This window comes from Melospiza melodia, chromosome 2, assembly GCF_035770615.1.
Source record: "Melospiza melodia melodia isolate bMelMel2 chromosome 2, bMelMel2.pri, whole genome shotgun sequence".
Classification (NCBI taxonomy): domain Eukaryota; kingdom Metazoa; phylum Chordata; class Aves; order Passeriformes; family Passerellidae; genus Melospiza; species Melospiza melodia.
In genome coordinates this window covers 120,556,790-120,678,685 of record NC_086195.1, presented here as the reverse complement: position 1 = coordinate 120,678,685, position 121,896 = coordinate 120,556,790, and the positions used below count along the sequence as shown (strand labels likewise).

General features: G+C 38.4%; 1 protein-coding gene across 1 annotated transcript; it reads right to left on the bottom strand.

The window, feature by feature from the left end:
* Positions 1 to 563: 563 nt before the first annotated feature.
* On the bottom strand, positions 564 to 94,098 carry TMEM131 (transmembrane protein 131). The gene is given in 42 exon segments (XM_063149742.1): positions 564 to 1,300; positions 1,302 to 1,574; positions 4,873 to 5,036; positions 6,267 to 6,364; positions 7,449 to 7,545; positions 7,652 to 7,773; positions 8,401 to 8,575; positions 9,242 to 9,400; positions 9,547 to 9,671; positions 10,903 to 11,030; positions 12,212 to 12,387; positions 15,492 to 16,087; positions 16,676 to 16,834; positions 18,762 to 18,947; positions 20,017 to 20,203; positions 21,278 to 21,420; positions 22,693 to 22,844; positions 23,778 to 23,844; positions 24,220 to 24,329; positions 24,420 to 24,558; positions 26,040 to 26,157; positions 26,259 to 26,334; positions 26,488 to 26,640; positions 29,738 to 29,824; positions 31,126 to 31,230; positions 31,649 to 31,783; positions 31,870 to 31,980; positions 32,255 to 32,425; positions 32,527 to 32,680; positions 33,416 to 33,524; positions 35,333 to 35,441; positions 40,424 to 40,485; positions 41,400 to 41,456; positions 41,592 to 41,742; positions 44,360 to 44,440; positions 45,104 to 45,226; positions 46,100 to 46,216; positions 47,122 to 47,245; positions 56,931 to 56,999; positions 63,539 to 63,579; positions 74,645 to 74,706; positions 94,021 to 94,098. Coding segments are annotated over 41 exon segments (5,523 nt in total). The 5' UTR covers positions 74,678 to 74,706; positions 94,021 to 94,098; the 3' UTR covers positions 564 to 1,219.
* Positions 94,099 to 121,896: the final 27,798 nt, after the last annotated feature.

Genomic DNA, 121,896 nt, shown 5'->3' with positions numbered 1-121,896 from the left:
GATTCTGATAAACACCTGCTGCTGTAAATTGGTAGCAGTGCCGCTGAGATTTACAGTGCTAATGTCTGTTAATGGTTTCTGGCAATGGAAGGGTTCATTTTTACTTGGCTTCAGCTCAGATGAATATATGTAGTCACTGGGGCTTGCCTTACTGCTAATGAATGGAAACAGGCACCTTACAGGGACAGATAAATCATATCTAAGAATAGTAACATTCTTGTTCAGACCCATGCAAGAACAGTGGTACAAAGGGATGGGTGGAGCATAAACAGCAGCTGCTCTTATACCTGACACCTGGTAACTCAAGAATATAGACACTTTTCCAACTTTTTGCTATCCAGTGAATTTTCAAGTGGGTTGCACTGTATAACCCTGAAAACAGTTTCTATTCCCTGCTCCAATACAAACCCACGCTGCTGAGAAGCCAGGTTTCATCTGCAGTGAAGTTTCTGGTAACACAGGCTCTGCGTGCAGTAGATTTTGGCACAAAGACTGTGCCAAGTGGAGTCATGAACACACAAGTGCAGAAAATACAAGGGGAACACAACTACAGCAGACAAATCTTGAAAAAAGCGTATTTATTTTAAAGTACAACCCAAAGTTGTATCTGTAAGAAATGCACATGGTATCTTGTTTCTTGCACAAGTCTTGGCTGTGTGCATTTCACTTCAACTTAAAAATGCATTCAGGTTTACAAATGTACAAACAGCATAAAGTGTATTACAGTCTCAACAGAATGCTCTTACATTCAGCCACTTTGCTCTTAAGGTTTTGTGTTGGTTTTGTTGGTATTTTTTGTTGATTTTTTTCCTTTTTTACATTCTTACAACCTGTGTTAACAAAGACAGCCTTATTTTAAAAAAATACTCTGCATTTTAGCACAAAGTGCCTTTTGATTTTAAATTAGAACTTGGAGGATAACACTGGAAAAAATTTAAAAACCCAAACTTTTCATGAAAGTATTGCATGCCAGGATCATTTTAGAGTTCAAATTGTTTCCTAAATAAAGATGGCAGATGGTAAAATATGAAACCAGTGAAACTGTTCATATTTACAGGCTATAGCTGTAGTTGGGATTTGTGACCACACCCAGACATTTCCAAGCTTATCTGCAATCTCACACTACCATACTGCAGGACAGACTTTGAAAAGGAGCAAGTGATGAAAGCATGACTGATGGGGAGTGGGGCTGGGGAAGCAACGGCCTGAAAACGACGTTTCAAAAATTTGCATTCAGAATTGAGTCATGACCTGGGTAAGAGTTCTTTCTTTTTGCTTTAGTTTTCATGAGGATAGTGTGAATTTGACCAGGGATCTGAACTTCTTCTTCCAATCGTTGGGCTCCAAATTCTCCAAGGATTGTAGGTCTGTCCCATGTCTTCAGCAGGATTGGCAACGGCGGCGGCAGCGGGCGGCGGCGGAGCAGCGGCGGAGTTCTCACTGCCCATGAGATCAATGCCTGACAAGGCGTTTGTTGGAGTGGTGAAGGGAAGGCCACTGTTGAGATTACTTGACCAAATGGAACTGCTGAATGGAGTGGTGGACCACAGGCCACTGGGGTTGCCCAGGATTGACTGCAGTAAAGACAGAGCAAGGAAAGTGGCGGTTTGGTAAGCCTCAATTTCCACCTTCCAGCCCCCCAAAAGAAATGTATCTGAGCAGCACCATCAAGAAGCCTGCTCTGGAACCCCTTCCATCCTCACTGCAACACAGAGCTCTGAGCTGCCTTCACTAGAGCTTGCCCAGAGGAGCCACACTGCTGCTGCAGCTGAGTGCTCTGGGAGCTGCACAGGCTGCAGGGCGCAGTCACGTTGCAGCTGTCGAGCTGTTTTCATTGCAGTGAGACATCCCCATACCAGAGCTAATTTAAGCTCTAGGAGTGTTCAACACACAAGGGCCAGAACACTTATGCTTAAACAAACTAGTTAGAATGAGGTAGATAAACATGGTTCAAGACCCAAAAAATTTAAGAAAATATCAAGTTGCAATGAAAGTTAACAGCAAAGTCCTTTTTTTCATCTTTTCTGCTGTTTGCAGATTTATCAGCCTGTAGTCAGACCTTGTCTGTTTTGGATGAATCTACTCGTGTTCAGTCCCACTGTACCTAGTCCATATTCTCAGTATGTGCTTTTTCCCCACCCAGAATTTCTCCAGATGAAGGGAGAGGGGACAGGAGAACTGGCCAATTATCACTGAATTCCATAAAGTCTGTCCTGGCTCCAAGACACTTGGAAGTCTCTGACAAATGGTCATGGTGCAGATGCAAAGTTCCAGCACATCACAAATGCATCTGAGATATACAGGACAGGTACAGCAAGCTTAGAGAATATATGCAGGAACACAGGCCCAGGTTCTCTCAGCTGTATTTTACTAAAGCCCAAACAGTAGCACACAGCAAGCAGAGGAACATGACCTGTGGTGGTGTGGTGGAAAGTGATACCAGGAAGCAGCCAAAGATGGAGATGAGAAAGGTTAGCATAACTTACTGCTAATATTAGCACAGAACCTGCTACATGTAGGCTTCTGGCACTACATAACCCAGTGTCAACAGATTTAATGTACATAAGCTGTAAATTCAATTTGCAAATACACTGGAAACTTGATACACCCAAAAGGCAGCAGAATTGTTGAGTAAGTGCTGTTAGGTACAAGCATCCTTATGTTTGGATTTAGTGCCTGGAGATAGGGCACCCCTTCCCAAGATCTCTGCCCTTAGATAACACACACTAAAGGTTAATCAGTATCAGTGTACCCTGAATCTGAAAATTTAAACAAAAATCCCTTTAGAAAGGAAAACAAGGTAGAATCTGAAAACTTCTCCCTTTTAGGTTTTTATTCTCTGCTCTGGAATGAAGAAGACAGGCTCAGTCTAATCATACCTGAAGCTGGCTGGATGCTAACACACCACAAAATTTGCTATACCAAGAGCTGGACAGGAGTTGTGAGCATTTCTTGTGGGCTAACCAGGCCAATGACACCAGAACTCTACGATGCCACTGAGAAACTGGGCCAGACCAGGTCACAGTGTATTACTGTCACATAAATAAAGGGTTATATTTAAGCTATGCCAGCATTTAGACTACTAAGCCTACAGCATGAAACACTCGCTCTGCTGCTCAGAACCTCCCCTAACACACTAAAAGTCCACCCTATTTCCTGCTGCAGGCAAGAGGCAGGAACTATTTGCTCCTACTTGTCCCAAAAGTGTTTGGGAGATCATGATAGAAAGGTTTTCTCATAAATCAGAAGCAACCAGGAAAGGAGCAGCAGAGAAAAGCACCTGCTATGCCCTTTCAAGGTTGGTGGAAGGAGGTACAAAGTGGCTGGCAGGCAGAACTACACACAGAGAAACACAGGAATGGGGAGTAGGAGAATGTGGTTGGAAAGAAACCTGGGAAGGAGTACCACAAGGAGAAAGCAAGAGGAGTAAGGAAGGAGAACAACCAAAATCAACTCTCCAGAAACCTTCCTAGAAAAAGGGTAACACAGGAGCCACTGCCTAAGTGCTGTTTGCAACAATGGCTTTGGCTCTTGTCCCAGAACAGAGGAAGGGGCAGGGCCCTGGCCTGGTACCTGCTCTCTTATCAGGCACCTAGAGCAAGGAGGCTCAGTAACAGGAAAAGCCAAGCTTTCCTGTTCTGGCTTGCCATACCTACTTGAAAATACTCCTATAATTTATAACAGCCTTGAGTATTTCAGCCAGTTTGCTGCTTGCTTCTTGTTTATTATGTGATCTTCTCCTTGAGTAAACTCCTAAAATATCTCCTCCCAAATCAAAATACTTAAATGGAGTACCTGACACTTCTTCTATATCATTTGTCAGGCTTCCTTCTTGATGCTTCTTGAAGCACACTTCTAAATATTTTTCAAAAGCAGCTGGGAAATATGAGTTGAGAGCTAGAGAGCTTGTTCTGGTTGTCCTCAAGCTCTCCCTCTACCAAATGCTGAGAAACCTGCCCTCCATGTGGCCAAAATCCCAACATCTTTCCTTACATAGTTTCAGTGAGGTTCCAGCTCTGCCTGTAGCCACATGACAAGGATGGGTTCTGCAAGCCTGTGTCCATAAGAAGCTGTGTGACCTTCTTTGGCTTCCCCTGTCCCTGCCTTCCCCCACTCCATCTGAGCTGCTCCCAGGTGAAGTAAACATTGCCTCTTACTCACTACAAAAACATTTTCAGAAGTCAACATGAAGAAGGATTTCAGCTGGCAGTGAAGACAGCTGTTGCAGCATAAGTTCTAGTCTGACACAAGGATGACAGTGCAGCACTACAATCAGTAAAGTTGGGGTTTTTCTCCTTTTGCTATACTCAAAATCTTCATCAAAATAAGTAGTCAGTTTAAAGACTTCACTTTGTCTTCAGTCCTTTAGTGTTTTTTCCTAAACTGAAAAGAATATATTTAAGGTCTTTTAGATAGTTTGTAAATTAACAAAAGGTCCCAGAAAAAACAGGTGCAATACTGCAATCAGAAAGCAGAATCAAAGTGTGGAAGTTATCATATTGCCTATTTTGCAACTGTCCATCAAACCTGAAGTAACATATGCAGTGTCCAGCCATGGCACAGGAGCAAACCTGAAGGATGTGGGAGCAGAATACACTTTTGTAAGTGCTGCAAGGTGCTCTTGTGACAGATATTTTTATGGGAAGCAGTGTCCATGGATTCATCATTTGCAAGTGAGGAGACTAATAATTCTTTGTCCAACAGCCATATCAACTTAAATACACCAAGATGAATATATGTAAATTCCTTCTTCTTTTATTCTTCAGTTAATTTCTTTTAATCCCCAATTCCTCTGGATTAAATTATATGTCACATACAGAACAGGCTGGTAACAGTAATAAACCATTGTATTTGGATGGACTGAGTACTTACTGCAGTTGTATGAGTTGGGGAACTTGAGCTTGTTGGCCAGGAGGGTACAGAATCTGTAGCTGAAGGATCCCAGATGGATGATGGAACATTATTGAATTCATTCCAGTTTCTCTGAACATCCTGCCCATAAGCAGATCGAGCTAAACCAAGCTTGCTAAAAACCTCTAAAAATAAAATGAAGTTAAAATAAGTACATTACTCTCCCTCTTTTTCAAAGAACAATACTTTTCACCATTATTTCCCATATTTTTCTAGCAGGTCCTGCTGCAGTGATATTAGAATGCAATACAAATATCATCTCATGTGACCAGCATCAGACAGGGACACAAAATTTGTCATTGCTATAGTGGGAAAAGAGCTGAACCCTTGCTGTGAGTAATTCAGTGCAGCCTAAGCACAGCAGCAGCACTCAGAGTCCTGGCAGTTCTCTGTGACTGCAGTGCTGCTTTGCCTTGTAGCACTCCCTTCCCAGGTGACTCCTGGGAAGAGGCAGCACTGGGAGTGCCCCAGCCCTGACTCCATCTCTGCTATGAGAAGGAAAAGGGAGCACCAGCAGTCATAGCTTGCCTGCTTCTCACACACAGAACTGATCCCAGGCCTTTTACTGGTGCCCTCAGAGCCACAGGTGCCAAGTGTTGCTGATGAAGAAAGAACCCCACAGCAGCAGCAGCTGCCATTGTTTGCATTCCCAGCAGACAACAAGCTGTGGCAGTAAATAGCATTTTATCAGTAGACATGATGCCACATCCAAAGATTACTTTGCTTATCATCTTTTCAGCCACCTCAAAACACAGCACACGTGCCCAAGTACACAGAGCAACCACACCCTGCAATCTCAATGCCTGGCCACCTCCATTACACTTATGGAAATGTACCCAAATACTTAAGTACATTAATTAATTAATTGCTGGGTCTAGTATGCACCAGTTCATTGTGCAGCTAGATAAAAATACTGCAGGAAAACGCAAGAGAAAAGCAATATGAGGGCTGGGCCACTGCCTCACTTAACAGAGCCATGGTTTTAAGTATATGTTTATGCTCAGGAAACCATAGGCCTATTGGCACATTTGTGGGACCTACAGTAAAGTTTTGGCGGAGGGATGGAGAGGAAGAAGACTAAGGAAATAACCCCCAAAACCCAGAAATTTTACTGCAGCAGAGAAACTCCAAACAAACCCAAGCATTCTCAGTCCATGAAACACTCTGTGAGATTTCACGAACTTTCTCTGAAGTGAAACTCAGAATATAACACCAAATTTTTAAGAAATGTTCCTACATAGTCTTCCCTTTTAGGAGTCAGGATGGAAACACTGTATTTAGACCAGTGGAATGAAGGCACAACATTTCTCTACCTGTATTTGAATATAGAAAAATATTTGAACAGGAGAACTCACCTCCAGTTAAGTTAAAAGAGTGCCCAAATGCAGAGAAGGAGTTGAGAGGTGTGAAATCAGGACTGCTGGGATTGCTGATAGGACTCCACAAACCCGAACTACATTTTATGGAGGAACAGGAAGGTAATACACAGCTTATTAACACAGTACTATTGACAATATGAACTTACTGATCTATATACAAAAGTATGTGTGTAAATATATTTAACTATTATATTTATATATATCTATATAAAAATATATAGTTAAACATAATAAATATTTAATGGTGATCAAGAGTTAGGAAATCGGTTTGGTTTTGTTTTAACAATAGATTTTGGTGATATACACTTTCCTGTGTATACACCCATCTCGGAGTAACACAATAATACAGACAGTGCTCTTTAATCTGTAGAATGAGTATCAAACAAACATAAGAGTAGCTCTTTTGATCACTTGTTCAGAAAACTCAGGGAGCCCAAGGTTTTTTTCTCAAGCAGATAAAATTTACAGTGACTTGGAAGGGATACAAATACACCCATGAACAAGCTACTTAAAAGCAACAGCTGAGTTAACTGAAACCAGTGCTAAACATCCACCAAAACAAACAAAACTCCAATGCACAAACCACACTCAAAGTAATTCCTTTACATATGGAAACTTGAATTCAAATCTCTTTCCTACTCCAGAAAGGTTAAAGGTTACTGCTTTTCACAACTAACTGCCAAAATGTCAGCAGAGACATGTGCCTCAGAGAATGTGACTGAGTGCAGCTCTGCCCTGCTCCTCCTGAAAGCACAAAGCTCACTGACAGTTCTGGTCTCTGTGTTAAAGCAGAAGTGAAAGGCTTTGCTGCACAGCAAGGTACTCTGCCTGTCACCCTTCAAATGACCTTGGTACACACTCCTCAGCACTGAGAGAGCCAAGCTGATTTCTCATTGTGTGGATGCCCAAGAACAGAATGTTGAGTTACTTGGAATGAGGAGGAAAAAGCTCCCATCACATCCAGAACATCTTTCTACTTTTAAGTCACTTGCAACTCCTAAACTTTTCTGCAAGGTGAGAGATTATGTGCCTAGACTTTAAAAATAGTTTAAAAAAAGCCTAACCAGAATGAATTATGTCAGTCCCTTCAAAATACCATTAATACTCAATCTTCTTTTCTAGTGGTCCAGGTATTTGCCTAGAGAATACAAAAATTACCTGTCAGAGCCATCACTGTCAACAACTGTGTGGGAAATGCTGATATTGCTGGAAACATCTGTCTTGCTTGGAGAAACCTTTGGTAAACTACTGCCACCTGTGAGAATATATATGTAAAAAATGAGTAAAATAAACCTCAGCAAAATAACAGATTATTCAGGAAATATTTGGAATTATTAAGAACTTCAAACTGGTTCTAGTACCTGGACTTTTGTCGTAACCTGCAGCTACAGCAGCAAAAGTGGGGTTTCCATTCCTGCCTGGAAGAGAAGCTGCCTTTGCCAGCTTATGTTTGGTACCATTAGGCTGCTTGTTTTTTGTTTCACTAAAATGAGAAAGAAACAAAAAAAAAGAGGGTATAAAAGAGTAAGGTTTTGGACTTCAGCAGTTTGATTTAAAAAGCAGTAATTTAAGCTAGCATTCAAGAAAATGTTTATAACAGCTGAAAAGTTTCATGTAATTCAGGGGAATTGCAGTGGAATCATATTGTTAATCCTGAGGTGGTTAGGAGAGCAGCAGCTGCCCCTAGTATGGGTCAGGGGCTAGGGTCTACTATGTGGTAAGAATGTGCTTGGTGTGCCATTGAGAGTTAGATGTTTTCTTGTAGGTAGAGGCTCAGCAGGAGCACAAAGACATAGGCTTGGAGTATCGCTACTGCTACCTCTAGGACGGTTAGTAAGAAGAGAACTAGTAGAGTTAGCAGTGAAACTGCTGGTATTGTGGAAAATAGGGCTGTTGTGGCTGTAGAGATGAGTTGGATCATAAACTAGAGAACAAATTTTTCCAATTTACAATGTTTCACTGCAAGGCAAGATATGCACAGTGGTGTATCTGCAGAAAAGCAGTTTCCATGGGAAGAAGAAATGGGGAATAGGGAGATGCCCTCTGTGAAGCACAGCTCCACAAGCGCTCAGTGCCTGGGAAATCAGTAGGAGGCAGGATGTGGACTCACTTGCTGCAGCTGCTGTTGACAATGCTGCTGTAAGTGCCTCCCCGTGGCCCGAAAGCAAAGGGTGTGGCAGGAGGAGGGGGGGATGGAGAGGCGGGCGTTGGAGAGGGCTGCCGCTGCTTCAGGAAGGCGTCTGCGTTCAGGGTTTGCAGAGACAGCTTGTACAGGTTGTCTGTGGCTATAAAGAGAAACACAAAACATCTTCCTGTAGGATTTACACTACAGCAAAGGCTTCTCAAACTTCTGCTATCCCTTCTGGTCAAATGGAGGAATCATGAGAAAGGCTGTTTGCTCCCAGTGATGGAAGCAGCAGCTCCTTCTCTGTGTTCACCTATGGTTATTTAAGTCCGCTGTTTATTTTCAGAGAGACTGATTTGCATCACAAACAGCCAGGAGGAGGTGAGTTGGTTCCCACACAAGGGATTTACAATGCAACCACAAAAACTGTAACAGTGTCCCAATAACCATTGCATTAAGGTGTTTTTAGTGTTCCCTCTCAAGGAAAAATAATCTAATTAGTTCCAAATTTGGCTGGAGCAGATCTGACCAAGCAAAACCTCATCTACTGTAGAAAATACTTTTTTTGAGCAGTAATTATAATTTTCTCAATTTCTCCAGCAGCTTCTGAATCCTGTTCATCACCGGAGAGCTGTAGAATGACCTATGTTCTGCCCACGCCATTGTCAAACCTCCCAAATCATAACAGATGCTACCAATATGGGGCCTATAGCAGAAAAATGGAGCTGCAGTGAAAAGGAGACAGGAAGATCTATAAACAGATCAAGCCTATCTACAGATATTAACTGCAGAACACTCATTCTGCCATTGTCTGGTGATTACTTACAGCTGCCAGCTTTGTGGAGAGGCACAGAGTCCCACTCTGGTGGTGGAGAATCCTTTTCCCCTTCTGAGCTGCTGGTGTTTCCTAGCTCCTGTGCAGAACCACTGGGGAGAAATTTTGCTAATACTGATGGCCTGTTCTCCATTAACTTACTGCTTGGACCTATTAAAACAAAAGAAAACAAGTGTGTGGATAATAAACTGGGTAGCTTTCTTCTCACACCAGACTTAAGAATTAAGCACTCAAGAGGGGTTACAGACAATGATATAAAACTCTTGAGGTATTTACAAAAATCAGCTTCACATTACCTCTTGTTTTGGGGAGGTTTCTTGATTTAGAGCTACTTGACAAAAGGTGTGGTGTGGAGATCTTGGATGGAAAGGTTTTGCGCTGCTTGTTTTCCAGTGGGGGAGTATAAGACAATTCCAAGGGACTAAAAGAAAACAGAAATTATTTTATTTCAAAGCTCTGAAGTACTGAAAAGCACTTTTATACACACACACACACACACATATATATGACCCACACTGCTCCACACGCTGTATTAGGCTCACTCACGCTCCAGAAGCAGCTTTCACCCTGGAGCTCCAGCATCACAAAACCCATTCGATTGTACAGAGGCAAGAAGAAATGGCAGCTGCCCAGTTTCTACTCTATCCCTACACACCCCTGTCAGATCCCATGCTCCTAATACACTATTAACCTAAATACACAGGATTGGTTTTTTAATCAATAATATAAATCTACTTAAATGTACCACCAAATTCAATTGGCTGTATATTGCTCCTATTCTCCAGGTATTTGATTCTGTCTCTCAAACCTTCTAGGGAGGAACTATTTTCCCTGTTTCTTGCAGAAGAATTCCAAGCCAGCTGTCATTGTGGCCTTTGGAAACTGTCACACATAATGAACTTGTGAGTTATAACATAAAGCAAAGTACATAATAGTAAGAATAAATAAGGAGTAGACTTTGCCAGGCAATGTTTTCAGAAATATTTTGAAGAACATTAATTTCTTCTAACTGTAAACTCAGTCTACTATTAATTACAGTAGGAAAAACACAGTTGATATACCATACCCTCATTTGGTAAAGTTTACTCTTGTGGCACTTGGATACCAATCTGATTTCACAACACTATTTTGGAATGAACTAGCTATAGTAAGACTAAGATTCTTCATGTTTCCCCCTATCTGTGCTCTGCAATCAACCACATGCCAGTAAGGGACTGGCAGTGGCAGCAGCCTCCTTTAAGAAAGCATCCAAGACTGACCTTTCATGTCACAGAGTAAGGAAACTGAGGCTGCAGTTTCCCAAGGGCAGCTAAAGGCACTCACGTTAATGCTGGCTCAGTGTGCTGCCCCTAGAATCATTAACCTCACTTTTTGTATGCAATACCTGTTATAAAAACCTTAACATTGCTTTGCCTGCCTTTCATTGCTGGATTTAGCTCTCACTTATGTGCTGTGTTTTCATTAAGTAATTTATTATTTACAAGTTTCAGATGCTCCCTGACATCAGGAAGGAAGAGGAAGCTGTTTAAAGGTACCTGCTGTTGGCATTTGCCAAACTGGCAGCTACAACAGTCAAATACAGATATTTTTATCAACCCATCTTCCCTTTATACACGATACTTTCCCTACTAGACAGCCTTCATTATGCTTACCTGGTTTTCACATCTACAGGGATTTCTTTCTTGATACTTGTAAGCACTTTTTTGGTTTTCTGTTTTACTGGGACTATTTCATTTTCAGGTTTTTCTGCTGTAACTTTTCCCTTTTGTTTCTCAGGTTCCTACAAAAGATAAAATGACACATTAATAATCGTGAAAAGCAAAGTCCCTCTTGCATCATAACAAAGAGGGCAGAGGAAAGAATGCTGTTGGAAAACATTAAAATTTTTGGAGTATTAAAAGTATTTTTTCATAACTTAATGAGTTTGCCTATAAAATATAGTTTCTATTTTTTCTATTTAGAGAAGCAGAAATAGAAATAACAAATTAATGAGCTTCAAGGAGATCTGATGTTTGCAAATACACAGCTCCCCTGGCCACGGCCTACGGGTCTATTTAATATGATGCTATCTCTGTACTGAGACCTTTACTGCATCTCCTGCACGCAGTCCAGGCCACCTAAAACACACTCTTCAACAAAGCAAATAATATGAGAAACTTCACCATTACATTTATTATTTTCTTTAATCACACTTCTAAGATTGCCTAAATACAAGTATAGTCTCAAATAGCCATCCTGAAAATATCAACAGTAACTTTCAAGTGACAACTTACTAAACTGTAACCTTTAAAATATATCCCATGGATTTGTTTTCATCCCCACAGCTATAATCCTTGTCTTTTACAAAGTTCAAATTTAAGATATTAAAATTTAGGATTGGTTTTCTTCCCTTTGGCATTGCCTCTTCTTTGTCAGAGTTTCCTTTAGGACAAAATATCTATGACAATCCAACCACTACACAAACTGTAGACATTAGTTTATTACCTTGGAGCATGTGAGCTGAATAAGTTAAGCAAAGCTAGGGGTATTGTATAAGGTAATTAAGTTAACTATGTGCTGACAAGTTACCACCATTGATCTGAGCCTTTCTAACTGGCAAAAGGCATGATTCAGCCTTAATTGCTGAATGAAATTAGCATCCACACTTTGGCATTTTATTCTGCAAATAGAAGAGGCCAGGAGATAATCACCACAATGCTGCTGACAGCTGCTGGCTAATTCATGCCACAGTCACCTGGGCATTTTTAGTCCTGAGACTACAGGGCTCAAGCATGTTCTCTGCACTCAGAGGTGCAGATTTGATACAGTGAAGGCAAGAATAGGGAAATGTTCTTTTTAATTACCATTCTTCCTTTATTAGGTATTATATGAGGATGGTGTGGGGGAGAGAGACCGTGTTCCTACTCCAATGGGTGACACACAGGGCCATACAAGGGCCTCCTTTTCTCAGCAGTGCCATACCTCTTTGAGAAGTGGCTCTGTATCTGGGTTGGAGGTTTCTGTTGTGGTTGAAGAACTGTCATCATCTGCCAAGGAATCCTTCAGCTCATCCTCCTGTTGCTTTCCTTTCCCTCTTCTGTCCTTTTCCTCCCGCTTCTTCTGTGGCTTAGCCTTGCGCTGAATCGTTTTCCCTTTTCCTAGAAAGATAAGGATGCTTCAGATGCTCAGCAGCAGCGCTCAGAGACAGGAGAGTTCCCTTCATCTCAGAGGCTGCCCCACATGATTAAGCCTCTGAAGTTTGTTGCCTGTTATGACACACCAACCACTTTTGCTCCTGTGCACCAAATGTGAGCAAGAGAAGAACCCTAATGACCACCACATTTATGCTCCTGAGCTGTGTCCCTATTGCCTCTCCATGGATGTGGGCACGTGGTTGCCTATAATTCCTTTCTGCTCTGTTCCTGGCATTCCTTTTAAACACCATAGAATCCAACTTGACAGTTTAACCACATAACATTAGATTTAAGCATAAATTTCTGAGGATGGCAAAAGCTCTATCATCTAAACAAATGAAGAACAGAAATGATCAGCATGCTTGTCAGTTGGAAAAAAACAAACAAAACACAAAGCAACTTGAAATAAGACTAGTGTGGATGAGAAAAATCACTAACAGTATTTGTCTAGCAAAGAGGTAAAAAACCCAAATGACCAAAACCTGAAAATCTCACACCCAAGTATACTTTCTCCTCCTAACATATTTTATTCCTTCAGAGTGGACTATTTTCAATACAAAGCAACTGTGCATGTGAGTGCAGTCTTCATGAGCTTACCACTGCCTGCTGCTGTACTCTCACAGGATTTGAGCTTTCACAACAGTCTTATGTCTTACCAGCTGTAGTATGTGCCTTTACTCATAGGATCCTTCTTGAGATACTGCTCTTCAAAACAAGCACTCTCATTTATGAGCCACACAGTGCCTGCATACAGCCTCCTGGATGGATTTAACTGTTCACTCAGATAAAGACTCAAGGAACCTGCGATCAATAGCTGGATTCTGCCCCTTTTGGAATTTATAGTAGCTCAAGCTAGAATTGAAACTGGAAGCACCCTGACAGCTGTTATATATCATTTGGCAAAATGGTTAAATTTGTACCAAACCAGAAATTTGCCTTCAGTATTTTGGCAAATACCAGATACATATCCTTCAAACTTTGTTTTTTAAGACATAAGTATCAGTGTTTCCAGTATCTAGGACAACAAAAATATTAGAGAAAAAAATATTCTTTTTAGCTTGAATGCAAATAGATATGTAAATACAAGTAGATCTTCCTAGGAACATTTTTTCAAGGTTGGCTTCCAGCATATTGGGGGCATTTTGGCTGGGCCTCAGAAGGTCTCATTCCAAAATTTGCTTGAAATGTAGCCTACATTTAGCAGTGCTAAACAGTTTAATGTTCATAATTAGAAAATCTATGTAAAATGCTATCATGACATTAAAATGTAACATAAAGCAGCTGTATCACAAAAATATAACACAGCCTCCACTGCAGTCTGCTAGGATCCAAGTTTTAGGAAGCTGAAACAGAAGACTGTATAAGACAGCAATTCTGCACAGTTTTGGTCCAGAAGCTGCTGCTTCTGCAAAAGTTTGTGATTAGCTCTAAATACTTATCTAAAGACAAATACCCATGTCTGTATGTAGGTGCAGATACATTACAGAACTCCCCCTATGGTTTTATGTTTTTACATTTTAAAGAGGACAAATGGGAATAGACACACTACATTATCTGGAGTGGGAATAAGCTTATGAATTCAAACTTGGTGATCTCCACATACTGCATGCAGCTGCATCACAAAAAGCTCTCAAGAGCAAGAGCTGCTTCCTTCTTAAGGGGAGCTAGAAATGGAAGATGCACTCTGAAGTGCTTTCAGGCATTCAGTACATGGATTGGACCAGTCCACTGCACACCCATGTTGTATGTTCATATTGTAACCCTTGAGAATGTTGCATCCTCACTACCAGACACTTTGCTTTCCAGAGCTCCTACATTGGACTGTCTGCCATTATGGACACCATCCATGAAACCTGCCTAACATCACATCACCTCCTGGAGTCCTATTTAGCCTTTATGGAATGAATATCTGACAAACTGATGGCAGTTCTCTTAATTCTCCCAACCATCTATCACTGAAAACTAAAAACATAACAGCCCAGAAACAGAGTAGTATAGTTCAGTGTGACACCAAAACTTCTCACCATTTCAGTCTCCACTTTGAAAGTCCAAATACATCCTAACATCCACTCTGAACTAATTAAGAACTTTCTACTCATTACCAGCCAACAGAGTGAAGCCTTTGTCTTTGGTGAGGCACAATCTTACAGATGTTGCAGTATTTATATGCCTTCTCATGACTAATTTTCTTAACTTTATCTCTAATAAGCAACACAGTGCCATTTCTGTACAAGTGTTGGTAGCAAAAAATGAAAAATTGTTTAGAAATAAACACATTAACACTAAATGATGACAACTCTGGGATGCAATTGAAATTGCTAATGCAAAAATCATAATTAGAAATCCTATTTCAAGAAGTGTTCATAAAAAGGTAATAACTGACATAATTTCAAAAGTCTAAACATATCTAATGTATGAAATTCAATTCATTATTTTAAGTACTACACAACTGGAAACACGGATAAACAAGTCCAACTCAACACTAGCCTCATCCAAAAATGAATGTAATGTATAGACACAGGTGCCTTATATTAATTTGCTGACCACCTGACATCAAGGATTTTCTACAACTACAAGTCTGGACATGAAGAATTCCATTCCCAAACAATACCACAGGGGCTATTTACCCATCTCTCCCTCTCTTCCCCTCCTCCCTTTCTCCCTGCCTCACTTTTCATAATACACTAGGACAATTTCCTTTTCCCTTCCTCAACCCTGAGCTCCAAGCCCACACGATGGAGGTAGGAGGGACAGAGCCAACCCAAAGGTAAAGGAGTAGCACCAAAAAGCATTTTTCTTTTTCAGAGAATCAGGTGTCTAGATATTCACACCTGCTTTCATCAAAACATGCCACCATTTTTACAGGAAGAATGACAAGCCAGCACTGCACAGTGAACTTCACTGCCATAAGGTAACAGAAGTGTTCAAGACACAGGCACACAGCACAGGCAGGGAGCCACAGAGAAGCACTCCCTTCCCACACCAGGAAAACAAGACCTTTACAATTGTTTAAATCTTGTCCTGTAGTTTACACAGGGAGTCATCCCATTAAAACAGAATTGTATTACCTTTGTTTTTTGCTAGTGGAGATGGGGGCTGTTCTGTAAACACATCAGGGGAAGGGGATTCTGGGTGGTCAAAGTCTTTTTCCATAGTTTCTATGAGCCCAGTGAGATCTGAATCCTCCGAGCTGTGCCTCCTGCTGCTGGCACACTCGCCCTGAGGCGCGCTGAGGAGCGGGAGCTGCGGCAAAGCACTTTCAGTCTGCTGCTCTTGCTGCTGGGGCCCGGCTGCTGGGGGCTGCTGGAGGGGCTGCTCTGCCAAGGCCGGTGCCTGCTGCTGCATCAGCTGCTGGTTCTGCCTCGTCCCCTTGGCTCTTTTGCCCGCGGCATGAGTCTGAGCTGTGGCACCTGAATCCAAGGTAAAGGGGCCCGTTCTGTTTACTGACTGCATGGAAGCTGCTTGTGCTGAAGTCCTGTTAGGTATACTTGAATTGGTTTTGGATTTGATGTTTTCAATATCAGGTGCATTTCTATTGCTGTGAAGGTGTGCTGTTGCATTGCATTGCTTATGATTCCCTGCACCGGATCGCGAAGACGAACTGCCTGCTCCATAAATTCCTCTGGACGAACTGTGATTAGAATCCGATCCAAGTGTATTCAAGCTGGAAGAGTAACACAGGTTTAAACATACTTTGCACTGTTTCCATTCTTCACCAAGAAAAGAGAATCACTACATCCAAAAGAAGCCTTGAACTAATACTATTCTTGGCACATAACCAGCAAAAATGCCTAAAACTGGTTTGGCTAGTCAGTTAGCTTTACCATTTTCCATCCACTTGCCTGCTGTACACAGGAACAAAACCACAGCAAAATGAATGTTGATATATATGATGGAAGGAACGCTGAAAGATGATCTTGACTTAAGACACCTAAGGTAGGAACTTCTGGCCTGCAATTTCTTTGCAGTCTATACAGTTCATTTTTGAGAGTATTAACAGGAAACTTGGAAGGGTTTGGTTTTTGATGGATTTATTTTTTTCCTTCCCTTTTTTTACCCCAAAAGAAGAATATTCCTCACAATCACAAAGTTCATCTTTTCATCCAAGCCATCTTTTTACAACAACTGTGGGGATATCTTTTATTCATTCACCTGTTCTACAGAGCAGTATTACTTTCTAACTGACCTGGTAACGAAAGAAGCAAAGAAATAAATGGCAGAAGCACCATAAGAAGCCCAAACATTTACTTACTTTCCATCAGATGAAATTCCAACTATTCTCCTGAGATCAAGTGGCCTTCCCATATCAAAGGGAGGATTTGAGGCCTCAAAGGACAAGCGTCTTCTAAATGGCTCCCAAATTCCTTGAGCTTCTAGATAGGCTGTTCCAATTACCAAGAGAAAGAGTACACTGCAGAGAAGAAAGGTATTTAAGGATTTATTTCTTAGTTTTGAGCATTTCAAAACTAATGACTAATCACACAGGACAAAAAGTTTGTATCCTGTACTGAAAATACTAAAAAATTTATCCAAATCACAATTTTTTTCTGATAGAAACATAACATACACAAGACTGGCATGATAAGCAAATCACCAGCACTGAGAATGGGAGCTAGATGCAAGCCTGACATGTAGTTGCCAAGTGCATTAATCCAAAAGAAAAAAAGCTCGACTTCGAAACCTGGAGCCACAAGCATGTAACTATTCAAAGTAACAGTGATTTAGGGAAGGCAAAAATAAACATCACCTTATCAAATTAAAAAACATGGACTATATAAACTCCTAGTGTTCACTGCTAGAAATTAAGGACAGCTTTGCAGTGACATGGAAGAGTTATTTTAGTGGCAACTAGCAAACACATACACGATGGCATCCTAAAAGTTAAAGGCAGTTTATGCACAGGAATTTTAGAATATTATAAAATATATTAGGACTCTTGTCTAGTTTGCTGCTAAGAAGGATTTTTGTATTTTTAGGAAAAAGACATAGTAAGGAAGAGATTAGTATTCTCTCTACTTTGTAAAGTCTAATTAACAAATACAGCACATATAAAATTATCCAAGCAAACTACACTTATGAGCTGACAAACATTACTCTGTCAAAGTATTAAAACCAAACTAAAATTAAATTAAAACCAAATTCAGCCTATACAATTCTAGCACATTTACAGAAGAAAACCACATAAGTACTCACTCAGCACTTTTAAGTAATGCAGTGTTAGTGATGACACAAAATTTCCTAAGTAACAGAAATTTTCCTCTTACTTTGGAAAATGCAGTTTCCTCACTAAACACTGCATTACTTAGCAAAGTGCTGAAGAGTCAAAAAAGAAAATGAAGTGGGCTGTAACTTTATCTTCTCTATTTTTTTGTCAATCCCTACAATGAAAGACAGCCTAAGTGAACATTCACAAAATGGAAGAGCCAGTAACTTACTGTGGGGAAAAAAAAGGAATATGACATGTATGTGATAATGTTTTGGATTTGCAGCATACAGAAAGACCACTTTTTCTGCACAGGCATCTACAGCACCAATACATTTCACACTAAAATATAAAAACTCCTACTGATAAGTTTCCATGCTAGGGTTTTCTCTGCACAAAAGCAGTGGGGTAAAGTGTTTCACATCCTAGAGCTGAGCAGGGACACAAGGTTTATAACTCTTGATTTCAAATAAAGATAGGTACAGGTTAGACTGTGAAAATGATGGCATTTTCAACTCATTTTTCAACAAAGTATAATTAGCACATGTCTGTTTGCTGAGGAAAAACGTGCATTAATATCCTACTATGTAACCTGTGAGTGTGCAGTGTTGCAAACAATGTCCTTCAGGTTCTCAGAAATCCCATTATTAGTATCACCAGTTGTCTGTCACATTACAAATGGCAGCAAAGTTAAATTCATCCAAGGCATCTGCTAAGCTTATTACAGTCACTGCCTTATATCTCTCTAAAGCACAATACTCCAGAGAAGGATGCTTCCATTTCGACAGGAATTCACTGCTATCAGTGCTTTAATACCTAAATATGTCTCAAGTTTGGCTTACTTATCAAAACTCCTACAGATTATCAGGGCTAAGAGGAGTACATATGTCACCCAAGGAAATAGGTTCAAACAAGAAGTGTATTATTTTGTCCTTGGTTTGAAAGTCAGTTCTCCTTTGCCTTAAACAGTTCACATTAAATCTATAGGAGTGCTTATGAATTTGATCTCCTTTTACCCTATTTTAGTGTACCACAATTAGAGCATGTGCTGAATACCCATGTGTTTCTGTGTAACCCATATTGGAGCAGTGGCAGCTCGTGCCAATACATCAGTAAGAACAAACACACACACAACCTCATTATTCCTGAGATGATTATGTACAGTGCCAGTTCCCAGTTGGGCCTGGGCAGTGCTTCAGCACATGTTGCCAACATGTGATATGGAAGCGATGCATTCAAGATAAATACAAATTCAGAGCCTCCCGCAGTGATGAATTTTAATTCACGTATAACTCTGGAAGCAGTGAAATCTGGTGTAAACCTGGAAACAACATAAAGCACATCAGAACTTCTCATAGGAACAGCACAAAAGTTTGAGGCAATTTTTACAACTCATAAATTATAAACTAAAAAACCTGTAATTCAGCTCCATTGATTAGCCTAAAAATACTTGTGTACCTTTCAAATACCTCAAGATGTGTTTGACTATGTTCATTAACACCTATGCTTAACACATCTGATTCTAGATTACTCCTGAGGTGCCATATGAAGTTATAATACCTGACAATAAGGTTTTACCACACCTGTTAATAAAAGCTATGAATGCAGTCAAAATGTAACAGCAGGTCTTAGTAAGTAATGGAGCCAACTACTGTGTGAGCTATAAATTTTTTAAACACTTCACCTCTGAGTCACAAATCTGACTTTTCAAAAACACTCTATCACCATTATATCACAGTCTCATCACAAACTAAGATTGTGCAGAAATACTAGTGAAATACTATTCCACTGCAGCAATATTTCATATATCCACTTGCAGATCAGAAGAAACTTCTGAACTTTTTAGATACCATTTTATGAATAATTAACTTTACAACAAAACACTGTTAAAAGATCAGTGTTTGGTGCAGAGACTTTTTACAATTGAAAATGACAGAACTACACAATCATTGTCATTAAGGCAAGAAAAGAAATATTCAAGACTAAAATGCTGTGCATTACAATTAAAATCCTTGGACTGAAGGCTCCCTTCTACATACTGCAATGCACCAAATCCATATGTAGGTCTAGGTCCCATGTGGATTCACAAGTTAAATGAGGGAAATTTATATAACCTCAAATAATAACATCATTCCAACACAGCAAGTTATACTTAATGGACAGTAATAGAAGTAATACTAGTCAGTCACAAAAACATGGTGAAATGAAAAATCAAATAGTGTTTACAAGAAGAGAAAAAAAAGTCATAGTTGTATAACAATGCATAAAACCCATATACACTCAAAACTTCAGAAAAATGCCCTCAGAATTTAACCAAGAGAGTTTTCCTCTGAAACAAAATTAAAATTCCAAATGCAACGCTCCATTTAGATGTAAGAAAAACCACTTACAATATGACAATGTCTTTAGAGGCATTGGCACTTAGTGCAAATTCCTGACAGTTAACTACTTTAAATCCATATCCTTCACATGTGTAGCCACTGATTTCCATTGTTTTCACATTAATCTGCAGCTGCCCTGTATTTTCCACTTTAAATGTTCTTCTGAGTGTGAAATTCGGTTCTTTATATTTCATTTCTAGAATCAAAAAGCAGTGGTTAGTGTTATGCTAAGCAGATATTCTTCACTATATTCATATTTTACAGCAAGGTCCATGGAAATTAACTTGTAGGAACATATCTCTGCAGCCAGATTCCCATCACTGTCAAGGTAGGGCACTTGTACAATTCCAGAGCCCTCTAACTCATCACAGAAAAAACACAAACCCCCAAACCTCTGACAGCACTGCTGCCCCACAAAGAAATCACCCCAGCTGCAAAGCTCTTTGATGTTCTGCCTAATGTTGTGGTATTCTGTGAACAGTCCCAGCAAGAGAAGAATTAAAACAGGTTTTTTTGTTTCTTTTTGGTGTGTCTTAAAAAAAAAATACATGGCTTAACTACATATATCTTATTAGCAAAAAAAAAATCCCTAACCACAGCAGGCAAAGGGCAATGACTAAGCTTTACTTCAGGTTCTCTTACTCATGCCTCACAAAAAGCAGAATAATCTCAGATAATAATTAACATGGCACTTTGAAATGTCTGGAAAACTGCAAAGTAGCAAAGCAGATTTTAATACCAGATATAACTAAAACTCTTTTACCAGTTTCTTAGGTAATATAGGTACTCTTAGCTCTCCTCTCAGAAGCAAGCCTGAGGCTACAGAGCAGAAACCTCTCTCTGATCTCAGAGTAAAATCTGGCTGGGATTTAATTTTCATCAAGGAACATGCCCAACCATTTTTTCCCAATGGTTATGTGCCTAAAGATTATGAAGGTATGAAGAAAAGAAGTACACAGGAAGTTACTCTCATGATCCAATTTGTATTGAATTTAGAGATTTTGCTAGTAAATACACAAAGGTCTTTACCTCCTCTGTCTTGAATTTAAGCGGACAAACAGCTTCTGTTTTATTTCCTAGTTCTCACGTTAAAACCAAAACCATAATATATTTTGTATTCTGCCTAAATGAAGTAGCAGTTTTAATGTATTTAAATGAGTTAAATTTCTAGGTCACTAGAAGAGGGAAAAAATATTTCTACACATGTCAAGTTTTACAAATAAAATACGACTTCTTTTCTGTTCAGCATATTAGCTCAAGAAGTACTCACTTTCTGAACAGTCTTTTAATAATGCTTCTGTGATTTTAAAGCGTAAAGAACTTCCTGGACCAGGAGGTTTGCCTGCAACCTTCAAGCTCTCAGTTGTTCCTTGTCCTTGTACCATTATGGCATCTACTACAGTCAAATTATTTCTGTGGAAAAAGAAAATGGGTGAGGGGAAACATTCATAAAAGCTTCTCCATAGACTATGAGTCTATATCCCAAATCTGGAGAACAAATATCCTATTCAAATAGCTGCTCCACAGCTAATTCCCCACATTATGGAAGTAAACAGCAGGGGTCTCAGATGTAGTGTTTGCAAGACAAAACCCTATGAAATTACAACATAACATACAAATACAAACCCCAGTGAAATACTAGTTAAAATCTGTATCTCTTAGTAAGGCATCATATCTGACACAAAAGTGAACTCAATGCTCTTTATTAGAAAGACTGAACTTGCACTGTAGCTTTATCTTGCAACGGGCATCTCTAACCAGAGACCCTTCTTTGAAGACAGTGTAGAATGTATTTCAGAAATGAAGTATCCATGTGTTGGTGGGTGAGAGGCTGAACATGACCCAGCAATGAGCACTCACAGCCCAGAAAGCCAATCACACCCTGGGCTGCATCCAAAGCAGTGTGGGCAGCAGGGTGAGAAAGGGGATTCTGCCCCACTATTCTCTGGTGAGACCCCAAAAGGGGTGCTGTGTCCAGCTCTGGGGTCCCAGCACAGGAAGGACATGGACCTGTTGGAACAAGTCTAGACAAGAGGCACCAGGATGATCAGAGGGATGGAGCACTTCTGCTATGAGGAGAGGCTGAGAGAACTGGCATTATTCAGCCTGGAGAAGAGAAAGTTTCCTGGTGACCACACAGGAACTCCTGTACTTAAGGGGAGCCTGTGAGAAAGATGGGGACAACCTTTTTTAATAGGCCCTGTAGTGACAAGAAAAGGAGTGATGGTTTTAAAACTAAAATGATAGATTCAGATTAGATATAGGGGGAAAAACTTTTTACAGTGAGGGTACTGAAACACTGGAACAGATTGCCCAGAGAGGTTGTAGATGCCCCATCTCTGGAAACATTCAAGATCAGACAGACCTTTGAGAGACCTGAAGATGTGCCTGGTATTGCAGGGGGGATTGGGTCAATGTCTTTCAAAGGTCCCTTCCAAACCAAGCCCTTATGTGATTCTGTGGTAAGTATAACAGCGGCTTATATATTTACATCACTGAATATATATGAATACAGTTAAAATACTCTAAGACATGTCACAACTACATTAAACCTCTCTGCAGATACATAGGATTCTACAATTATTCTTGTAAAAGCAATAGTTTCTTGTCAGCTGATTGCAAGTATGATACATATAAACAGAAAAACAGAGAAAAACTCACACTTATTTTTGAAATATCTCTTACCTGATTACAATCAATGATGAAACAGTTTTATTAAGAGCTGGAGTGAACTTTACTTTGACAGACTTTCTCTCACCAGGTTTTAATATTAGACTTAAAATGGAATGACGAGCCAAGCCCTTTGTAAGTCCCACAGTGGTCTGTAGTGGTTGGACCTTAAGGAGGGGGGGGGGGAGCAAACAAAGCAAGGCTTTAAAAAATAGGACATTTTTACATGTATTTGATAGAAAAGGTATTATTTTAGCTAGAAAATTGGTCTTATTCTAAAAAAGGATACTACTCTATGACATAGTTTGGTTTTTTCTAACCAGAAACTCTGATAGCACAAGAATTTCCCTACTTATTAGTAAACTGCTTGCGTTAATGGAGAAGCAGAACAATACAACAAAACAGAACTGAGCTAAACTTCACCCATGTAGATTCATAAAGTTCTAGTGGAAGAAAAAGATCAGAAGTTCTTACAATATATATTTTGAACACTAAATTAGTATCAAACCATTATGAAATATTTTTTCTCCTCGGAATTTTCAATTGTTAAGCAAACAAAATAGAATAACTACTCAATGAAGTCTATTTTGGAGAAGTTTGCCATTTGTCTTGAGACACTGAATAAGCATCAAATGGTAATCTAAAACAAACTGCAAATGGAGGGGGCAAGTCAGATAAAAAAGGTAGTGCTTAGGATGTGGGTGGCATGTTCTATATGAAAATGCACACACTTAAAAGTAGACCACAATACTCAAATCACTTAAAAGAATCAACAAAGAATGGAATAATCAATTCTTTGCTCGTTGCTCATTTTAGAACTAGTAATCACTATGCTGAAGAAAATAATCCTGCCAGAAAGAGAAAATGCAGTTTTCCTGTAACTTCCACAGTTGTATTATAATGTAAGCATATAGAAAAAGTGACACTTTATTAGTTACATTTGAAGGAATATTTCTTTTCCAGATTTCCTGATATCCAACAGATATTATATTTACATTAGATTTTCCACACTAATACCTGAAGACATGTCTGACTGAACTCTTATTAAAACAATAACAAACCTGAATTTAAAATTACCAAGAATATATTGAAATACTTACACAATTTCTGAAGACCTGGAACTCTAGAGTCCTCTGATTGAAATTAGCTGGCTTACTCAAATTAAACCTGAAATGAAATTGCAATTTTTTCTTTCTCACAGATCAGGGAAGGTAATGACATACTTGCATTTATGGATTTTAGCACAAATCAAGTATCTATGGTAGCCCAACATGCATCTGAAAGCATCACTTGATTTTTTCTTATTTCCCCCCTGTTGTACGTCAAGTTAAGGAAGAAATATAAACACATTTCAGCTCAATAAAAAATACAGATGTGTGTTCAATGGCAATAGATTCAGCTCTCAACTGGTCTAATGATTCAAATTCTAGAGGTGGCCAATATGAATTACCAACACAACTGCCATATCATGCATTCATTCCTTGTAAAATGCATTTTCTCTGCCCAGTGAGTACACCCCAAGGGTTGCACAACAACACTTACCGTTCCAACAGCTTATCAACAAAAGTGGATGGGTTGGAATACAGAGCTACTGGAAGAAACTGAACATACACAGGAGCATCAGCTGGATTTTCTAGAAAAATTTCTTCTTCCTATTCAGAAAGAATTTTAAATAAGTTTACATTACCATTAATGCAATTAGAAATAGCTGTTTAAATGATACTATCACTAAAATAACTTACTGATGAGCTGTTTGTGTTGGTAAGAGGGAAGTTTAGATGGCGTGGTGAACTAAGGATGGAGGGCCAGGACATTTCTGCTGTAATTTTCAACCTAACATTCTTCTGAAGATCTGTGTCCACTTCAAATACAGCATTCAGTCTGGAGAAACAGTGATAAAACTCACTTTTATGTTTTGCAGCAACAAATATCACTGAAATTCAGATCAGTAAGAAAAATAGCCCAAAAAATCTATTTGATGATTTGCAAAGGTACAAACAGTAGAAAGGACAAGCTCCAATATAGCATCTACAATCCAGAAAATTAATTTTGCCTGCATAGGTACAGCAAATCAGTACATCTACTCTAAATGCAATGGATGCACAGACTGTATGCCTGCACCTCTGTCTAATAAACCTAAAGCAAATCTGAACAAGTCATACTTGGTGCTAGCTGTTACTTCCATCAGTGAATGAAGTTCTTTGCTATTAAACAACCTCCACAATAGACTTGGGTTCCCTTCTCCCACAAGTTCTCCAGCATAATTTGAAACTAAACTAAAAGTACTGAGCTCTCCAGTCAGCAAAAGAAACAAAATACTAGGCTTCAAACCCAGAGAAATATTTTGGAGAAATTCCAAATGTCCAAGTCACAATACCTCTCTTTTCAGTTCTCTTTCCTTTCCCTGAATGTTCCTTTGCACAGCTGGGTAACTTTAAATCTCTTTAAAAGTAATAAATACTTTAAAATATAATAAATAATATTAAATCATTGTATATTCAAGTTAGAACTACTCCTTATTCAGAACTAATCTTTAGCATTCTCCTTTACTGCTCTCTTCCTGAAGGGAATAGAACATTCTTGGAAGTTACTGGTGCAGCTAAATAGAGGATTCTGTTTAGATCAGATTTTCTCAGGATATCACCATTATAACACAGAAGTGATAAGGGAGGAATGCTTTTGTTATTCTATTTAGTTGCATACAGACATTTTGTTTCTTCACATGCCTTTTTTGAAAGGGTAATCTGGATGCTATCAACACAAAAGACACACACACTCTTGCTGTTTATGTTAACTCGTGTCCCTTTGACATTAAATCAACTTTACTTATGAGAAGGCAGGTATTTAAAAGGTATGTAGCAGTCTACAGAGTTAAACTTTTCTAAATATTAATTAGCAACCATTAATCTTTCTCAAGGTAAAATAGCAGAAAATTTTGTAATTCACTGAAATGCAAAAATCCTGGTATGGTAATGACAGAAAACCTTATGAAATCTTAAAAGGGATATTGAGGATATTATTTTAAAACTGTTTAAGCAGGGATACTGAACAACCAGTATAATCTGGTTTTGGAAATTTCTGCAAAGTAGAAACTGCCTTGATGTTACAATCTTGTAAAGAACCCCAGCAATTCAGTGAACAGTAACTGCCAATGTTTTCTTTAATTTGGGGAAAATTATTACTGTTTTCTAACTTTTTAAATGCTCTCTTTAAAGATTTTGCAGAGAAGGCCAAGCAATTCCTTTTTGGCACCTTCTCAAAGAGCACAGCAATATTAAGAAGCCTTTTATTCTATAAGAGCACACATATCACAGAATTAGTACTGACAAGGCCTGAGCAAACAACAGGAATATAACACTTACCTATGGCTTGAGTTCTCTTTTATTTCTGTCCATTCTTTGAATAAATTCTCATGCAAATCCCAGTCAGAATCCCATGCATCTTCTTGCATTGCTATGCTGTGCTGAACTTTAGATTCCGCTGTAGGAAATAATGTGGTTTTATAAATCTTCAAGTAAAATCATTACTTAAGGAGAAACTTATTTGAAATTATTTTCATTAGAAAGTTGAACTTTACTTACATTTAGATAGAAAAGGCAATCCTACATAACAGTGATCTCCACACTGTAAACCAGGATCAAAATAAATATTTGCGATCTGCAAAACATGTAAGAGCTGATCAATTAAACAGCAGAGTAAATCTAACGACCAAAGAAAAAAGAGGGAAGATTTCTGTTGAACACAGAAACTTAACATATGCTATATAGAAAAGAGAACTTATAAATGTTTAGAAATAAGACATAAACAAACCTTTGATTTTTTTCCTGGCTCTAAATCTTCTTTATTACTTCTTAGCCTCTTATAATAAAACCTTACATCTTCTGAGAGGGACCGTATGTGCTGTATTTTCACTTTCTGAGAAAAGGAGTTCATAATGTTCAGGCTCTGGTGAACTACTTTCCCCTAAGGAAAATAAAAGGAAAAAAGTCTGTAGGATATGCATTTTTCCCTAGCATATGTATCTATTTATGCAGGCTGGCAAAGACCACAGCACTGCTGAAATGTTAAACTGCAATTTTAACTACACTACCTTAAAGAAATGCCATTTGCAACACTTCAAGATAGTAAGTTTCTATGAAGTTGTATTTTTTACTCCATCTGCTTCCAAGCACAGTTCACCCTTCTTGGAAAATTAAGAACACCTGAAGTATCTTGGAAGGGCACAGACAACAGCTCTCTTTAATCAAACCACGATAAAAAATATCAGAAGAGGAAAGGCAAGAGAAAACTTCAGTTTGCTGAGCCTCCTATTACTAAAGGGAAACAGGCTTTTTGTAAAAGATCACTGCTGGAAATTAGAAATAGTAATTAGTCATTAAGAATTAAAAATAATCTGAAAGGAAGAGTAAAGGGAAGCTACAATCACAAAAACTACAGGTGACAGAGAGCTTTTAAAACCCTCTTCCTGCTCCCAAATGCAATTAAGACACAACACACCAAAACTACCTTTAAGAAAAAAACCAGGAAGTTTTTTCCCCACACCTTTACAGCCTGCCTGCTTTTCTGAGTCAAACATTATTTCACCTTTTAAGCACAGAAAATTTAGTTTAATTGTCATTATCAAAATCCTTACAATGCTCAAGCTCTACCCTGCCTCAGTTGTAAATCAATGATTCCATGGTCATATTTTACACCTTAACTCAACACTCAACCCTGGTATGTAGAGAGGAAACAAATAACAGAAACAAAAGCAGATAGAAGTGCAACTCAGGACTACTGGGGAGACTCCAGATTTATGTTAAAAAAAAAATCAGTTTGAGCAAATATAAATACCCAAGGCTATCTTTTAATGAACATGTTTTTCTTGTTCCCCTTAAATCAATACTTCAAACTTTAAAAAAAAATAAGTCTAAGTTTAAGTAGAGACATGGGAGAGGTCTTTTGCAGGTTCAAAATTTGCCTGTGGCCTCAGAAACAGTCACATATTGCAACAGTCTCAACAGAAGTAACTGCAGAGGGAAAGAAAGTACAAGAATAAATCCTTAACAGTACAGTCCTGCTAAACTGAATTAGGAGATATATCTGAGCTTCATCTGTGAATTCCTATGAGTAACAAACTGTCATCAATGGGACAAGATACAGGTTTGTTAAAGTGTCTAGAACAAATAAATAGTATTTTACTAAGACTTTTACACAGCATTTAGACATGAAACAACAGACAAGGGAAAACAATTGTTCAGCAGTAATAAGAAAAACAGAACAATGCCATTTAGCATAGAGGTCCTCAAAGATGAGCTTTGATCAGGGGAGAGTTGAGAGGTGGCACTGTGAGGCAAAGATGACTCTATGAAGCAGAAGTCAACAGAGCTAAGATTGGTTTAAATCAAGACACTGACCTTTACAAGACCTGTACACACTGCCAGTGTATTGCTGACAACCTTCAACAGAATACCAGAAATCACACCTAGGTACAAATACACTAAAACTATAAACAGACAGACAGCTCTGGGAACCAGGCAGCTGCAGGGAAATTACATCCTAAGTATGAACTGAAAAGCATGTGTTACTAAAATAGTAGCACCTAGTTATTCCTGGCTGGTGTAGCTGTCAAGTTTCTCCACCAAACACTGAAACAAAAAGATGCTATTTTAGGCTTATTTTCATAAGTAATAGAGGCATTACAGACGAACTAAATGTTAGAGTAGCATGAAGTAAGTGAGCATAAGTTTAGTTTGAAATTATTCCAAGAAAATAAAAGTAAAACTAAGTATTTTATGTTCTCAAATATAAAGAGCTAAGTGATCAACAAATGGAAGTAGAATGTGAAGCTGACTGTTCTGAAAAGCTTGGGGCTTGAATACACTAAACAGTATATAATCTTGTCAAAAGTGATAATTATATCCAAATCTATACTCCCAAACAAAATGCAGGAGGCCAAAGATCCCCTGAAAGAATAATTGTCTGAAAACGTTACTAGAAAAGAAGTATGAAGACAATAAAAATCACAGTAATCTAGGGAAGAGAAAGAATAATGACAGCAGAAAAGCTATGTCTGAGAAACACAGGTGCTATAAGAAGTATTATCTGCCAAAAGAAAATAAAGCAAAAGGAAATAAACAAAACAAACAAAACTCCCCCAAATAAAAACAAAGAACCCTCCCCCCCAAAAAATTGCACAGCCAAAGCAAAAAAGCTCACAAACAATAATCAAACAAAAAAAACAGAGGCCCTCCCCCAAAAATCAAGCTGACAAGACTGTGGGCATATTACTATGAAATACTGAGAAGCTCTTTAGCCATTTCAGCTAGAACAAACTCAAAGGAGACTAAAAAAAATATTACTTCTTTATGGTCCAACATAGAACAAAATATTTTTATGTGGCACTCAAAAGGGATATTCTTCACATGAATTCTTCTTCATAATCATAACAATCATTTCAATAATTCTAGTAGATTCAGATAGAGAATATAGAAACTGCTTTATGTCCAGTGAATGAAAGGGAACTGAATCGTTAAGCAATTTTAACTTATCAAAAGCTTATAAAGTAGGTAAAAATGAAGTTTTAGATGTGGCACTCAGTGTAATAAGTATCCATATAATGGTGAGTCTATATAGTAAAAAAACCAAAATAGATCTTAAAGATAAGAAACAACAAGTGATCTTTGCAACTGTAGGCACGACTGTTTGACCTCAAGAGTAGCAAAAGACTTCAAAAGAATTTGTGACACAGGAGATCAGAAGGAAGATGGAATATGTGGCAATTGCAGCAATCATTCAGTCCTGAAGTCCTGCTGACTGACCTATCTTCCTCTGATGAGATCTATCCCATTACATGAGTATTCCAAGATCCCATTCAAGTGGGCTGTTGAGGAGAACTCATGCTTGGAACACATAGCAGAAAAATCCCAAACAACCCCCAAAATAATGACAAACTGATCCTAACAGTTCAGTAGCACAATCTCCCCAGCAATTTGACATAGAATTCAGGACAGTGGTCTCCCTTGAAAAGGGCATATAAAGACAAACACAGAAGGTAAAAATTTAATCCTAACTCTCTTACCGGAAAAGAAGGTGGAAGAAAAACATGTTTTGGGGAGCAGGTCAATGAGCCTACAGCAATCACAGCCTTCACTGGTATAGTTAAAATCTGGACAAAAAAAAACCCCAAGAAAAAAATTAGAAAAAAACTCCTTACATTTCCAGCTTTTAAATCCTCTTCCACTTTTAAATTGCATAGAATAACAAAACCCTGAAATTCTACAATTAATGTAGTCTAAGATTATACAGACATTTAAAACATGAAGACATGAATTAAGATTTCAACCCATCATCATATTCTGAACAGTCACAGTATAATGTCAGGAAGCACTCCTCACTTCCTTTCTACATGGAACAGAAAAGCATACTGAAAACATAAGCTCCCCAATGGGATATTATATAGGCCTCATTTGAATGGGGCTTACTTTGCTGGAAAACAGGACAGTAACATCTTTAAAGCAACTGAGGGAAGAAAATACACCCAGCTTCTCAAAACATGGTGTTATTGTAATACCTTGAGACCACATTGAAAAAGTAGCTGGAAGGGATGGCAATGAGATTCAAGTACCAATACAAGTAGACTAACTTGTAACAAGCAAGAAAATAAAATGCTTCAGAATCTGTAGCTGAAAGGTCACATACATGTGTGGATATAATACAAGAAAGCTTAAAATCTCCAATAACTGCCAGAATTTGGGAATTTCTCATTTTTTATAGCACCATCAGAACTACACAATCAGTGATATAATTTCCTGACCTCATAAGCACAGAGTCACATTTGGGTTTTTTTTTCCATATATCACAAAAAGATATTAAATACAGATTGCATTATTCATTAGACTCTGTCTCCTGCAAAAACAAGGCACATCAAGTTGAGGCAACCAGTTGTTCTCTTCCATAATAATCAGTGCAAGGATTCTGTTTTATCAACTGCCAGCAAACTGTGGCAAGCTGCAGTATGGTCTAGTGGGCATGGGGGTATCCAGTCTTTTTAAACCTTAATGATTCTATGACTCTCCAAAACAGTTTTCACATAGCATTTTGACAAAAAATGGTTGATATTACAGCTTTGTTTCAGTAACTGATAACGTGGAGAAGCACATTGTCAGTGCATGACATGCCCCAAGATCCATGCATTGATGCTTTGAGGATGTGTCATGTCACTGAAGAACCCAAACTGCAAAGCATTAGGTCAGATTGAAATGGATATTTCTGAAAGCCAGACAAAAATCATAATAAAAGCCTAAGTAACCCTTCTGTTGTATGATGCAGGGTTAACTTGCAAAGATAACCTGACCTCTGGAGTTCCCTTCTAACCTCAACTCATGCTACAGTCTGTCCACTAAAACAACACTTAAAGAACTAAACATATCTTTTGGGCAATACCCATTTATTATACAGTAAATATACCTCATAATCTGTTGAGATTTGTACAGCTCCATCATGAATTCCTTCCAGTTCCTTCGCTATTAGATTTACTCTGAACACTGCATAATAGCCTGATGCAAGTATCACCTGTAAATGGTAGAAAAAGTCACCAATGTATTCCATTAAACAAAAAGAAAGTTCACTAAAACCAGACTCAAAATCCATTTAAAACTACTGTCAGTGATAAACAACGAGTTCATATACATAAATGACTAACACAAAAATTATACATTCCCTTGTGGTGATAAATTTCCACTTATCCCAGATTAACAACAAGCATCATGAGGGTATTGAGATTGATTAGGTTTGGAAAGGGTAAATATAATGCTGCTCCTTAAAATAAATTTAGGAAGCCTACATGCTTTATCATACTCAAGTTCAGACAAAAATTAAGAATTCTTATCTCTCCTCTGCTAAAATGAAACTGAAAGAACTTGCAGAGGTTTGTCTCTTTTCTCCCCTCCTATATCTAGCTTTAAAGCAATGGATTCAAAGGTTTACTTACTGAAGACTGATCAGATGCAGTAGCATTTTGTAGTTCGTGGTGGTTTGCAATTATTGTTGTTCTGTTTCCCTTTTCAGTTGTTAGAAGTTCTACGGCCAAACCATCCCCTATAATATGCCAACTTTTTACAGCCAGCTTAAAAAGAACAAAAGGTATTGTTTTCAGTAACAACACTGATGTGAATTTTTTAAAAGATAAACTAAAAATAAATGCATCCTCACCTCTATTGGATTGCTGTTGATGACTGCAAATAAGATGCTGGTAGCTTCTGTTGCACTCAATATGCCAAAATCTATAAATCGCTCCTCATTTTTTGGTGACAGTACAAAGTACTAGAAAGATTGATAAAAGTATTTTAGCATAAGTGAAATATAAAGTGTGCTCAAACTGTAAGCTCATTAAAAATCACATTAATAATTTTAATACAACACTATCATGACAATCTCAAAATTCTAAATTAATAAACTCCCTATGTAAAACTAAAGACTTTAAGGGAAAAAAAAACCGAATTTTTCAGCAGACACCGAAGTAGAATAAAGAATTAAAGAGTCTATGAAGTCTGCCTCTAATTACACAGAAGTTGCCAAAAAAAGGGAAAATACTTACATCAAGAAATCCCGTGTATGCTCGGACAGGTAGGTGAAATTTAGAAGCATTGGTGATAAGTAGGATATTATTATCAACGTGAACAGATGATGTGGAAGGCATAAAATTAAGTGTAAAAATATATCTGGATTCATTGGGTGGAATTAAGACTGGTTTACTGAAGTTCTGGACCTAGATCAGTGAACAATGAAGACCAAGGTTACAACTGAACAAAGTGTACCACATTTAAGCATTTACAAACAGGTAAAAGCATTCACTTAAATGGGACTTACTTTAAACATTGGCTTTGCTTCTTCTGGTAACACAACATCATGTATAAGGATTGCAAAACTGAATGTGTTTGTTAAATAGATCAGTCTTTCCACAGAATCAGCAGCACTGTCACGGATGTGAAAGAGTGTGGCAGCATGATCAAATCCTAAATAACTACCCAAAGAAAACAGAGTAAAGAAAATAAAGATTTTCCTCAAAGTGTTTTCCTTACACAAAGAAAAGAATTCATTATTTCAAACAGCTAAAAAGATACATACCCCACTGCATGGTGAAACTATATTATCACTAGCACTATATTAGCACTACAGGGACATCAATAACTAAGTAATTCAAATAAGATAAGAAAACATGTAACTCAGAATAATAGAGGAACTAAAAGGAAGTGTTGAAGTATTAAGAAAATTTGCAGATCATGTGTACTTTTTATTAGCTAAATCACGTGTCTGCAGCACAAAGTTGTGACAAGGTAAGGTTTAGTTTGTTGGCCGTTAAAATAGTCTGCCAGTTCTGTTGATAAAATAGCACCTCATTCAAAATGTTTTTAAAGTCAACTTAGTCATACTTAGTAAATAAGTAACAAAACCCACGGAAACACAGCGTTCTTCCAAAATTTTGCTTAAAACCAAAAGCACCTTCTCTACCCTTCATATGGCAATAGAACAGTGAATGCAAAAGCAGAAATGTTTTCAATACTGCATTTTTAAAATGTCTCATCTGCAGTCTTCACCTGCTCTGACAAACAACTCACTAAGATCAATTCTAACTCAAGCCTTGAAACCAACTTACTAATGGCTAAGACTACTACATCAATTTGTTTACAAACAGGAATAATCCCCTCTAATTTAGAGCATTTAGTTTTTGAACTATGTTCAGTTACTGGAAGCTTACCCATCCAACACTTCTGCTTGATACGGTATTTCAAGTTTGGAATAGCTCTTCTCTTTTGCTTTAACAGTTATTTTCCCAGAAGACTGTGATGCTCTTTTTGCTTTTGATGCTGCACACACAAGAATGTAAGTTTTTTTAAGCTGACAAAAATTGATCTATTAGGTTATACTAGAATGAGTGGAAGAATAAAACCACAGAGCTAGCCCAGAAATTAATAACCGTGGAAGGAAAAAAGTGGAGCTTAAGGGAATTTCAATAACCAAACTGACATGGTGTAAAGTCTATGAAACAAGAGCTCCCAATTCTGAAATCTTCCCATTTAACACCAGTTAGATGACCTGCCCAATTTACTAAGCTTTTCTACAATAGGGAAGCCTGATTGTTGCTGTCATATAAATAACCTGAACATGTCCAGAGGATCATTTGTATCCAGATGAACTGAAGTCTCCACTAAGAATACGGAATAAAACTATCCCTCTCCTAACAGAACAGAAGCTTGAGACTGCTGGGCCCCTCAATTAGAATTAGCAGTAGAGAGAATCTTAATAATGAAGAAATGAAAGACAAACTAAATGTTGCAAAAAGATAAGTAGAATCCATGTAAGAACTTAAACTACACAAGCACCAAGAGTGATGCTCACAGATCTGCTCCAAGATCACAGAACAAGTAATGGCAGCCTGGTAGAGGTAGTGCCAGAAAAAAAAAAAAACTCAAGGTATTCAAATACTAATTAAGAGAAGCCACCAAGCCCCTAAAGCCCCTGCATGTAATTAGGACAGCTGAAATTGCATACATTTAGGGCTGGCTGCTTCACTGATAAGAATTCATCAAGTCAATTCCTTAAACACATTAAGCAGCTTAACTGGGTATTTTTCCCAGGAACCACCATTCCTTCTGAGATGCACCATATGTTAGCCAGTAGGCCCTCATATAACAATTCCCACCAGCTTCAAAATCTGAATGTATTATCACCTTAGATTGACAGAATTCATCTCTTTCAGAATTATAAGCTAAAATGTACTTCACTTGTTTTAGAAACCATGAGCTATTAAATTTCTAAAGTGCTAATCCATAAATGGTAATAAAAATCAATTCTTTCATCTTTTTCTATGCAACTTCTAAAATTATGTCTACCACAACTATTTCATGTGTAAGATTCCATTTTTAAGCAATCCAGGCAGAAAGACTTAGAGCACCAACTAGTATCTTAAAGCAGTATCATCTGAGTAGTCACCACCATTTTAACAGTTGATTAAAATCTCTATAAAAACAGAGGTGCCTTTCTACAAAGTGTCAGCATAGTATTTAAAGTCACAGTATGTAGGAGAAAAATCACAGAATACCAGGTTGAAGGAGACCTCAAGGACCCCTTGGTCCAACCTTTCCTGGCAGAAGTACAGTTTAAACAGGATGTCTCAGCACCCTGGCCAGATTGATTATAAGCACCCAACACTGCAGAATCCACCCCATCTTGGGGAGATTATTTCAATGGCTAATTGTTTTCATTGTGAAAAATTTTCTTCTTGTATCTAATTGAAATTTCCCCAGGAGTAACTTGTACTTGTTACCTTGTTTGTTAGGATTTCTCAAAAACAAATGTCTGCTTAAAACAAACATACATTTAAATAACCAGGGCCTTAACATAAGAATACAGTTATGTTTATTAGAAAAATTAAGAATATCTTCTCATCTGTATTTACCAGTTGATAAGATACTTGTTCATCATAAACAAAGACAATCCTTTCAGAAATAACTGAAGTTCAGAAGAACTGTAGGCCTTTTCCAGGTAGGAAAACCCCATTTTCTTCTCAAAATTATGAACAGTTTTTTGTTTAGATAGTGAAAATAATCGATGAAACTTCAGTAAGTTTCCGGAAGCACTTGACAAGTTCTAAGAAGAGAGGAGCAGTACTTACCATCAAAGCTAATGCTTGCAACTTTGGTATATTTACTTTCAGAGGCTTTTAACGTAACGGGCTTGAAATATACTGTTATCGCTTCGTTCTGTGGTGTAGGTCTAACACTCTGCAAACAAAATATGAAGCATCTGTAAATAATCATTGCTAACATGCTGTGAAACCTTTCACAGTGATAAAACTGCAACTACATTTGGTCAAGCTCTTGCAGGTCTGTCTTTCCTGTAAGAAAGCAGCATTACAAGTGGTTTTAGAATTTTTTTCAGGTCCTACAAATTACTCAGTCAATATACTGGAAAGTAGGAAACAGTGAGTTCTCCTTGGGGATGTTGAATTAAGTGGCAGTATGGTCAGAAACATATTAATAAAACAGAAACCAAACCTTATTTAAATTAGGATTTAATTTTTGTTCTTAATGCTGCAGGGCTACAATAGCTAGGACATTTGTTTCTGGTGCACTCACTAACAAAGCTGTTAAATGACTTGTGCAACTACCAGAGAGGATACAGACATCTCCCTTGTCTCTAATCCCATGCTAAGTCTGCAGAGAAAAAAATAACTAACTGTATAGAGAAACATTTTGTAGATCTGTGATGACACTCGTTCTACACTAACACCTTACAAGGTCACCCTTTACATCTGAGGATTTACTGTTTTAAACTAAAGAGAAAAGGTAAATGGCCATCACTGGAAGAGCTATTGCGTCAGTCAATAGCCAGAGCTGATTTGTAGAGGTACTCATTGCTGTGCAGCAGGATAAGGGATTCCATGTCATCTGAAGACTCTACAGAGATTGCCAGCAAACCATCTAGATTCCATGGAGAAGCGGGGCATGAAGCATTTAAATGCTCTTATTCTTGTTTTGCTTAAAATTAGGATGGCTGCCATGATTCTTCCTCCCCAGCTGTCTCCTCCTGCTTTAAGAACAGATCAGCTGCTCACATAGCAGCTGTTAAGCCACAGCAAATCACAGGATGCTGCATTAAGAAAACTGAAATGAGTGCTGCCTTACCTTCTGCTGGGCTGCAGAGGTTTAGCACCTGTTTAATAAGCAGCTGAGCCTTTCTTGGTCAGGGAGGAAGGCAGACAGCTAGTGGCACGAACCAATTACAGCTCTTCCAAGCCAAGCTGTCCTTGATTGTAAATTAAAGCCATACAAGTGTGCATAAATAACTTAGTTCTGCAGACCACATGATCTTTAGTGGGAACAAGCAGCACTACTCCTGCAGCTAATGAATAATCTCTGTTAACTCAAGCAGAGGTTTTGTATTTTGGATTTATAGCACTGACCTTTGTCCACCACCATATCTGCATACATGGGGTGCAGATATTTGGTATTTCTTTTCATAAGTCAATTAATAATTATCTCAATTTTCTTTAAAAAAAAACCCTCCTAAGGTAGATGAAATCAAAGCTGTCATAAAGTTCACAACTTCTGGATGACAGAGACAATAAATATTTTCAGAAGCTCTTTTTATGCAAAATGCTTTCTTTAATAACTGGTTTGAAATAATGCTGATTTTCATCTAGTAAATCAAACTGGAAGTATTCAAAAGGACAGCCTGTTACAAAAAAAAAAAAAGGCAGGTTTCAGAGGTGCATCTCTCAAACTACAAGTGAAACAAACCTAGATGTATTTACTCAGAATGTCTACAGCTGGTGAATTTAGTTAAGGAAGGAATTTACACTGTTTTGTTGAAAATTTCTGAACTACATAATACACATTTCCCATTTGTTGCTTGATTAAATGTTATAAAAAGAAATACAAAATTAAGACAACTAGGGAAAAACAAACATCCTTTAGGTATCCTTTCAAATTTCCTCAAATTTCAACCTATTTCAAATAAAGCTCAAGTAGAGTCTGTCCTGAAATATGCATTAAAAACCATCATCAAAACAAGTTCCATCAAGAATGTAATACCACCAATTTTCTCAGAAAAATTCCTAACAGCAACTTTTGTAGGGAAGAATAATTTTAAATAGACATACATCAGTAACACGGGGCTCTCCCACAGAATGACCCACTCAAGACTCCTGACCCTGCTCTGTGAAGACACATTCAATATTTAGCATAACTGCAGAAAATTAAGATCTTAAATGTGCTAAAGGACACAAAGAGGGGCTAAAACTTTCTGCTTTTACAGGAGTTCTTGAGAAAGACTTTGAAGGTTTAAGGACACTTGGGATACATGTATTCTAATAAACTGAAGAGTATGGGCTGGAAGACTGGCTCGTGTTCATCTATAATGTTTACCAGTCAGAAGGCTCCTAGGCCTAGTTTTGTCTTGCCCACCTAGCATGGACAAAAAAGCCCTGTGGCTACAGGTAGCAGATAAAGGCTCGTTCCATTAGTGTCAGAACCATGTCTGAACTGCTTTATTCTCTTTTACAGACACAACTGTCAGAAATTTCTTGGCCTTGTGTTTAAACAGAGAAACACCTAACTAATTAAAGTTCACCTTCTCCATAAAGAATCATCCAGTACATGGAACAAGCTACTGTATTCCTTGATAATTTTGAGATGCATACACCTAAATGTGAAAACACAACACAGAAGCAAACTACTTCTTGCAGATTGCTACGAGAAATTAACCCCTATTCTTAAGTTGGGACAGAACATAATACTTTCTTACACAAACACTTTTGTTTTCAAACTGATACAATTCAGCTTCACTAAGGCTGTCCTGAAGTTCCTGGCTCTCAGGCATCAAATATGATCAGGACCTCAAATTTTGAAGTATCCCTTTGCTTTCAGCAGTAAAACAGGCTTAAAGTGCCATAAGGAAACACCAAATTTACATTATAGAGAATGGATAAAACAGGTGTTCAACAATCTACATTTACCAGATTTTTGACAGAATGGGTTAATTGTTGCAGCATGACTAGTTTATCCAGTCATGAAATAAGCATTACTATCCTTAATAATGGAACAAATCCTAGAAAATGAGGGAGATATTATAAGTAGTTTTAAAACTTGAAAATTATTTGCTTGCTGTTATCATCCTCAACCAGTTTGCTGGACCACAGCATGACTAAGTGCTTGAAGGCAGAACAACAACAAGTCTGGCAACAGTACTAGCAGTCTCTCACACACTGATGACCTGAAGATATTTAGCTCCTCCAGCACCCAGCTTAAACATATGCTAAATATAGCCTTGGCCTTTTCTTCTGACATTAAGATGAAATTTGTCACACAGTCTGTCTCACTACTTTTAAACTAGCTCTAAAGGGTCAGAAGTCTATTTGTCAAGCTTTCCTAGAAAAAAGTTATTCACCAAGCCCCTTCTTGGTGAAATTCTTTATTCTTGCTTTCCACTTTGAAATTCATTGATTGGCACAGCAGTAGAAATTCACCAAGTGTTTCAAAAGCTATAAAGTTTACAAACTTCCCAACAAAGCTGTCCCTTAATGAAAAGAACAACTGACTTGTGATTGTCAGTTGATGTGTTTTTCAGTGTGCCATGTGATACACTGAAAAACACATCATGTCTGGACTTGTGTGGTAGCTTTCTCCTTGCAAAAGTGAGTCCCCAAGGCTTTAAAAATACCAAATCAACTGCTTTGACACACAGTAAAAAAATTATTTCTCTGGAAAAGTTTTGTCATTATATGTATAAAGGTTATCAAGTAATAGCCTTCCATTAGATTGGTATTTATGGTTTACAGCCCATAGTCCAAAGACACTAGCTTAAAAAAAATGGATGGGCTTGGGTCTTTTTTTAAATGGAGGAGTATGAATTAGGCACCACACAACCAGGTAGATATTAGAAATGATACTGATGGTCTGAAAATGTGGTTATTTGCATTGTACACAGCAAGCATATTACACGCTTTAAAAAAAATAATAAACCCAACCAACAAGTGAACTGTCAAATATAAAACAAACTTGCAAGTACAGCTGGAAAAATAATTTATTGAATTTACCAACCCTCTCAATGCAAAAATCATGTACCTACACAGGTCTTTTTGGTTTTTAAAACTCTCTATGGAAGTTGTGCCATAGCTTACAAAGCCATGATTCTTATAGGATCACCTGACCTCATTGTTGTAATAAGCATCAGGACCTCAATGAAAAAGAATCTTTTTGCAGTATACTGTAAGAGTCTTTTGTCTTGAAAATTATTAGTGAATAACACCTTAGCAAGCACTGCAATGGTCTATTGTCACCGTGAAAACTTATCTTCCAGTATCTTAAGATTTTGCTAGATCTCTACTATTAAAACACTCTTCCTCATAGTTGCAGCTTCAAGCTTTATAAACACAGAGATGCTCTCCAAAATCTGAGTAAGGAACCTTTGCCAATCCTTCAGTCATTCTTTTGGCTCCTCTGCTTCCTTTTCAACACTTCAACACTTTTTGAAGTGCACTGGGACAAGGTATAGCTAGCTACACAACTAAATCTGGAAAAGAAGGAAGACAGGAAGGGAAGAAGGAGGAAGTGAGAAAAATAGTGGGCAATGAGAAAAATCACACAGGAAGAAGGCATGAATGAACAAAGGCGGACTACCAGACTAGGACTGAATTTCTGAAGTAAAAACAGGAAGTAGAAAATCCACATTTCTACAATTCTGAAGCTGGCTGCACTTCACTTTCAGCTCCAGTGGTCTTACTGTAAAGGGCCCTAGAGTCTTTGGCTTCTTTTGTTATTTCAAGCAACAAAGCAGATAAATTCAAGAAAAAAAGGGTAATTTTTACAGGCAGCTCGTGAAAGCTACTCTTGGCTTATCTTAAAAAATTATGTTGGGGAACCACTTCATATACTGATGTGTAAATGTGATGAGGACAAAGAATCTTACAGAGACTGTACTAATCTCACCCACTGAACATGAATTACCGTTCTCAAGTTTCCAAAGGTTCAGATATTGCAGGTACAGCCTAAAACTGCTGTTCAGAGCATTCAAAGGAGACTATGATGCAAATTAATTTTAACATGCATAAAAATTATCTGCTCTGCTATTAAGTAACATTTTCAGTCACACATCACCCAGCTTCTAATTCTGACCACTACATGGTAAACCTGTGAATCATCAATTTTCATGAGAAAAAGTAAATCCATGTAGAAAGTTTCAAATTGAAAGAAATGAAACTTACTGTAATTGGCACATCTTTTGTTCCTGAATTTAATAAATGCAGATTTAAAATTTTTGGCAGATCTGTTAAAGAACAAAAAACACACCTGTCTATTAGGCTATTTTAACATGTGAATCTTATATAAAATCATTTACACTAGCTGGTTTCTTATATACCTCCATTGTTCAGTGTTAAAAAGTTATACTAACACGACAGAATAGCCAGTCAAAATCGTTAGTCCCAACAAAATTGCCTTTTTGTGCATTAGTAGGCATTACATACTTCAGCTTACCACTCATATTTCTAACACATTAAGAAGTGAACAGACTAAAAATACTATAATCAATGACTTTTTCAGATGCACCATGTTCAGAAGAAATTACTCTTACTTGAAAAACTTTACATGTTTCAGAAGTAGCATGGAAAAGTTCTTCAGAAACTATCTTTTTTTAATTGAACAGAAGATAAATACTGACTTTTGTCAGCAATAAATCCCTCTTACAGTTTCAAAAAATATCTCTAGCTTTACTACTTTCTGATCACTAGTATTTTTACTTCTTTTTTAACACTAAACAACATTAATGTTAAATGTTAAGCCCAAATATGTTAGAGGCAATTAAAAAAAGATCCTATCATAAAACATTTGATCAAGTTTGCCCACCTTCACTTCTCCCCGTCTGAAAATTATTAAGACTTAGAAGTGAAGCAATTTTCACAAGTTCACAAACTAATTGAACTGAAATGCTTTTCAGACTAACCTATGTGCAACTGTGTAACATTAATCTTACTACTGAACTTACAACCTGGTGTGCAAACCACTGCTTGCTTGTACACACCCCAAGTACTCTTGCATCTGTGCACTATTGTGACCCACTGTTGTAATCTGTCTTTTTAAAAGCATCATTCCACAAGCAACCCTGAACAGGACAAAGGTACTGGGCTTTCCCCTCCCCACCCTATTCCTGATCAATACTTTGAGAACTGAAGACTGGTTTACCTTGTGTTCGTAGTGTACCAAAATCTAGCATTTCTGTTGATGAATAGATTCCTGGTGCTTAAAAGAAAAAATAAAATTACAATTTTCTTATTATACTAAGAGTTAATTAATTTGAATAATAGAAAAAAAAAACCAACCAAAACACGAAACAAACCCAAAAATCAACCAAACCCCAACCACTCTTTCACAAACCTGTTGTAACTTCTACTTCAACAGGCAGAATAATAACTTCTGTGTTGTCTGAGGCATTTGTTTTTATTCTAATGAAGGCTGTATGATTATCTGCTTCTCTTGAAGAAAAGCTGGCTCTCATCACTCCTTTTGTTTCATAGGGAGGTATTTCCTGATAAATAACCAAAGCATATCTATGAGAGTGCAGTAATTACAAAAAAAGCTGTCACACACCAAATAATTACAATAGAAGCATTGAATATAATTGTGTTAAGAGAAAAAGCTACAATAGCAGGAAGAGACAGGCTTCATATAACCAAAATTCCCATTAAATTTATAAAGGATAGTTGTAATCATCTAATATGACACTGATTAAAATTAGGTATATGCAAGAGAACTTTCATGTCCCATTTGATTAAGTTAACAATTCTAGGATTCTAAGTCTTATGTATTCAAATTGTGGTAAAAAAGACAGTAGACTACATTAGCAGAATCTGGCAATAAACAAAAGATAGTCAGAAAAAATGTTGACAGTAATATCAAATACTGAATTTCCACACTGTTTTTTCTCCAAAGCAGACACAGACCATACAGTTTCAGTGCTAAACACAAACTAAACCAGTGCACAACTCCATTCAGCTAGAAGCTTGTAGAGCTTCATGTTTATTAGTCACCATGTAATTTACAAGAGAAAGTAAAAAACTAATTTCAGTTCCTGTACCATGCCTGTTCTGCCAGTTCTAATCTGCATTCAGTGTTTGAAAGACATCTCTTTCTGTATTTTCTGAACACATCTGCAGCACAAGACTAACTTCAGCACTACAGCTGAAATACTAACATCAGACTGTCTTCCTCATCACATTACAGAAGGTCTGAGGATTGGATTTTTCATCGGTTGCTTGGTGTTTGTTTTTAAATAGAAGATGAAAACCTTGACTGGAAATTTTCTAAGGCACAATGACTGCAGATGTATATTTTGAAAGCTGTTGAAAATCAAAGTAAGAAGATTGCAAGTTCTGTTTTTACAGACCCAACATAATGCAGCCATTCATTAATGTATCAAAGGATGTGATCTGACTCTTCCATATGTGTAACTAGGGATCCAAAGCTGGTCAGATCAAAAAATACTCCTGCATGTGCAGACTGCTCCATCCAATCATTCAAACATTTGGCATCAGAACAATTTTATACAATTATGTATATCCATATGTCAAAGTATCATCACCATATCTCAAGTAATTTCTGCTGCTTTGAAGCTTTTCTAACTGCAGTACTGCTCTTCACATAACCAATACAATGATGTATCTGTGTGTTTCCTCCTACTGGTTTGATTTCTTAAAGCTGCCTTATTGTTTTGAAATACCAATGGTTATGTGAAAATGCATATCAATGGGTATGAAAATGGATGGATAGAGGAAACAAGAGGATCAGTCCTTGCCAGACACTGGAAGCTTTCACATGTGAGTCATCACTGCTTTAACTGGCAACCTGGGCAAGGGAAGCCAAAAAGCTTCATGCTCTGAAAAACATCCCCCCTGAGTTCTCCTGACAACCAGGAAGGGGCTATCTTTAGAAGCAATGCAATTTAACCAAAGCAGTGTAAAAACATTAGGACAATAATGTTTTAAAATCCATTTTCATGTGAACATCTAACCCTCGGTATCTGTTTCCACTGCCTTTTTTAAAACGTTGTAATCTGTGTTAATACTTATTTCCTTGCAACTTTTGTACCTAAAACTAAAATACTGCCATTCTAATGGACTTTCTCCAGAAAATAGAAGAATTAAAAATTGTGATTGTCCTTTGTAACTCACTTGGAAATACTCTCCTAAAACAAATATAACTGTCACATTACTGTAATGATGCACTTGAACAAGAGACAAACTTAGGAGCGCAATGGCTCTGAAGTCTCTCCTAGACCAGAAACCAGTCATCAAAAACTCAAGTAATTCCAACTGAAAAGGAAAATAGGTTTTGTATCTAGCTGGACAATACCAATGGTGTGACATACAGCATTCAGCCAAGAACTGTACCTTCAGGATGCTTCTAAATTTTATTTCACTTAAAGATATCAGTATGTGTTACTTCAAACCAGATTTAATGAGCCAGACCACAAGTCCATCCAATCCACTATCTTGTCTCTAGCAGCAGACATGATGAGTAGGGAGTAGCTGCAGGGTATGCATGTAGGAGTATTTCCCAGAACAGTTTCCAGCCACTCTCAACACATGATCTAGGGATTTACTTCAGCTACACACACTGCTGTTTTATTTAGTAGTCCATAATAGATTTTTCTTCCCTAAGTTTGTTTAGCTTAATTTTCGACCCATGTGTGCATTCATAGTAATTTGCAGGAAGGACTTTATAAGTTAAAAAATCCCAGCACCACCAAAAAAGCCAAGACAAATTAAAAAAAAAAAACCTAACCAGCAAACCAAACAGAAAAAGATGTATATTATTTTACTGTGGGTTAGATCCAGCTCACAGGTCTCCAGGACAGAAAGCTCAGGTAGGTGTAATTCATTCTAATGGGAATCATTTTATTCTTCACATTTCAAAACAGCACAGCTCAATGCATATGGCTTATCTTAATTAAACTTTTCATTCAACTCCTACTACCATAATATTAACAGACCCTGCTACTGTTTCCATTTTTATGGGGTATTTTAAATGATTATATGACAAGACACAACATTAGTAAAAAAAACCCAAAACCCAAAGCCTAAGTTCACATCAAAACAAAACCTCCCAAACAAATACAATGAATGCTGCAAGACATGACTACTCACCCACAGCTTTCTTGTACCTCCCTGCTGACCCGTTGGAAGCTCTAAATGGAGATCACCTCCACTGGAATACATTTCTACCACCTGAGGTAGACAACAGGAAAATGTCAGCACTCAACCTTAAAGGGATCCTGTTTACTTATCAGGTATTATCATGGGCGATGGCATAGGTTAGTGACTACTTGATCACTGGAATACCTTACAAATTCACTTCAATGCTGATGCAGCCACTTGCTAGTGATACACGTTATGTGATTTCTAGAGCATTTTACTGTTTGTGAATCACTTAACGGAATCAGAATTTGGTTAGCTAAAGACATCAATCCTGCTCAAACACCAGAATAGTTTCCAAGATTACATACTGGAGTATACTGAAACAACACTGTATGCTGTGCAAACCAGACAGAATAAAGCTAAGAGGCATCACTGGATTAAAAGATCTGTTGCTTCAGTATTTCTCCTAATTACTAGTGAAGTTTAAATCTTTATTTTTCAGTAATAACAAGCCTTTTAAAAATTGAAATTTCTCTGGAAAATCTCAATTTAGGAAATTAAGAGATCTGCAACTATAATCTAAAATGTCTAGAACTGATTTGCATTTGAGCAGGAAAAAAAAATCTTGTAATATGAAATACATGACCTCAAATAGCTCTAAAGTTCAAACAGAATTTTAAGTAGTACCAAAATAAACAAAATTTCCGTTTAATACCATAAACAAGCATTTAATGATTTTTCTCTTATGCTCACCTGCAAAGGTTCACTGTGAGGGTTATGGATATTTATTATAGGAGAGAAACTGCTATTTACAGGAACTCGTGCCCCAATAAATGGGCGCAATCGATAGGGGTTCGGAACTCCAATGCCAAACACCTGGTTCGGAAAAAGAAACACAAATAGCTGTATGTAATTGTTACAGAGCCTAACATGCCCACCCATTTCAGCAATCCACCATAAAGTCTTTTTGATTATAGAATACTTATGATTAATTCTTTAAAACCAGTATCATACTAAAGCTCTGAAATAAAGAAACTGGTTTAGTTTGCAGCTAAAGGCTATTCCTAATTTCTGCTAATTACTCCTATATACACATACAGTGAAAAACAGATAATCAAAAAGCCACCTTTTTTTCTGACCCTCTAGAATAGAGTGCCATAGATAGATACCAGCTAAAGGCTAAAGAAATAGGAAAGGTGCCTTTAATCATATCATTATGAAACTATCTATACTGGGAAGCATTTTTGTTGGTTTTGTTTGCAAAACATTGTCATGGTAAGAGCTATATTCTTTCAACAAGAGGATTTCTCTCATTTTTCACTTATTGGTCTCTCTCACCTGTCTGAATTATCTTTCTGAATCTCCAGTGAGTAATTTTTTGCCAGCTTAATGAATAACATTGTCTTGCCACCAGATCAGATAAGTAAAAGGCTAAAAGATGAGCTAGATCCCTACAATGAGCCACTAAAATAACACATGCAATAAAGGTATTGGAAGGATTTTAAATCCTATGTAATTTCATTGATCTGGCTTACAGTACTGCCTTACTGATCCTTACAATGGTGTATCTGCATTACAACAAACAACAGGGATGGAAACTTCTTCAACTGGGTTGATGGAAAAAAATCCCTCAAAACCAACAACCCACTACTACTATGCAAGTATCCTTGGACGGTTATGCATCTCATAATAGACACTGCTTTGTCTGATTCACACTTCACTTTTCTGAAAAGCCTGTAATTCTCTTACCTGATAAGTAAATACCCCATGATTAGAAGTGTTAATAAATAAAGTGTTCTCTACATTTCCCACTACTCTTGCGAGGAAAACTACATCGAAGGACGTATTTCCTCCTGGAAGAATTTTCTGGAAAAAACAAAAGCAAGCAAGCAGAGGGATAAGCAAAACTGTTTACTGAATAAATTGCATCATGCAGATGAACAATAGTTTTTGTGATGCAGAAATCCTCATGTGTCCTTTGTGGAATACTGACATTAGAATGTCAACAGCAGATTTGGAAAGAAAAAAGTAGAACTTCCAAATAAATGGAATGCATAAACTACTAAAAATAGCAATAATTTCGAACTATTATCTATTGTAGGATCACATTTAATTGAATTTTTGTACTGAATTCTGAATTTAGACTTCAGCTTATCACAAAAATATTTTAGACTGACAGTTCAAAGGTCACTGGAGAAATGCAACTGCTACAAGACTTCCATAAATGCAACAGGTTGCTCATCGCAGACAGGTTCTCTGAATTCTTTCACATTAACATGGCTCTTGCTAAGCCACAGGCCCTGCAAACAAAACTGAAACTAGAGGACTCTAGTTTCACAGCAGTGTGGTTAGCAGTTAACCCTGCTGACAACACACTTTTGAACATGAAAGTTCCTGTATCACAATTACTTACAGCTCTAAGTACACTGGAGTAACTACTGCACACTAACACTACTTCACATGACTCAGAATATTCAGAAAATTTATAGGAAGAGTCTGTTTCTGTAAGTGCTCTGAGGAAATGTACTCACTTCAGCAACAAAGGAGATCTGCTGTTAAATCATCAATTATATATTTCCAACATAGTCAGGACTCCTTGTGTTTCTGTGCTCAGTTCAAATTTGCTCTAATATGAGATGAAGAACTGCAGTATTTAGTATTTAATACTTCTAGATATGTAATTATTGCAGTAAGTCACTCTTTTAGAGAAGTTTCCATTCAGATTTGAGAGAAAGAAGAAAAGCTAATTTTGAGAAAGTAAAATAACTTACCCTATTTTGGAAAAATGATGCATGAAAATGTGATGTTGTAGCAGATATTGATACTAATGTAATTGTTTCTTCTGAGCTAGGGTTATGTAGGTAAACTTTTTCCATTTTTGGCATTCCAACTGGCCTGTCAAAAAAAGAGAGAGAAAATATTTACAAAGTGTCAGAAATCTAGACAATAAAGCATTGGACTTTTTTTGCATTACACCAAATAGGAGAAAAAGTGATGAGCACTGACAACAGAGCTTTGCATTTAATGCTTTTCTCAAGTAACATATGTATATTGGACCTGTAAGAATGACTTAGTTAACATATTTTCCATTATTTTCTTGCTTACTTTTCCTGAAGGTTAACCTAATGTTGTATCATGCTCATCAAATTCTATTGTCAGATTTTTACTTCAGAATGAAAAGAAGCAGAGTTTTCTATTCCTATGCTAGAACTTCTAAATAACTATCTTAAGACAGGGTGCACACAGCAACTGAAAATAAACAGAACACACATTAGCCAAAAGTCTAAATGCAAATTTTTTTTGATGATAGATTATAAGTTGTCTTACCCAGAACTTTTCTGGTACTATATTTTATAATACATTCTACAGAATTAAGTATGCAGACATGTACAGCAACCACTATTTTATTTCTATATTTATTTGAATTAATACCTTAAGTAAAAAAAAAAAAAAAAAAGGCTTAAGAAAAATTCTAGAATTTAGGAACCCTGAAAGATGGAAGTCCACAGTCAACCACCCAAGTTTTCAGTAGAAGACATGCTAACAAATTCATTTGACACAAGCTTTTGGCTAGTTTCATTTTGCTTACAACAGCTGAGGTGACAATAGATGTTCCTGTTTCAGCAATTATTTTTCAGACTTTACTGTCTCTTCAGACTTTTTTTCATGCCTTTTAACCCATACATCTTAAGTATCAGCACCAAAGCACTAATAAAGCATGCAGTTTACAGATTAAAAACTGCTGCATTTTGAATTCTGGAATTCAAAACAGCTAACTCTTAACCTTCAGGCTACATGTAGTCCCTGTAGGTCTCTCTCCCATGTCACTTGCTCCAAACACTGCAAGGACACCCAAACTACTGATAAGAATTACTACCTGTAGTAGCTGCAGTGATGATGACCAGAAACAGGCAGCTGTTCAGCCATCCTCAATTAACCTTAGCAGACCACATTAATATGTGCTACTGCAGTTTTTCAGCTTAGAGTGGGGTGTAGAATATATCTCAACAGATAAAGCAATGTAACTTTATTGTAAATTAAAGGCTCTATTGAATGGAGAATTCGGTGAAAATAAACACACTATGCCACAATTTATGAAGTGATCGTGGTTACAGAACCTCCTACGCATGAAGCAGATGCTAAAGACCATGTAATTAATTCAAAAACACAATTATTAACCATCAATAAACGACATCATCACTAACAAAAATATATCTACAGTTTGCCACTTTAAAACTCTTAGCTTGCTGAGTTCACCTAATTTCATATTGCTGTCAGCAAACCCTTCTTTCACTGTCAAAAAATCACATTTTGACTTTTCTAACTTTACCAGTGACAGAGACCAGAATTCCTCTCACCTTTCAAAACCTGTACAAAACCAAATGTCCAGGTTAAGCCCTAACAGAAAATACTTCCATCTCTTGCTAGCATACATGGCGACATCAGAAAAGGAAATAGTTTATCAGCTCTGACCTTTTGCATTAACTACTGTAACTGCTATACTGTTGATCAACGGAATTAAACAGTAAACCTATGCACCTGTTTTTTTGCTAGGAAAAAGCTTCCCAGATCAGAGGAATGCAAATGAAAGCCAGCCCTCCAAATTTCCTCATCTCTACCCTCACTTCCACCAAAAATCCCACCATAAAAACAAACATGCAAATTCACAACCAAGAAAAGTGTCTGCTGATAGGGAGTTACCCAGCACTCCCTGAATTACAAACACACTGCTTCAAACACTCTTTCCCTGACATCACTACAGATAGCCTTGAGTATTTTATCTGTTGGGTAACTAAGAAAAGCAGAAGCTTCTATACCAGTCAACATTTTTGCAGCAAATTCCTTGTTTAGACAAAGTGGTCAACCTTAAAGCACTACCCAGATTCTACCAACACCAAAAGTTTTTAAAAATACGGAAGAAATTAAACAGTCAATCTCATTCAACACTGAAGAAAGCTCTTGTAGCCTGAAGATCAGCTGTCTGTTCTGTAGTTCCCACTACAATTTTTCACTCTCCTTAGTGGAAGACATGCTCCCAGTGCCTTAGTGCAACTCCTTTGCTTGCCACCATGCAGTTGTTGGGTACTTCTCCCCACAAAACGTTTAGCAGCTCGTCAAGAAGGGGAAATAATCCTACTCTGTAACAAAGCACTCAGTCTTCATATGAGGACTTGACACCAAAAACGAGACTCAAACTGAACAGTTCCTTCCAATCACAACAGCAAGAAGAAAGAGATGAGTAGATCTTAATCAGTATATTACATATGAGTAAATGATGCAACTAGTGTATCATCTGTGGTCTCTAAAGAGAAACAGCTATGTACTGAAAACTGAACATCAGAGTTGCTTCAGTGACACTTATGATGCACACTTAAGTGTGTGAAACATCACAAAGCCAAGAAAATGATGCTGAATGAAGTTGCAACAGCAAACCACCAGTCTGCTTATGTCAGAAAGGCAGTTTGCAAATAAAACTCGTTAGCCAGGAAATCTTTCAAATATTAACAATCTTTAAGACCTTCATGTTTTTCCAGTTGTGAAAAGAAGGGACTATACATCTGTTTGAGAGGCTCAAATCTATAAAAACAAACTGGTTGGGGAACAGCCATGACCACCACCATAGCTCACTAATTTCATATTCCAAACTCAACTACCACAGTATAATTATAGGTAATAAAGGCAGAAGGCACTAAAAAGGAATTCTGATGTTAGGACTTTGTTTTACTTTACTCTTTTGCTGATAATTCCGATTTTGAAACAGCGAGTCTGGTATTACATTTGGCTGAGATACAGCTTTCCTTATATTCTTTAAGTGTGATGTTACACAAATATAAAGAAATAGGACCTCATAAACCTCACCTGTTTTTTCTGCAATTAGACATGGTAAAATCCACGTAGGGCAATGAGCACCAGACACCTCTAATGAGCCTGCATACCAAGCAATAATCTCATAAGGGATGCTCTCCAAGCTGCAGATTATCAAACCACAATGATCAGCGCAAGTGTGGTTGTAGCTGATGCCAAATTTTAGAGCAGAATTTCCCAGAGCAGTCACAGCTAGCATTTTTCATTGTGAGAAGCCGGTATAGACACAGACCTTCAGGCAAACATGAACTATCAAAGCATGTAAGATTTTGCTCCTGATTCTTTGTCCCTGCATAAAAAGGTTAATCTACACTGATAAAAAAAACCCTGATACCATAACCTAGACGAGAAGATGCTAATTAACAAGGGTGAGGCACCTGGTCAAATGGATAAAGAAGCCTGTGTTAATGTTTTTACTGCTGCAACTCAAATCTTTTCAAAGTCTGAGTTAGTACCTGCAGGGTACTGTAAGCATGTCCTTGTACTGGAATTCACTGCTCTTCCAGTGATCAAAGGGTAGGTTATTTTGACAATGGAAATAAGCTCTTGCAAATTTTGGGGAGATGAGTCCTTGAGTTACTGGCCCAAAACTGACTGGCAAAAATATGTAGCTACTCATTGTGAAGCAAATACAAATTTTATAAATGCCCTTTTGGAAGAGCAATTAATTGTTTTTCTTACTGCACACAGCTTAAGCTCACTCGATTTATGAAAACTGATACAGATCTATTACTGAAAAGAAAAATATATGAATACAGCAGATATATTCTCCCTCTCCCATCCCTTACTCTTTCTAATGAGACTGGAGAGAGAGATGAAGTCAATCAAAAGCTTCCTAGATACATTTTTAAATGCTGGGAATATACGTAAATATACTCAATAGTCAATTCTGGTAAATTCCTCATACACTTGAGAATTTGACATGTTTTCCTCCATGGATTTTTTTCATTTAGCATCTTTGGCAAGTGCAGAGGCAATTGGAAAACTTGTTGTCACACAACATATCAGAAGTGTCACAAGGGTTAAATCAGTATCCTGTCACACAGTATCCTATCAGACAGGGGTGAATAACAGATGCCTAGAAGGCAGAAGAGTAATGTGGAAAGCCTACAAAGTCATGTGCCCTGGACAGTCTCCCAGGCTCTGGAACTTCCCGAACCAATGAAGATGGTTCTCCAGCCGGAAGATCAGACTGAGCAAACTCCAACAATAAGAACTTGGGTGTTGACTTTGTAACGTATCCAACTATTTTTAATTAAAAGAAATAAACGAGCTGGTCTTACAAGGTTACCTCCAGAGACTGAAAGAGAATGCCTTTTGTGCCTCCTTCTGAAGAAAATGCTAGTTTCCTTACAGAAAGGAAGCCTGCATCACGTACAAAACCAAAGAAACAGTGAGTACAGCATTCTTCCTGCTTCACACAAAACCGGTTGAGTGACACAGGCAAGTGGCTTCTTTACCTGAAGTTCAGAGTAGCTGAAGCACATACATTTGCATTCTCAAACATGTCTCCAACTCAGAAAAGCAGAAGAAAACAGAAGGGTTTTGGTTTTGTATACCTACTAACCTATACACTGGTTGTTTCTTAGTTTCCAGATTTCACTGACTTTTAACAGAGAAAGTTCTTTGACATAAGACTTGACAAGAAGTTGGTGTCAATGTAACATACTAAATAGAGCAAGTGCTCCATTTTAAGTTAGGAACCTAATGTAGATTCCATGCAACAAAATCACGCCTTTTCCAAACAGTTATCAAAACCACATATACAAGTAGTAGAGTTTATCCAACCATGTCACCAAGTGTGATTGGAATGAATCAAGAGTGTAATGAACTTTCAGCAGCATTGTGCAGTCTAGCATGATATGTGAACAAAACCTGAGGCAGATCTGGATGAAATGTCAATTTACTGTCAACAATTTCTCACATTCAGCAAATTCCAAGGGAAATGAAATTTCCTTTAGCAACATTTCTTTAAAATTTCAACAATCTCAAACTCACACATTACAAGTGTATCAAATGTACTGTGTAAACATTTGGATGTACATTGTAGGCAACTTACTTAAAATGTAGGAAAAATAGTCATCTGAGTAAATTCTCTACTTGTTAAAATTCTTCACTATTTTTTATACAAGGGATTAGAGTTCATGAAGAAAACAGACCATTTTGCTAAACTTATATCAATACTATGATACTTCAAGTAACTCCCGTGGCTTTAAGGATGTAAATATCTACTGTATATCCAGCAGATGCAAACATTTCATCGATAGCCCAGGAAAATTTCCAATAGCTAAATTGTTAACAATATAATTTCTCCATTCCCATGCTAGTCCTCCCCTAATTTTTACACCAACCAAGCCTTACAAGGATATAAATCCGTTTACACTGCAGTACAGCATTCATGATATGCCTTCACTTTCTAAATGCCCCCTTTTAATTTGTCTTCTTGTTCTTAGTTCATGCAATTAGAAGAATAACTGTAGGCAGTGCAGTCTAGATTCAAAGGGAGGTATATTAAGATAGGTTTAAGACAGGCTATATTGTCCAGATTTTTACCTATTCTGACACAATCCTGTCCTTAAAGTAAAGCATGTCCCTAATGTTTCTTAGAGAAACATAAGGTCTCCACACCTGCAAGGTCTCAGTATTTGAACATTGCCAAGCAATTGCTTTCAAGCCCAGCTTAAGCCTTCACAGAATATCTTGCCAAATACTAGAGTTCACAAACAAGAAATACGAAAACATTTCAAAAATCCCCTAACCAAAATACTTCAAAGGAAATTCAGAATGAGATAATAATATAAAACTGAAATAAAGAACTTCGGAATAATGCCCTACCAATGAGAAAATTTTGTCTGAGAATGGGACCTCGCTCAAATTGAGTGAAGCAAGAACCTCCATTCACCACAGAAGAATATGTTAATCAAGGATTAAAATATTACTGCAACCAGAAGTGTAATTTCATATATTACCAATCATTTCTAGGAAACAGGGGCAGGATATCAACTTCTTCTAAAGTATCTCCAGATTTTTAAAAAAATTTGATAAGTTCTAGCTTGTATTGTGGTAGAATTCTAAAATACTCAATACACAAGTGCTCCAGTATCATAAGGTACCTCTATAAAAAAAAATTAGTTAAAGAACTTAAACTTCAGTTATGATTCTGTCAGAGCTGAATTAACAAAGATGAAGGCAATGTATTGAGATCTGTGAAGATCCACATACTCCCACAAATGGGTGCAAGAACTGAATGGAAACTGCCCTGTAAAAGTATTCCTGAGCCTTCACCCCAGGTGGCAATCTATAAGATCTCTAATATGAAGACCTGTGTTAAACAGAGAACGTCATATAGATAATGACTGTTCTGTCAAAATAACTTCTGAGCAAGCAACTCCCAAAGCTACAGAGAACAACATGATGATTACTGTTTGTAGAACACCTCAGTTATTCCCATTTAACAACAGGGGAGAGTAACAGTTTAGAAGAGAATACAAGGAACAGAATGCTGGTAAAAAAAGCCAGCTAGTTGTGGAGCTGCCTTTAGGTGTAAGGTTTTTTCCTTGTTTTCTTTAAAGCTCTAAATCTCCGATACTGAAAATGTTGCAGAATTTGATTCAGAAAAATATTGGTGTTGCTTCAGAAACACAAGAAAGAGGCTTACACATTAAATACCCAAATGAGTATTCCACACTTAGATCAAGTAGTCCCCTGGCACAGTAATATGGGAGAACCTGCCTCAGTTCTATCCCATTCCCAGAGGCTTAATGTATACAAAGAACATTTGGGATCTCTTCAAGTGAGCTAAAGATTTGCATATCCTAACATACAGCATGCATTTCTTTTGATAAATGTGAGATTACCTGGACTACCTTCAAAGTGATAGAATATGGTTTGCTTTATATTAAAACAGCATCAAAAAAACTCCAACTGTTATAAACCAGAAGTAGAAGGCCATTATTGTAATCTCATCTCCAGGTGGAATACAGGAAGTGTGTCTACAACACATATTTATCAACTTAATGCTGGTTTTGATTTTCTGAGATTATTAGATAAAGTAACTTTTATTAACTATTCTTTCTGTTTAAGTTGACATGTTTTTGAAACAACTGATTAAACCCACACACTTGTAGCACACCAAAATGTCACAGGAAGAATGGTTTGACTTACAACTGAAAATAAATATTAGATCTTTCTTTAGCCTAGGTATGATACATGTTGACAGCTCAGCATAAAATGAACTTGGAACAAGTTTGCTCTACTTTATGTTCATGCTACCTATTAACAAAACACCCCTTGGGTATAGCACTTATTCAGAAACTAAACACACATTTTATGCCTTTTATAAAATGCATTAATAACAAAGACAGAAAAACCAGAATTTGAATGTGAAAACCCTGTCTGATTTAAAAGGCAAAAACTCAAAAGCTTAAATCTGCATTATTTGACTTCGAGGTGCTTGGCACCTGCAGCTTGTTCCCACCATAAGGCTGAGTTACTCAGCATTTCTCAGAGTTGGTTCACAGATTTTAAACTAAACTTTGGCGCTCCACATCTAAACTTTTTTGAAAATTGCTTTTGGCAACTCCTTTAAGTTTTAATAAATCACAAGAGGATTGCTGCCTGAGACTATAACCTAAATGACAAAAAAAAGATTATTAATGATATACCAAAAAATGAGCTACCAAAAAAAAGCCACCCAAACCAATGAAGGAACATGCAATGAATCAAGATCTAACACACAGGTTCCTGATTTTAACTGCCAGAAGGCAGCAATCCCTCAGTGCAGTTTGCATGTATCATACAGAGCCATTCCCAAGTAAGAGATCTGTGCTGCTTTTAACACTGTATTAGATTTATACTATTTCTTTAGTAGCTTTAGCTTTGACCAGAACAGCTTATGTAAAAGGCCAAAATATGATGTAGAAGGACTTAAAGTATTTATGGTACTGTCTTAGATCTACTTGTAGTAAGGGAGAAAAAATCATCTTTGGAAGTCCACAAAACAAAAAAGCACGTGTAGCTTTCTTCAAAGCATAAGCGTGCAAATGCTAGATAACCTTTAAAAGATATCTCAGAGAACATCAAATTTATTCATAGAAAAAGGTGTATAAAATACATTCCCAAAACCAAAGTCTAGAATTACTATGAACTGAAAATTTCTACAGTTTTTAAAATAAACTAACCTAAACTCAAATCAATTGTTGAGTTTACAATAGCTCTAACAAAAAGCACACTGCTCTGTAAGTTTGAATTCATACTGCACTCACTAAAATAATTTATTAACTATAGCCTACTTTTCTTGTAGCAGAGAAGCAGTAGAGTAGGGCTTACCATGAGATATTTTGCTATTCAGTTCAGAAACTGAATATTCTCCTACCTAGGACTGGTTACTGACATCAGGAAGAAAAACAACAAAATCACACATCAAAAGCTAAAAGAAATTTTGAAGGAAAATGAGGGGGCAGAGCAACTTGCTCTGTCTTTAATTGGAAGTAAAGCCACAATTTTGTTAGACTGAGTACAAGTAAGTTCTGTAAAATGAGGCATTTTCATACAGCTTTGTTATTTAGTGACATTTACACTGGGGTTTTTTTGTATAGAGGTGATTTCTGGAAAGCTACTCTGTGCAACCAGAACACAGTTATGACTTCTCTTCTTTCAGACAGACACAAGTATGCACCATGTCAGTACACAGGAGCTTCCTTGCACAACTCCATAGTCACCACACTGCACAACAGTCTTTCCAAAAGAAAGAGGTACTACATTTTTATTAATAATCTGCGGCTTATCTGTAAATGAAACAGCCTTTCATCCAGCAGCAGCACACTGGCTGAGGATGGAGGAGGGAATGCTGTGCTAAAAGGCACACCTGGACTGTTGTCATTCTTCCAGGCTGAACTGGTAACAAATGTTTGAAATGCCTTCACTACAGTTTGCATTGCTCTAGTATCAATCATGCAGAGAAGCTCCATGAACATCTACTCCAGAACCACTTTTGACTGTTGGGAAGAAAAGGGATTGGAGCTACCTATAACCAGTAACCAGTTCATGGTAAGTAAAGTTAAGACTGAAGTAGTTCTCAGAACTAACAGGTGCATCAGTGAAACATCTGGTTTCCTTCCTTCTTTTGTTTAATGGAAACAGCAACCAGTGGCAAGGTAGAGAACACAAAGCTAAGTTCCTGGAGGCTATTTGCTCTGCTTGAGGCTGTATTTTCACAACTCAACATTAGTGTTCTAATAATTGCAGATCCACAGCCAGTTTTTTTGCCACCAAAGCCCTAGTAAAACTGATGTGCTAGAGTACATGCTCACTGACACAGGTTATATTCAAGCAGAGGGGTAATCTCACCTCAGAACATTACATTCAAGACTTAAAACTGTCCACTCTGCAGAGCAGCTGTACCAGTACCTAAATCATCAAAAACACAGCAGCTGACAGGTCACTTAATACTACATGGTAATGAGTACAGCAGCCCTGTGTAGGTCAATTACCCCTACAATCTAATAACGCACTCTATGTATACAACCTTTTCCAGCTTTAGATGCTGTTCCTATTAATTTTCTGGGTTTTTGTTTGTTATTTGTTGTTTGCTTTTTGCAGTGGATGGAGGGTTTTTTGGGTTTGTTTGTTTGTTTTGGGCCTTTTTTGTTTGGTTGGTTTTTTATTTTGTTTTGATTTGCATAACCAAATAGATCAAAAACACTTTTCATCTTACTGTTCATGGAAGTCCAGCATTGGTGGCTCAAACCGGAGAGGTCGGCAATTTCCCCGATACAGGGATACACTGCAAAAAAAAATTGAAATGCTGTAAAACATATTATTAAATGACACATTTTTGCTCCCTTCCCATCTCAAATAGCCCTCTCTTAGCAAAATTCATTAATTCTAATAAAGCAATTAATTCAAAAGAAGAAACAAACAAAAACTTGTCCAGTCAAAATATCGCAATTTTACAACATGATTATGCAGTGTCTCCAAGAAAGATTATGTGAGACTACACATCTTGAAAATGGACATAATTGAAGTGTAAACCTCTCCTTTATATAATGATGGCTGAGTGAAACAACACACTAAAACGGTTTACGTCATCTTTCATAGCAATGTCCAAACATTGCAATGAAAGATGTTTTGGATATTGTCCAATGTGTAACAATAATTTACATACACATCCTGAGTTTCTCCAGCTACTTCTGCACTAGTACATAAACAATCTTGAATGTACTTGAAGTTACTGAGGCCACATGTGAGAAAATACCCAATACGGTTCAAAACTTGCAATATCCAGAAGAAAACGTCTCTGCTCTGGAAATACTCCTTAGCTTTGCTTACACTGACCTTCCCCTGGATACTCTTTAGGAGAATTCTAGTAGATGAAGGCCAAAACTTAAACAGCACTCAAACAATCCAGCAGTGAAGTCAACATCACACCTGGAAGCATTCTCTACTACTGCTTATTTTATCAGTATAGTTATATAGAGCACAATAGTTAACCCACAACAAAAAGAAAAGTAAAATATACAAGGTGGTTTCATTGACCAAAACATTTTTTTATTATTCAGAATGATGTGACTGTGACCACAGTTAAGCATCTCTGTAACTGTAATTGAGCTGAGTAAAAACCCTATTCATACAAAAACCAAAACAGGGAGACAACAAAATTAAAAAAATAAATAAATAAAGGGGAAGACTAAAGAATAATACGAAGAAGATCAATGGCTCCTGAATGGCAAGACCAACAGCTTTTTTTTTTTTTCAAATGCTTTTTTTTCTGTTATTAAAACAGCATTATTGGTTTAGATCCTTTTTTCCTGACTTTGTATCAAGCCTAGATATCCAAAGACAGACCTGCAGCCACTTGTCTTGGGTAAGGAAAGCTACTTCCCAAACCCAGTTCTATGCAGAACTACACAGCCCTGCCTCAGCATGGAGGAGCCGCCAGGAAATGGAGCACACACATGTGGCTTGTCTTATGAAAGCTGAGGCCTTGAGCAAAGATCAATCCAATTCCATCCAGTGCAATTCCAGGAAAGCTAATTATTGATCAAATTCTGATGCCTTACCATACTTCAGAACCACTTCAACAAGGAAGCTATTTACAGGAGTAAAAGTTTAAGAATAGGCTAGGAAATCTTAATTGTATCTTTTAATCAAAATCAAATCAAAAGCATTTAAATTAAAATTACATTGTCTCAATGACTCACTCGAACTCAGACTGAATCTTCACACTCCAAGTATAATACACAGCATGCCAATCAATTTCCAGAGCTCTATGTTTGGATGTCAAAGCACGTCCAATGCTACAGAGCCTAGTCACTAAAAACAGCTTTGTCCACATAAAAGTAATAAAACACTACCAGGACAAGAGTGGGCTTAGTACATCCAGTCAGCCTTAGTATATACTTAAATATATGTGTGTGCACATATGCCATGTGTTTGCAGATCACAGTACAACAGAAGTGAAAATACAAGAAGACACCAACAGGAAAAACTGTATTTAGATCTAAAAAAAAAAAAATAAAAAAAATTCTTGCTACTATTAAGTGTGGCTGTGAGACATTACAGTTGTCAAATAAGAGAGTGCTTGGGTACACCTTATAAGGCTAAAGTCAAATCTCAAACTGAAGAACAAATACTCAACAGAATGAGGTTTACAGAGACACTGGGCGTAGGAGAATACAATTGGAAAACTATACTAGCAGTTCGGTTTCATAAGGATAAAACAAGTGACTAGTATGTCTTCAGAGTTTACAGTCTAATTTTAAAAAAGATTTAGAGGACCTTTCTAAATGAAAAAGGTCAAAAAGCTCCTGTACCTCCATTGTCAAGGTAATGCTAAACAGAAACCACTCATTTTAGAGCAATCTTAAAAATAATTCTGTCCATTTCTTCCAAAATTAAAATTTTGAACAGTTAGACAGCACCTCTTTTGTGTTGATAATTATTGGCAGAATAACATAACAATTCCTTTTATGGAAAAATATTAAAAATATTTACAATAGTGATAATTAATATAGTTATTTCAAATGTATTGAAAACGCTGTCAAGTGTTTGTAACTTGGCCTAACTTGAACAATAATTAATTCTTGTCCAGAATTAATTATTTAATTATTACATACTTAATTCTTTACATACACATAAAAGTTCAGGCAACATTTTCTCAGGACACAGCTATATTATCCTGGAAAGCCAGCTGGCCAACACAGATTTTTTAAATTTGTTACATTTGGTTAAAGTTTGGTAACGGCAGCAACATCATAATGAATGCCAACTATTACAATATAAGTAAGAACTGTAATAAGATTCAAACAGGAGCAAGCAATATAGGGATCCACAAACTTTGTCTTCTGAAGGGCCCAGCATGAGTCAACTTGCAGCAGACAAGGAAATGATGATAATGTCTCTGCTCTGCTGGGCACTTGCTCACCAAAGGCTGGATACACCCATGGGTAGGGCAACTTTACAGCATAATGACATGAAGTTAATTACTGTTGTATGCATGTAGAAATATGGCTCCCGGTCTTATATCACAATTTAAACATTTTTCCTTCCCTACGCCTCCAAGCTTTCTAACTTTTAAAGACAAGAAGAACAACATGAAAAAGAAAAGATGCAACTGGAAAAGAGGACTGCAGATATCTGCCAGCAGTCGAAGAACTGGCCAGGAATCATATGGACCTGTAATTTAAATGTTCTCAACATCTTTTTCCTTCTGCAAGAATTTTGATTTTAAAACTGAGACTTGAGAGTGAGCTACACATAGTCCCCAGCAGGATCATTATCCTCCCTGTTCCATCCATGCTGTATCTGAGTGGATATTTACCTCAACTACTAACTAAGATACTGTTGCTACCCACATGCAACTCACTGAAGTGCATCTTCATGTCTCAATAGTAATTGTCACACATGCTGTCATAAACATGGTCAAAATAGCAACGCCTGCAAACACTGTAGCTGATATGGGCGTCCATCTGTGCTGAGCCACAATATTCTTCTAGCTTAAGGACATTCTTCAGCACTTCCATAATGCTTTGCTGTTTATCAGAGTATTAGGCACTCAATTGGTAGATAATCAATGCACATCTTTGCATTTGGAGATGAAGAAAAAGCTTGTCACATATAGTATTTAAAGATTTCTGCAAAGTTGGGCAGCAACTGTGTCTCTGTATCCTCACTTTACCTTTCTAGCTGTTCTGGGATTTCTGTAGGAGTTGTGTGCTCTGTGGAATCTTATCTGTAACATCTTTAATTGCTTCTGCAGAAAATTCAAATCTAAGCATACTCCACATGTAATTTTTCCCACATTACGTCAGCAGTTGTTTAAAGGGTTTTATTTCCTCTCTTGTGCCATAAATTGTAAAGAAATAAAGACAGCAGAACTAAGCTGTGAAACAACTTAATTCTCATGATTTTATTTAGCAACAAGAACTCTTAGAAAGCTGCTACTTTATTTCCATTACCACAAAATCAAATAAAAGCATCTCTAAAAATAACTCTGTGGACCTTAAAATGACAAATTGGCAAATGCTTCACAGTGGGTACTTTTTGTGCCAGAATCCTCGAAAGAGCCATTGCAGACTTCTTGAGCTAAAAATGTTCTGTAAGTAACCTGAGTGCATCCACAACTTGTTAATATTTAAAAATAAGGCTGAGCTTCATATATCAGAAGAGATATTTCAATTTTTAAAACTAGATTTTTTTTAGAAATATGGGTATTAATCACAGGTTCAGTGAGAAAGTGAACTCCCACAAAACAATTGACCACTTCAGTATCTGGCAGAAGCTGCTGCTAAAAATGCAGATGAATAAAGAGATTAGCAAGAATTTTTTTATAAACTACCCAGATAGTAGCTGGCTCAGATATATCAATATTAACCATGTATCAGGAAAACACACTCGTAACAGGCAAAGTTCAAAGCCAGCAATTCCCAAGGGGGAGTGTCTGGGGAAAGAACAGGGAGAAGCTTGAATAGATGCACTGTAACCTGACCATGGGCATGAACAAAACAAATTACATTGCTAGCTCATTTCCCTCCTTCCACTTAGTGCTAAAAAGTAGATCAGAGAACTGAATAAACTGCCTAAATAGGGAAAAAATATTGGCAAGCTATACCAAGAAGAAGAAATAATCTCTAATAAGGACAAGGGAAGACAAGTCATCTAGAGAAGTTATGTATTGTTTCTAGCAACGCCATTGAAAAAATCACCAAGAAAAAGACTTAAAGGAAAGATTCATGCAAAACCAGTAACAGCAGTGAGAGAGAAAAACAGAAAACAAATTTGGTATTTGCTATGTAACATGGTATCAGAGACTTTGCAATGCAAACCTTCATCATTGTGACTGAACTTCAAATAGGCTAGCACACTTAAGTGGAACCGAACCGACTATTTATTTTCAGGTATCTAAACCATGTTTTAACAGAATACAGTCTAGAACACTGAAGTCTTCCAATACAGAAAGCAATCTTCTTAACTGAGAAATTAAAATTTAAAAAATCCTGTAAGCAATCTAGTCCATGGCCTCAATCACAAGAACCACCAAATTCAGTTGTTTTCTGGGAAACAATACTGCACCAAATCTACCGATGCCAATATAGGCACTTTCTTTCTGCCCCTGAGATTTCATGATTTAAACAAGATACTATTCCATTTAAAGAATCTCCATAAGGTCTGGCTATATCCAAAACACAGAAATACACTAATCATTGTTCTCTTTTGTTCAAATTCATGTTCTCATACTTACAATCAGACTGATATACTGCAGCACATAACTACAGCTGTTTGCATTCCTGTCCACAGCTGGAGATTTCACAGGTTTTTCAAAACTTGCAAAAAGAAGGCTCTTAAGCCCACAATTAAGCAACTATACACAGTGTAAAAGAGGAACTCATTCAAAATGGAAAATTCTTTTACTAGATTTCCTGAAAAGGAACAGAAAACAGGCTGTGGAAAAAACATAACTCTATTTACTGAAAATGCACTATGACAGCTTGCTGAATGCTACTGTCCAAGAAACAAGCTTGATTATTACTGTTCAATGCACTCATTAAAAAAAAATAGTATCTGATGATTCTTCAGAGAAAAATTAAAGACCAGAGAAAAAAGAGGCCACTTATTTTCCTTGTCAGGTATCATACATGGCAAACTCTTCAGTAATAAATTATGTCTTCAAGACAGGAGAGGACAGCACAGGGTCATGGGTTGTCTAGTCTGGAGAAAAGGAGGTTCAGAAGTGACCTCACTGCTCTCTACAACCACCTGACAGGAGATTGTAGCCATGTAGGGGTCAGACTCCTCCCAGGCAACCAGAGACAGAACAGGAGGAAATGGCCTCAAGCTGTGCCAGGGAGATTCAGGTTGGATATTCAGAAAAAAATCATCATGTGGTTAAGTACTGTAACAGCCTCCCTAGGGAAGTGGTGACATCACCATCACAAATTGAGTAGATGACAAACTCTGTGATATGGCTTAGTGGGCATGGTGGCACAAGGCTGAAGGTAGGAGTTGGTGATCTTGGAGGTCTCTTCCAACCTTAATGACTTTATGATGGCACAAAGGAATGCAGGGAAGAATCTATCAAAAATAACATCAAGTTTTTCCTCAAAGAGTACATCAAGAATTTTTCAAGTAGGCAAACTTTCTCATCAATAAAAGAAACTACAGAAAAATTACTTTTATAAAAAAATCTACAAGCAGACTTTCACTTTAATTACACAGAATTACTCTGTGGTAAAAATTACAAAATGAATCAAAGAATTCTTCAGTTTTTTATTCCACATGTGAAGCTTCTTCCTCAAGAAGGGCCATAAAGATGATCAGAAGGACAAAGCACCTCTCCTACAAAGACAGTTGGGAGAGTTGGGGCTGCTTAGCCTGAAGAAGAGAAGGCTCTGAGATGACCTTAGAGCACCTTCCAGTACCCAAAACAGGCTATAAGAGAGGTGGAGTGGGACTTTTCACAAGGTCATTTAGTACTAGGACCAGAAAGAAAGGGCTTTAAACTGAAAGAGGGAAGGTTTAGATGGGATATTAGGAAGGAATTCTTTATTGATAGGATAGTGAGGGACAGGAACCCAGCTCATGGCAGAGGGATGGAACTACCTTATCTTCAAGGTCCCTGCCAATCCAAACCATTCTATGACTGAGCTGTTCAACATTAAAAACTATCTCATTTTAGTTTCATTTCCTCTGTATGAGAAAAATAATTGGAAAAAAATATCATGGTTTTTATTTGATCTTTTTTACATTAAAATGTTACTATTCTTATGAAAAGTACCACAAATCTTATTATTAAAGTCTGTATTAAACTTTTAGAAAGATGCTTACCTTTTCTGTTGATATGAACTGAGGCCTAAAGTTGTCTCAGTCTGTAAAAGAAAAAAAAAATTTAAGTTTAAGAGGCCAACAGCATTATACCACCAGCAAGGAAAAAACCCCAACTTAACAACCTGGCAACTGCAACAAGTGAGTAAATCAGAGCTTGAAAACTAAAGAAGCTCTGAACTGGAGTAGAAAATGTAAATTGGCTTTTTCCAATTAGAGAAATTAAGTTTGGCCTTGGACAAGAATTGTAGTAGTAATGCCCAGAAACTACAAAACAAGCAGCAACTTAACAACCTAAAAACTGAGAGAAGAAAAAAGTCCAGGAAATGATAACACTGTATGGAGCAAAAAAAAAACCTAGCATAGATAGATGTATGAAACAATCTACAAGGAAAAGCATATAAAACAAGAAATAGCCCGCCAATTACCTCATTGATGTAATTTACCACCTAGAAAACAAAGAAGGCTATAATCTCCATTTAACTAGGAAACACCATCTCCTCCTTCTCTGCTAATGATCTTCTAGCCTCTGTTATTCATACCCTTCCTTCCACTCTGCTGGACATTTCAGTTAATTACCTGCAAACAAGGAGGTTAGGTTGTCCAGGGACTCCCATTAGTTTACTCTTGCCTAAGAAGCACCAACTGGATTAGAAGCCTGTGCGAGCAGCGTCCTTCTGACACCGCTAATGTTAAAGCATACCAGACTTGGAAACTTCTGTCTTCCCACAGGATTTGGAGATCAAAGTGAGGATTTTAGTTGTCCTCTTAAAGACACTTCATGGCCAACCAGAATACTTATCTCCTGAGAGTGGGGGAAAAAAGCTCACAGGTCTGATGAAGTCCACAGTGCACCTTGACCAGTTCGCCTCTAGTACAACGATGTCACTTGTTTGCAAGGGGAATGCAAACTTGTACCTAATTTCAGAACTAAAAATCAACTCCCTTTTGCTGGACACTTCATTGATTTCTATTTCATCTAAAAATTACACTTTGTATCTTTCTTTTTTTCTAAGCTAAAAGTATTTTTAAAAATAGTTCCTTCAAAATTGTCTTTACTTAAAATACAGGTTCTTTTATTAGAGGAATTTGATTTTGCTATTTGGAGACACTTTCTGGAAATTTTATAATTACTCCTATTAAATCACTGAGTCTACAAACATTAACGTTTGTGTCAAGGATCAATTCTGGATTGTAAATTTAGGTAGTGTTCCAGATTTAAAATGAAGTTATTTGGTTTACTCACCCTCCAGTTCACATCAAACTAAAGAAAGCTGGAAGTGAATTATTTACCATTGTAAAACAAAGCTAATCTGTTTGTAACTTGAGGATTTATTTGCAATTTTGAAAGGCAATACAGAGCATTCTTTAGATTTTTTTTGTTTGTTCACAACCTCTGATATAGGGAGCCAGAATGCCTTGCTGAAGGAAAGGGTTCACATGAAATTGCATTCTATAGTACACAATAATCAGTGCAGTTTCTCCTCAGTGAAGAAAAGACTAAAAAACAAGCAAAGTTGTTTTATGCTATGTTAGTGTAATTTGAAAGTCAGCAAGCTTTCCTTTAAATATACCTTCTATGTTAGTACTGTAATTAGGAAACCAGTCCATTTCTTAATCTTCATTTAAACCATTAATTTACTGAATAGAAAAAAAAAAGCTTACACATCTTTCCATGTTCTCCTAGCTAAGGTATACTACTCATATACTGATAAGCTTTTAGTTCAGCTTCTTAAGTTCTGATGCCACACTCCTTTTTCTATTTCCTGTAAGATATAGGTAAATACTTACTACTCTAAAACAATTTACAACAGACTGTAAGAGAAATTAAATTTAAATGAAGAAGGAAGAAATTTAAAATCAGTTTTAGTTAAGTCATGAATGCTTAAGGTACAAAATGTTTTCTATCTAACACTTTCTAGGAAGTACTGCTAATTAACAAGTTAATTAGCTATGAAATCTAAAGAACTTCAACACAAAAAGGCAGATCTTTTCCTTCCATACCTTATATTTTCCTCAGACTGGAAAGACAAAGGCAAACCTTCCAGTTTCAAACTGACACACATTATTTTCTCAATTCAACCATGAGAACACTCATGGCTTGAGATAAGGATGGTGGGTATATGACTTCTGTGACAGCATGTGTCTGGGAAATTTAGGTTCAATATTAGGAAAAGGTTCTTCACCCAGAGGGTTGTTTAGCACAGAAATAGGCATTTAAGAAGTGTTTGGACAATGCTCTCAAGCACATGGTGTGAATCTTGGGGATGTCCTGTGCAGGGCCAAGAGTTTGACTTGTTGATCCTTGTGGTCCCTTCCAACTCAGAATATTCTGAGATTATAATTCTGTGATTTCTTTATTTTGGTTTACCTCCTAAAGTGTCTTCATCTTATTCCACAAGTTTTCTCACTTTTACACCTCAGATTCCCTTCCCCCATCCCCTCCCATGGGGGAAACAGAGCAAGCAGCTGTGTGAGGCTGAGCTTCCAGCTGTAGTTAAACCACAACAACTGGACTTACTCTGTGAAATTAACAGATATACAAAACTGTATATAAAACCTTGTAATCCTTACCAATGTCCTTTAAAGCACACTAATCACAAAAATTAAATAAAACATTTATTTCAACAAGGAAGGATTTTCTCTTTCAAAACATAACTAAAGCACATAATTAAGTTACCAGCAGCTACCTGACAGTCAGATGATGGAACTAACAGATTCAGATCCTATGACAAGGCAACTAAAATAGATATTACCAGCCCTGTCCCATCCTTCACAACTAGCTTTGGCTCTAACAAGACAGCACGTTCTATTAAGTATTTAATAATTTCATACAGAAAGTTGTTAGTTATATGTACTCTTAAGCATCATAATTGGCTGTCAATACCACTAATATTAGACTCAGTCTAAGATTCCACCCAGGCCAGCTTTTAGACAGAGGGCAGTGGAGATCAAATTTAATTCCAGAAAGCAATGGAAATACTCATAACTGAAAAAAGTGCAAGTACTACATTGCCATGGCTGTAGTTAACTGCTGGGAGTTGAATTATCTGACTGCACATGCAAGGTTTTCCCCTATGTTCTGCAATTAGTGATTTGCTATGAAAATATTAAGTCGAATATCTGTAGATTGGGTTTAAAATCATAAATCGCTCTGCTAAGATTGGTATTTCTGAGATATATTTAAGAGCAAAAATCCATCAAAGATTCATGCTTACAAGAAAAAGGCTAGTTTTAGCTCTCAGATGTCCATTAAATACAAGCAATATTATAAATTGATTTTAATTACACTTCTGTTTTTTTGAGCAGGAGCTGCTTGCTTTTTACTCTGTTTAATTGTTTTTGTGTGTATTTTGTTGTGTGGACTTTGCTGGGGTTTTTAAAGTTCATTTTTTGGATCAATGTCAATCAAGAGCAAAGAAATAGCATACCAACTTCAGCAACTATAGCATCATGGAACTAAACCAAAAATAAATCTCATGTGGCAGTTTCTATAATTACCTCTTTTTATTACAGGTCAATCTTTCAAGTCATGCAGTAAACAAAAACATACAACTATGTTCAGTTACAAGTCCTAAACACTTTTTTAAAAAAAAAATTGATCTCCAGGTGTAATTGTGGACCTATTGTACTGCAGTCTGGCCTGCTATTTTTCCTCTGTGACTGCACAAAACTGTCAGGAACTAAAGCCATGTACCTGATCAATCCACTATTTAGTGTATAGGCTTTGCTTAATAACAGAGAAATATAACTATGCTTTTTAAAAAATACAGCTTCATCTTTTCTTCTAAAGGGTACATTCTGAAAGAGCAGAATAAGCAAAATATGATTTATATGAAACATTTATTAAATCTTATCTGTACTGAAGAAGCATTAGAAATAAAAAAAATATTGACATGTACAGATCAGGAAGTACGATGCATGTGTACACTATTAATATTTCAAGACAGATAATAAGATAAGTTACAGGAAAAAAACCCCTTCAATTGGATTAATTTCCCAATCCAAATCCCTAACAACAAAACCTAACTTCAGCACAAAAGGAACAGCAGAAATATACAACTGAGCGGGGGAAAAGAGAGAAAAGGAAAAATCATCCCTTTTACCAGTACTGGGCATTTATGATCCTTTCACCCAAAAGGCTGTGTTCAAGACTTGAAGATAAAAAAAAAAAATTAAAAAAGAATTGTCTAATTTAAAGACAGCAGATAACATTTAGGCTGTTGCTCCTAACAGTATCATGCCTTAATTTAATCTGTTATATAACCCTAGTAGGATTAAACTATAAAACAAGGGATTTCAGTATAAAGATCTTGAGAAAACTTGCACACAGTGAGCTAGAAAATTATAAGGCAGTCAGCCAACACCATGGTTTCAAGACTTAGGAATAGTTTCTCTCCACAGGGTTATATTCTCAAGACAGATTTCATGGAGAATCTGTACCTCAAAGTACACTTTAAAGACTCAGTATAATTGTGGAAGACACCAGACAATAATCTTGCATACATGGAGATTCAAAATCCATATCTCACAGCCTGAAGGCCGTCTTGAATTAAATACTCATGGCTGTTAGCCCCAGCCAGAACATAAAAACAAAAAATCCCACTAAACAAACAAACAGTCACAACCACCAAGTTAATTTTAATGTCTCACTATTTGTTATAATAGCTATTCTTCACTTCTTGATAAGAGGTCATATTACCTAGCACTACATTCAGTCATCTAAACATAAGCATCTGCTGCCACTTGAGATAAACGTCCTAGGGCAGCCTGCCTGCTCCCAGACTGACATCCAGAAGGACACAGTTTCTCCTACACCCCGTGCCACATCTGCCAGGTCCATGTAGATGCCCAGGACATCTCAAATAGCACTGGTTATCTATGTTTAAGCAACTAAACTAGAGCTCAGAAGTCTTCAACAAGGACATTTGGGGCAATGCAAGGAGGCAGACCCTCTTGGGGCTCAAGACCAGGGATTTCCAACACCAAATATATTTCCTTAATATTAACAAAATTCTCAACAACCAAAGTTTTCTATATTCCTACATAAGAGATTAGCCACACCAATGTAAAGACTGTTGCAGTCCTAAAGACTCAGAACATTTTACATCTCACTATTTCATAGTAAGGCTGGTTCCTTCTTGTAGAAGAGGTATGTGCTGCTTGCAACTGTATGTTGAGAGATAGCTACAAAAGTGATACATAAATGGCAGCTTAAATCTTCATTGTTCTTAAATCTTCATGAACTCTATGCTAATAATTATTATAATTAAAATAAACTTAATTAATGAGTTATATCTCGCTTAAGGTAATGAAAAAAACTAATGCTGTAATCTGAAAGGTAGCTGAAAGTGGACTGAAGCCATTCTTGCCCTGGTTTTTCATGACACAAACTCACATAAGGAAATAAAACCTCATCACCTGACTGTAGCTGATGTAACACATGCTGTTGACACTGGCTTTACAACAGTCACTCCTGGGCACCAATTATTTTTAATCTAAAGCCTGGGAATGGCAACTCTTCCAGTACAAGAAGCAGAAGAACTTCAGCTGCTCACAAGCCACAGCAATGAACTAGGATGGGTCTTACTCCGTTATAAAGTCACACACGGCACCATGTTTTGGGGATCTCAAAAGACAGAAATTCAACTTCTTTTAATAAATTGGTCCAGTGTTTGAACATCCTCAGGTTTAAAAGTTTTTTTTTTCTTGCATCGGAGTCTGTGTCCAAAGCTTCTCATCCTTCCATGGCATACAGGAAAAATCTGGTTCGTGTTAATTCAAAAATCAGTTTTCCTCTTGGTCTTTTCTCCTAATAGCTGAAAAAACTATATCCTAACATGAGAAGCCTTCCAGGCCCTGCCCACCCTGTATTACTCTGCTGTGTCTGCTCCAGTATGTCAGTGCCTTCCTCACACTGGGTAGCCCAGACTGGACACAATACTCAGCTGCAGTCCCACAGGAGGGGGAAAAATCACACCCTTTATCTTCTGGGTCCACGTTTGTTCACAATTCAGAAGGCTGGCAGTTGTCTTCACTACAACAGCACATGGACAACTTGTGTTCAACCTGTTCTCTTCCAGAACGCCCCTATGTCTTTTCTGCAGTGCTGCTGCCACGGCCCAGCCCATCCTGTTGTTCCCTCTCAGGTGCAGGCCTTGCATTTGTCTGAGCTGAAGGTCACGAGGTTCCTGTCAGCCTGCTGAAAGCCCTCTGAACAGCAGCCTTGCCTTCCTTGGCCAATTGGGTATCATCTCTAAACTCCCTGAGAGTACTCTCCGTGCCACCAACCAGGCTGCTAAGGACAACACTGAGCAATGCTGTCCTCAGTTCCAAGCTCCATCACAGGTAACAAACTGCCAGCTGAACTCTGTCCTGTAGCATACACCCATCAAGGTCAATGGTCCAGCCACTTTACTGCACACCTACGAGCCTGTATTCTTTACACTTTGGCTACAGAAATAACAATGGAGATCACATCAAATCCCTTCAAAAAATGATTTTTATACAATATCAAAATTAATGAATTAATGAATATAAAATATGAAAAAATGGATTTACATACAATATGAAAATTTGAGTTAATTAAAAAATACACTTAGACTTCACTCCCTGAAAACACTATTGCTGATACACCAGAACTGAAAGCTTGCCACTTATGTTAAGAGAATTCTTTGCTGCACCACTGAGAATGAAGTAGAGATCATGCAGAAAATACTAAACTTCCACCAGTAAGAGACCAACACAGCTGAGTCCTACAAAGGTAATTTGGTTCCATGTCTTCAGAAGCCACTGCAAGTCATATTAAGATCCTGTCTCTTTGTCATGTAGGACCATTGCAAATCTCACTATCAGTCTCTGTAACAAGCAGTTTACAGCAATTTATGAACAAATATGTAATAAGTATATATAAGCACACAGGCTTTCTTTATTCCCAGTATTTCAGCTATTCTGCAAACCAGTAATTATCAGTAAAATAATTTCTAGGAATTTACCTGTAAAAAATGGTTGCAAACACTTATGATTATTGCAGCAGATTCACGGTAAGATAATTTGAAAAGTCTTACCACTTTCCTTTCTCATTTTAGCAATACACTACTTTAAAAATACTACTACATAAAGAGAAGTACTTTCCAAACAGTCTGAATTAAAAAAAAAAAAAAATTTAATCACTCTAAAAAACAGTGGTCTCAACTACACTGTCCAGAAGAACATTAGATACTCAAGGCAAAAGCTCTAATGACAAATAGAAGGACCAGGGAAAGTCATTTATTACCTAAAAATAAAAAAAAGAAAACTTTGCTCCGAAAAATAAATTTTCCTTTACCATTCATTTTTCAAAGTAAAGTCCTCAAAAAGTGAGCCAGTATGTTGGCTTAACATGAAAGGACAAATTATTAAAAGTAACAGTTGCAGTTTATTTCAGCTCTCCTAATAGTTGCAGATGACATCACTGTCAGAGACGTGAAGCATCTGTCAGGTCTGGACAAGGGTTCAAATAATCAGGACAACACATGGATGGGATGGCCTGACCCTGACGTAGCTAAGTTCAGCTGAAGGAGAGCTTAAATGTAAAACTGGGAAGGGAATAACTGATAGCACACTAAAGAAAACAATGTGCTAGGAAAGCACAGTGAAATACAAACTATATGAGCAAACAAAATGCTCTCAAAAACTTACTACTCATTTTGGCATTACTAAAACAAGCGTTACTAGACAGGGAAAGAACTACTCTGTGCTCTCTCTCAGCACAATGTCTCAAATAAATGCTACACTTCCAGTAGTAACAAATAAAAACCCAGTAAATTGAGTGTTGTAAAAAACTTGCATGAAGAAGCTACAGGTAGATTTCAGCACAAAATTATCATGATGAAGAGGTAAAACAACCTAACAAAAAAATCCAAGTACACACGCCCTTGAGAAAAAAAGCATCAGTAAAACCAGCTTAGGCATGAAACTTACATACTTCTCTACATCTTTTAAGAACAGAAGAGTCAAGCACCTGCCAGGCATAGCCCATCTACACACAACACCACCTGAAAAATGAATACATGATCTCCCAAGGTCCTTTAAAATCAACCAAGTCTATGACTCTGAAGTGACAAACAACTATACGGACATCTGCAAACAACCTGCTATTGAAAAAAACCCAAACCCTACATTGCATTTACAGTAATACTATTCTTACCCTATATTCAGAATCTAAATGAATTATTTGAAGAGTTCAAAAAGTTGAGCTCTTAAAGGGACCAATTCATGTGAATAGACAGAATTAAGAAATTCCCTCATTATTTTAATTTAATCCAAAGGCAGAACTAGCATAAATTTATTTAGATATAGACCTTTAATCTGAACACATATGCTAAAGAACAGAAGGTTTTCTCACTTTTCTCAGAAGGTTGAACTACACAGTATAGCACTTTCTAAACCACAAACTCTAAGTCCACACCCACAGAGTACAGTCTCTACTTTTGCTAGTTATCCAGTAGCATGAGCTCATGAAATTTCCATTGTCAGATTATTTTTACCAATGAAAAGCTTTCTACTTAAATATTTAAAGATTTATTCTCTTTCAATAAATAGAGGTTTTCAGTAAGACTGGTCAAGCCAAACTTTTCAACACATTCATTTTTTACAATGGAATTCCTAAAAAGTGTGATTGAAAGACATAAGGAATATTTTACCAACAGTACATATTCCAAATTAGTACCAAAAACCAGTATCAAGAGGGTTGACACTAACTGGAAGGAAGTGGAGGAATCCTTAAAAATATAATTATTCAAGGCTTGGCATTTGATTTACTTAACTTGTAAAGCAACTTTCTAACAAGAAAAAGCTTGTTTCTGCTCTAAAGATATCAGATTCTTGGGGGAAGTGGAGATAAACCAAGAGTGGAGATGGCTTTGATACCACAATGATTATTAATCACTTTATGTACTGAATTGGTTATTTTTCATATTTAAAAAAGCCCAAACCATTTGTTTGAAGGTGACATAACATTAGACAATACTGATTTACCACTACATCATAGTATTTGTAACAAACAACAGCCATTTGTGAAAGCTTATGGAAAGGTGAAAAGAGAAACAGTCAGTGACGTCACAGTAGGTTTAAAACTTTAGTAGACTGTTGTTCACAAGACATAAGTCTAGTTTCACAACAGTGTAATTGCCTTTTTTTTAATTCCAGGAAGGAGTCACAAGATGTCACCATATTGATATCTACATGAAAATACCCAAATAATTTGTAAGCTAGAGAAAACAATATATGCTATCCTTTGCATTAAAAGGAAGTGGTTTCACTTATGTAGGTATGTTTGGCTTAAGAGCCACAATCATAACATAAAACATACAAACCACTTATCAGAAGTTTTGTCTCACTTGTTTTCTTTTAAATAAAACATTCAGCAGCATATCAAGTGGCAGCCCAACGCAGAATTGTTTGAATTTGTTCCACCATAATATTTCTACATCTTACAATGGTTAGTATAATTAACAATTGTTTTACTTTCCCATCTTGATATGACTTATTAAGTGGCTCACAGCAGTACCATTACTTTCTAGTCTAAGAACTCGTGGTTAATATAGTGCTAAAATAAGTAAGATAATTACAGATGTTAATGATTAATTTGAACTAGCTTTAAAAAATAATCCTGGTGATAAAGGAACACTTAAACTACAGATGAGTGAATGCAACTACCCATCATCTATCATCTTTACCTTAAACACTGGGCCAATGATATACGTTGATTTTATTAAACGAAATGTGTTCTAGTAGAGTATGTAAAAGAAAATAAACGGAGTCTTGTGGGTTTTTTTCCTTCTATTTGTGGTGATATGTGGTATCTTCAAGCAAGTTAAAGAAATATTCACAGCTGAAAGCTTTAATAATTGAAACAGTAACCACTATATGGAAAACTTCTACCACTCTACTCTACACATCCAAATACAAACCTATACACAGATATCTACTATAAGAATATGTTTAGCACATGACAGCTGAACAACTGGCTAATGAAGAACCTGAGGCCTTTTTGTTTGCTTGTTTGGTAGGGTGTTTGGGTTTGGGAGGGTTTTTTGAGGGGTTTGTAGTGGGGGTTTCTTATTTGTTTTTAACGGCAATGTTTCCTGTAACCAGCTTACATAATTTTGGAGTATCTTACTTTTGGACATTACAGTCTTAACATCTACAGTAAGATATTCCTGAGTTACATTAAGGACCAAGGACTGAAGAAAAAAATGAACCTAAACAACCTAGTAGGCAGGGAAAAAACAAAAAAGGCAACATCATAGATCTGAAACATGCAATATGTTGATGCATATACTGACTTTTCTCAACTACACAGGAGATAGAAATTATAAATCAAGAACTGCTCTGGTAACTCCTCTGCTCCCTTTCAAGTAGTAGACTATTACCATCAAGGAATTTTAAGAAAAATATTCTCATCATACATGCAATCCACAAAATAAATGCATATGAAATCCTAGTCAATAGAACTTCACACCTATGCAGCTCTAGTATCAAGCCATGTTGCTATGTATGTCATCCTAGCTACTAGCACCATCTCAAAATTTCAGCATATATTCTTTAAAATCAACTTTTTTCCTGTTTTGACTCAGACCAAAAGAGAACTGACGGGAATGGCAACATCAAACATGCAAAACAACTATTTTCAACAGTAACTGCTTCACTGCAGTAATTAGAATTTCTTTAAACCCAGTGGTAACTTGGTCCCAAGAACTGCCTTTAGGTTTGGGAATCTTGCAACACTTGCAGTTCCAGCAGATGAGTTAGCCAATTGCATCTCAACTCTAGATCAAGATGAGCCTTAAACACAAAGTATCCCCCAATTTTTCTGAGAAAGAAAGAACTACCTGTGAGAGAACCTGCGGTAAACCCCACGAGTTTTCCCAACACAAAACATCAAGGAACCAGAACCTCTGGCCACACTGAACCATACTGTTGAAAGCAACTAGAAAGTTCAAAGGTTCTGTGGACTTGAGCTTAATGCTTGCTTGTTTTCAGAACTCCACAAACCCATGAGTTCAAAAAGCAGTTATCAAAAAGATGCAACATTGCTGGATCAGATGATTTACTGTGACTACGTACCTGCAATAGGTCTCCTTCATCAAAACGTAGCATTTCTATTATTCCATCCGACTGGATGAAAGCTGCAAAGAAAAACAAAAAACTAAGTAATGTAACAAAAACCCATTTTGTTACTAAATCAGAAACAAAAAATTAAACATCTTATTTTTGTAGACAGAGCTATGACAAACCAAAATAATAATGCATAATCTACCAAAATAACAAATACAAGTCTGTGTCACTAACTTTGCTTGAGAAGCACCACTCTTAGCAAATTAGTCTTTTACCGTAAAAATGCTAAACTCCAAAGGGAACAACTTCTAAGGTCTCAAAAAAGAGTGACTGTACCAAGCCAACCCCATACTTGAATAAATATGACAGGCTGGGAACCTGAACAAATGAGTTTAATACATCTAAGCCCACAAAGAGTTCAGACACAAACAGAATTTCTGTTTTATTTACACACCAATAATCTTTACTGTACATCTGGAAAGCCTCCTTCACACTGCAGCCTAATCCTTGGCATGGCAACAATCCTCTCCAGCTTGACAGGAACATAGTAAAATTTGAAACAGTTTAGAAGTGTTTGTACCATAAGACTAAACTCCATGAAAAGTTCATGCCTCAGTCAAATATAGGATCCTCAAACACTCCATTCATTTCCTCTACATGTTTGGTCAGGCAATTGTTTTTCAATTCCTCTTAAAATGTAGGGAATGCAACTTTCTTCTAAAGACAAAGAATAACAGCATTGCCCTTCCTGTAAAATATAATAAACTGTACAAGAATGAGTATGTTTTAAAGAGGAAAGAAAGGTTCAAAGAGTTCTACATTTTTCCCAAAAAATCTACTCACCTAGACACACACAAACAAAGGAGGTCTTTAGAATGAAATGCAGCAGCAATCTCAAAGGAGAAAATTGTATTAAAAAAAAAAATTCTGCAAATAACTCCTATGTCCTTTATGCATGACTGTCTTTACCATGTACCATTTGTACTAGATGAAGTAGAGAGTGACAACATTCCTCTTTCCACAAAGAGGAGCAACTTCTACAGGAAGAAATTAAAGATTTCCCAGTACACAGAAGTACACTATTTGCTTCTGGAAGATGGATTTTGAATCCCAGTTTGAAAAAGGAGACTTAGACCTTTATCTCCCATTTTGAAGCTTTGTTTATTATGACATCACCAACAATGCCATTCTATGATGCTTTAAATAAAAAAAAAAAGTCAGTACTTTTAGAAAACAAAAAGCACTCTTGGTAAAGGCACCTACCACATGGAGAAACATTAGCTTTGACATTTATTTGTCCTAAACATTTCCTCACTGGCTGCTTTGGTGATACCTGACTCAGTATCCAAAACTCACTAAGCCACTTAACACATCACTGTTTGCAAACCCCATTCTGCATCCCTGACTTCCCCACACATTTCAATACCTTCACCTTAATGGCACAAACTCCACAACCTTGCTTTCATATGACCCAAAGTAAAAGCTAATATAAGACAAAGATTGCTGCTGTCATCTCCAAAAGTCTTTTAGCATGCAAAAACCCTGAAACAAATTTAAAAGATCCCCAAACAACCAAGTTTTCTACAATTACTTTTCAAGCTACCATACCACACAACTCTAATGTGCACAGGCTGAGAAAGCCCAGCTCAGGTGGAGTGTGAGAATCACCATAGAGAAAGGGGGAGCTCATAAACAACACGTCCTGCAATATTTACACTGACACTGCAATATGTACAGTGCCATGAGAAGTCCTAGTCAGGAGTGTCAGCAATAAGTTACTAGTTTTTTGTGTGTGCTTATTGCTACTTCCTTAATGTTACTCAAAACAAACAAAAATCGATCCTTGATCCAAGAATCAGGAGTTTGGTCAATCATTTATACTGAAGAGCTATACAGAACATAGGGCAAGAGACTTAAAAAAAAAAAACCCAAAAAAACCAAACAAACCAAAACACGATTTGAAGAACTGTTAGAAAATCAAGTCCTACAGTTTATGAAATTCTGGGCTTTTAAAAATTAAATTACTGGAATAGGTCTGCCAGTTTGAAGTTTAATGCCAGACCAAAGAAAAAGTGAATTCTTCTTAATTTAACTGGCAATACAAATGATGCAAGACATTCATTTAATGGTTGAATTTTGGTTTTAAAATCACTGAAATAAAGGCTAAGTGTATTGCAGTGCAAGATATAAGAAAATGAAACTTTGACACGTTAGGTTAAAATGCAGAGTATGACAGTTAATCGTGATTTCACAGAAGTGTCATGCTTATCCTCTGCACAAGAACACCAAATTACAGATTAACTAGAACAGAGGGAAAATTCTCAATTTTTAACTCGGGGAGAAATACAGAATGAAATTATGTTTTCTCATGTATTTGATAAATTGGAAGTTGAGCAATCACAATTTTAAAAATTATAGATACAAGCAAACCTTCCCATTAATCAAAAGGAATTGCACCTCTGAAGTTGGACTTTGTGGCATTCTATTGCTATCTAGGTCTCTAGTTTGGAAAAAGAGAGTACACAGCATTTGATTGTAGCATTAGGCACAAACAAAAAAAATCATTAGAAAACAACTTTTTATATAAATGATCTATTAACAACCAGCAAAGCATAAAAGGCTATTTCATCTAATCACAAATTCTTAGTATTTCTGAGGCTTTTTCCCCCCGATTTAAATGCAATGCACCATCAATACAAAGAGCAGAAAGCAGCAACAATTCTTTCACAAGGATAATATGCACTGAAGCCCCTAGAAATTAGCCCAAGCTTTCTACCCAAGCATCTTGAATTCAGGCAGACCTTCTGTAAACTACAAACACTTTTCCAGCCACTCTTTAATTATTCCATCTTTACAACAAGTTATGAAAAAAGCAACAGATGTTACAGAACATTTTGAGTGGAAAACACTGTTAAATAGAAGTGTTATTCATCACTATATCATTTAAGAAATGTTTTCAGAGAGCGGATGACAGTGCCAGGTGAAGTCAGATGCACTGCAAAGTCTGGCTGCTGTCCATTTTACAGCAGACACATCTCAACCGAGGTGGTGATGAAGTTGCTGTGGTTATACCTTTCATTTTGGTTTAGACTAACTATCAAGCCTTTCAAGCGTTTCTCTTTACTGGTTATTTCATCAAAGCAAGGAAATGGCAAGTAAATACATACACCTTCATGAGATGAAAGCTTGTTTTTGCAACTGGCTTCTCAGACTCTCAATTCGGGATGAAACAACAAGCCACCTCATTCAAATGAGGCAAAACTAATTACATTTTAAAAAACCTCCACTGACGAGTCATAAAGAGTCACCCGAATCCCTTTAAGAGCAGCTCTCAAACCATCCAACATGGACCACAGAGAGGACAAAGTTTTCTTCAAAGTGAAATGCTGACAGTGCCCTTGTGGGTCCTTTTTCACCCGTTCCAGAATTAGAAGCAGTTGCTCATTTTTTGCATTTGTACTACCTGACCTAAGCAAGTTCACAAACTTTGCAATGCAAGCCCAAAACCAGCTTTTAGTGTCCTTTTACACAAAATACCTATGTCACCAATAGACAATAGGTTATTACCAATGTGCAAAGTCACTGTAAGTAATTAAGCATGAGATCACTTGGGCATGCTTTATTAGGTGAACCATTCCCCATGCTACAGAGGAAGATGACTGTGTTCTGCTAAGTCCCTAACAATTTCCCTTGGGAAAACTTCTTCCCAAAGCTTAAGCTGATACCATCATGGTCCATTACCAGTCTAACACTGTAGCCAATACTTTAACACTCTGGAATAGTAAAATGCAGCAAATTAACAACTCTTGCCTGTGCTATTTCAGTCATCCCTGCCACATGACTGGCGACTGCCACAAGAGGGGCACAACATAATATCTGGGGTAGGAAGCATTTCAGCTGTCACAGCATGATCTGCCACTGCACAAATCAGCAGACAAGAAGCCACATTACACATATGGAAAATAATTTCTTCCTGAGCCTATAGGCAACTGAAGCCCTGAGGGCTTATTATAATAGCTATTAGTCAAACTTTAAATGTTCATGGACCAAAGAAGGAAAAGGATACATATTCATATCCGCAGATTTCAAGGCCAGAAGAATCTTAGTCTCATTTCCTCTTCACCTATGCTGAAGAGAATACTTTCTTCTGAGAGGTATACACAAATTCCTCTCAAGAGAAGACCTCTATCCTTTCAAACTTCTGCAAAAAGCAAATGTAACAGATTGATGAGAATCAGTAACATTTTCAGTCACTCTAGCTACTAGGATATTATATGATTTCAGGGTCAAATTTTTTCAGCTTCTGGCTTGTGTATTCTTGGTTTCCTCTTTTCAGACAGTAGGTCACTACTAACAGAATACATAGAAGCTTACACTAAGAATGTTCTAAGTTTCATTTTCTGTTTTCAATCTCTAACCTTTAAAATGCAACTTCTTTAAGTCAGCTTTACTGTGAAAAGCCCATAAAAGATATCAGAAAAAGACCATGAACCTAGGCTTTCCACTTGCTCCAAACAGCTTGTTCCACTATCAGCACTTTCCAAGCATCCCAAACTCCTTAAAAAATGGCAAAAGAAAACCCACCACCACAACCACGGACCCCAGTCCCCAAACCATGGCTTTCTGGAACAGTGAAAGCACTATCCTTGTGCTTTCATACTTGTGACTCCATACAAGTCATTACTACCAGAAGATTCCTAAATGCTTTCCCCTGCCCTTTCCAACAACATCACAGTGCTTGATAGAAAATTAAACCAACAGTAGCTGAATTAACTTAAGTAGCATATTTTCTAAAGTTTATACACCTAATATAGAGAAATCTTGCTCAAACACATCCCTATTTTGATTGTCTCTTGTCCAAGCCTTTGATATTTGGGGCTAAAACAAGAAAAATACAGACCTATAAACCATCAAATAACAAGAAAATTTTAAAATCCCACACATCTCCAAAGCAAACCGGAACTTAATATCAAAATCACTTTAGCCAACACAGGTCTTTAGCTGTGACTGAATTACACAAAACAGAATAAATTTGCATGTAATGTGAGCAGCGAATATGCCAAGGCTCTTGGTGCATAACAAAAAAAAAAACAATAATCTCTGTGGCTCACAGTTTATGACGCCAGCTCTGACTGAGATCCAATTTTTAAGGTGGCTTTGCACACTTATCTGTCCTTTACCCACTGTTAATTTCTCCATTTTAATAGGGAAGTACATTCTGACATATATACATTTATAAAAACACTATTCTGAAATATAACAGCTCTGGAACAGCTACTCAATAGCCCTGCATTGATTTATTTTTATGCTAATGATCTTTATGTATTCTCTTACATGCTTGAAAGAACTGTTTTCTTTCCGAAGTCTTGTCTAAACCAGTTTTCTTTCTTATAAACTGGATTTATACAAACCTCTATCATCTAGTCCACAAACTTTCTCCCAATTCTAAAAATAGTGTCCTATCTTACCAAAATAGGGAAAGGTCAATTATTTAAATAATTTCTAATTTACGTTAAGTTTTTTTTTAAAGTCCAGTTTCTAACCTTTTGTCTTAATGACTAAGCTCACTTCAAGGTAACTATAACCACATGAGCCAATTACAATGTGCTAAATGCCATTCACTTCTGTCTATGTAATTGTAATTGCTACATTTGTATCACTATTGGCTAAAGTGCAGAACTAAACTTGGACGAGTTATTTTTAAAGCTCCTACTATGAATTAACTGCTTATGCACAGTCACACAATTTCAATCATCCTGAACAGTGAAAAACTGAGCAGCATGGGGAATACAGGTAGGTGGATAAAGAATGAAAAAATAAAATTATTATGGATGGAAAATTCCATTGTAAAAAATAAAATCCCATACACATAAGGAAAAACACTATTACACTGTAATGCGACTGACCATTTTAATCAGCTTCAGGACTACAGAAGGCTGGTGAGCCTCAAGAAATACGTCCCAGTTCAGTGTCCAACACACCAAATCTCTTTAAAAAAGGCCTGTTCTCCAAGACAGACAAGTCAGTGTGGCTATCAGCCTGGATTTCTGCCTACGTCCCAACAGGTGACTGTTCACTGGAAATGTAAAAGGTCATTCTCTCATGAGACAGTGAATGCTAGGCAAGGGAGAATCACCAGCCAGCAGGCTTGCTTTCCAGCTAAATCCCCCTGCACTTACCTAGGCAATTTACTTATTTTCCAGTACTCCATAACACAAGGAAATCAGTAATTTTTCCAGCAGACCTCAGGAAGAGCCATCACAACAAAGAAAATACACACAATGCAGTAAAGATCACACATGTACAAACATCACACCTCAAAGTCTTTTTACACAGAAACGTATTTATTCTTTCTTCAGTATTAAAATCTCTAATGACCTTCCCTCAAAAAGCCAACTGGCCAAATTTTTATTTTCTGTTTATATATATATATTAGATTTGAAATAGAACCATCCCTTGATAATGCACTTTAATCATCATGTGAAATGAGAAAGCAATATATTAAGCTAAATAACAAAAAGACAATCTTCATCAAAATCCTCATTTTATACTCCTCATTAAAAAAAAATTCTGACTTGACACAGTACATACTCAAGTGAGAGTTCACTTACACCAAACTATGCCCAAATTAATACAAGCTAAACAGAGACAGTGGATCACTTGCAATACCTGAGCATGCTACTCACTATTTCACAGTGAGGGGGAAAAAGTCAAATGATTTCTACTTTACTGCACTCAACAGCACAAACTGAGCATATCACTGACAGCCAATAAGTCTGCATGTAATCTTTCACTAACTCACTTTTCTGTCATTTCTGCCTTCAGACAAAAGACAAGTTTCTTTGCTCAGCAAGGCCCTTCCCTAGTAAGAAGAGTTGTCACATTGCGCTCATTCACTCATCTCTTTTCCCCTCAGTCAAGACTGATGCAGATTTTTAGCAATTCAGTCACCAATTCAGGTTTTGAAGCTAGCCATGAAACAGAAAGTGGCAGCATGATTCTGATTCAGAACACAGGCTCCAGACAGACAATGCAGCCACTGCCTAGACTGAGAAAGGAAGAAAGTGAGTCTCCACCCTGAAGCCACTGCTCACACATCTGGCTCACAACATGCGTTTCACGCTTCAGAAGACAGTGCAACTGCATCAAGGTTTCTTTTACAGCTAACACTAATTAGAAGTGTTTTGTGATAGATATATTCTTGCAAAAAACTATACAAGCATACATAGAAACAGAAAAGCTCACTGCAAGTAACATGTACTCTACCTAAAAATCTGCTTTTATTTATATTCCTAACAAAATTACAATAGATGATTTCAGATTGACACACAAAAAGATTACATTTTATTTATACACCTTTATTCTCAGATGCTTATTCTGTTTTCAGCCTGTATTTCTGCCTTACAGAAGTGTGCATTTCCATCCACTTTGACTAAAGCAATTTTTATTTTCATCTAGTTTTTTTAATGAGTGCAAAAAACTATCTGCTTTTGGCCAAAATGGCAGATTTCAGGTGGCAGCAATAAAGGCCATAAAACTTCACTGGAAAAAAACCACCAAAATACTACTTTGAAAGCTGCCAGATGCTCAAAGTTGATGCTTTACTTTTAAACTTTTCAAAAATTTCATTAGCTCTGCCAAAGATATATATTTCCTGGCTCCAAAATGCTTCTCAAGAAACAATACTCAATTCCATTCACAGGGGGTATGAACAAGAAAATTTATTTTAAAATAATTTCTTTTTAAATTAAATAAAAAGGAGATATAATTCTCTAAGCAGGAGAAAAACTTTCATGCATGCTATTTTTAAGCCAAAGAGAACAATACTCCTGACACTCATGGAAACTTCTCAGAAATCATTTAAAGAGAGTAAAAAAATTAAAAGGGAGCTAGAGAGAAAACAAACATCTGCAAATAGCATCCTTTTTTTTTTTTTTTGCTTTGAGCCATACCAAATGTGGCTTTCTATTCTTTCTAATGATGGCCATTTTAAAATTTCAATATTTAAATTAAATTATACTCCTATACACGTATTGTTATTGAATCTGTACAGACATAAAATTACTTGAACTACCCTCAAAAACAAGGTAAGTAGTGCTGCAATGAGATGGGGGAAAACAGCAGTCCCTCCAAACTACTCTTAAGGATTTATCTCAATTTCTGAAGTTTTAGATCAGAAACTTTTCACTGTGGCAGTTTTACTGCTCATGTAGCACTGAAACCTGTTGTGCAAAAAGATAACATGCACTTAATGGCATTCTAATCTTTTTAGCATATAGAAACAATTATAGCCTACAGCAACATCCAAAATGTAGCTTGCCAGAAACAGCAGTCAGTTCATGGCTTCTGGAGCCTCAGGAGAACAATGCATTAAATGACAATAATTTCAGCTATTGCCATTAACATCAGTCTTCCAAACTCATACTTCTATAAAATGAACCAGTGAACAGACTCCCACTTAGTCAAAAAAAAGGACTGTATCGACACAATGGAAAGACCCACCTAAAAGATACATCCAGGATGATTAATGACCTTAATAAAAACCAACCAAGATCAAGCATTGCTCTCCACATCACAGAAAATAGGAAGGAAGATGCAATTTTTAGAGTTTTTAAAAAACCCTCCACAGAACAGGAAGGTGACAGAGCCAGGCAGACACCTCCTGACATCTCAATGTCTTGCTGGCAAGGTGAATGCCATCAGGTAAGAGCTAAGGCTTATGCTCTGTGGACGCTACTCAGCTCTCCATCCTTACTCCTACCTTGCTACTACAGAGAACTCTTTCTGTCGCTCATCTTATGGCACAGAAACAGCAGTCTGCTAAGTGAGAGTTCCGCTCTTGCCTCCCTTTTTTCTTGGTCAGTTACCAATGTGGAACTGCATGAATTTTCAGAACAAGGGTACACCAACAACACAATTGTCTGGATTTTGTTGTGTAACAGTTGCGACTTGGTTAATACCAAGTTACTGAGAGAAGTATCATTGGCAGGGAGGAGCACAGATCCCCGCCCCTCCCACGCTCACTTGGCAACACTCGAGTGTCCACTGGAAACAGCTATTAAGGCTGACGACAAGTGAAAAGAGAGGCAAGATAATGCTGCTTCAGCTACCATATAAAGTTTATAAATACAACAAGCAAAGGCCAGGGAAAGGTAGCAAAGGCCTGACGTTAAAGCCAGAGTGCTAATGATGTGGCAGTAACACTATTTACTGATTGCTGAGCACAGCACTCTGTTGACTTGCCATGAGGGAACACAGACCACCAGCAGGAAAAAGCTGGCTGCAAGGTCTGATAAAACCAGAGGAGAAAAGGGTGGAGAAGAACAACTGAAAGTTTTGAAAGAAGATAAAACACAGAGCAAAAACAATTAAACAAAACAGGTGAATTTCAGTTTGGGGGAACACTCCAAAAACATTTATAAGAAATTAAAGGTGCAAGTAGGCATAGAGAAATTAAATGCTTGCAGAAATGCAATTTAGCTACCTACAATACCCTGGAAGCAGTCACCCCTCAGAAGTAAATAAACAATGTCTTCTGGTCAGACTCTTTTACAAACAGCTGTGATGATCTAAGTTGACACCCGGTGCAACACAGATCATGATTTCACCCAATAATTTCAAACCCTTAGGCTTAGTGACAGAATATGTTATGGAGAGATGTCTTATTCACTCATCACTAAGCTGCCCTCTAAGACAAGCCTTCACTCAGAAATAGCTCTCATTTCTACTTCGATATGCCTAGCACTCATTCTCAACCTAAATAGGCACACCTTTGCTAAATTCAACATTAGAGGGTTTTTTTATCACAAAACAGGTATTTTTAAACTATAATTAATTAAATAAAGCTAAATAAATAAATGTTTTATTCAATCTCTGAAGGTCTTAGTCTAGTCTTTTTCCCTAGAGAAATCTCATTTAATCAAAGGAAGAATTCACAGCACTCATCAAGTACTAAAACTCTGATCAAATTTCCCCTGATGAACTGGAAGTTCATTTCAATCTTTTTCTCCATCAGATAATGATATTCAGTAGTACTGATTGGCAGAGTGACTTCACCTGTGAAGATAGACTCTGTCAATGAAAACCATCTCTCCTTCAATATCAAATGTTTGGGACGTTTCTCCCAAAACAAGGAATTTATTAATCTTTTGAATATTTTGGACTATACAGGTCAGCCAAAGGCATATGGGCACATTATGACCTAGCTAAGCTACACAAAAGACAACTGACAAGGTATATGATAATATAAAAGTAGCTGTATCACAATATAAAAGTTACACACACACACATCCTTTCCTTATCTTCTTATACTTAGGAGAGAATTCAGACGGCAAGAATGGCCTCAGTGCTTCCTAGTACACACTAAATAATGGTCATCTCTGGTATCTCTAAACTGCCTGTTGGTGGCTCCACACATTGAAGTTACACACAGTTCAGAATACCAAAGCAAACAAGAAGGGAATGGTTTCTAGTAAGGACCAAGTACTCCATGTCCTCCACTGCAAGAAAGGAATAGTCAAAAACTTCACAACATTAACTGCCCAAATCTCTCAGTATTTCCTCAGACATATTAGCTGCACAGATTGCTAACTTTAATACATCTCATATATTAACATGTAAACCACAATTGAATGTATTGCTATATTGCCAGCAGCTGGCAAAAGCAAAAACTAATAGCTGTATTATGCATCACATGAAAGACAGGACACAAATACTCCTTTTGAAACAAATTTTAAAGAGAAAGAAAACAAAAACACGGGGACAAAAAAGTGTGTGATTCATAATTACAGAAATAAGGAATGGTTGACAAGGTCTTGTTTTTATCTTGATCACCCTTTTTTAGTGATGCAGCAACCCATGAAGCTTCCTGGCACAATTACAACTCTGCTTCTACCAAAATTGAATCTGTATTATTATTACCATAACACTGGCTTCACCACGGAGTTACATGAAAAGTCAGACTTCTGTCTTACAGATATTCCCATCAGCTGCAAAAAAGTATTGCAAGCTCCAACTAAGTTTTAAGATCACAGGGGAGACACAAAATATTGAGACAGGGAAACGGAGGGTGGAATGGACATTAAGACTGTCATCCAGCTCAACCTTCTGCAGAAGTACAGTGAATGCTGAATTTGGATCATGTTGCTTTAGGCTGTCATTTAGCTGGGACTTGCAAACCTCCAAAGGCAGAGATCCCATAACCTCCCTAGAGAACCTGTTTCGATGCCTGACCAGCCTCATGGTGAAATACAGACTCATCATGTCATGGCAGAAGGTGCCAGCCATGCTGACCGGCAGCCCATGACAGACGGGAGCCAGTGATCCAAGCAGGAGCCAAGCCCAGCAGACTCACCCTGTGCCGGGCTGCGTGTCTGGGCTGGCCGGGCTGCACGTACTCCGCGGCTGCAGGGGGAGCCCAGAGAAGCTGCAATCAACACCACCAGCAATTATGCCACCTGGGTGGCCTTGCTTTATCTGAAAGTGCAGATGGAAGTTCCCATGTGAACATCCTTTCTACCTGACAGCAAAAATTATGAATAGAGCTGTCTTCTTACAAGGAAGGAAATCCAGCAAAAGAGCAAAATAGGGTCATCTTTCTATGGATGGTGTCTGCACAGTGTGTTGCACATGGGGGTCCATTCAAAGGTCTGTTTGGTGCTACACAATTCAGGGCTCTCAGCATCAAAAGAGATCCAAGATTATCTGTACTACTCTCTCTTTATGTGGTTAGCTTTAATAAATAGAATTTTCAATGCTATTTCATAGTGTCCAAGTGCCTCTCTTACTCAGATCATCAGAGAGCATCATCTCCTGGCACCAAACAAACTTTCCTGTTTAACTTTATGGCCGCTGTCTCGGGCTCCAGCCATGAACCTCTGTGAGGAGTCGGGCTCCATTTTGCTCCATAAACTACTTTGATTTTGGCACACTGCCACAAGATCCCTCAGCCTCCATTCACAGGCCATGCACATATTGACCATCCTCGCAGACTTCCAGTGGGATGGCAGAGAACAGAATTAGACACAGTGGTTTAGGTGTGTTCTATTAAGTGCTGACTAAACAGGAATAATCACGTTGTTCAGCCCAGTGGCTACACTCCTATATGTTGCCAGGGTACATTGCTGACTCATGAGTAGCATTTCCAGGTTGTATTCCCTGCAGGTGGTTATTCTGTCCCATATAAAGGGCTTTCCATTTGTCCTTTTTGGATTTCATGAAGGTCCTGTCAGCTCATTGTTCTGTCCTGTTTAGGTCTCTCCCAAATGCAACTTGCCCTTGAGTATTGGTACATTCCAACTCCAGATCAGTGACAAAGATCTAAAGCAGGACAGGTTCCAGAATAGAGCCAGGAAGAGCTCCTTATAGCCAGCCTCTGAGGCAGAACATGAACCACTGCTGGAAATAAACCAAAACCATACACCTTGCAGTTTATCTAGCAGCCCAGATAGTTTTTGTCATTATCTACATTATCAACAAAATCCACCTGTAAATATTTGTATAGTATTTTGGTGCAAATCACTGATTCACTTAGACAACTTCTGTGTTTCTAGATGATTTTCTATTTACTTACAAGCTTCAGAAAACAGGTCTTTAAATTCATTCAACATATTTATTAGGAAATATTGCAAACTACTTAAATTGGTACCATGCTTGTTTACAACTTTGTCTCCTATCATCACTCCTTCAAGTGGTGATTTAATCTGTTTAACACCATACTAGCTGTGCTTCCTCACTTAAACAACTTCTAAAAAACCTAACCCTTTAACCAAGGGTTGGCCAGGATTTTTCTAGTTTAAGTAACTTTAGAATGTCCATGTACATCCTATTACACCAAATCCATACAGTCCAACACAGATCTAAGTGTTCAACTGAAAAAAACCCTCAGATAACGTTTAAGACATTGTGAAGACAAACTGCTTCATGAAGAACGGGTAATGGATCCATTTCTAAAATTACTTAAAAAAAACTAAGTGCATTGCATTAGTCAGCCACACAGTACTATTACATAACATTTTGTAGCTTCACAGAGTACACAGACAGAAGGAGTTGTAGTTTCATTTCCTGTACAGTTCCTTCCACTAAATTTCACTCAGATACCTCTAAAACCAGTTTGATAAGGACAGCAGAACTCCTGTTGTCAGATGGTTCTCTGTTGCAAGCTATGCCAGGCAGTAGAAGAGGTACTAAAAACGCATCTATGATAGTCTTAGTGAGAAGACTAATCTGGTAACTGTAGCAGGAAAATCTCAAACTAGTGAAACACCTCAATTTTTTCCTCCTTTTCAGGGACTGGAACTGCATGGCAATCCTTCAGCTCTCTGCTATTTCCCCATTACATCCAAGGTTTTCTAAGAGACAGACAGACATGATCCTTTTATATTCCAAAGCAAAAGTCATCCAAGGCTGCTTATGAGAAAATGTTAAAACTGTATTTCAAAAATGTTAAATGCAAATGCTGCAATATATCTTTGCTGCAGGCAGTAAATCACTAACTATTCTATAAGGATAGTTGTGAAAACAGAAATACACATTAATCTTGCATCCCATTAAAATTTTAACAGCTGCCTCTAACAAATCCATATCTGACACAAGTTTATTCTTTGATTGTATTTATGACTAGAGAGATAAACTGGAAGTATTTAGAACTAATGGTCACTGGTTCCTTTGGTTTCCCCCAATGCAAGAAGAAATTCTGCAACCTCTGTCTTGATATAAATAATTAAAATGCTGAAACATTAACATAAATTTTTTGAAAAACAGGAATTATTTTAAAAATAACTTTTGTTCAAATTCAAGTTTGCTAACACCCACAGTGTGAATGGACCAAATCAGCTGCTTCCATTGTAAGGACCTACTGTGCTCAACTTTTGGAACTACAGCATAATGCAGGCTGGATGTGACCCCAGAGGCTCCACCCAGTCACCTGATCAGAGAACATTAGAGTTCTAGTTAGAGGAGGCCGCTCAAGGTATTACTCAGTCCTGTTCCAAGTACCCCCACTTATTACTATGAAGAGTAGAAGTTTAATTCAACTGCTGTCTTTTAGAGGAAAAAAACAAAACACTTCTTGAATGCCTGTTGTACCCAGGTAAGTTCATGCTGTAGACTGACAAAGTCAGGGGTGCTACACTGGACCAAAGGTACAAGCATGAGAAATAAAAGAGATTATAGACTTCTGTTCTTGCCGAACCCACAAACACAGGAACAAACCAAACTGGTTCTACCCTGTGCTTCAGTCACATAACTTTTACTGCTCGTTATGCATGAACCACAGCATCCACCATTCACTGTCAGACTCTCAGGTAATTTACCAAGTTTACTGTTTGAAAGGATTATTTGAACTTCCAGGCTCAGTAAATCACACTGTGGAGGCATAACACATATCACTTTAAGCACTGTAAAACTGGGTAGGCTTTGAAACAAAGTGACTCACAGCAAATGTCCAAGCAAACAGCTGAAAATTTTAAAATGCACAAATACATCCAGATGACTCAGAGCAATCCATATTGCAATCATTCACAAAAAAATCACAACTGAAAGCTTTAAATAATGCAAAGCCTATTGACTTCCGCACACTCTGGTGGAATTTCATCATATTAGACACTACACAAATCCACAGCAAGTTCCTTCAAGAGATGACAATCCAAGGCCCTGTACTGAGCACACCATCCTTCAATGGACCTCTGCAGGTGAGGGGACCCCCGTCTGCTTCACACGTGCAACACAACTGAACTCCAGTGAGGGAGAAAGAGGAGCAGGGAGAGAATAGCACCCACTTTGAGATGACATTGAAGGTCACAGAGAATATGGGCTCTCAACTTCCTGTCCACTGCAGTAAAACCTTTCCTTTATTTTAGTCCAAAGATTTCACAAGCAAGTAAGCACATTCAATCCAAGCACATGGTCAATATTTTTCATTCACAAGCGCACAGACACAGTGCAGACCTAATCAGCTGTCCCACACTTAAGTTTCAAAACCACAGTGAGATAGCATGGTCAATTTTTACCCACTTCGTTTTCCTCACACTCTTCATGATTCTAATGTGCTACTTCAACTGCTGGAGTGTTTTCAGTTTGATTGAGGTCATTCTTTCTGAATGAAATTTTGATTTAGCCAGGGTCAAAACACCAGCATAAAAGTAAAAGCTGGCATGCTGTAGATTAGTTCTGACAGCAGGATATGACAAACAGGCAGTATATGTGAAGAAATTTTTTATAATATTAAACATATAAGCTTTCTCTCAATCATCTTCCAATATTAATCTCATTTTGATACTCCTGTGAAGTATCCTGGTTTGCTATTTTAGGTACCAGTAAAAAACTAAAAGCAAAAGTTATTTGTTTGAGATTAGAAAGAATGCCAAAAATAGAACCAGAATTCCAACATATCAGTGTACTGCTCTGATGACAATATCCCACTTACACTCAGTAACTAACTTGGTTCCTAGGAAGCTAGAAGAGAATACATCAAGCATTAAGAAAAAAAAAAGAGCTATTTTCATTGATCTGTCTGGTTTCATAATGTTGATGTTTAAATAGAATTTTTTCCCAGATCCAGCACCAAGATGTAACTTCAAAAATTACAGTCAGCGATTGAACATAGCCTAAATATCAACCTTGCTCTACCTGCATCTATGTTGTGAGCAGATGGGTAGGTAAGACAACTATCAAAGTAGTCTCAACAGGCTTTCAGTCAGCTGGCCAAATAAAATGGGATTAAAAAAAAATTAGTTGTATAAAGCGAAGACTTTCTAAAAATATATAAATGTATATAAATAAGGGAACCAACACAAAACAGTTTGGGTAAAAAAGCATCCTCATGTCAGACCTTTATCTTCAAAACACTTAACTTACTATGGGGTTGTGCCATTACTATGGCTTCCAGCTAGCTAAAACCCAGAAAGCTATCCTGTGTATGTTGTGTGCCCTCCCTGACCAAAAAACACAAAACAAAACAAATCTCAAAACAAAACAAACAAAACACCAAACAAAAAGCACAGCAATATAAACTGATAGCGGTCCTCAATCTATGTGGCAATATAGAATGTGATAGTTACAGCAGGAAAGGATAAGCCTTACAAAAATCCTGAAAATCATACATATTTGCCAAAGAAACTATAAAGTTATTTTTCGCCCCTCCTAAATAGCAAGAGGCTCTTTGAGATTGAAATTTTTTCCTGCCATGTCATTCTTTTGCAACGGTTCACAGATTTCCTAACTGAAAAAAAAAACAAACATAAAATTTTACAACCTTCTCAGTCTTACTCATTCCTCAGCAATACATGGGCACCCATGAGGACCCAGCTAGGCCCAAAAAAAGAAAAGCCACATATCAGTGTTTAGTCTGAAATTGATGTTTAAGGTTCTCTGGCTGCTTCAATCACAGTTTACTTTGCTATCTGCTCAGATACGAGATAAATTCCAGAAGTTCTATTTTTCTAGCACAGAGAGAGTGTACAGCAATGTCACAGTTCCTCAAGACTTTGATTTACAGCTAGAACACACAATTTCAGTTTTGCTTCTCGCTTTTAGGCAAAGATGTTTACATTTGCCCCCTCAAACTCGTTAACTAAGACTGGGCACAAGAAATAGTCATGTCTATCTAGCATACTCCAGCATCAATCCTGTTTCTACGTGTGACAGCTCCATCCATAAAGAACTGCTTGCTGGTTCTACTCCACATGAAGCCAGCATAATTTTCTCTCCATCAGCTCCATCATTCCCCCAGTTTCTCCTCATGTATATGCAAGGTAAGAGGAAAAGAATGTCCTCCACATTCATTTTTCATTTTCTTTGGTCATATTCTGATCTATTCTTCTCACACTGTTCACTTGGCAGTTGCTTCTGTCAAGTGTTTTCTGTACCAACTTCTCTGGAGCACATACTGCCCTGTGTCTTACTACAGCCACCTTCAGCTCAGCAGTGCTCAGGAACAACAATGCATAACCTCAGTCCCAATCCCCCTCCACAGCTTCCTTCCTGCAGCTGTAGTGAAAAATGTATGCCCACATTTGGGAGACGGAAAGGATATTCCTAGCTACTTCCCTGCTTCCTGACTATTATTTTTAAACTGTCTTACTACGTTTAAGTTGACACAACCTGGTAAAAACTAAGGTACTTAAGGACAGAGCCTGAACACCATCCCCTCCTTTCCTCTCAATTACTGTTTCATTTCCAGGTCCCACCTTGAGCTGTCTCAAGGCCCAGTGTCCAAAGTGGTCCTTCCTCTCCTGAGGAAATCACTACCTCTTGCAGATTGGTACTTACATTGTAGCTTAAAATCAGTGGGACTAGATCTCACAAGTTCCCTTAATCTTTGTTTTGCTTTAAAATTATTGTTTGGTTTATGTTTTGTTTTACTTTTTTTTTTTTTAATCCAGGGTTTAAACAGTCATTGCACTCAGTAAATAGAAGCAAGACAACACTTCCTAACATGTGACCCACAAATGCAGATTGCCAGTGAATTCTGCTCAGGAGTTTATAAAAGATGAACAACAGAAAAAAACCAAACAAACACCAAAGAAACACTTATTTTATGACCTTAAATGTACCACTCATAGACTACCCTAAGCAGCAGAACACTTGGCAGGAAATGTCAGAAATCTGAAGACTAAAAGAAATCCATGTTCTAGTTGAGAAACAAATTCACCCTCTGAAAAGGACAGATGTGTTGCTGGGATAAGTTTTAAGTAATAGACTGTATAAACAGAAGTAAACGTTATCAGTACAACTATTGAATTGTCTTGAGGGGCTTCAATCGTATCTGTTCAAACTGTGAATCTAAAACTGCCCTTGTTTATTTAGGAATGCCAAGAAAACCCATAGAGAAAAAAAAAAAACCAGTATCTTATTCACAAATGAACCAACCAGATCATGACCCTAGCTGTCACAACTTTTAGGGTATGAATCAATTCCGTCATACCACTATATGACATCACTGACAAAGCTTAGAAACACATATACCTTATTACCTGTGAAGGAATGCAATCACAATAAGAGTTAAAAACAGAAATTTCTCAAGCATTTGAACTCTTAGTACCTCAAGACACTATAGGCCACACTGACAAACTTACACATTCTAATCTCTCTAAGGATATGGGATAATACTCATGCTGTTTTCTGAATGTTTACATTTCCTGTAGACAAAGTCAAGTGAACAAGAGTGGTTGTGCAACAACTGATTTGGGTTTTCAATCACCTTAATATCAACATCCCCATATTTGTAAAAAGAAGCTACTAGGAAATTACTGGAATTAAGCCCTTCTTTAGAAGTTATACCTACTATTTTTTTAATAATACATGCCTTATTAGGATGCATTTCTTCCCTCAAGTCTGGTCTAGGCATACAACTAGACCCTCCTTGCTAAGCTCCTATTCCATACCCTTCTTATTCTTACTCTTTTTTATTCTTACTCCCTTTCTTCCTGTCAGACCTCAATCTCCTCCCTACTCTGGTGCAGCAACTTGCCTGAAAAGCAAATTCTCCTGTCCAGCCAAAGTAAATCTGTTTCACCTACTTTAGTAATACATTAGATTTACCTGCTGCTTTTTCATGCTGCCGCACAGCCATGCTTTCAAGCAGACTACGAGTCTGCACCTTGGAAATGCTTGAAAGCTGTTCTCAGCAATGCTACAGATTATGCTTAGGTGTTTCGCTCGGGGCTTTTCTTCCTTGCTAAACCACAATGAAAAGACTCCACGCCAAAATCACAGACACTACGAGTTAGGGAAAGTCAGACAGGGACTTTTAAAAGTTTGGAGAAAACGCCATTGACTCCGGAAACCTGTCAAAAGTTTGGGGAGGAAGAGGGGTGTCCCACCGTCACTTGGTGAGGGATAAAAATCCAATCCATGCAAAAGCGTGCATTTCTGCCCTTTCTCATGCTGCTTCGCCAGTCTGTTTGGCTTGGCTTCGTCTCCTACTGGAAGCCTGCCGCAGGGAAACCAGCTCAACGCGAGCAAGCCTCCTATTTTATTTATTTATTTATTTATTTCCCTTTCCCCTATTTAAAGGACAGCTCCAGCTCCATCCCTGTCCCCGCCGCTGTCAGGGAGGAGAAACCCCCGCGAAACGTCAGCGACACAGGGACACAGCCACACACCCGCACTCCGGCAGCCGCGGCGGCGGGGCGGGGGAGCAGCGCCGCGACTGCCCGCACAGCCGGGGCAGCGGAGCGGCGGGATGCGGAGCCGGCGGGAGAGCAGAGCCGGCGGGATGCGGGACAAGGGACGGCGACCCCGGGCTCCTCCCCGGCCGCCCCCCCACCCCGCCGCCGGGGAGCGGGCGCGGGCCGCGGCCGCCAACGGCCCCACCGCCGCCGGAGGAAGAAGAGGAGGAGCGGGGGGAAGGAGGACAAGAAAGGGAAGGGAAATCTGGGTCTCACCTTCCTTCTCGGCCCGGGCCGTGTGGAGGAGCAGCGCCAGCGCGAAGCGCAGCGCCGCGCCCCGCCAGGCGGCTGCCCAGCCGCCGGCGCGGGGGAAGGGGCAGCTGCCGGGGGAGCAGCGGGGGCAGCGGGGGGAGCAGCGGGGGGAGCAGCGGGGGGAGCAGCGGGGGCAGCCGGGCGCCGCCGTCATCGCGCTGCTGCTGCCGCCGCCGCCGCGGGTCCGCCGAGTGTCCGCGTCTGTCTCCGGCCGGGCCGCGGCGCGCGCGCGGAGGAGCTCGGGGAGGGGCGGGGCGGACACCCCCGCGAGCGCGCGCTGCGGCTCCTGACGCGCGTGTCACGGGCCGCCACGCCCCCTGGCCAGGCCACGCCCCTACCGGGCTGGGGCGGAGAGCAGGTGCCATTTTAACTGCGGGCAGCGCGCCCCTCCGCTGGCCCCGCCTGCTCTGGCCACAGGGTTGCCGACTAGGTCGCTTTGGTTTAATTGTTTTGGGGTTTTTTTTCTTTATTATTTCTTTCTTTTTTTTTTTTTTTTTTTTAGCTTTTTCATATGCTATTTTAGATCTGCTGTAAGCGCCGCCTGTTCGCGGTGCGGTCACTCCGCCTCCGTAGCGCTCTCCTCTGCCGGTCTGTGGGCGGGCGGGGGGCGCTGTTGTTTCCCTGCCGAGGCCGCCGGGGGGGGCTTCTCCCAGCCGCCTCCAAGATGGCGGCGGGCGGGCAGCTCCTTCTATCCGCGGCCTCGCTGGGGAGACGGAGACGTTTCTCTCCGGTGCTGCTGTCCTTATCCCGTGTCTTATATTCCCAGCTGGAGGTCCGGAGCGATGTGCAGCAGGGGTTTCGATAGCTTCACCCTGAGGGAATTCTCCCTGCCTCAGCTGCCGGGCTGGGCCGGTCCCACGGCACAGCAGCCTGGGCCGCAGCGGAAGCGGAGGGCTGCGAGGTTTTGCATGCCTCAGAGGCGCTGTGAGAGCCTGTGCTGGAGCTAGGGCGTGACACCACCCGTCTGTCACTCTGGAGGGAAGACGTGTACCTATCGCTGTCTGTTTGGGTGACACGCGGGGCCGTAAGGCCTTTGGGAAGGCATGTAGTGAATTTGCAGTGGGGGAATAGGCGCATTGTTATACACATGAGGCTGGGGACTGTCAAGTGGAGGTTACACTGGGAAAAGGGTGCGTGGAACCGGTGCTGACAGAAGCTGTGGTACCAGAAGTGCCATGTGGCAATGCTCCCAGTAAGAGATGTGGTCTGGGTGTCATCTGTACACGACTGATAGTCTCAAAGTCATCTTGGATAAAGTGTCAGGAGCAAAAGTCTGTAGTATAGTTTGTTCAGAAGAACTGCCTTACCTTTTTAGAATAAAAACCTGTATGAACGCACGTGCCGTCTCAACTGCTCATTTCACCACCTGATCAACACGTCACACTGGATTTAAAGTGGTTGAACACATCACTGAGTTTCATCTGTCACAACAGTATAACCGATCTTGGTAGTGTAATAGAGCCAGAGTCTCTAAGGGACTGACTAACAGCCTAACTAAAAATAGTAACGTTTGTTATGGCTCTTACACAGTCATAACATACACTGCTCTTTATTGTTAAAACTCCCTAAAGACACCTTGAAAGTCTGGAGGTGGTTGTTTTGCTGAACTATGGCTACAGCATCAATTAGGTTTATTTTCAAGGGAGAAATGGAATTTTAGAAGTACTGGGTTGAAACCTTTCCCAGCAATAGTGATTGTTTCCAGAAGACATGTAAGGAGGAACCTAAGGCTTCTGTGTAATTACTAATCTTTCAAACTTGCATAGACTTTTGACTAGTATATTGAAAATGGATTTATACAAATCAGTGATTTATGAGCATGAGTCTCTGTTCATATTTCTCAGAACCACCCAAACCACAGTAAATATAAAGCTTGATCCCTGCTGTGAGCAAAAGCCCACATGTTGATTTCTGTGGGCGTTAGGTATGTACATCAAAGAGCACAATCAAACCTAAGAACTCAGAAAGATAAACAGCAGTTAGTGATGCTTTCTTATTGCAGTGGACCCTGTAGGATTTTGATTTTACCTTCCTTACTGGGCTTCTGCTGTACATGCATTACTCTTCTGGGAAAAAAAGTCAGCTAATTTCTATTTCTCGTATTTCAAATTCCCTATTGCACAACCAAGCAGAAAGACTTTCTCATAATTCATGCTCTAGAGTGTCCTACCCACTAAAATGAATGGGAACTCTAAAAAAGCTAAGATGTAAGCACAGCAAAATCTGCCAGGATATAAATGAGAAAAGAACTATGAGTCCTACTGTTACGGAATCTATGAGTCTTCAACCTTTCAGCATTAAAATATAGGCAGTTTTTATTTGTTCTAAATACAGAATGTCTTTTGAAAAAGATATTATGAGTAGAAAACAAACAGCTCACAGTACATATTCTCCCTTTCATCTTTGTCCAGAACTCCCACTGTTTTCTGCGCAGGAAAAACCAATACAATATGGTCCAATGTCTGTAAATGATAAAGCAAAAAAGCATTCCATTAATTTATTTCTGCTTTAATCTGGGTTATATTATTTCGTACTTATTTGAGGTTCTTCAAGTTGTTTCATTTATACAGCAGTGCATATAAATACCAACATTTGGATACTGTAGTGTTGCTGGAGCATGCTGAACAGTTTAGAAAATAATTTCTATACTAGAAAAAAGCTTCTTATAATAAACTATGACAAGACCTAGAATATAGTTCTTATGGAAGGGTATTTGTGTTAATAAACAGAAATGACAGAAATACTTAGGCACTAAAGTTCAACAGCTGACTCATCAGATGAAGGAAAGCCCTGTTCTACAGGAGAACACATCAGAAAGACTTTGAGACAGAGAGCTGTACTCTGATTCCTGCAGCCACTGTCAGCTTTGCTAGCACAAAGAGCAGGGTAAAGTTAACACCAGAAAAGTGTGGTGGTCCATTCACCGTGAGTGAAAAATTGTGTACCTAAAGACTGCTGCATTTACTGAGCTGTGGTAGTTTGAAATATTCCTCTAAGCACACCAAAATGCTTTCATTCAATTGTCATGTAAGATACCTTTGTTGATAGTTTATAGTAATTTTGTTTTGCTTCCTGTGCAAGGAACCAGAAATGCTAAAATACAGATCTGTGGTTTCTGCCACCCTGATATGGAAGCAGAAATTTCTGGGAGAGTGTCAGTCTGGTTAGTTAGAAGCTGTAACCTTTTCAACTGCTGGTACTCACTAGAGATTATCTGCTTGACAGACAACAAAGGCAATAATCCATTGTTTGGACCACCTTGTCTCTCCTGCAGGGAATTACTTCTTTTGTGGGACATGGATCAAATCCTAGTGATGTTGCACTCAAGTAAATGAGAAATTTTTGTGGGGTCAATTTCTCAGGATCCAGGAGCACATAAACTCTTAAATCAGCATTGAGATTTCTGTCATGAATGTGCTTCAAGTTGCTTCTTTTTGCTTTTACCAAATGTTGTACATTGTCAATTGGTAGAAGATAAACCAAGCAAAGGAAGAAATGGGGATAGAGGAGACTGTTGTGTAATCCAATCAACTCTTCTGTTAGTAGAGAATTACTCCTAGTAGCTTGTTCATTCATAATTTTCAAATTAAAAAATCCCCCTGAAAATTTTGCACAGCCTTTGCTCTTCACTGCCAACAAGGTTTTCTGATATTCAGTATATCCCCACCTCTTTTCATTTATTCCTACTTGTTCCCATATGTATAAGCCCAAGTATTTCCTTTCCATCTTTAAGGTTTGCTTTACTTAAGCATTTGCTGGCTGGAGACATGCCTCCATCTACCTCTGCTTTAACAAAACTGGGTGTATTAAGCTCTTTTAACCTTTCCCTATAAAACCACTCTTCCAGATAATGCTTGTTGCCATTCCTCAAATTCCTTCATTTGCCTTGATGGATGACAGAGAAACAATGCTCATACCACTATTGAGTCTGCTAGGGGAAAGTTGTCCTTTTGGAAATGTTTCAATAAGCTTGAGCTGCCAAAATGACTTTGCATCAATTTGATGCTCCCCATCACTTGGCCATGTTTTTGAGCACCCTAAAGCAGGGTTTACTAGCCAGTGGATCTGTGCTGTGTCTTTCACTTGCCAATACTGGACCTGTGTGCTGAAGGCAGCCCTGCATTCAGGACCAGTGGCTCAGGACTCCCCCACTGCTTCATTTTCCATGCCAGCTTCAAGTCATTGGAGGGCTTTGTTTCCAACACTTTGTTTCCAACATTGGTGGCATTGTGAAACTTGTGCATGATGAAAACAGAGGAGATACAGTATATTGAGATTTTAATATCCAGGATTGTCTACAAGATTTATTTTCAGTGAACCCTCCTTACTTTTTACTTAATGATTTTATTTTCTAGAGTGGTAAATTGGGGGGGGGGGTTATTATTTGTTCTACTTTGATTTTCTGTTTGCTTAATCACTCATATGATCATGTACCTAAATTAAAATCCAAGATATGTCATATGATTTTTATTAACCCCATAAGAAAAAAAAATCCCTAATTTCCTTAAGAATTTTGCATTTTAGGAATTAAATATAATGATCCAGAAGTTTCTTTTTTGGAGAAAGGGATGATGACCTTTTGATTGGGCTCATAATCTGATACACACTTGCCCGATGAGAGCCCACTTTCAGTTTTGCCTTGATAAAAGCCATGACTCTAACTTTGGTTTGCCACATCTTTCTAATAAAAGAACAGGAAATAAAAGATGCAGTATTTTTGTGGTAATATCCCTGTTGTGAACTGGGATGTGAACTGTTGCTGTGGATATGCACCTGGAAAGATGCATGAAATAAGCATTAGCCTCATTTATTTGACCACCAATTCAGGTTTCCCCACTGGTACACCAGTGTCTTTCAAATGCTCTGCTCTTGTCCCTCTTTCCTGTAGTGATCCTAGCACCAGACAGAGTGGGCTGGGCTGATCTGGGATGACCTAAGGAGTTGTGTCCAGCATGTGGGTTTGATATAGAAAAAGGTGAAGGCATGGAGGAGGCTGGCTAGAAAGGGATGTTGTGTGGCTGTAGTACAGTGGCTGTTACTTGACCTCATGCATTTGCAGTGTCCTCACAGCCTATCCCATGCTCTGCTGTGCACTGGGTCATAGTGAGTTTGGGAGATAGAACACAAAAGACCATCCCACCTCAAAACCTGGCATGGCAGAAGACTTCAGCACCAGGTTAGCTTTGTGCATACGAGTACTGTCAGTGAAGGGAACTGCTCCTGTTTGGCTGTGTGTTTGTTAGATGCCTTGCTAGTATGAGCCAGACTTTCCAGATTCACTCCCCAAGGGTGCAGCAATACAGCCCTATTTGCTGTCAGCACAGTATTATTGCCTCTCCCAATGTTTGGCAGCTTGGCACAATTTCAGGTGTGGTGGATAGGTATTTTGGTGTGACAGCAAGGTGTGTGATATTTATTCCACCCATACTCCTCACTGATTCTGCAAAGCTGGAACTTTCTAACATAGTCCAAGTCTCTATCATAGTCTGGTAGAAATCCAAGACTGCTGACATGGCACCATAGTGTGGTACCCACAAAATCATGCTAGATAGATGCTAATTGTATGGTGAATCCTGTGTATTGAATTTTCTGCCAGATAGATGCTAATTGTATGGTGAATCCTGTGTATTGAATTTTCTGCCATAAGAGCAGGCATCTTGTGCTAAAACATCCATGACTGCAGAAGTAATCCACTGATGCAATAGAAAAACAGAGAAAGGAGAAAGGAAAAGAAAATATAAATGGGCCTGAACAGAACGCTGATAAACAAATATCTTGTTCAGCCCAAAGATACACAGAAATGCATCCTTAAGTTCCTAAAATTTTTCTGGGTGTTGAAACTTCACTGGAAACCTGTTCTTTCAGTAAAATTGGATTCTACCATAATACTGATAAACTCAATTGTGTGCTATATTTTCTGATGAGCACATCCAACAGCACTGCAATGATGTGCCAGTGCCAAAGTTTTTCTGTACTTGGGTGAAAAGATGTTAGTTCATGCTCAGACTGCAGTGCAACTCATTTTCATGGAGAATTTAAAATCACCAACACACCTGATCATTTATCCAGTTGTCTCCATGCAGATGCAGAAGCTTAGCCACAGATACCTCCATCTGAAATTCATGGCCAGACTTTATCAGTCCCAGATTACCTGCCCATGCTCGTGGAACCTATATCATAGGAGGACATATCTTTTTTATGAGGACTGTTGATTTCAGTTTAAAAGCTGAACAGAACAATAAATGAAGCGTGCAAAGAGGGCACACATCAAATGCTGTGGATTCCGGTTTCTGCCTGGGCCCCTCATCCTCAAAGGGGCCAAAGTCAGAGACATCTGTTCACGAAGATTACCTTGCAGGATGAGGTAGGATGAAATTCTGATGATGGAATTTGATTAAATGCCTTAAAAATTGAAAATGGTTCAATCTGTTTTTTACGGCTTTCTGTGTATGCGTTGTGTCTTTTGCTCTGTGTTTTTAAAGTCTCACTTGTGGAGGAGCTTGAGGAGTTTGATGATTGCCTCATTCTCATTGCCCTCTAGACAACACTAAATATTTTCTCCATCCTAACTGAGTCATACGCTCTATGATATGAAGTATAAGTAAGGGGATGTCTGGACTTTCCTGTCCTTTCAGGTAGCCTAAGTTGTCATTAGTACTGGCATTCTGTGTACAGCCTCTCAGATATGCACTTCTCTTTTGCTCTGCTGTTGTCTCATTTGTGTTTCTGGGTTGGATTGTATAAATGATGGCTTTTTGCTCGTCTGACTTCCCCTCTGCTGTTGTGGGTAAGCATCTCTTTCACTTCTGCATGTTATAATAGAAAAGACCAAAGAAGACCAAGTGCTAGGGTAGACTCTCATGGTACAACCTTGTATGTTTGGAAAGATCATCCCTGATATTCTGCTGCTGTGAACTGATTGACATCACTTTAACATGTCTCCAAGTGCTTATTATCTCATCTCTCACTGGCAAATAAAGGCTGCCAAAAGAACTACAGAGATATTTATGGGTGAAGGTTAGCTCCAATACAGACTGTACCAGTATGAACATTCAAGGCTCTGTTCCCTCAGCCTCCATGTTTGTTTGTGATCTCTTCACCTCCTTTTAAAGTATGCTGTGCCGTTCTTTTTGTGATACAAGGCTCCAGGGGAAGGAGTGAGGACCTCCAGAGTGAGGTCTGAGAAGACGAGATGTAGAGCTCATGGGTGTTGTCTCCTCCCTTTCACCCTTCAGAGGAGACACCAGGCAGAGCAGAAAAAAAAAAGGACAGAAAAAGAGAGAAGTGGCACCAGCTGAGCAGGACAGGACCAACACAGCTCCTGCATGACGCTTAAGTAACAGCATGGGGCTGAGCAAATGGGATATAGCCAGGAATTTGCTGCAGTTCCCAGTTCCACCTCATCCTAACAGGACTAGCGTATTTTAGTCTCAAACCCCAGTCTGCATAAGATGAAAGTATGAGACATCCCAGTCTTTTGTTATACCACAGAGTACAAAAAGATTCAAAAGATTCAAAAGATTCAAAAGTGCTGCCTTGAATGAGGAGCTGTGGTTGGTTGGAGTGCCAAGGAAGCCTAAGTTGAGGCTCCCACATAACAAGTTAATTTTTTTTAAAGAAATTTATTTTTAATAAGAACCTGCTGCACTTCTTCCAGGTGCTGCTTTCCCATCAAGCACCACAAGAGCTGTCAGCCTTGCCTGTCCAAACTGAGGCACAGACGTCTGGGCATGCATCAGGGTGGAGGTGGAATTTCATCTAACAGAGAGAACTGAGAACCCAGAGAAAACAGAGCATTTTGGAACTGACGTTCTCTCTGGAATATTAAAAGACCTCATGCATACCTCAGGGATTACATCTGTATGGATGGGTGTGAGAGCTGCTTGCCTGCTCTTATACTTTGAGCTACCAGGCTGCAGGCCAGCTCTGATATGAAAACTGAAACCGTGACAGTGTGACACTGTGTGTGCATTTACCATAACTGTACTCTCTGCAGGACTTATCAACACAGCTGTGAGCTCTTGGTTAGTGCAGCTACCTGATACCCAGACCAGCCTGGATAACCTCCAGCTGGCTCAGACCATAAGCAACTGCATGCAGCACCCTGCACTTCTGCTTAGTTGCAGAAGTCAGTTCCCACAATGGCTGCTGCAGCACTTGTACACAGACACAGAGAGAATTGCTAGGCACTGCAGTGGAAACAAACTTCCTGTGACAACGACACTCTTAGTATATAATTTCATATTTCATTGTACATAATCCTTTTGGATTGTTCAAGTAAAATGTAAAAATGGCATTATATTGAAACCAAAGGAAAAAAAAAATTAAAACCAGAGCAGCTCTAAACTGACATATTTTAAATTACTTTGAAATGAAATTAAGCTTTTCAAAGACAGATGGGTTTCTCGTGGCTCCAAGTGAAACAGTAAGCAATAAAATCCAGGCTTACTTGTGTGTAAATGATTTAGGTGGCAAATGGAGAGGAGACGGTCATGGAGGGCTGAGCTGAAGAAAGTACATTTGCAAGTTCATGAAAAGCCCACGTAGGAGAGAGTTCTGCAAAAAATCTGAATAGTATGACTCAACTTGATCCAGATAAGGTTTTCCTAGGGGAATAAAAGACAAAACCTTTGATCTTGGTTGCTGTGATAGAAAATTGAGTAATAAATAATGGTTCTGCTAATGTCTTAATCATAGCTTATACAGGATGTTCTCTTGCCAACATTCCTTTGCTTCTCATTGTACTTTGACACAGCGTGATTGCATGAGTGTATCAAGTAAACTCAGGAGCTCTTCCAGAGGAGGCCTGTCTCCTATAGCCCACCAAAACTGGATGTGTCAGAAGAAAGAGACTAGATGAAAAGCAGCCAAGGGGACTTCCTGGCTGGGGATTGTGGAGCCAGCCATCAGCCTGCTTTCCTGGAAATACGAGTAAGGGAAGCATCCCCAGGGAACCTGACAGATGGATCTGGGGAGTCAAACTTCTTGCTTAAGCAACATCGGCTGGTGTTGGAACTATCCAGAAAGCCACACCACACTTAAAAAGAAGACAAATTAATCTGCAAGAAGAAGAAGAGCAAATCAAGATGAATTAGCTGCAATAACCTACATTTTAACCAGCCCTACATGAAAAAGTTGCACAGCAGAAGTTGTGCCACGTAGAAAGCAAAGATCATTCAGTATCATTATCAAGCCTAAGCCCAGTAAAGGCTGGTCATATCCTGAACTTCCAGGCATTAAACTCTCAATCCTGCACAAAACATGGTTATTTCTAATGCCTTCTAGTTTATCTACACATTGCTCCTAAAGTATGGGGAAAGTAAAACACTTAAGAATTTTGGTAGGTGAAGCTTTGTTAGATTCTTGTGTGGTTTGTGAGTCTTGTGATCTTTTTAAAGCCAGACAACTGAGATACAGAATGGTTACCCTGACTGAAAAGCAGGAAGAGAGAACACCAAGGGTTTGAATGGAAAACATATAAATTCATAAGAAAAGATATGAGGAAGTATATTTTTTAAACTATTATCCCTAATAAAAAAACAACAAAACCTAGTGCTACAGTGATGTTCTTTGAAATTCTCACACCTTTTACTACATTTCACTTAGTGTATTGATCTAATGACTGAGCAGGCTGTAGATTTTGCTCAAAGATAATAGAGACACAGTACCCTGCTCCAAGATGAAAAAGTTCTGTGTCTGCATGTAACAGATTAAGGCTGGTTCCATTAGTGTCAGAATCACCTCTATACTGTTTTATTCGCTTTTACAGACACAACTGTCAATAATTATTTGGCCTTCTCTTTAAACAGGGAAACATCTGGGCATTGATAAATGAGTTGGTATCTTAGTGGTGACATGTATAGGAAGCTGTGTAAGTTTCTGGAGGACAAGTGAAAACCAAGTTATTTATAGTTTAACCTTTCATTTCTTTTACTGCTTCATATCTTTGAAACCAGTGTCATTTTTAGCTCATCAAAATACAGAGGTACCAGTTTCATTTTTGCAAACCTACATATTTAAAGAAGGATGTTTAAACAGTGCTGGCAACTTTGTATTTCTAAATGTTAGTGTTCTGGTTTTCATCTAAATAAAGGAAGCAGGATTTGGAGTTGAAGTATAAATTTGTAAGCACAAATTTTACAGTTGTGAAAATATGTGGAGGAAAAAAGATGCCAATTAAAAATATCTATGTTAAAATTGGACTGTAATGACTGCTGCAATATTGCTGTTACCGATGCAGTCGCCGTAAAACGCAGAGTACCAGGGCCAAGTACAGAAGCAAGAGGAATTAACTTTTAGCTACTCCAGCTGGGCAGAGCCCTGTGAATCACACTAGGAAGCCTAGATCAAATCCTCTTATGTAAACATCATACGGAGCTGGCTCAAATCCTCTGCACACCCTAGGAGGAGTGCTGATGTGGCATTCTCCAAACACACATTTGCTTTGCGTAATTGTGGGCAGTTGCTCTTGGGTGCAGGAGGCCTAAGTGTGAGCCTTTATATCATCTGCTCAGGGAGAGCAAAAGCAAGTGGGGGAAGGCAAACTCTGAACAGGGCTGTGGGCTTCCAGGGCCACCTCATACACTTCTTGTTGTCACTGACCTCCCCAGAGATGGGGTATCCTCCCCCCAGCACACCAATATCTCATGCCTGGGTCCAAGCCCTTGTAGAGCCAGGTGGCCTGTCTCAGTCCCATGTCCTCCTGGACCTCCAAGCGTGTCACTGGTGTCCCCCTGCTTTTCCCAGCAGTTGTCCGCTTCAGTGAGGAATGCTGAGGGCCCATCTCCTGTTTCACACCAGTGTTTAACTTGCTGAATCAGGACTCCATGTAATGATTCAGACCTTGTTTTTGGTGACTAATGCTGGGCACTCCCTTCCTCCTAGGCAGCAGTAGGTCCTTAGTGCTCCCAAACTGTTCAGCCAGGCAGCTACAGAACTGGAGGCCAGATGTTCTGCTTACTCCTGCTGAACAAGTAGTGGCTGCTTTTTATTTGTACAGCAGTGTCAGTTTTTGGTCTCAACTTAATTTTTCCCTTTCAGTCTGTGCAGTTATATGATCAAAAATTATAATCCCTGCAGACACAGGTCCTGTAGTTTACAGAACTGATTTTCTTGAAGGAAGTCTGGGTGGGGTACTGCGCAATTTCTGCTGGTGTTCTTCTCACTCAGCTGGGATCAAATAAAATAAAGCAAATACCTTAGGATGAACACCTTGTTATAGGCATTTTTTTATCTATGTGAAGCTTTCTTCTTCCAGGTTATTTTATCATTCACACATAGAAGTTTAAGACTTAGAGAAGCACTCTGAGTATAAGCTCTGGCACAACTTTCATTTTCCTCTCCTCACCCATCAAATGCAAAAAGTGTGATATAATATAAACACAGCAATTTCCCGCAGGGACAAACATACAGTATCACAGCCAGGTGCTCTTGAGAACTTTTCCCTATTTTGTTCAGCAAGAATTTGAAAGCATTACCAGTTTGATCACTGCTGGGATTTCTCTGCAGGAAGGAAGCTCACCAGTCCTCACAGGCTCCAGTGTGAGAATGCCTGCTCAAGTTGGGGGGATACCCTGAACTCCTGATTCTATATTATTGGTGAGACAAAAATGTTTGTTCTATCATCCAGGCCCATCCATCCTGTGCAATTTGTCTCTTCAAAGTTTTAGTGCAGAATCCAGTGGCATCCCCCAAGAGGTAAACCTTCTTAACTAATCTTCTAAAAAGCTTCAGAGATATTTTGGCTTGGTCTGGATCTTCCTCCTATGGGTTTTCCTGAATGTGTTCAGTTTTCATCTCTTATATTAGATAATTTCTCATCCTCTGGAATATCTCTGGTGTATGCATGAATATGAAAGGTACTCTGCAGACCTTGCAGTGGTTTGTACTCTGTCTTAATTTGTCAATGTCAGTGTAACTAGATGATGCAGACTCCCAGTCAAAACCAATAACACATTCAGCTCTTGACTGCAGGAACGTTTGCTGCTATTTTGAATTACCTTTCTTGTAGTTATTGCAAAGCTTTGACTCATTTGTTGGTGAAGTGGCTGAGTAGGGTTTTTTTTTAATAGTTCCAATATAGGAAGTTCAAGATGATGTGGATGTGGTCAGGCCATTTTCCACCACCCAATACCTCACAGATATCCACTACGGCAAGAAAAAAAAAAAAGAAAAAGCAAAGACACATTGTGGTATATCACCTGATACTACACCCAGTTATATGCTCAAATCCTTGCAAATTTAAGATAAATAGGTTGTATTAGAGCAATGGCTTCTATTCTTTGTCCTCTGTGAATATTTCCCTAATACTTAGACAAAGTGGGACATTTCACAATTCCTTGCAATGACATGCTGTGAAATGTTTGGCTGTTGTCCTTAGAATCTGGTAATGTCAATTGCATTTTTGTTCTTACTTAGAGCTCAATTTTTGATGCCACATGAGGCACCATCCTGACAAGGAGAAAACCTGATGGCACAGCTGTAGTTTCAAATACTCCAACAGGTTCACTTAGGCATACTATTACACAATGACCTAGTTTAGAGCTGTCATGGGGTGGCAATTAATCTTTGTCACTCCATACTCATTCTAGAAGCACCTGAAGCCTAAAGAACTCCCTGGAGCAACATCTCTCCCTGACAGCTTTCTGTGGAGGGGTTCAGTTCTGCTCCAGAGCACATTCACTTGCTTCAGTAGCCCAGAACACCTTCAGGGTCCCTAGATGGAGGCAAGTCTCAGTACAAGAGCGATAGAAATACTGATCACAAAACATAATCCACTGAGTTTACACACCCCCAAAGTTGATGGAGATTAATTTCTTTTGAAATCTGCATCAGCCAGTCATTAGTAGCTCCCAGTGTTATTCAGGCAGTACATTTCCTTCCCCTTTGAGCTCATAAGTATTTTCCATGGGTCGTATTTTCACCAAATCACAATTCTTTTCAGCTGTTGATTTCTGCTCGGAGCAGCAGGTGCCTGGACAGCTCTTCACACATTACTCTTATTGTTGGGTGCTGACATCTCTGCAGCTTCTACTTTTCTGGATGATTTGGCCTCTCCATGGCCAACTCCACCTTCTTTGGCTTTGTCTCTGCATCATTTACAAATACCATCTAGCCCAGGAGGCCCCTGAAACAGCTTCTTTCACCTGACCCATGGGATGCCTATGAATGCATTGCAGTTGGGCCTCCTCCAACTCTTTAGTCACTTCACTAGAAATGTTTCCTTGAAATGCTGCATCTGGTTTAAATGACTCACCCCGAGGCTGAGAATTCACAGCTGATACCTTTAAAAAAAACACCCTAAATTTCTGGCTCAGTGTTTATAGCTTTGTTGCTAACCTGTCCATGGAGTTACCTTCTGCAGCTAACAAACAATGAGTTGCCTTTGTGCAAACTCTTTTCAAAGTAAATGTTAACACAAAAGTCTTTATTAGTCTCCCACTGGGCACACAGTCTCTGTGTATTACTCACTCTAAATTCAATACACGAAGTTCTGCCTGGTTAGAAATATCTAATATTCTGACCAGGAGAGGGGAACCCCCAGCAAAGCTTGCTCAATGCAGGTAACCACCCTGTGGAGGCTGCCCTTTTGCTGCCCTTTTGCTGTTTAGTCTGAATTTCCGAGACACATTTCTGCATTTTTCCTTCCTGAACATCAAGAAAAGATATATAAGACTTTGCTTTGCAAGATGCACAGCCTACACATGAAAAATTTTGACAAACACTTTTGGCCTTGACACACTGTCAAGATGCAGTCCTGCTTTCCCTTTCCCTTCAGCTCAGTGACTGGAAGACCCTCCTACTCAAGGCCAACAAATTTCTCTTTAGAAGTGCTTTTCCTGTTTTGAGCCCACTGCACAAGTCCAAAGTACACAACAGCTACCAGGGGAAGGCCCAGCACAGAGAGCAGCAGTGCCCTCCTTTACTGCCCCTGGCTCAGAGGCAGCAATTACAGTATAAAGCTGCATAGCATGTTATTAATAAAATACTGTACCATCTTTTGGAGGAAGTTCTGTCTGGCCTAATATTTTTTAAACTACTTATTCCCTCACTTGTCTAGCAGAGAGCAGGCAGTGGGTGTTGCAACCTGGAGGCAAATGAGTTGCTAGAAAGGTGATGGCTGAGTTAAAGACCTGCTCAGGTTTTTGCAGAAGAATGCTTAAGTCAAGTCAGGGCAACAATGGGAGACTTACAAGAGTCTTCTAAACCTGAACCTGGCCCTTGAGCTGTGAGTATCCTGCAGAGTCCTGTTTTAGGTGACCAGGCTTGCAGCTAATGTGCTTTTCTAGGTAGACAAACAGTAACCAAGGCAGATTGCCAAACTGCCTTGTCCTCTTTATTAGAATGAAAGAATATTGACTCATGCATCTGCCAGTTTGTTTGCTGTGTGGTCAAAGATCCATAGGGTGATCTAAGCACTGATCCAGGTGGGTTACCAATACCTTTGGTATTGGCAATAAAATATTTGTTTAAGTCTTTTTCTCAAGTAAAATAGATGTTCTTATGAAGATTAAGATTAGAATTGTGCTTAATGCTGTTTTTGCTATCTTTTTCTTATTTCTTCACAGGAAAGAAAGGCCTAGAATAATTTCTTATTGTGGTAGTAAAATTTCATTTAACTTTTTCAGCTCTTTATTGTGGAATGACTTCCATATAGCACTACAGCTGACGTGTAAAGGTAAACAGCATTATTTTATTTTTTCAGTGACTCACTGAACATAAGTCCACATTTATTCAGACTTTGTGGAGCACAATGATGTGTAGGAAAATTACTGTTACCAGGCAAATGAATATTATAGTTCATTTAATTTATATTGTGTATCTACCTTTAAAATAAAATGCAGACATTTGGGGCAAAAGTCTTCTCTGAGGCCCATGGCTTGTGATCTAAGATTTGCAGGCAGCAGACAGACTTTTTATTCCTTTGTGTCTATGGGAGAACTAGAGTTGTTAATGCTGGTAAAATAACAGCTGCTGAATGTTATTTCCATATGACCTAGCAATTATAGCACATGCCATCCCCTGATAACTTAGTTGTTCTCTTTTACAGTCCTCACTGTGATGGTTTCAGATATTCAAATTCTTTATCCTTCTCCCAGTGTATCAGATGACTCTAAATAGTCACTGTGGTCCAGTAGGCCCTTTGCAGAAGCCTCTACTTTTTTTATTTTCCTAATGGGGAAATTGCTTAGTAAGCAGGACCTTCTGGGCTCATAAATAGAAATACTGGATGCATGTCCTGTCTCTGTGCCTGTCTCCTTGCTGAAGGAAGGCCATTTAATTTTTTTTTCCCATAATTCTGACAGTGAGAGTTTTTGAATCCCCATTGCCAAAGATATCTGAGATCTGCCCAGCCATCTGCTGTACCTCTGAGACTGGGATGCTGCACCTCCTATCCCTGTGGTGTGACTTCAGTGCTTTCCTTTTTCAGAGGAGGGAGAAGGGCCTTTGGAAGCCTCTGGTCACATCACACCTGGTAATCCTTCTACTTACCAAGCATACTGTAAATTTTTAATAACAGTAAAGGTGCTGACAAAAGAGGAACACAGGAGGCTATATAACAAAAAAATGACCCATCTATAAAACCATTTATTTTCCAAGTTGATCAAGAGATCAGTCGTAGACTGTTCCTCTTACTCCTTCTACCAGCTACTAGACACTCCTGCAAATACTATATAAAACCAATAAGTAATTAAATGCTGTAAGTTGCTAAAGAATTGATATATCATGCATGTTTCAGTTTGGCAATCTGTTACTTTCCTATGAATCCAGGCATGGTGAACAAAACCATATTTATTAAAAATTTTGCTATATTTTAAAAATTTGAAAATAAATCACTTAAATACAACTATTTGAAGTGGACACTAGTTACAACAGGGAGACTGACTTTTTCTGGGTGTTCATGAAGTTATGCTTTCTGCTGGTCTTACTTTGTTAATTTTCCTTAACTCAATTGTCCCACTAATTTTTGTACTTGACTGCTGAACAGCTTTTGGTCATGAGCTTCTTTTGACTAAACAGATACAGCTGAAGTTTTCCCACTGCCTGAATTCTTTAATTGGAAAAGACTCAAGACAAATATGAGAGGCCACCAGATGCCTTCCTGTCATCTGTAAGTAATTTTCAAAGACTACAGAGAATATTGTAGACATGTCAAGTTCTCAGCAATTTCAGGAGGAGAGGGAATATTCCAAAGTAAATACCAGGTAGTATATGTTACTTGTCCTGGGAGGCCAGCATGCCAATTGAACCAAAAATATGCTCTTCATTGGAAAACTACCTGCAGCTTTAATCAGCTTTAGCTGATTTTTTTTTTTTTTTTGCAGAGTACCATATTTGCCAAGGTGTAGGGCAACCCTGAATGGAACGTGGCCTCTCACTGTCTGTTTTAGCAGGCAAAAAAATTGTGTGCTGAAAATTCCCTTAATTATCATTGCAATGCCTAATGATCCCACCTCTGACAAGCCACCTCTAATGCCTGATGGAGACAGAAGAATTAATGTGGAGCAGGAAGAAGAATGCTGGTTGTAAGGGCTGGGCTTGTTCTCAGATGAGACAGTTGGTGGTTCCATGTGAAAACAAGAAAAAGTTATCAAATAAAAGTAACTCTTTAAATTTTTGAGGGTATGTACAGGAGAATTTCTGGAGAGAAGTGTACAGAAATGACAGTAAAGACTTCTTCAGTAAAGAGCACGTGGTTTTGTGCCTATGATACATGGATGATGACATGGATAATGACCTGTAGGGCAATAATGTAGTTTATGGGTTTCTACAACATAACCCATAAACATGCATTGGTGGATATAATTATATCAGCAATTAAAGTATACCTTACAAGCAGTTCCCAGGATCAACAACTGTGGGAAACCACAGCAGATTCCATATTTAGTTTGGTAACCAAATTGGAAAAGAAGGAGCCATGAGCTGCAGATACTCCTTGTTAGCAGCATTGCCTTCAGCTGGCATTTCAGGATGCTGTTATAAGCATTGCTACCCTTATAGACCTTTTGAAATGTTCTATAAAATCACAAAAGTAATTAATTTTTGTCCAACCTTATCCAGGAAATAAGGAGACAGTCATGCCTTTTCTATACACAGCGAGACAGGTCCCATCCAGAAGAGCTGCCTTCTGTCTTGGAGCGCTACTTTAATATCTGGGCAACTTGTGATTGCAACATGAATTCCAGAGGTTGGCTAAAAGTCCTAAACATGACACATTCCTGTCAAACTCTACACATAGTGAATATTTCAGTACTGGAATGTGTTATGCAAATGACTTATTTCATTTAGCTGATTTATGATGTGGGCTACAGTTTCTTTGGGAGTCAGATGAAAAAAAAATCCAAATGTCCAAGTTTCCAAGGCAAAATTCTCTCTCTTCCTCTTTCCCTCATGCCTGGTTCCAAAATCTGGAAGAAAAGCCCCCAAGTCATTAAAGGTATAGAGAATCATAGAATCATTACAGTTAGGAAAGACCTCTAAGATCATTGACTCCAACCATGTTTAGCTAGCAACAGTATTACTCTATGTAATAACAGGTCTGAACAGAAAGACTACTCAATTTTTAAAAATTTTGCAATTCTTCTGACAGATCCTAACTTCCTGGAAAAGTCTGAAGACATCCTGCAGATGTAAGGTCCTGATTGCACACATAACCATGTGATTGCCTGAATTTAGCTGTAGCATTTAGACTTGCAGCTTACAAGAAGTTTGTTGGGGGCCATTCCCCATATTTCTGTTCGTTCAGCCAAACAGAACATAAGCTGTCCTCTATAAATAGGGAAGCTGATATAAAATAGTTTTGTTTGGACCTGTATCCCAATATTGCACATAGTTAAAGTGCTCAGAGCCACATGAAAACACAGCTTAGAACCATGGGAGAAAACTCATGGCTTAAGGATGTATTACATATGTGAGGACTACGTGGATGACTTGACAGCTTACAGATGCTTGGGAGGAATACGTTTCAGGAAGGCCAGGGCTGTAGATCATTGCCTGGCATCTCTTCAGCTCTGTGAACTGTTCAGGATCAGGTTTCAGAACGGAATGCCGTCACGGGAGATTTTACCCGATGACTAAAACTGCTGGCTTTCCAGTGCGATGTTTAACTCCCATTCCACGCTCCACGCTTGCTTTATTTACTAATCCAGCCTGGAGCTGTGATATGGCGGAAGAATGGGGATAAACTATGCCTTGAGAGCATATGTATGAGTGGAGAAAGTACCACCATCTCCTCAGACACTGTACTTGTAAATGCCCAGAGAACTTTACTTTCTGTAAAATTCTGATTGTGGTATGGTTCTTCACAGTACCCTCTCTTCTGAAACAGCAGGAAAAGCCTCATCTGCAGTCAGGGAGAGAGCATGAACAGGAACTGGACCTCACTCTCAGCTGAAAAAATAGCTATGGAATAGAGCGTCTCAAGCTGCAATAGATCTTCTGTTTACATTCTCCATGAGGGAGGGAGGATCTGGACAGGGTCCACTGCAAAGGCAACAGCTGCAGGGAAGTTTTATAGCCACATGGTTCAACTAGACATGGCTTTCTGGTGTCAGGAGATTGATTTAAGACACTTTCTACAAAATATATTTTTTGGTGTATTTCAACAAACCACCAGCCAAGGGTAAAACCTCTAACTGCTCAGAAAAATCAATAATACTTAAAGGATAACAGTTTCTTAATGTCACAGAAATACCAAATTTCTTAGTACCTGTTTATTTGTAGCAGCAAAACTATACCTCAAGATAGAAAAGTTCAAAATGGGAAACCATGTAAGTATTGCTAACTTGTGCTGTAGACTTGGTTCACTTGCTGTCCATGTTCACATGCTCTTTATGAGTGACAAGGTTTTATCCTGAATTCCAGCTAAGTCATGTGGATCCCAGCTAAGCCATGTAATTTTATGAGATTCTTCCTTCTTGTCCTTCCCCTCCTATCAGAGGTTGATGTTGGCAGCCATCATGGGAGAATTTGAAACTGTATGTTTCTTGAAGCCTGAAAAAAGAGAAAGCACAGGTCTATGTGTAGATGGTGTGTGTGGGTGTGCCCTTGTGTATCTGTCTGCCTGTGTGGAGGGAGAGTAGGAGAGACACATTTCACCATCTTTGTGAAGGCAAGGATCATTCACATCATGTTTGGCAAGGCAGTTCCTGGCAACATGAATCCTCTAAAAAACCCCATTAATGAAGGATTGCAGATACACAGCCAGTTTGGACAAGACTCAGCCTCTTGCCAGACCAGGCCCTTTAGGAGTCAGAAAACTTATGGCTGGACCTTGAAAGGATTTGATCCACTCGAGCTGTTTTTCACATGGCTAGAGGTGGTAGTCAGTAGAGAGCAGGAGCTACCCAGGAGGGAGCACGAAAGCTCCTTCTCTTCCAGCAAGAGATTCCAGCACCCTGATACTGCACGTAGTTTTCTCACTCGTGGTGGTGGTTTGCATCATACTTTGTGAGGTCAGATGCTAAGGATCCAAAAATTACACTCTTCCTCATGAGTAAGCTTTAGCATGATCTGGAATGACTCATCAGGTTAAAGGGTTGTAAGGTCAAGCCATTTATGAAAATACTCTTTTAAGTGTTGGCTGAGTTTTCTGAGAATTATATTTTGTGTAAAAAGCATGAAGAATTTAATCCACTGGATATTTAATATTTAAGGGGGTTTTTTTTGGTCAAGATTTGTAGTTCCATAAGCTTTAGACTTTCTTATTTGTTTCTTATTTTTTCTACATGTAAATACGGTGTAAAGCAAAAAACAAAACAAAACAAACAAACAAAAAAACCCCACAAAAAACAACCCAACATAGATGCTGGCAAACACTCAAACTATTCAGTATATTCAGACTTATTTAATTAATTTGTCAGGCTTGGTTTTTACCAAGCTAATTCTGTGGCCATGACAAATTGTATCTTCCAGATCTGATTATTCATGAAACATCTACTGTGAACTTCAGGTTTCCTCATGCTTAAAATACAGTACATGTATAATGGGATTAAGAATTAAAATATGTTTCTTGATTTTATTTAATTTATGACTTTCAATTACAGAATTTAAATTCTGAGGATGCTGCAGAACACATCAGTTAACTATACTAAGCTAATTAACATTTATAATAAGGTTTTTTTTTCTGCAGCACATATATTTTCAGACCTGAAAGAAATTACTGGATTGCTTATTACTGATACTAGCTTAAAAGCTTTGGGTTTTTTTCAGTGGTGGGCACATTTTAATTCACTTTTGGACTAAATAATGAATGACTGAATCATCAATACATTTATCAGAAAGATTAAATTATAAAATTAAACATTTTTTTAGAGTATTGTTTTGCAGTGTTTCATGAGTCACATAGTGAGGTCTTGAAATGAGCATTTCCTCGCTGTACTATAGGACAAGAACTTTGCTGTCCTGTGGTTGGAGAGCAGGATTACACTTGAGGTTCTTGGTAGCTGCTGCTCAGAAACCCCAGCCTGGCCCAGTTCACACAGATAGCTACAGGGAGCTCCCCTCAGGTTCCTAGAGATTCTGGCTTCTGTGGGTAAGATCTGTGTTCCAGTTCCAACATTATTATTTTCATATGTCTGTTTCTCTGGAAAAAGTGATTTCATGCTTTCTAACATGTAAATGACATATCATTTACACAATATATTTTTTGAAGGGGGTTTATTTTTTTAGGGTTTTTTTTTGTTTTTTTGTTTTTTTTTTTTTTTAATAATGAACTATTTTCCCTGTGTGGCTGATTTTATTTTCTCCATTCAGAGTTATAAGAGAACTGTCAGTACAATCTTAGGTAAAATTTGCATGAGAAATTATTAGCAGCAAGCAGCCAACCACCACTTCATTATACTCACAGGAACCCCCCCTCCCCTCTCAACAAAGCAAAAGTTTAAAAATGGGACTCTGTATGCAAAGCCTGACATTATCACTGCTGACTTCAGCTGTGCTCCTGTCATTTCTGACAGTTGTGTAGTTTGCACAGGTCTTCACAGGATGAGAATATGCACAGAGAAATGCAACATTTTTGAAAATGCCATTAAAGTAATAAGCAAGAAGGGGGATGCAATGTTATAAGTTTAAAAAAAGCACTAGCTTCTCTGTGTCATTCTGACAGATCTTTTAATCTGGGAAGGAAAATAACACCTGGACAAGTTGCCAGAGCTTGATTTTCCTTTGCAAGTAACTTCAAAAAACAAATGGAAGACTTTACCAAGAGATATTTTCTGCTCCAACTACTGCTACTGGGCAGGGAAATGCATTAATTCAAGCAAGTGCAACAGCTTGTGTTAAGAAGGCCTCATCAACTCTAAAATGAGCTGAAAATCAACAAATTTTTGTATCTTACCAGCCTGTCAGGAGGATTAAGGTTTGATGTCAATAGGTTACACTTCTCACAGTCCTTTTATAAGTGATATCTATGATGATACCTTATTATCTCTTGTCCCTCCATGGCATCCCCTTGTGCATGGAGGAAGCTCCCTGAGGCCATCTTATCTACTTGTAATATGTTTTCAAGTCTCTTTTCTGCTGGGTGCCTGTAAGAAAACAGCTGCTGTTTAACAGTTTGAGTGAGGTAGCTGTAAAATAGGAGCTGAAATAAAAGCAAAGAAACTGTGATACAGAGGGTTTTTTCACATTTGTCAGTCTCCCCCTCTCCTGAACAGTTATGATGCTGTTCTCCTAGAGTCTGATCTACCAAGGGCAACTTAAGTGCACCACAGAGCACTTAGAAGCTGTGGGAGGTTTTTATAAACATTAATTAAACATTTTGAACTAATTATATGAACACCCAGACCCAGTTAACTAAGGCTGATTACATAAGCAGACGGTTTGCTGCTGGTGGTGTTTCCTCCCTGCTTGGCAAAAATAGCTGGAAAAGAGTTTTTTTCGCATTTGTAAAAGTACTTTGTGCCACTGCCAGTTTCAGAGTAATATGAATCTAGTTTCACAGACTGAGATGGAAAGCCTGGTTGAAGCCATAGCAGGCAACAAGCCCTGACTAGAAGTAAAATAATCCTTAAATGCTAGGTGTTCCTCAGTGACAGATTGAAGGGACTGCACTTAGGGCGCTGGCTGGTATTCGTGATGATTTTTGCCTTTCAGTTTTTGAGGAGAGAAACAATTTCTGCAGTTAGGGATGGTTCCAATAGAGAAAGATTCAAAAAAACCTTTCTGTGTTCTCTGCCTGACTCTGCTCTGGTGACTCCATGTGTGCAGCTGTCCAAGTCATTTGACTTTGGGCAGAAGATAACACCTGCCTCCTCGTGCTGCCATGAGATTAGCCTCACGTTTGTAAAGCACTTTGGCAAGATTAGACGCTAAGTATTATTTGGGAGCCCTATGGTCTTGTTTCTGACACCACCCCATTAGCCAGGACTTGAGACATGTCTTCTGCAAGCTCATGGCAGAGGATGCAAACAGCCTCCACCATAGCCACTCTCTTGAGGAAACCACCTTTGGGAGGCTATGCTGTGCTTTAAAATTATGGCTTAATTTGCTCAGCTTGTCTTTGTTAATATGTAGCTGTATATATTCTGTTGTCTTCCATTCTCTGGTTATATTGAGCAAGTTTTTCTTTTGAGCAGCAGCTCTGATCAGTGGGAAAAAAAAAAACCAGAAGGGGAGAATTGTTTTAGACATAGTGTCATTTTTCAGATGTTTTACTGACCCACCTCTGCTGCTTTGGGAAATGGGAAGTGTCCTTCCTCTCTTTTTCTAAGCATCCATACATTTTCCTGTGCTTGTGGGAAAAAGCAGCAGGGCAATGACCTAATTCAATGCAAATGAAAGGGATTTCCTTGCAAAGGATGGTAATTGGCACAGTACTGCAGGTGTGTGAAAGCACTGAATGGTAACCTGGGACTACTGAGAGAGGAAGACCTCTGCTGTAACAGAGCTGTAATCACCTCGCACTTTCACTAATTGCCCAGAGCTGGAGCTCTAAAGTGCCGTGCTATTTTTTATATAAAATTCATTAAATTGCTACATCTAAGCCATTTTCTCCAGCTGTTTCTATCAGCCCTCATTATCACTGTCCCCCAGTAGCCAGTTTCAGAAATGAATGCAATTTCTGCAGCCTTCCATTCATGAAACTCCAGTGTTAGAGGATACTGTAAGAAATAAAAAGGAGACAATAGCTCAGCACAATATAATGAAATGGGCTGTAGTCCTGGCTTCCCCTCTCAAAATTAAAGGAATGATCTTCCAAACACAATGCCTTGCCTCAAAGCAGCCTCTTACATACCTCTCACTGACATTCTGTGTCAGAGGGATGCTGATAGTCACTCCTGCTTATATTTTTTAATTTCTTTCAGGAGAGTCATCGACTGTGCTGCTTTTCAGGAATAGATAATATACATTGTGGTTTTGTAATAGTTCTTCATTCTCAGATGTGAACATCATCTAAACATTTCTTTTATCTCTTACTAATTATATCAATCTCTTCCTTTCCCAAAAAGTTCTGATGATACAGTTGTGTGTTCCAAGTATGAATTTCTTTGGAGTGATAGAAATCACAGGACAAAATAAACCAAATAATTGAAACATTGAAATTGAAACATTTGTTGAAGCATTGAAAAATAATTCTATTTTTCTTGCTACATGTGCAGATCCATCCAAGCACAGAAGGGGTGAAATATGTTTTTATCTTGCTCACGGATCCTCATTCGACCCATCAGTTATGACCCCTCAGTTCTATATGTTAAGTCAAAGCTAAAAACTGGCTCCTCCTGGATTCTGGTTTCCAGGATGCTGATAATGTTTTCCAAACCAGGTATGTTTTGGCAACATTTTGGTGCTGCTTGTTCATAGTTTGTGTCCAAAGGTAGAACAGAAACTGTGTACAGCAGTGAGATATGTTCTGTTTCTTTGAGACTGCTCTGGGAAGACCTGAAAGGGGAAGACTGATGGGGTCTCTGAGATGACACTTGAATGAGAAGTCAAAAGAGGAAGAGCCAGACTTTCCGTAGCAGCTTACTGAAGAGCTCCTTGTTTGCTTTTGGAGGCAAGAGCATTTTTATGCTTACCATTGCGACACTGTGATGATGCCAGAAAAAGAAAAGTACTCAACAGTTGGGTGTACCTGTCATATGCTTATTTAAATTGTTGTCAAAACAAATGCTTTCACAAAAAGAATATGAACTGTAAGGGCCAACACCCTTTTGCTAGTTACCTACATCTTAGAGTGTATCTGTGCTTACTTTTATGGCTGAATTCAAAGCCTTCTTTGGCATTGAGACCCTTTATTTTGCTGACAGAGACCACAAACTGTGGACATAGTCTGCAATCACAGCTTAATATAAATATTCATTGCAAGATTGCTTCAAGACAGACAGAATTTAAGTGCATCTGAAAGGCAATGAAATACAGGAAATTGAGTCTGATATGATTATTGCTTGCAAGTGTCCTGGGCACACTGGGGACCACTTGATGGCACAGATTTTCCTATTGAAGTGGATTTTTATATGGGATTCACAGCTTTTAGGTGCAAAGTGGTGAAAGGGCTTGTTACAGTATTTTCTTAAGTAGAATAAAAAAAAGTAGAATAAAAAAGAAGAAAAGAAGCCCCAGTATCTCTCTGCATATAAATATCCCAGGCTTCAATATAGTCTTTCAGATAGGCTGTCTCCTTATTTCCCTCCTGAATAATGCTTTGGATAGTATTTGAGAAATGATGAAGAAAGGTAATGATAAATTGATGATAAACTTCTAAGAATTAAGAAACAGGACATAAAGTTATTCATTTTATGGATGAGTAACAGCTGAAGCACAACAGAGGCTTGAATTGGCAGACCCTTTGAATATCTACTCCAAGTGAAATTCCAAAATAAGAAGTCATTTCAAAACAAAAAACAAACTTGAGGTTGCCCGTGGAAGTAGATTTTTTTGATATTGTTTTTCTCCCAGGACAACATTCTGAATGATATATTTGTCTGTCCTTTACAAAATTTTCCTCAACTTCTTTGAACAGCCAATAGTCTTGGCTCTTTACCATGCAGTGACGTGGGAAGCTGAAGAGGAGGAAACTAAAAAAGCCTGATTTCCTCAGATTTTTGGACTGTTGAGAAGCCAGGGCTTGGAAGTCCTGGAAAAACCTTCACGTAAGCATCTGTTTTGGAACCTGGAGCTGAGGTATTGTGGGATAATTCATACAACAATACAGACTAATCACAAGGGCCTTGTCATTTAAATGCTCCAAGTACTTTTTTTCTGCAATAGCTTCTGCTCTTCTCCACATCCCACAGTGCATTCCAAGGCTACTATGATAATTGGAAGTATATTCCTGTGTGTGAAGTGGACTTTAATTAGCACCTAAGGGGCACATTCTGGTGCTGTGACTCATGTGGCATGGATGTCCTCCTGAGTGGCTCCATCACAGCCCGTGGGACTGCTCATGAAGAAAGGTACTTCCTGGCCCAGACAAAGGCTGGCTTGGGAGCTCTGAGCCACCCAGATGGGACAAGAGGCTCCACTGAATCTCCAGCATGCAATGCCATAGCCTGAGGCCCTATAAAACAATAGTTGCACTAACACTTCCAGTTATTTTGCTCAACTAATAAGCTATGTGAGTGGCTCCAGATTTTAAGTCTGTGAGCAATGCAGAAGCACTGTAAAAATTGGGATTGCAGGCAGCTTTGTAACAAACTAATAACTTTGACTATTACGTGAGTCATCTGTAAAATGGGCCCTGAGTTACGAAGACACACACCAACTGTGGGGGATATAATGGAAAATTAAAATTAATGTGACATGAAACTATTTAATTTACAATAAAAGTACTGCAGATGTAAGTGATGGGAAAAGTGGGAGGGACAAAAATCCACGATTAGCATAATTATACCCATGCATCTGCTTCCCAAAGGCAGGTTGCAATTTCAGCTCAGTATCAACAACTCCTGCCAGCCATGCAGCAAGACAGCTGTGAGCAGACATCCCAGCTCCTGCTCTGTGGAATGAAGCTGGCAGCCACAGTGAAAAGGAATAAAAGGCACTGATTAAAACAACAAGCCTAGTCGGCAGGTTCTTCAATCATGATGTAATCAATCTCTCTTTTTTTTTTTTTCTTTTTTTCTTTTTTTTGGTCTTGATTCTATTAATTGCCTTTCAAAGCCTTTGCAAAATGCACTTTCCTGATGATAGTGAAACATTCCCTCCAGAATCCCTTCTCTGGTTCTTTCCTTATTCTAAACCCACATGCATTGAAAATGCTTACCTGGAGGACCATAGTGCAGATGCCACTAAATACAGCTTCTTTGATGTTTCCTACAGGATGGTGCAAGTCACTGTCCTTTTCATAGACACCCTGTGACAATCCAACAGAAGGAACCAGGGCCAAGTTATAAATCACCTGGGCAGTGTCTCAATTGCACTATCTCTGAGAGGCGGGTCCTGCCCACAGTGACACCTTGGGATTAAAATGTCAGCAAGTACTTCATGAAAGTTATCTATTAATTATTTCATAACTGTGTAGAATATTTATGAAACTATGCTGTAAAAAATTATTTAGACTTGAGAATTATTACCTTAATTGTGCTTAGACTGTAATTAGAATACACTGAGGTTACTGATCTCTTCCGAATGAGCTTAATGGTAGTCAAATATTTTTAAATCCTTTAGAGTGAGGAAAGAGTTGAAGTTTTTTAAAAATAAAGTCCTGCCTAAGAGTACGCTGAGTAACATGTTCATCACAAATGTAGTAAGGAAATATATGAAAACTAAAAGGTGAAAAACAGGTCTTAATTGTTTAACATATTTCTTTCCTGCATCATCAAAATGCTGTGCAGTATTTTATAAACACCAAATCTATTTTATGTTGCTAAAAGACAGTAAAATGCTTTAAAATATGGCGTTAATAGGTTTAATGCTTCCTGTTGAATCTAATGTAAAAAATACCATGTGAAAGTCTCGTTATCTGCCAATGAGACAAAACCTCTTTTATAACTGACATTTTGGAAATTATACATCACTTTTTTTCTAAATGAATAACTGTCCAACATATATCATGCTAGGTAAAGAACTGTCATCTATGATATATTGCTTTTGGCCAAACAACCCTTAGCATGAATAAAGGTAATTATTTTATAGTTGAAAACACAGCTCTTAGTATAAACACAGTGACTGGGTATAAACATTGCTTTTGGGATTGGTGTTTGTAAATCTCTCAGTGATTGTTGTTGAACTGATGCTACATTTACAAACAGAAACAAATCCTTTTAAACCCCTTTTGTCAGCAAGCCTTGCAATCTCGGCTAAAGATTTAGGCAGCACCTCTGAGACTTCATTTTGGCACGTAACTCCCAGCATCTTGGGTTTGGCAGCGCTTTGAGGCCCTTACACGGCCTTGTCCCATCTTCCCTGCTGCCCTGTGGAGGGTTGGTGGGGATGGGAATGGTGGAGGGTGGTGAACAGCCGAGCTCTCTGCTGCTGCAGCACAGGGCACTGTCTCTGCAAGCAGGCAAGGGACAGGAAGGGGTGACTGCCTGGCCCCCTTGCACAGATCAGAGCCCACTGGTGGGACCACACCTGCCCATCATTCCCACCATTTCTAACAGTGGAGAGGCTGCAAGCACTCCCTCCTTGGCAGAGGGGCAAGCTGGCACACTCAGCCTGGGCAGCCAGAGCACACCTGGGTGTGGGGAGCTGGCTAACTCATCTCTCCACTGACTTGCCAAGGAGGGCAGGTGACTGGCCCTGATTAATCACCCATGTCATTTGTGACTGAAGTCATAGGAGCAAACCCTTTTTTGTAGGCTTAAGTGATCAGCAATATGCCACCTGCAATTCTCACCTCCAGTTATCCCTTTTGATAACATAATGATACTATACTCTGCATGAAAGTAATACTACTTA